This window comes from Poecile atricapillus, chromosome 4, assembly GCF_030490865.1.
Source record: "Poecile atricapillus isolate bPoeAtr1 chromosome 4, bPoeAtr1.hap1, whole genome shotgun sequence".
Lineage (NCBI taxonomy): Eukaryota > Metazoa > Chordata > Aves > Passeriformes > Paridae > Poecile > Poecile atricapillus.
In genome coordinates, this window is record NC_081252.1 from 63,095,052 (window position 1) to 63,239,230 (window position 144,179).

The window sequence follows — 144,179 nt, forward strand, 5'->3', positions numbered from 1 at the left end:
GGAAATTCTATTGCAAAGGTGGCTCTTGCAACCAAAGCTGGGAACCAACAGCTGCTAAAGAAACTTCGTTCTCAGGCTAACAAAGAGCTTCGTGTAAAATCATAATCTCAAATACAGCGATAAATAAAGATGCAGATAAAAACAGTTTACATGAAAAAGCATGTAAAGCAGCATAAAATTAGAGTGCCTGGATAATAAACCAAAAAAAAGAAATATTTGTACTCAAAACTTCAAATATTAACATGAATATCACTAAAGAGTCACCATTTCATTGGAAAGGCAGCTAACTTCAATTTAGAGACATAGTTCCAAAGACCCAGGGGACGGAACTCAGTGGAAACGAGAACCTGTTCCTAAACATAAATTTAGTGCAAGGTAAATACCATTTGAAAGCACAGCTTCTCTGTAATGCAGAATTATTTTCTTACTCTGAATGAGTTAAGTGAATATTATCATATGATTTTCAACCACATAAGACAATAAGTACACATATTTTAAGTTTCAATGATTTTAAATTATTTCATGTTTTAAAAGAAACCTACTGGTCTATCTTGAATTAAAATGCCTTTCTAAACTTTGCCTGTAAAAAGCCCTGAATCATTTGTTATTTCTGATTCTCCTCTCTGACAACAGTTTCCAGTCATCTTATTTCCCATTCATACAACTAAAGCCAAAACAGATCTGTATTATCTATGACTTTCACTTATGCTTTGCTAAGCTTTTTACCTTTATTTATTAAATCTTTTTTAAGGACTATAAAATGAATTCGTGCTTGATGACAGGCCTCAGAAATAAGGTCAAGACACTGGAAATAAGGTCACCTGTGAATATGTTTGAAACTGCTGCTGTGGAGAATGAAGAGCTCTTTAGATTGACAGGAAGTGTAAAGAGCATCCTCAAAGCTGCCTTGTGTATGTGTGTGATTTAGCTCAGATACGAATAGCAACTCCATAATGAAGGAACCTTCTATCCCTGTCTAGATGAATGTAGAGAAAGACACTGGCACAAGATTTCTACTCGGATATCTTTTAAAGACACTTTGTCTTTAAAACAACAACTTAGCATGAACTCAGTACTAACTAGCAGTTGAACTCACTTAGACAAGAAAAACTTCCATCTTAAGCCCATCAATTTAGCTTTGGCAATGAAAACTTTGCTTAAGTGTCTCAGATATATTAGTTCTCTGCTTGAGTGTCATATTGAATATATGGTTGAGCACAGGTAATAAAAGCAACGGATGACACAGAGATGATTTTCTGGAAGATTGCAACACATAGAGCTTTGTTGATGTCCCAGAGGACAACAGCACAAACTAGCTTTCCTAATCTGTTGCTATATAATTTTGAAATCATTAAATCTAAATGAGATGCAGGAAATATGAGTCTTGTGCCCAAAATCACTTGCTGAAGCAGTTTTCCTAATGGACATATCAAAATGGTAGAGTTGTAATACTTGTAACCAAACCATAAGTGGATTTCACGGGACAGGTGAGGGAAAGGGATACTAAAAAGGATAACTTGTCTCTCACAAATGCATGTGTCTCTGTGAAGAATCATCTAGCATCTTCCTGACAACTCTGTTATGCTTCCTTTTTTATTTGTTACACAACTGTCACACTCTATACTCTATTTGTATGTTATTTCTTTTCCTTGTCTCCCCTCTTCCTCCCCACAACCTCAATTCTCTCTACTTCAGTTTTCAGCATGCACAATCAGCAATCCAAGCAGTCAAAGTAAGACGTTCCATGCTGGGTAAAGAAAAAAAATTTAAAAACAAAGGTGCTGTCTCTGCCAGTCCCCCAGTTGTCAATGCTAACAGAACAACTTAAGTCCTGAAGCATAATGTAGGACATATTTTAAAAGTAAGAGCTGTAATACTCTTTCACAGAGATTGGTATTCCTTCTGCCTACCAATATGTCCCTTCCTTTAAAAAAATTGCTAGTATATTGGTATGTGATACTGAATTTGAGTCTCACGTACATGAAGGAAAAGAATGGGAAGGGGAAGAATTTAATCATTTTACTCAGAAAATCTTTTGATTTATTTCAGTCTGTTTGCTCTTGTGTTGCTCTGTTTGCCCTATCAGCACAATATGCCAGATTTAATAAAGTCCATTTGTGCTTCACTGTCATTTTTATTTAAAGATTATTAAAGCACTGATATTTAGAAATTTCAATTTAACTAAAGGTAAAGGTTTCGGTTTCTTAAGTGTCCTCAGATGCTTAAGCAGAAATGTTAAAGTATCAAAGGGTCGCTAAATCTCAGGTTTTGGATTACTGGTCTTAATCTGAACTTTTGACACCTGGCATTTCACTCAACTCACTAAGAAACGTGCTTCAGAAGTGATATTGCTGTGGAGATCACAATACAAGCTAATTAGCACCAACAGATGATGTGTTGATTTCTCACCACAAGTGAAACTTGAAATAAAAAGAAAAATAAAATAACCGATAAATGTTAGTGATTAGCATTTGTAATCTTTGTTTTCATGGTACACAAAAAAATATGGAAGGTTTGCATTGACAGCCTACTACTGCACCTGTAGTGTGAGGGAGGGAAGAAACACAAGGTAGCAGATGAGGGAGCCACATGGACTCTTCACTTTCTTTGCTTTCAGCTAAGTGCTTTCTGTCACCTGTTTCTTAGCCCAAATGGGAAGGCAGTGCAGGCACAGGCTACACGACAGTGCAGATGAAGGTACAGATTTGTAAGAGCCAGAGCCCAGTCGATCTCTCCAGTGCAAGGCATTTGTGTTTGCAGTGGCTGGAGTAGCAGCCACAAAGGAAGTGACACAATCCCCAGGTCAGCCCTGCTGATGGATGCTCTGTCCATGCCTCCAGACACTCACCTTGAAATCCTCATAGGATATCTCCTAGAGTCAAAAGATTTTAAAAGCCTTGAATTGTTGTAGCCTAATCCTTACGCTAAACATCTATGTTTCAGAGGACAAAGGACTGGAGACATAAATTGCTTTCTTAGTCTAAATTAACCATCTACACTCCTCTGTATTCAATGAAGAGAGATGGACACTGAAAAAAAAGGTAATTCATCTCACCTATATTAAGACAGAGTGAATAGCTCTCTGGAGATAGCTCTTTCTCTCCACTGACTACAGAGTGAGCCTGGATGACTACTTTAGATTAGAGCTGTATCTTTTTTGATGGCTGAAATAAAGTAAGATGAATCTAGGCAAAAATTACTAGAATTTCTAAAAGCCCATTTATTTTTCTTTCATCTCAGGTTACCTGCAATCACTGGGAACCATACAGATGAGTAAATTTTCTCCGCTCATTAAATTTAATTCAGTAGTATTCCTTAGAAAGCATAATATAAATTTCTTTAAAAATGTCATATGCTGCCCAACTCTAATAAATTCCTACTAAACCTTCAACTGTTTAATTTTTGAAATCGATTATTTTAACCCTACATCATAAATTATGCAGTATTTCTGTTTATTTTAATGGTCTTAACGGTGGTCTGTAGGATCTAAAATTCTGTTTGTTAATTCTCTGTCACTTTTCTATTTTATCTTTTTACTCTTAATGGCTATTTAAAAGACAAATCTATAGGAGCTATCATATTTTAGAGCTAGCACTAACTAACTGGTAAAAAAATATTTTTTTAATTCAACAGAAAGACTTTAGCAGATTTAGAGTTGCTTTTTTTGTGCTGGAATAACTTTTAGGTTTAGTTTAGTATATATCCTGCCTGGGCCTCTGCTTCTTTCTTTTACGTAAAATGATGTAAAAATCTCTTCTCCAACTTGCAGAGGATAACTTGCATTCAAAGACACATGGAAAGGAATCATTCCACATTCTTTCTGCTTAATTACCTTTCTTCCCTTCTCCAGAGCAAATGCAAAGAAAAGGTGAAGAATGTGTTGGACTTTGGTTGTTCCTTTTACAGAGAACTCTGCACTACTGAATTGATGCCAGCCAGAAGCTTGCAGACCCTGGAGTCCCTGAAGCTGGAAAGAATTTGGATCAGCAGTATTTCGGGAGAACACTTTTGTAGAAGACAACACAGAACAAGTAATAATAAGGTGAAAAAATTCAGGAATATTCTGCAGACCTGCTTATTTATGGCAGTATTTGGAAATGCCAAATTCTTAATGTAAGTTTTGTACAACGTATCCTTCTCCAGGAAAAAATAAAAAATTAAAAAGAAAACAAAATCAGTGTTCCGTTCATCAAATCCAGAATTATGAGCAGCCTCCTTCTCCATAGGGGACACACGTTGCTACCTAGGTGATGACACAGTGGTAATAAATGGCAAAAAAACAGGAAAATGGAAAGCACTTCTTGTCCAGAAAAGGGCAACAAAGCTGGTGAAGGGGCTGGAGCTCCTCCTATGGGAAGTGGCTGAGGGAGCTGTGGGTGTTTAGCCTGGAGAAAAGGAGTCTTAGGGGGACCTTATCACTCTCTGTAACTCCCTGAAAGGAGGTGGAACCCAGGTGGAGGTTGATCTCTTCTCCCTGCTAATGAGAACAAGGGAAAATGGCCTCAGGTTACACCAGGAGAGGTTTAGATTGGATATTAGGAAAAAATTCTACACCAAAAGGGTGTTCAAGAACCAGAACAGGCTTCCCATGGAAATGATGTCATCATTCCTGGAAGTATTTGAAAAACATGTAGTTGTGCCATTTGGGGACACAGTGAACACTGCGGCTTTGGGTTAAAGATTGTACTCTATGATATTAGAGGTCTTTCTAACATTAAAAAGTTCTCCCAAGCACAGTGAACTGCAGCTGTGGGGCCCAGAGGAAGGCTGGGTATTAACTGGTTTGCCTAATGATGCTTCATTACCTTCCCATCTCATGCTATTTTAGTCAGGACTAGATTTAGTCAGGACTGCTTTCATGCCTACTTTACTACATGGAAGCTGGCTGACCTGCACCCCCTCTCTGCAGCATGGCCTGAGGTGGGGGAAATTTGGGGGCTGCTCCTGAGGGCCCTGAAAATGGGGTGGCCACTGGCAGGGCAGTGTCCAGCTGCTGTTTGTGGTCAGCACCCACAATGTGCAGTAGTGACATGGACATGGCTCAGAGTAATCCAGTCACTCCTGGTCCAGCTGAGGGAGGGCGGGTTAAGATAGCCTCTGTGGGTCCCTTTTCACTCAAATTGTGATTCAATAACATTACTGTCACTGAATGTTGATAAACAGTCTGGGGCACTGCTCAACAGCACAGCAAAGAAGGTGGAGCTACAGTGTCAGTGTGATCCTTGGTTCAGGCAAAGCTTGTGGCATCAGGTGATGCAGTGGGACGGTGTGTAACAGCACACATTGGACAAATATCAGTCATTAGATGCAAGTCCAAGGGACCCCAGTTCAGATGTTAAACTGCTTGGAAGTGTCTCCTTAAGCTTACACCTGAGTGCAGACCACAAGAGAGAGCTGAGCAGGCTGGAGTCACTGCCTTGGCTTGCTGCTCACTGTGCTTGTCACCACTCAGTGACACCTCTGTATGGGCAGGGAATCGGGCAAGAGAAAGTACACGAGGGGTAGTGTGAATGGGAAAGGAAAAGAACCTATAAAATAAGAAAGTATTTGAAAGAAAAATTCAATGCTTTGTCATTAGTTTTATAATATATTCAGGCATAAATCTATTATTAATTTGATTATCAGTGGATCTTCTGCAAATATGAATCATTATTTCACAAGCTAACATTTGAAAGACATTTTATTGAATAGAAATGATTGGGTTTTTTCTTTTTATTGTTGAGAATTTGTCAAAGATATTAGAAAGAAGTAGCATTTGGAGTAAGACTCCTGCTGCTTACTGTGTGCAGGGATCTGCCTGAACCTCTCAGAAGGGGCATCGTGTTCCCACTAGGCAGCCCCCACCTTTGGGAGCTACCCAGGCACAGACAGCTTCAAGGCCTTTCATATTACACTTAATTTTTCTAACTGAGCCCTACAAACAAGGTCAGACCCTGCCCAGGTGCACATATACATGTGAGGTGCATGAGAGGACAGAGAAGATTTCGAACTTCCTGTGGGCCACCTCAGCAGTTAAAATGTGTTCATACTGATGGTTTGAGTGGTTAACATCTCCCCCATAATTCTGAAAAATTCTGCACTAACAGCCTCACTGTTTCAAGCCCACTGGTTTCTTTTCCTTTTTTTTCTTCCTGATAGGAAGAGAGCAATTGCTCATAAGTTTCATACTGTTATGGCTGGTTCTGCAGGAGTGTTTATCTAGAAATCACCCTATCCAGGGCTCAGCTGACATCAATGATGAAGCAGGTGTACTACATGAGTAAATATGCTTTGGCAAGACAAAGCGACATTTCCGCTAAAATTGCGATTCTGCAACGAAACCAGAAATCTTAACTGAAGTTTCACTGGGGGGAAATCAACAAGGTTTTTAAAGGCAAATTTTCAGTCTTCTTAAGGAGTGTGACAGATGAAAAAAATATCTTACTTCAGTCTTTACTCTGGTTTTTCTTAACCAATAGAATGCCTGCCTCCCTTGTAATGGACTTTAGGACTGAAGAGGCCTTAGCGCTCCTATCTGCATACATTGCTCTACTGTATTACAGTTTTATGATTTCTGTGCAATACCTACCTTCAGCTTTTAGTCTGGCAAGTTCTCAACAGAAGAAAGAGATGAATTCTATAATGCTAATTCTTTTATGGATAGCTCCTAAGAGGATAATTTATTTTTCACAGAGGAATCTTGGCAATGATAGCTACATAACCTAGTGAATGCATAGTTGTTTTATCCTGGCTTCAGATTGGAAGTTTTAACTGTTCCTTCCATCCTACTTGTCAACAATTGGCACAAATTTCACAGATTTCCATTAGCACTGATTAGAATTAATTTGCTTTGTAGTACTGTCATGGGGTTACTTTACCTTTAAGAAAGTTAAAGTTGCTGGGGACTCCTGGGAGTCTTTTCTCCTGACCAATTATCGGTCATTGCTGAGAATTGACAGCAGTTTTAGCCATTGAAAAGTAGAATCAACTTGTGAACCCCACCTTAAAGTGTACAACCAGAAGTCTGTGGTTCTCTGTTTTCTGGCTGTGAAAAGTGAGCAGAGCTTCGGCTTCTCGCTCTGCCCGGCCACGTGTGGCCGGGCGGGGGTCGGGCCGGGCCCGCCGCGTCTCTCGTCTCCCGGCCGGGATATGGCGCTTGCGGGGGCTTGCCCCGGGCCGGGTCGGGCTGGGCCGGGCCCGGCCCGATCTCTGGCTCGGCTGCAGGTTTTGCTGTAACTACATTCACTAGAAAACTGCCGAGTGAAGAAGGAGAGAGGCTCTGGGCCTGCAGCAAGCAGAGACGGTGACCACGCTCTCCAGAGCAGCTATGAGGAACTTTCTATCGCAGACAGCTCCAGCTCCTGTTCAGCAAAGATCACCGAACCATCTACAAAAGCTTGGGCAAGATTTTAACTCTTTCTTATCCAGATAAGACTTGCGGATTAATCTTTTTATCCAGAGAGAGAAAAGGAGAGTGATCAACATGAAAAGAGACTTTATAAACTACTAGTGGCAAGAAAGAAAAGAGACTTCAAAAAAGGTAGAGAATTAAGAAGATGCTTTAATTAAGCTGAAATATCTTTCTGTTAAAACTATGGGGATGGACAATGAAATCCTGAAAAGAACTCCTTTAATTCATAATAGAGTATGGGGAAGAATAGAGTGTTCAAAGTGTAAATTTGAGAAAAAGTAGAGTAATTATGGTATAGTGAAGTGCTGAGAGATTTGAAGCCTTGAGAGGCAATGAGAAAACTGTTTTCTAGTGAAGCTCACAAAAACAGACGAAAAATACTTTTTGCCTTTGAATAACTTATCCTTAAAATGCTATCCTCAAACTAATGACCTATAACACATTTCAGAGTGATGTGGAATAGGAGGAGTGAGCTTTGATAACAGCAGCTCTGAGCAGCTGATATCAGAAAAACAAGAAACTATAACAAAAATAGTTTTCTTGTGAAAAACTCCATAAATTAACAGAAAGGAACTTCTGTTTCTTTACAGAAACTGATAGAAAGACTGTAAAAAGAATCGAGATTATTTAAACCATCAAAATTATAAAGTTGTTGTCTCTGTTATCATGTGAACAAAAGAATGGTGGGCAGTGAGAAATGAAAAAGTTTTTCCTAAAAGTTTATTCTGGTGTTCTTATTCTTGTAGTTTGTCAATAAACTTTCTTTACTCCTTTTAAGTTTTATGCCTGGTTTGCTCTTATTTTAATCCATATCTCACAGCAAGAAATAAATAATTCTTTTTTCCCCTTTTTGTTAATTACTGGTTCAAAACCACGACAAGTACATGGCAATTTTGTCACTTCTTTAAACTTTCCAGAGTTTGCAGAGTTATCAGATTAGAAAATTTGAAACTATGTGACCTCAAAAGTTCAATAATTATTTGATCCCAGTAAATGTCTATTCCAAATGGCATCTATTTCCCTTTGATATTAAAAAGGAGGTATTTTTATTTACATTTCCCATTCCATTCCTGCATATAAGTCTAAAGAAAACCTATTATAACATAGAAGTAAATCAGATTAAATTTAGATGCACCTGTGCTTTCATAATTATATAAATATGTCTGAAAATTCTGCATGGTTCCCACTGAAGTATTAACTCAGCTTTGTGTCCCTAGAAATGGATTAAATCTGATCAAATCAATAGGCTTTTCTTTTGACATATTGCAGAGACAAAACATAAAATGAGCTGATGGTGATCCCATTAAGAAGGTAGTTCCATTCTGATGTGTCTGCAATAGCAATTGACTCAGAATTTGGTCTCTCAATGCTCAAATTCCCTACCAGTGGTAATAAAGAGTAGGGTGCTCCTGCATGGCTAAAAGGCAATTTTAAGTATTTTAAAAATAGAAAATATGAAGGAGCAAATGGTTATTCAACAGGGACAACATCCAAATACCCAAATACCACACTCTGGACATGCATTAAAAACATGGGTCTTCACAGTCCATTGCTTGTTTCCATTAATTCACCTATAAGAAGTTGTAATTAATTTCCAAAGGCCTTGTAAATGCTATTACTTTATCCCTGTAGAAATACCCATCTATCCTGTTTTGAAATCTATGAATAAATAGAAATTCCACTAATCCTACATGAACAGCTGAATCTCAGATACTCTTTTCTGAAGAATGATTTGACACAATGAAATCCTACTAATATTTAAATTTAGTGCACAATTAAAAACATGAAGAATTTAATATACATTTTTTTAAGTTATTATGTGCTCTCCAAGGATCTATCCATGTAGCTGTTCCAGAAGCTTCTTGTACACCATTAACTAGTACAAAGCTGCAGATAATTGAGGCCCTGGTTTGCAAATAATGAATGTTGTGTTACAATTATCTGTAGCTTCATGACATCTCAGCAATGTAATAGGGTGAGTAACAGAGGAAGGAAGAGTATGAAATGAGAGACTTAGAGATGCTACATACTAAGCCCAGAACATCAAAGATATCAGGTGGCAGAGCTCAAACTTTTTATTGTCCTTTTCTTGACAGAAAACTGCCCTTAGAACTGGACTGCTCATGTGATAGCATCAGATATTTTAATTCAGTTTTTCTCATGAAAATGCAGCTTTCAATTTTCCCGTCTGCTCTACTGCAACATCTTCAGAAAAATAATTATTTAAGACTTCCTCTAGACATTCTAAAACAGCTATAAGACTATAATATAATCAAATATTTACTATATAACTCCAGCAAACTAAAAGAACAGTTACGTGTGTTCTTCAGTTCATACACATCCACAATTTCAGACCCCCACAAATATACTGCAGGAAGGAAGAAGTGTTCTTTTGTCCCTCGCCTCCCACCTTTGGTTGCCTTGACAAACATCTTGATGTAAATTCAAGTCTAGTATTGATGCACAGACCTTACCAAATGTGTTTTCTGCTTAACCATTTGGCAGTTTTGCCCAAGCTGTATTGGGAACATGCTGCCACTTATTTGAAGGAGGTCTATAATTTCTTTTTAAAATGAGCTTGCATTGCTTTATTGTTAAATTCAAACAAGAACCACTCTCAGATCAAGCATTAATAGGATAGAAAAATTTAGGAACTACATGGCCAAACATGGCATTGATCACTGGATTACTACTGACCTTGTTCAAAAAACTGTCAGGATATTCTCAGAAAAAATTCCTTACTGATGCATTTTGGAAGGAGGTGTTAGTGTGTTACATACAAACCTTTCAGCACTTTGAAATGGCTACCAGCCATGAATTTGAGGCATGAATAGATTTTTCAGGGAGAGAGTTAAATCTCTGCCCCCCCAAAAAATCAATATCAAATGCCATACCTGACCTTAGGCTGATCTATGCATCCCCTTATCCCTCTAACACAGGTCTAGCCTATACCTGCATCTGGATCCAGACCAATAGATTTTTATCCATCATTAAAACTGGTATTTCCAGCTATTTTTAATAGCTGTTTACTTTGCCAGTGTTTGTTTTCCACGAACACCTGCTCTCTAATGGAAATAAATTAAGCTTTAAGATTTTGCCAGTCTGGTTTTTTTAGAGCATGAAAGCACTGTCAATTGTCAGTTTTCTTAAGATAGGTTTTAAAATAGAAAATAGCCAATACCAATATTTCTTTGTAAATAATAAGAAGTTTACATTTTAATCTGCCTTGCTTTTTCTACAGGTCCAGTGCATCAGCTTTGGCAAATATCACTGGAAATGAGGCAGCAGGATCAAAGAGTCCTGCACAGGTGGAGTCAGAGATGTGCACTCTAACACAGTCTTCTAACACTAAAGTCAGTGAATAAGCAACAAATAGAGTTTCTGAAAAACTGGAATCATCTTCCACTACTATAAGGCATGTTTTCTGCAAAAAGTGATGGTAGGAAGGAATGTCCTCATGAGGACATTGTGTCACTAGGGTGTAAGAAGCATTTTTTTCCCAGATATGAAAGCCAATGTGAAAAAACCACCTTTAAGAATTTTGTGATCTCATAATTACTCAGATCAAGAGTTTTCCTTCTGGATTTACAATTTCCAGATGTTTCAGGATTATAATGCCAGCCTAAATTCTGATGTGACATCAAAAGGAGAGAAAAAGAATGAACAACAAGTTTCAAAGGGAAGTAAAGGACAAAACATGTTTGTTAGAGAGTTCTTTATACATTTTTAAAAATAAATATCGCTTTTAAATGTCACACAGATGTCCCTGCATAAGTCACCCCTCCCAAAGCATTGATACTTTGAGTGAAATCACTCAACTATTTCATGTCTTCAGCATTTACCCAGCTAGGAGGCTCAGGAGGACAGGAGGTTTGCCAGCCTCACACCCTTTTGGTTACAGAATGTGCAACTGTTTAATTGGCTTGTTCACAATTACTGTGAGTTTACATGGTTTTCATATTTTACAAAGCTATATCTGGGCAAGTAGAAAAGTTGCTTCATTTTCTTTGGCATAGCATGTGCCCTCTGAGTCAAGGACACCTGAAAAAGGGGGAAAGTTTCTCCTTTCTTGGGGGGAGATGAGGGGAAACCAATGGGAAGAAAGGGATACTCAGCACTCTGATGATGTCAGATCCAGAGTGATTTCTTGAAAGAAAAACACCTTAAATAATTCATCAGTGTTTACCCAACATATAACTAAACTTTAAGGACATATACTCACTTTTAAGATATATATATATATATATATATATATATATATATATATATATGCATAAATTTTAAAATGTGCATAAATAATCAAATTTCAGATCACTTAATTCAGTATTATTTTCTTTAACTTGGATAAGTAGCTTAGATACTACCTTGGATTTTGACAAAAATAACAGAATGGGGAACTTTAGTGCAAACATGTTTTTTGCTAAGTCTTTCAGGGATAAAGCAATAATGATGTTTCAGCTACCATTCACTTTTAGTTAGTACTCTACCACAAATTCTCCAAAGACTTGTGTTCACAGCAAGTTCTGGCATCTTCATTTTTTCCTGCTGTGCTCTGGCTTTACTTTGCCTCTCTCCAAATAGAAATAAAAAACATTCCACCTAAATAGTTCTAACCTTTAAGTGATTATACATGTGCCTTTTTTCTATTTGGAAAATTTTATCTCATAGGTTCTGCAATCATAAATTCAGGGCAGGGCCACATCCTCACTCAGCTAAGTCTGTTTAAGATTTATTAGCTTTGTACTAATAAGTATTGCATTTATTTCCTGTTATTTAAAGTAGACTATTCTTTTACTCACTTTGAGTTTTCTATAAAGAAATTAGATTTTTAAACACCTATTTTACCTTAGCATACCAGATGATCTTTAAGGTCACTTCCAATTCAAACCATTCTATGATTCTAGGATTCTTAAATAAATGAATAAATAAACTTGCATATTTTGAAATTTCTTAATATGATGCCAAGTATGATATATATAATTTTTTGAAGTTACTTATCAGAGTTTTTTGTTGGTATGGAGACATATTTATTGCAGTTCCAAAAACCTCTCATTTTACTCTGTGACAAATTCTTTTATTCCTCTGCTGCCAGCAGGACTCCAGATAAAGAGTAAAAAAATGATAAAGATTGGTGGCCTCCCTCCTATTAAGTGCAGTATATGGCTTTTCTTCTTCTGCCTTAGAGGATGAATTCAGGTCTCTAACATCTGTTTGTCCCCAGCTCCAAAGCACTTCATAGCACTTCGGGTTCTATTCCCCTCAAAAGCAGGTGACTGACTCTTGTGGAACAGGATTTTTTCTCACAGTTTAAAAGACAGCTTCTCCCTCGAGCCTTTCTTCTCTGAAACTGTTACACAAATTCTTTTCATTGATTTATATAGCCTTCTAACTTTAACATTTGTATAACCTTTTAACTTTAACATTTGTCTAAATTTAGTCACATGTATGTTCTCATACACACTTGTTCCTGTGACAATTTTGTTTTGTTTAAATAACTCTTGTCTCCCTGTTACTTTCACTCCTAGTATGGAGAATCTCGCCACAGACTTTGTTATACAAACTGTTCCTGTTTATTTTCATCAAATATACATTTTGTTTACCTTCTCATTACATTCTGCATTTCAATTTCTTATTTTCAAGTAAGATTCTAGAAAGCATTCTTTCTCCCCACTAACCTGCAGCAACATTTACATAAGGACCTTTGTTTAGAAATAATTTAATGAGAAAGAAGAAGTTGAGCATTCTAATTCTCTTCTTTTAAATTTCTAAAGGAAGCCAGACTTGATCACTCAAAAAGCAAGCCAATAATAATGGCAACACAAACACACCCACATCCACCTTGGGCCAATTTTGGCAAAGAGCTGTCAGTGATGGAGAAAAGTTATGAAAAGTTGAATCTTGTGGACATTGTGAAAAAAAATTCACATTGAAACTGAGGATTCTCTAGAATGATAAAGTAATAATACTCTGTTTTCCATGGAAAGGTGAGAATGTCTTTTAATCATCTAGCCATAACCATGTCATCTGTTGTATAGAAAACTTTAAGATTTTTCTTCCAAACAATGAAGACAAATGGACCTCTCCTAACAGACATTTTTATGCCCAGTTTCACATCTGTCCTCCTGTTTCACAAGGAACAAGTTATCTGCTTCACATTAGTAGTTAAACAGGTACTTAAATTTTCTGCTGAACAAGCAGCTATCAGGAAAAACAAATCATCATATAGCCCACAGTTTGGGGGATGGTATAATGTGCCTAAAACTTTTCAGTCATGGTACAGCATTGCACTCAAAAATCAATGAAATTTCATGCAAACGCAAAGACATGCCTGAGACCACAACTACAAACTCCAGGGCTCTGGAGTTCATATTATAGAATAATGTTTTTTAAAAATTAATTTCCCCTGTGATATTCAAATAGACTGAATGTGCAAGGAATTCTTGCTCAGCCTGAGTCACACTCATGTACAACTAATAAGAATGTTAAAGTTGAAAGTGTTTGTTTCTGTATAATCTCTAGATACTTCTGTCTCTCCTGAGTGGGGGATATAGGTTGCTTCTATTCTTACTACTCATTTCATATAAACTTGAGCCATTTGGCAGCTTTTTGGGTGAAGGCTTATCATGGTATTTAAAGTATTAGCTTTTTTAATCTACAGCTCTTTGAAATTGTTCTCTATCAAATTTTCAATTAGTTGTCCCCCTTAAGTCAGGTTGACAAAGAGAAATTATTCATTCTAGTGCAGAAGCTCCTCAGCCACAGGAATGCATGACTATAAGGCTGGCTCAAAAGATCCTCATTATTTTCTGACAACTCCTTAGGAACTGTTGTTTTGAAAACACGGTGAAATAGGTTGCATTTGAATAATGTAGAGGTGCCTGTAAATGCATCCTGATTCAAAGCAAAAGCAACAAAATGTCAAGGCTGGCTAATTTTAGCAGGGGTAAAACTGAATAGTTTTAAACATCTTTTCAGGTTTTGAGTTTCCAGCTCTGCCTAGATCCCTAGATCCATACTTCATCCTCTTTTTCTCTCTCCAAACCTTTATTTCTGCTTATCCCTGTCCTTCTATTTAAAAAGCACCAAGAGTAAACCCACCCTATTCTCAGCTCCTCAGCTCCAGCTCTGTGCTCAAGGCCCCACGCCACCCCTCACTTTCTTGTCCACTACAAAGCCCCAGGTGGGAGGGTGCAGTAGCATCAGTACCTCTGCTGGCAACCCCACTGGTCTTCAAACCTGGACATTCAAAGCAGCATTGCTAAATGAGACCATCCAACAGCTGAAGCACTTAGAAGCATTTTGGATGGGGGGAAAAATACTGCTCTCATTGTTTACACCAGGAGTGTTTGAATATTTTTTAAAAGTATAGGCTTTATATATTCAGGTTTTTCCTCTGAGGGTTAGAAACATAATTCCCATTTAAAGAAAAGATGAATCTCACATAACCATATGATTTGGGGACTGTGGCCTGTTAGAGACAAAAATAATGTATTACTAGAGTCACCCATGAGAACTGGCAGGACTGAATGAAATGATAGCATTTCAATCATCCTAACAGAATGTTTGGAATCAAATATATAAAATCAGAATAAAAAGTGACAAATATTTCTGCCAGTCTCAATTATATAAAAGTTTGTTTATATGCAGTGTACAAGCCAAATCTGAGTTGGCATAGTCCCCAGAAAACAGAATGAGGAAGAAAGTTCTAGACAAATATACTTTTTAAGAACAAAAGCTTGTCTGAATCTCAATAAAAGTAATTCTCTTGAAGACATGATAACCATTACTTCTTATTTTATTTTCCTTATATAATGTGTCCTTAGTGATTTTTTTAGGAAGTAGTGGAAAGAGATTTTTAAAGACATAATAATTAAGATGTTAAAATGAATTTGAATTGTGAGGCTTTGCTATGATTCTTTTCATAACAGAAAACAGAGTCACACCAGAAATTAATCATCACAAGCAATAACTTCTAAGAAATTGAAAATCACAGCCTATCTATTTGTCTGTAAGACATTTTTCTTACAGTACTTAACACCATGATGCCTTATTGTGGCACACAGCTAAGGAGCTTTCTTTTTGGTGACTTCAGTATGCTTTGAACTAGGTTCTAGTCAAGAATCCCAACAAAATATATTACATTATGTGAAACAGATGTATCTGTTATTTTAAAAATTCCAGCCACCTATAAAAATGATGGTTTGAGTGCCCAGAACCACTGTTTGGAAAAAATATACTAAAAAAAAATTGGTATTATCCAAATCAGTCCCTTGCATAAACACAGCAGTAGCAGAGCAAAATATTTACTGGAAGGTAGCTTGTGTTCAGCCAGTTCTCACTCTGCAGATATTTCAGAGAAATCTTCATGCAACCATCTCTCTTAAAAAACCTGCTCTTTTCTATCCCTATTTCATTACAGGCACTTTTAGGAATCATTCTTTGTGCTGTTTGAAGTAGCCATCTGTATTTAAGCTATATGTGTACTGGCAAAGTACAGTACTTCTCATTGGTGTGTGCTCCTGACACACATTCATAAACACAATTCTTTGACACAATCATTCAATTCAAAGCATCAAAGCCCTAGAAAATATTTTCAGTATGTTTGTCTCCTCAGTCACCTTGTGAGGTTCAGAAATTGCTGGTTACTTGTGAAGGGCTGGCTTTTGGTGGAGGATACTAATGAGTTACACGCAGTCAGCAGGATGGACCTTGTATACAATGAGAGGCATGTGCCAAGATGAAAACTGCTTTAGTAACTGCCCAGAAGTGCCTTGAAGACTACATGTATAAAAGAAATATGAATAACAAAATAAAAAGCCAAAACCACACATGAGACCTCAGCATAAAGAGACACTGACACACTTCCTATTCTGGTTTACTCTGAAGAACTAGTTCTCATTTGGTTTGTAAAACACTTTTGCTCTCATTTAATGCAATGGTAGGTGCTTTTAGTTTTTGCACTCCTGTGTTAGAAAAGTGACCTTTTCTGTAGTATACAGGGCAGAATTCTTACTGGAGATTAAAAAAATTTACAGATGCACTTTAACATACTAAATACATAATGCAAATGCAGAGAAATAATATATACACAAAGTTCACCAGTGGATTTGCTTGCAAAATAATGAGTACATTGTATAGAACTAGAGCCCTAAAGGGATATTTCCTCTGCATATTACAGGAACATTATAGAAAAGCTCACATGGAAATTATTGTATGTAGCACTAAGAGCACATAATAGACTCTGCCAACAATGACAGGCTAATTAGAGGATCTGTCAATGAACAGCTATGGACCCACATCCAGTGTTAGTAAGACCAGTGCAAGCAATGTTGTATCTTCTCTGTTGTCCACAGATGAAAGATGTGAAAATGCAAAGGCAGTTCAAAGGAGGGCCAAAATAATGAACGAAGGGATAGGAAAAATAAACCCCATTATATGAGTCTTAAAGAGCTCAACTTATAAAATAAGTGCTTGATCATGAATACATGAAATAGTGGGAGGCCTTTGAACCTTGCTGACAATGACATAATGAGATCCAATGACTAGAAATGGAAATTAGGCAACTCAACTTCAAAGTAGCTGAAATTTCACAAAAGATGAAATTTCAGAGAAATGACACCGATTAAATACTTCAACAACTTAGCTTTACTAACACCTTGAACCTGTAAAGTGAGATTAGATACATTTCTCCAGAACAGAATTAATTCATCTTTTGGAAGAAATTCTTTGGCTTGTGATCATGGTTTGAAAGGAAGAATAAGACTGGAGAATCTTCCTGGGTTTGAACTCCTTGAATTGGATTAGTATCAGTCATGTCTTTTATTTCTGTGCCTCAGGGAAACCAGGACCTGCATGCACATCTGCCACAAGCTCTGTACTTCTGCATTAAGATAAGGATTACAAATTTCATGCTTTTGGATTTTTCAAAATGCCTGTGAAGAATTGAAAATAAGTGTTTTGCCATGAAACTTTTTTTGGTGCAGAGTGGAGCAAAGATTCTCACCTCCCTCAGAAGCAACAGAGCTTAACTATGGGGAAGGGTAAAACATGGAGAATTATCACTCTCTGAGCTTCCCAGTTGGTGTACTTTATGAATAAATCAATTAATTAATAATATAAATTGATGTAGGGAAATAAATTTCCTCACCAATGAAGATGGCATAAACACTCATTTTCCACAATTTTATAATGTAAGAAGAGTGGTTCTGCTTTCTCCATGTAATTTTCACTGCAGAAAAACCAATTCATTGTTACTTGTAGTAAGCATTTATCTTCCAGGTACTGAAGTCCTTGATCGTGTGTATTATGTCTGATAAGCTGTAATATAAAATAATATCAAGCAAGTTCTCATGGACTACTAGCATTTGACCTGATTAATTAAATTAAGTTAATTAAAATAAATGTAAAATTTTTAAATATTGCATTTAACATCTGGCCAGTCAGTGTAAGCAATAGGTGATACACAATACCTACATGCATATATAGGCAAATATGATTAATTGCCTTAATAGAGCAATTTTGCTAACAGAAACTTCCTCTTCCTGGTACTACTAAAAGATTATCAGATTTCTCTATGTGCTATTACTAATCTATTTCTTATAATTTTTATATTCCTATTGCACTTAGAAACTCAGAGAAAACCAAGAAAAAGATTTTAATGATTTCCTGCCTTGATCCAAATGACTCAGTTACTTGTAAGGTGGATACTAAGGATTATTATAATATTTTGCCCATGTACACCTTTAGATACATTATAATCACATCAGAATAATTTCCACTGTTTAATGTAGAAATCTAGTTTTCCAGCACTCAAAGTTTAAAGAAAGTCTGTGACAGAAAAATGGTGTTTATATATAGATACTTTCTCTACTGACAAAAAGTAGCTGTATTTTGAAGATTTCTGCAAATCAAATAGTCTCATAGATCTATAGGTGCTTAGACTACTGAGCTGCAAGATTTCTGAGTGACTTCTAGAAGAATCTTGCCAGCTCTGACTCTGAAAATTCCCCTCCTTGCAGAGTACTCCAGGGTCTTTCAACGTCCTGTCTCAGCTTCACAGCAAAGTGTCTAGAAACAGGGAGATGTGACTTATACTGAGTGGACTCCCAATATTAATGGAAGTTTTTACCTGAATCCCTCAGTTCCTCATCAGTCAAATTTGGATAATAGCATGCCTTCACCCCTCAAGGGTGTTGTGAAGATTTATTAGTTACTGCTTATGAAGCACTCAGATACCACAGCAGTCATGCCATAGGAAATCTGTCAAAAAATACCCACTCTTCAAAGCAGGTCTCCAACAAAATGAAACAAAAAGATGAGGGACAAAGTTAACAGCAAAGAAAGAATAAACTATTTCTGAGCAAATCCTACTCACTGAATGTACCTAGCATAGCATCTTAATGCTTTTTGTTTGTTTTTTTTTTTAATCTAAACAAGAAATTAAACAGGGGAAAAGAGAATCTGAATGAATTTGCCCACACAGAAATCACATTTCTTATTTATGAATACAGATGGTGCAACTTCAGAAAGCTCTTCTCAAGTTGGATTTTTATATAATCTCTCACAGATTAAAACACACAGTTAGATGTAGTTTACCATAGAGCCTTAGTACATTTAATGTACCATGCATCATGTACAAGCATGTCTATTTTTATGTAAATGAGTGTCTATTTTCTAAGCTCTACAGTAAATATATTTTTGTTTTTTAACTGGTAGTTTTATTAACTGAATGCTTAGCTCTAGTAACCTGTTCCAGGAAGTATGGCCAACCATAAAAAAGATTAAATTTAAAAACAGAGAATCTTACATAAAAGATAAGTTTATGCAGAGGTCTTCAAGTTTTTCAGTTCAATATGAGTTTTTGCTAACTTCTCTATTTCTAAAATTGGTCAACTCACATTTGAACTTGTTCAATTCAAAGTAAAATTTGGAAGTACTCAGTCTTGGGTCAAACACAAGAGTGGGATATGTTATTTTTTTACTAAAATATTCTAAAATTAGAGGGGTAGTCATGCAGAAGAAATGGAGTACCCAAAAATCAGTCTCAGCCATTGATTTTTCTTTCTGAGCACAATATCAGCAAAGTGCCTCTTCCAGTAGAAAACAGCTGAACTGGGGATGTGCACAGGAACCCAATGAGAGGTAATGAGTTCTCAACTAGACAGCTCAGCTCAAGAAGCCTCACAGTCCACCAAGGAAAAGTTAAGTGATTGTTTTGTTCACAGTATCTTGGCTTGGCTTGGTTCCTGACTTGGGCTTCCTGCTGAACTTTAAGCTTAGCATTTGCTGAAGGTCTGTTGTGCCAGGGTGGACAGTGGCTTTTGGACAGGCAGCAAGTCCTACTTAACCCTTTTTTCAGCTGCATGTCTCATCAGAAACCCAATGCTCCTCAGGGTGGCAAAAATTCCTTAGCCTTAGGATCAGTGTGGTCCTCTGCACTGCACAGGTTAATGCAGGATGAGAGCTGGGCATCCATGATGGGCAGTGTTAAACCAGTGTACACTGGTGAAATTTTGTATTTGTGTCTTCAGTACTTGATACAGACGTACACAATACAGGTAGGCTAATTTTAACTGTTTGAAACCTCTCCACATGCAAACATCTCAGAGCAGGCACAAGAAGCAAAAAAAAAAAAAAAAAAAAAAAAGACAAAACCAGAAACAAAAACAAACCAAAAAACAAACAAACAAACAAACAAACAAAGAAATCACGCTTCTCATCTCTAGAATTGGGAATTTGGAGTGCAGGTTGAGCCTATTTTATGAAAATTGAAAAGACATGATATGACATGTAATGCCTGGGCAGTGTGATCGTGGCTCTGAAACAGAGGAAAGAAAATATACAGGAAAGCAGCTGCCTCAACAACTCAGTTGCTCCTTCATGTACCAATTAGATACAAGACACTGAATGTTATCTCACCATATAAGCTGAATTGGAAGAGGCAGAAATAAAGTAGGGTTTGAGTGTTTTTGGAAGCAGAGGATTCAGGAGTGCTTTGCTGATCCTTTTTCCAATCCCACATTAACACCAGCAATAGGGAGCATTCTGCTTCAAAAGCATGCTCATGTTGTTGGGGAATTTCAAAACATTTCGCAAAGGTATCTTTGGGTTTACTTGAAATGCACCATTGAACTTTCCCCAGCCTCAAACTTGATTAGAGAGATATTCTTGCAATTTATACAAACTAATCTAAACACTCTTATTCCACAAATGCATTGATGTCAGCAACTTTTTCTCAAACCCATATTTGATAACTCTGCTATTTAAACCCACAGGCTGAGTACAAAATGCCACCTAAGTTGAAAGTAGCTAAGTTCATAATGATTTTTGCTGGTTTTAATTAGTATATTCTATAGGAAGCTGAATTGGAATAAAATATTAATAGATGTTATTTTCATTGTTCAGCATTGTTCAGATTTTTATTTCTTAAACAGTGCTAAAACTTCCATCTTATTTAAGTCACACTTCTTGACAGCACTGTATGCTGATATCAAAGCTTGTACCTCTGGAAAAACAAAATAAAATAAATCCCATGCAAATAAGCATAATCAGCATAATATCAATGAAAATTTGATTTGTTACCAGTCAAAACCCCTATCATTTGTTTCAGTACATTTTTGTACCTCACAGACAGACACTTTTCCTACACGCAAATATCACATTTCTAATCAACTTGGAGAAAAGGGGATGACTGCAATGGAAAGGAAACCAAAAATATTGATAAATTTGATCAAAGTATAATGTTGTGATCTTAAAATAGCAAAATTTATTTTGACAAAAAAAAGTAATACTGTATTGCAACCTCAGCTGACCAGTAATTAAGCAAAGGCTTCCATAAGGCTTCCTTGGAATTATGGTATTTTAATTTAGCTTTGAAGAAGAATACATTTGGATTAAAAAGATATGTTCTAATTTCATTTATATTGACAGAGTTGATCTATTACTGTAGAATCAGTGACTTTGATAACACACAGACATTTTAATATGGACATGATCTCCATTCAAAAAATTGCAGAGGCACATTGTACACAGAGCTTCCCCATCAGATACACCAGCCTTATTTATATTAGCATTCCTTACAGGAGGTTTTGGCCTTGTAAGTGACACTGAGGAATGTATGAAAAGAAAATTGAGAAGTCAGCAAAATGCCTTGTAAACAGAGGGGCATACTTTGCTTTTCAAAGCAGTATTACAAGCAAGAGTACGGTGAGAACTGTCTATAAGCGATTGAAAAATAACCTTCCTAGAAAGGTTTAATTACAGTTCTGTAATGCTACACGCACCTTATTATTGCTTCAGGGAAGAGATGAAGAATAAACATGTTCCACATAAACTAGAAATTCCATTATGGATTTGCCCATAAAACTATCCATAATCAAAATATAACTTGGGAAAAAAAAGATGGGCAAATGTTGTGGGTTTTTTTCATTGACCAAGATGCAAGGACAATGTCTGTCAGACAGGATGTCATCTGTACAGCACAAGCATAAACAGTGTATAAATAACAAGTCTTGTCCTGCCATTTAATAATTCCTTTTCTCAGCACTGGGTTTGGAGGAACCCAGGTAAGACAGAAGGTTCCTGCTAAGCACTCATACCTTTAAATATTTTTATAACGTTTCACTGAAATCGGAAAAGCAAATTTTCATTCCATTTATCTCAAAGCTGAGTTTATTCATCATTCAAATTGTGTTGTAAGAACTGTCTTTCTCTGTTTACTTTCCCATCATAACTGTATTGTTAGAAAACAAGTCTGGTGATTCTGGCATTTCATCCTGTGCTGGTGGCTACCTGTAGTATTTAAGAATGTGAGGGATATTCCCATGCTGTCATGAATAACAAGAAAATTGACTAAAAAGAAAAACAGAAGATGCAGAAATTAATTTAAGTAAATTGGAGATGTGAATGTAGGACATTTAATTCTTCATCCAAGAACATAAGGGAATGAACAGAAAAGAGAATGTCCTGTAACACAGGAGACTCAATGCTCTCCAAACCAGAAAAGGCAAAGTACAGCCTTCTACAGCAATTCTTCTCTCTACCTCATAGAGAAAAATGCTCTTTATAATTTATGAAAGGGCACTTCTATTGGCCCTATCAAGCCTCAACTCTTCAGTATGGGAGGCCTGCAAGAGTGGCTGTACCAGGGACAGGAAGCCTCCTTTCCAGCAGAAGAGAACTTGCAGGTCCAAGGCTGCCCAGCGTGCTCGTGTGCATTAAGCCTGTCCCACAGGCAGCCATGCAGATGGAAAGCTTGCAGGAGGTGAGCCATGCTGTGCTTACATCTGTCCTGGGAGGCTGCACTTTCAGAGGCACAAAGACACGGCCACTGAGTCCCTCCACTGTAAATGAGACATTTTCTCACAGTGAACAGCTTGGGTATTAAAGAAGTAATGTACCGTTCACTAAAGGCAAAGTGCTATTGATGTTAATTATAAAGCTAAAACAACATTTTCTAAAGGAAAGAGACTTTGAGGGAATTCAAAAGCTAGGTCTCATTTTGAGACTTGGAAAAATTTTCTAGGGAAGTAAGATTTTTCAAATTCCTCTCATTGAAAAAGGAGGTCAGTGCTTGCACTTTAGCTTTTGTCAATGTCTGTCGCTGGAATGATGGTTACACAAAAAATTGTGAGACTGGTCACTCCATAGCAGTAGCATGTTTAGCCATTAAAAATTATTAAAAGCCATTTAATATTGTTTAGCCATTAAAAAGATGTATTTGTCATAAATATTTTGCATGAAAACTTTTTCAGGAAGGTTTTTTTTTCCTTGGAATCAAATAGTATAATGAAATAGTATAATAAAATAATTATAGTATAGAAAGAGTAAGAGTAAGAGTAAGAGTAATATTAAGAGGTTTCACCTTTGTGAACTTTCTGAACTTAGTCTAGCAAAAAAATTTCAAAACAAACTGTTTCAAAATGGCTGATGTTTTTCCCCCACTTTTTCTTCAGTTGAACTATTACTGGGTCCCAGTGTTAACTGAGTCTGCAAGTAGATGTAGATAAACTGAAATTATTTTTTATCAACAATTAAAGCAAATAAGTCTCAGCAAAAGAATACCACAGTCATAGAGTCATATGCGTAGCACAAAAACACTGTCCCTCAGAAACTGCCTCACAGCTCCAGAACTTTCTGTTCTGCAAATCATGAGCAAGAACAGACTTCTGGAACAAAACCAAAAATCACATAATTACTGCTCCAGTCAGATGAAACCCTGATCTGAACAGAAAGCAAGCGATGATGAGCAGATGTGGAGGCATTTCTGCAGTGCGCACCACAAAGGTACATCCTGCAAGAGACACTACTAGGATCATCACTCCATCAAAACTCTTCCTAAGGATTCCTGTAGTTACTCCTCCTCAACAGGACTGAAAGGGCTGCCCATAACACAGCAATAAAAGAAAGAAGAAACAGAATTTGCAGGGGTGTTTTACAAAGGACGCCATAATGTGCATCTTCATTCTCTAAAGCAACAATTAATGAGAAGAATAGGACTCATGTTGACTTCAGTTTATGCTAAACTGGCACTCTGCAGTTTTACAGATAATAATTATAAATATGTTCATTTATCATAATGGTGGTTCCATGCAACAATTTAATTATTGTATTTTATTTATGCACAGAGTATTGTCAATGTTATGGCTTCAAATGTTTACAATTAAAAATTCCAAATAAAAATATAACATGCTTTCCAAACACAGAAAAAGTATCAATTGGTTTGTGGGTCATAGGCTGATCTGATTGAGAGCTGAAAATTACTATTCTGACTGATTTTTTGTATGGAAAGCATATTTTCAGATAAAATACCCTTTCTTCCTGAGAAACACAATAAGTTAGCATAAAAGCTATTGGAAGAGGAGTCAGCTTAGAACAGTATTTGTTTTGGAAATTCAACAAGATTTATTTGGGCTGTACTGTTAGCACCCTGTGCATTCTGGTTTCTGGGCTCTCTAAAATGCTGCCAATGTTCTTGTGCTGGGACACCATTTCTGTATACTATGGACTGATGTTTTCAGGACATACATTTGTCTCTCACAGCAACACTGACATTTTTTACGAAATGTTATTTTTAGTAGGAAAAAAATATTAAATTAAGTATACCTTTAGAAACCTCATACATATTTTCTATTTACATATAAATCTTGTTTTAAAATACAAGGAAAAAACATTCTTCAGTTCCTCCATGATAGTATTATACATAGGAACAAGATTTACAGAAATCCCTTGAAGCCACAGCATAAGAATAAGCACATTGTTCCCAAATTATTAATTTTGTTTTGAGATATAGATAATGAAAATAGTTAAACATACCTTGAAATAATGATTAAAATCTTTGAAAAGCTTTAGAAGATAAGTAAATTTAAAATCAGGAGATATATTTTCCCCATTAAAATTAAGCAGCAGCCTATTGAAACAAAATATTTTTTAGTGTTAACATTTGAAATAGCTATTGTCACAGAGACAGAGCTGCTGAATATGGCTTAAGGCTGATGAGAATGAGAACATCTTGTCTGTTGTATTTCACTTTGAGGTAGATTCTTAGAGCAGAAAGGATGAATATCTACCAGTCTCACAGAGCTGATTGGTGCCAGGGCTGTTGTGGCCGTCCACAGGAAACTCACCAAAACCAGAATATTTGTCCACTTGCACCATTTCAACCTACCAGTGCCTCTGACCTTCAGACAGCTTTGTGGAGCATTTAGCAAAGCTGCAATTTATTTTTATTTTTTTTTTACAGGGGAAATCACCTGGGCATTGTGCTAGCTCCAAACCCACACTCCGGGAAGGAAGACGTCTGTGAGTTGCCCTTGATTCTTCCAACGCTTTTCTGCTTTTAAAAGGTTTCTGCTGAAGAGTTCTAGCCAAGTAATTAGTTTGTGTTTCACAGTCTGGTTTTGCTCTAGCAGACGCTTACTGTGCCTTGAAACCTGTGATTTTCATGGGCTGAGGGTCCTAGAAATAGCCTGACACCTCGGGTGGTGGCGTAGAGAGAAGTCCTGAGCCTGCCTTGTTCAGCTGCTTTCTTCTCCATTATGAAAATCTATAGAGCCCCTATAAACTAACTGTACTTGTTTTGCCTAATTTCACTGAATGTTTTTTCTGCATTACTAATTTATGTTTCTGGGTGAAAGTTAGGTATTAGAACTACATTACAAGGTTACACTTAATAAACTGATGCAAATAGTTTTCTTAATATCTCTCTTTACAAAGAGCTTTGGCAGCTTCTATTGGAGATATATTTTGTTACTGTGAAGCTTCTGGTTGCATTTCTGGCAAGATTGGGAATCAAATTAGTGTGCTATTAAAATAAATTGAGCAACATGCTAATTATTGCCAGAAACGAATTAGTGAAGCTGGATTGTATTCATTTAAATCAGATAAATAAATACTTCCTCCTACATGTAACTGTTTGTTGTTGCTGTAAAGACAGCCTTTGAAAAAAAATTTTGACAATGCCTTTTGACAACTGCTTTTCACTTGCTGGTGAAATGACTGTTTCAGTTTCTACCACTGTTCCCTATAGTACCAAATACAATTGGCCTAGTGCTATAAAACGCTTCAAAAGGAGACTCAGCAGCATAAAAATTAAGCTTCCCAAGAATTCCCACATCTTAACTGTAATCTTACGACTGATTTTCCAAACCAGGAATATAGTAGTGTCTATGGCAACTTCTACTAATTTCCATTTATCTTTAATGTGAGAATACAGATGGCCAATTGAGCAAGAATAACCAGTGAAAAGTTTACACTCTGTAGCACACTCTGTAGCACCACAGTCTCAGCACAAAGATCTGGCCCCTGGCAGACATTTTTAGCTATTTATAGGTTGAGTTAATGATTTACAGAACTGAAAACCAAATTCTTCAGTTCTTCCTTCAGTAGTGCTTTACAAGGAATCTGCCTATTCTGTCAGTAGGATTTTCAAATCCAGTTTTCTAAAGGTGTCTAAATGATTTTAGAAGGTTATGTCCCATTTTCAGAAGCAAGTTACATTTTTGTTAACTCACATTTTATTATAAGAAATGTCTTTTTTTTTTTTCTGCAACAACTCCATGTAGGTTTGCTTTTGGTTATTTCCTGTTGGGTTTGTATTTGTTTGGGGTTTATACAGAAAATTTAAATGTCCTGAAGAGCCTGTATTTTTTTTCTTAGTCAAATAACAATGGCAAAAAAACCCTAAAGCACTAACAAAGATGTACTGTCTAGCAAGATATTAACAGAACAAACTTGCACTAACTATCCAAATGAACAGACAGAGACCTTCTCAGTTATAAAATGAAACATTTTAAAATGCTCAGCATTTTAATTTACTGGGTCAGCCCAAGGACAATGCAAGTTCCTCTGATTTGCTCCAGTCTGATGTTTGGAGAAACAAGTCATGAAATTTCCTGCAGGGCCCTGAAATTTGTTTGCACTGCACATCCCTCTTCTGAAAGTAAAAGCCCCAGGAAATCTGCTGCCTTTTGTGCAACAGAGCTAAACCAAAAGCAAAGCTACACATCTTCGCTTTTCCCTGACTTTCATTTTGAAATTTCATTTAAGTAACTATAATTGAAAGGTTTTGATCATTTTTTATTGTTCTTGGCAAATAGTACTTGGCCGAATTTTTAACTGTGTTTCATATGTTGACTAGTCAATTTTTTAGACAGCACATAAAAGCTAAGTCTCATTTTCTCATTACCCTCAGTTACGCTTCTTAAAAACTCTTGGTGGCTTGGGGCTCTTTATTTCTCTTGCTTCTTTAAAGTTGCATAGAAGCATCCCTTCTGAGCCTAGTTTATGGGAGACTGGAATTTATTTTGTTGTTAGTTTGACTAAGATGGTCCTTTAAGGACAGGGGCATGACTGGCATGTGCCCCGCTTCAGTTTGCTTGGCAAGGGGCCTCTGTTCCACAGGGTTTTAGCCAAAAGAAACAGCCAATCTCCATGACTGCTGAACAATGTGCTGCATGTCCTTGTGTTCCCATGTTTGATGGGCAGAGGGAGGATAGCAGTGTAAAGCTCATCATGAAATCCCAGCATTTTTCTTGTCTGCGAAATATTTTTTGTTGCTGGTGAAAAGCAGACGCGCATTTACAATTTGTTGTCACTTACTCCTCCTTTCATCCATAGAACATCTACATTTACAATCTGGGAAAAGCTTGCTAGTCTAAATGATTGCAAAACCTCTTCTTAATCAATAACAGATGTGATTGGTAATTTTATTAGTCGTATTTATTCCAAGGATTTTATTTCCAAACACCCCCAACCCACAGTAAAGGCAGACACCCAAATTCAGTAGGTGTAAAGTGCCAGAAAAATGGCTTATCACAACACCCGTGTAAAGAAACTTAGTGTAGTGCTACTTCTGCACTCTGAGTGATTTCCAGCTAGATTAAGTAATAAGATATAAGGAGATATTTCTGTGATTCAGCTAAAAAGGGTTTTCAGTTGAATCTGGTAATGCTTTCAAAGTCTTCTCCCTACAATATTTTTCATCCCCACTACTGAAAACTTCAGTCTTTTAATACTCTCAAAGCAAACTTTACAAAAATAAGGGCTTTATTTCATGTGAGTTTTCTCTTTTGTTCCCTCTTGCACTTAGACCTTGTATTTTAAGATCCAGTCTACATCAAAATACCTATAAATTTTCATAAAAAGGGATTATTGCATAACTATGTAATTATTAAATTCATAAAAACACACTCATTTGCAATACTGTGAGTTATTAGAAGTTTACAGTTTGTCTCATGCCATCTTTGAATACTTTGAAATAGGTTCAACAAGTGCAGACAAAAAGGAAATGTTGGCCAAACTGCTTCAAAAGCGATTGCACATTTGATAGCAAATTTTCAGGTAGCTTTCTTCAGAATACAAAGGACTTTTCAGACACTTGGAAGCATAATGTTCAATATTTAAAGCAGGAAATATAGCTTTCATTCTTGTAGTATGTGGTAACAGAAGTCGGCACTCTTTGGTGAACTTTTTTAAAAGAAGTTGTTTAGAGAAAAGTGCTCTTTCTTCCACATCTTCCAAAATTTTAATCCTTTCTTAATTTGAAAAAGTAACTAAGGAACTCTTTTTCTCAGATGTCCATCTGCTTTACTAACTTTGCTTACCAATACTGTAATTCACAAGCCATCATTGGCAATTTCCACTATCACAATCCCATTATTGTGATTTCAGGGAAAGAGCAACCTGCTCTAGAAACTTACCAAGAATACCAAAATACACAGGATAAATACAATCTGTACAGAACAAAAGCAGTAGAAAAGTAAAACAGTTTGGTTCACTACCAATATGATTCAGCAACAGCTAAAACTGGGTTAAAGCATTTTAAAATAAACTGAATGTGCAGACTCATGGGTAAATAGAAAGCTTAAGAATTTTTGTCTGTGAATTTATGGTAAATTTAAAAAGAAAATGTAAAATAGAGTGAAGATAATAGAAAGCTCAGAAACAGTTGATATACATACAGTTGCAAGTCCCTGTCATTTGACAAGTTGCTGTACATTAGGAGAGCAGACAATAAGACTATTTTTTACTCTCATTGCAGTTATTAAGCTGAGACAAAGTAATGGCAGTGGACAGAGATAGAGACAGAGTAAATGGAAAAGTTATAAATTCAATTTTTATGTCTAAATTATGTGACTACTGAGGCTTTTATTAGGAAATATCAGGCAGAGACAAGCAGACAATTGGAAAATTGATTGAGGCATCAGCTTAAAAGTCTTGGCAATACAAGAGCTGACAACTCTGAAACAGGTTTTAGAATTCTAGATTTCTTCAACAAAATGGTAAAATCAAACTTTTGTAAACTGTGTGTGTGTGTGTGTGCTTTTTTTTGTGCATATACATAAGTATTTTAATTCCCTCTTTTATGACCAAGGAGTCTCACACACCCATAGTGTTTAGATTCAGCTTCCAGAGATACTTTTCAAAATTTATGCTTGTTTTTTAAAACTTAAATTTCACTTCCAAAATTCTCATATAAATGCAGATTTGTATGTACAAGTTCCATTATTGACTGCACAGACAGTAATGATAGAATAATGTGTGCAATAAATGAAAATTTGTCCATGTACAAATGGAGATATCATTAAGGTCACTTTTAAAAGCATGATCACACAAAACACTTTTGGATGCTACTCACAGTTATCACCATATCTTCAAACTCCTGCAGATTAACACCCGACAAAACTGGAGCATTTTCTCCTTAGAATAGAGGATAACTCAAGATAAGTTCTTTTTCAGTTCAACAAATATTCTTCTGAAAAAAAAAATATTAAAAATACTGAAAATGAATACATTTAGATTTTTAATTATTTAAATAAACATTATGTTTATTTTTTCATCACAGACTCTTTTGAATATATGCATTTCCCTGACTCAGGAATCATGAACAAGGAGTAAGTACTGCACCTGAATGTTTGCCAACCTCTCTTTCCCACTCAATACTTAGCTGTTATTGCATTCAACTATTGATTATTGTTGTTCATTTTGTGCTTCACTCATGCTAAGGATTACATGGCATCAGTCAGAGTCTTTCCACATCTTCTAATCGGTTACTGCCCTCTACTTTTGTCCTTTCTGACATTGAAACTGCCATGTCCTACTTTATCTCCTCATTCTCAAATCACCCCTCCATGATGATTTCTGAAGGGTGTCTTTAATTCCACTATACTTGCCTCTACACAAGCTGAGTATAAACCTCTAAATACCAAGTATATAAACCTCACCTGTCTTTCTAGGAGGGCATTTCAGGGTTTTTAAAGAAGGCTAAAGAGCCATCAGCCCCATGCAAGTCATGCATTTAGGGTATGTGTGGGAGGAAGTGAAATCACAGGTTTCACACATGCAACTAAGGATCTTGCAATACCTGGGAAAAACAGATGTAGCACTCTAGACTCAGCTTGTAGGAACCTCTAGTAGGGCAAAAACGTGAGGCTTGATTTTGAAGCCAGTTAAAATATACTGAATGCATGACCAGGCCCAAGCTCATGTAGAGATTCTGTAGCACGTCCTAGCAGTGAATGCAAGCTTTCCAAATCCCACTCAGTGTGAAACACCACCTCCTGTGTTTCTTTTCAACTGGAGCCTTTGAACACAGAGCTTTTCAGAGCAAGTCCAGAGTCATATATTAGTGGATAGCTTAAGAATATGTTTTTAATAATCTGGAGCCAATGGACTTTTTCCATGTGTAAATAAGTGAACTTTAAAAACTTTAAAACTTTAAAATTATTGCTGTGTCACACTATCCCTAAAAATACTTCTCTTGTATAAACATCCAAAATTAACAACTCATCTGGGAGATGGACTCAATAACTTTTCACTTTCTTCATGTGTTTTTATTTTTTTCTCTTGCATACTTCCCAAAATTTATGTCTGATTCTTGCAAAAATATTAAGACAAAATGAGAGGCAAGGACTTAAAGGGACTTCTGTTTTGCTGTAGAGATATTTTCCCCAAAGGAAATCTAATTGTCTAACAAGGTGACCCATCTTTCTTCTACTATGAGGCATCTTGTCTTTTACCCACAATGAGTACCTGAACTTCTACTCAGGTTACCTCACCTTCACCACTTACACTGCTGTTGCAGCACTGTACAATGGATGCAATCCCTTTATCTTCATTTCAGAGTGGCTTTGGTTCTGGGTAGCATCACAAAATTACTGTCCATTTGCTGCACTTAGCCATCCCCACCCTCTTCTCTTCTGTAGCAAACATCTAAAGCACATTGACTCATACCAGCTGCCTGGAAGCGTGTGTGTTGCATCAGGATTCAACAGCACACTCAGAAAGGAAATATTCGGCTCTGAAATATATTCCCTTTGCTGCAAAACAATTCACTTATAAGGAGCAGAGCACTTCATATGCTGCCAGGAATGTGTGTTTTATTTCAAAACATGTCTTAGGTAATTGAGAGCAATTACTAAAATTGACAAAGGGAAATAACTCCCCAAATCAGTCTTTTGTTTTAGATCCTTGTGTGTCAGACGTTAAAGCTTTACCTTCTTTCTCCTTTATATTTCTCATGCTTTATCCTTTGACTGTCTTTCCACATTGCCTCTTCTCCATGGGTTTTTCCACATTTCCTTCAGTGATCCCAAATGACAGGACCTCACCCCACAGGGCCTTCCTTTAAACACAATTTAATTCCTTGAACAGATCCTCTGAATGCTAACATGAAAATGTATTTTTGACAGTTGGAAAGCTTTAATTTGATGTAATATGTAAGTGAACAAATCATGGAATGGTTGAGGTTGGAAAGTACCTCTGAAAGTTACCTTGTCCAGCCTCCCTGCTCAAGCAGCATCAGCTAGAACAACTTGTCCAGGGTTGTGTCCAGTTGAGTTCTGAATATCCTCATGGATAGAGACTATGAGAAAACTCTGACAGTGCTTGACCACCCTCAGAGCAGAGAGTTTTTTTCTTGCATTTAAACAGAATTTCCTGTATTTTAGTCTGTGTCCATTGCCTCTTGTTCTATCACTGCACATTACAGTGAAAAGCTTGGCTTCCCCTTCACTCCTTCCTGTCAGGTATTTATGAACACTGACAAGATCTCCCCAAGCCTTCTCTTTTACAGAGGGAGCAGTACCAGCTATCTCAGGCTCTCTTTACATGAAAGAGACTGGTCCTCTGATCATCTTCATGGTCTTTTACTGGACCCACTCCAGAAAGTCCATCTTTTTCTTTTACCGGTTAGCCCCAAATTTCATACTCAAGGTGGGCCTTCACTGGCGCAGTCACCATCCTCAGCCTTGCTGGCAACACTGAGGATGCTCCTTGCCTTCTTTGCTGCCTCATGCTCAGCTTGGTGACCAGCAGGACCCCTGGGTCCTTCTCTGCCAGGCTGCTTTCCAGCCTCAGCATGGATTGGTGAATGGAGTTGTTTCTTCCCCTATGCAGGAGTCTGCATTTCCCTTTCTTGAGCTTTGTGAATTTCCTCTTTGCCCATGTCTCCATCCTGTCGAGGTCCCTCTGAATGACAGTACAACTGACTGCTGTTGACTACTGTACAACAACTCCCCCCAGCTTTCCATTTCCTGAAAAGTAATGGGTCAGTAATGAAGACATTAAACAGTATTGGCCCCAGTATCAACCCCTGTGCTACACCACTAGCAACTGGCCTCCAGCTGGAATTTGTGCCCCTGATCACAACCCTTCAGGCCTGGCTTTCAGACAGTTTTCAATACTCTTTACTGACCACGTGTCTAACTCACATTCAGCTTGTCTATGAGGGTGAATCATATGCATGTTCTATTATGCTGTAGCTCTTTTTTCCTATTATTTTCCCTTTTTTCTAACATCATGTTAAAAGGGATGTGTGTGTAAGCACATCCTGTACTTACTTTAATGTCCCTGACATTCCCAGAGTGGGGCTTGATGAGCAATGCACCCTGTGATCGGTGTAGGGACTGTGCAGTTCAGGGAACAGTAATTTTGCTTCAAGTATTGAATTTTGCTGATTTGTAGTTTTCTTCCAGGGGCACAACCACATTTCACTTTTTTCATCTGGTGGCTTTGGGGAAGAACTGAAATTCACAGGGAACATAAAGGAGGCCATGAAATTTCCTGCTTAAAGGTTTGCAAAACCCTCAGGTTTTGCATGTCACAGAGGCTACAACAGAAGCCATACTTCACAAGATGTTATTTTTGGCAGCAGCAAGAGGTCATAGTTTGGGGAGAGGGTGGGGTTAGTGAAATCTTTTAAGGTATGGCCCTCTTTCATTCAGAATTGGAACCATCAGTCAGAATCACCTCACACTGTTTCCATAGAGAGCAGGGGACCTGCAGCTTCTGCCTACCACCCTAACTGGAATTATAAGGTTCTGTGAAAAAGGGTTTCTTTCTGTACAAAAGCTCAGCCTCTACTTCGTTTTCTCCTGTGGTTATTTTTAGGCACCCTTGACATTAAGAAAATATCTCTGCAGAAGCATCCTACAGCTACCATGACTTGTATAGAAACAGCTAACTCATCTTAAACTACACAGCTCACTACAGAGAGTAACATACCAAGAGCAGCTCACTGCTTGATGAAAGCAATCTCAGAGGATTTACCTCCATGAGGAGGAAAGCCTCTCAGTTCAAAACTAGATCTAGCAGATTCACCTTGACTCAAGTACCCCTGGTAACTAAATTAAAGATATGGAGGCAGGTTTTATGCATGAAGTCAAATTTGTGCGTGTGAAGGAGTGCTGACATAAAACCCAGTACAAATTTGTGTTCTGGCAGGTAACAGGGTTACCAGCTGATCAGCTGGTCAGCTCCTTACAGAAAAAAAAAAAAGGTTCGTGTATAATACCCAATATCAGGTAATGCTGTCTAAAAAATTATACCTATCTGCACTTGCAGATTTTTTTCTTCTTCAGATGGGGAAAGGGACTGCTCAGGTTTAGCTAAATGAGAAGGCTTCATTAATATTCCTTTTATGAGCTATCACAAAAAAAAAACACTTCATGTTTAAGGAAGTTAGACTTCAATGGGACACCGGACTTACAAACAGAAAGGGGCAAACACAAATTCGAAAATTAAGGACTATTTCTGAGGTACTAACAGGTTTATATATACTTTGTTATAGCTTTTATAGATGTCAAATATGTAGATAGACAGCTCTCTATCTGAGCTTACCCATGTTTTTTAAACTGTGATCCTTATGGGTCCCTTCCAACATAGGATATTCTATGATTCCATGACTGATCAGTGGCAGGACTCATCCAGTGTGGGTCTATAATTTTGAATGCTTGATAAAATCCAAGAGAATGGTCATGTGTTAATTTACACCATGACACATATTCTGTAAATACAGAAATGTATTGATCACTGAATGAACTACTGTAGTTCCTTCAGCTGGCAGCAGAACACATGGCTGTGAACCTGCTCTGTATAACTCTGGTGGAAAAATCCCATATGTACAAAGCCACTTAGCATTTATCATGTCAGAGTTATAGTCAGCAAAAAAATACAAAATAAGTGATGCACATGTTTTCTCTCCTATCATAAGAAAAATAAAAAGATATTCCCAAAACCTCTCAAAACCTTGCTCCAGTCGGTCCTCTGATACAAAAGCAAAGACATAACCCATTATTCCTGATATTTTTAACTAACCACAAATGAAAATAATATCTCAAATGGAACTCTCTTTGTACATATTAAATAATATCAAAGAGCACAAACAACCTTTGTGGTTGACCCTTCCACATACTCTCACAGTGCAGTACAGAAATGGGGTTAACACAGAGTTTCTGGAACAGTGCACTCATCCTCCTTTCTGTTTTTCACCACATTTTCTCACAAAGCTGACCAGAGGGAAGAAACACACAGCTGCGATTACTCTCTTCAAGGTCTAATAACAGCCATGCAATATATCACTTTAAAATACATTTTTTTAAATTAAGAAGTTGCCCTCGAGGCTGAAGACCGGTGAAATCTCCCATGTTAGATCAAACCACCACTTCTGGTGTCAGCAGCAGCCCCTGCTGCGACTGCTCCTTTGAAGTGCTCACAGGTAGAGGCAGCTCAGCAGAGAATGCCCTGCTGTGCTAAACCAAGGAGCTTGAACCCAGAGATCTTATTTTCTGCTTGTTCTGGAAAAAGTCCTGCAGAGCTGCAGGCATACAAATTCAAATAGGAGGGCTATAGGTGCATTAGAAATATTGCAATTGATTAAATGACATTTTGCATGGGAAAGGAGCTCAAATTTAATCCAGGGTCTTTGTGCCTAAGTGTAACATAGCTATATACTGAATTTCAACCTGTGTTTTAAAGCTGGTGGCTTACTTTTGCTGTGAGAGTGGGTTTTAACAACATCTGAGACTGAAGATCTGGCATCACCTGCCTCTAAAGTAGATTCAGAGATGTCTCTCTGCATTGAGAAATGACTCTTCAAGTCAAGTTCCAACTAAGCTGCAGCAAATTTAAAGCCAGTGTTTTAAGACAGTGTATTTCTTTGTCTGCGGAGAGGAGCTTCAACCCCAGCTGTGAGTGCTTCAAAGGCATAGAATGCACAGCTGGTACTAGAGCTAGAATTAAGATGCCAGCTACAACATATGCTAGATTTTATGATTCAAAGTTTTTCATCATCATTTTTATCAATGTATACATTTTAATAAATTTGAAGTAATCTATAACACTAATTTGCAATTTTAAATACAGCTACACTCTAAATATTATTTAGATGGAGGAGACATTTTAGAATTTGTGAATTATTTACATTTTTCAGAGAGTATCCTTTTCAAAGGATCAGACATATACCTCCTGTAGTTTGGTAAGGTGCTGAAAGTAAGACTTGCCCTTATTAGCATATCTAGGTAGAACTTTCCTATGATCAGTCAAGGCCTCTGAAATATTCATGCTTTATACTGAGAAATTACTCCATATCCTAGCCAAGCACAATGTTCAAGCTGCAAAAAGGCCAGTGCTACTATATGGAAAGATGGCATTATTTCCCAGACTTTGTTCTGAAATGATTAAAACACTTCAAGCACACAGCTTGGCAAGAGTGAGACTGCAGCTTTTACCACCCTGTAAGTGTGGCAAAGCAGGTGAGAACAGGCTCCTCATCACAGAGACTGTATCCAGGGGAAGCTTGGCTCACACTGGGGTAGAGCACAGATTTCATAATACTGCTTTAAAAAAATCCCACTGATACATTTTTAAATAGTATTTCCGAGATTAATCCACAGGTCCACTCCCTCCTCTTATCCCTGACCCACAGATAATGTGGTTCTGCCGTTCTCCATCGCCTGAGTTTGGAGCCTAAAGAAAGGATCTAGAAGTGGGCAAGGGACACAATAGGAAAATTGCTGCTGGTCCATTGTCTACAGGGTGTATTTAGCCAATAGGACTGGAAAAGTATCTTAAGTACAGGCTTTTTGTAGGCCATCAACTCCTTTTTTGTCATGGGGTTTAGTTCATCTGAATTGAAGCCTTTGCCCTTTTATTTTTAATGAAAAATCTAAGTCAATAATTTACAGCCTTGCTTTGTAAAAAAAGGTCTCTTTAAAAAATCCTTAAGATTTTCTTGGTGAAATAGCTTTATTTCACTTTGTCTGAATCATTTCATAAATGAAGCATTCTAGTGTATTTGGCTTTGTTTATATTTTTCATTTACTTCAAAATGAGATGAAAAGGGACAAAAATGTAGAGAATAAGATGAAATCAGGAGCAAAAGCTAAATTAAACTGTAGACAGCTTGAAGCTTCCTGAGAATCATTTCTGCATACTCATTACACCTCCCATTTCCTCCCTTCTCTAGGCAAGAGGCAACACTCCATTTTATTAGCCCACGATGAGAAGCAATACAATGTTTGCTATCTGGCCAGGCTGGAATTAGTGTCAATTCAGCTGCTCTGTGCAAGAGACATTAAAGAGCATCTCTTGTTCCATACTGGGGTTTACATTTTGTCTGCAGCTATGAAGCCTTCCAGTCTTTTTAACAAGGGCAGCACAATGTCTTTGGAGGGATTATATGGTTGCCCTTTTCTTACTGCAACTTAAAGTATAATAGAGAACCATGGAGTAACTATCATGCTGTAATTAACTGGAGTGGCTCTGCTGATGTTATTAACCATGAGCGTATAATTCAAGTGGCTTCTGAATAGCCATAAAGCCCCAGGAGTGACATACAGCTCCATGTTCACTTCATAACCATCTGTTATTATCAAAATATGTTGGATTTTCCAGTTTATGGTGAAAGTTTTAAAGTAATGCCTCTCTCTATGAGATGTTGGAAAATGCTTTTCTAGATGGTTCATAACTGAGGGAGTAGGCAAAAATTATAATACATTTGTACTAAATATTAGTTTTTATTTTACTCTATCAGAAATACATGCTTGTAATTCTTATTATCCGTTTTTTCTTCCCCAATGAAATATTCTTTTTCATTCTAATTCTTCATTCTGAGCAATTTATGAGCATCTGACATAACTGTAGCCTGCATTAGGGAGAAGTGGAAATCACAGAGTTCAAAGCCATTATGACTCTCCCTGCCCTGCGGTGCAGAACGACGCTTGTACAAGTTGTCACAGCTTTATTAAGGTCAACATTCCAGCAACTGGTAGAGCATCTGATGCTCCTATGGTTTTGATCTGAACACATTCATGATTTCCTTCCCAACTGCTTTCCTTTACATGCTAAATATTTATATTTCAAAAAAGGTGTGCCTAGAACTTCACCTTTTAATTCACACACAAGTACTTAACAATTTTTAAGGTGCATATGCCATCTCTGGGTTCTGGGAAAGCAAGACAGGAACCATGGCTGGGAGGGCAGAGCTTTAGTAGGCATCAATCCTCAAGTTTTTGGCAGAGAAATGGAATTTCCTGATTTTTTTTTTTTTTTTTTTTTTTTTGCTGTTTCTGTTATTATATGCAATATCATTGCAATTCTATTTTTAGAAATTGAATAATTTTCAGGAAAAATTATTAAAAAACATTAAATGGATCACAAGGAGCTAATAACCCAAAGGAATCCAATAAGCTGGGCAAGGTGAACTTTACCCCGTCCCTTTATCAGTAGTCTGGCCAAATGTCTCCAGCACAGCCCAGTATCCCTGGCTCTCTGCCAGGCCACTGTAGCTGTGTGGAAAGAACTGGAGGCTGAGTAGAAAACAGTCAACAGAAGGGTGAATCCAGCTATGGATGGGGTGTGGAGATGGGGTTATGGAGCACTGTCTAAATTTGGGACACAATCAGATCTGGGACTGGAGTTTGAGTCTAAAGTAACCAGAGCTTGTTTATTACAGGTCTCTGAAAGGCATTTGAGGTTAAGTGAATGCTGCTGCTGCTATGGACAACGAGCCTCTGTTGGTTTGAGACTGTATTATAATTAGCACTAGAATCAGAGTTAGTGTAAAGTTCTCAGAGGGTAAGCAGTGAGAAGATGGCTGCATTGATGAATGACAGTGAGACCCAGAGGAACAACAAATGCACATCACCAAAGGTGACTTTACAAATGGACATGGTTTGTTGAGACACAGTAGTGTCTGGGGCAGAGGTGAGGGAATTAAATGAGCACGAATTGAGTTAAATATCATGGTCAATTTTATTGGACTGGTAGAGCTCAAATAAAAACTGTCCCAAGGGATGCAGAGCCAGGAGTCAAGGGAATTGGTAGAGCTCTCAGAGCAAGGGCTTTGCCAGGCAGTGACAGCCAGATTCAGCCCAGGGCCAAGATCAAACTCATAGCAGTGAGGCAGAGGCAAGGCTAACATGGGAAGTCAGGGTTCCATCTGATGAGGGTAGTAAGGGTCAGACTGTACTGTGACTGCTGGGCAGAATCAAAATCATGCTGGGAAATCCTTTGTGGGTTGGGGTATCCATCAGTAGGGTCCATGGACAGGCATTGGAATGGCCATGACTGAGCTGGAGCCTGGAATTTCTGACAATTCATTGTGCAGGGCCTGACTGCCCCACTGGACTGAAATGGGAATCCTGGGCCAGGAAGATGGGCTGGGCCAGTGGCCCCAGGGTTGGCTGCTCAGAGCCTTTAAACACTTTAGTGCTCTCAGGTCCTGGCAGCAAATGATGAGTAGTGACAAGAACTTCTGAACTACCTCTTAGGTTCAGAATTGGGGTTGAGGGTAAAGGCATAAATTTATGAGATAGCTTTAAGCTGTACCAGACAAACCCCACAGAATCAGGATGTGGGCTGACAACAGCAGTATGTTGGTTAGGTCTATGTGGTTTAAGTCAAGTACAGTTAAGGTTAAGTTACACTCAGGGAATAATATTTATTATAATATATATAATATATATTTGTATTATAGATAGATAGATAGATAGATAGATAGATAGATAGATAGATAGATAGATATAATTTATTATAAATAAATATAATAAAAGGTACCCTTTCTTTCCAGATCAGTGTAGGCTAGGATAAGAGCTGTGAATGAATTTAGTTGCCTGATGGGTTAAAGCACAGCAATGGAAAAAAAAAAAAAAAAAAAAAAATTTCTTGAGTTTCTTTACTTCTAGAAATGAACAGGAATAAATTGCAGATTGACCTAAAGCAAGGACAAAGGGTTTACCTAATCTTCTTCCTTCAGAAAAATAGATGGGGTTCTGTGTACGTGCCAATGGTCAATTCAGCATGGGCAAATACTGAATGTGGATTCCCCTTCCAAAGAGGTTTTTGTTTAATTGACGTTATTGAGTGTTAGATATTACTAATACTATGCTTGAAGCTGAGACCAAAGTATCAGTTTTAGCAAATCTGTTGAACTAGATGGAAAATTATCCAGTCTTTCAGAGGACTTTCCTGAAGCCACCCCTTTGGGCACACAGTCACAGTGAAGCTGGCTGGAGTACAGGAGCACTGATCTTGGCATCGAGAGTAAATCAGCTGGTATCATTTTGATCACCCTCAGGGACAAGCAGCAGAGCCTGCACTTACACTGTGCCAGTGGGTTAGCTCAAAGTATGAGGGCATTATATAGGCAGTGAGGGAGTGAGGCATCTGAGTCTGATGTAGTAACAGCCAAGGCTGAAGAGGATAAATGGTGCCTTCTTTTTGACTCTCCTGGGTGTCTTTCTCTAGGGGTGTCTTGTCCCATATTGTAATGGGAGAAAGAATACCAACAATGGTAATTTTGGGTGTATATTGAATGAAACTTTCATTTGTTGTAAATGGATTAAGTTTGACTTAAAAGCCCAGCATAACTCTTCTCAGCTTTCACCAGACACTGGTGAAGTATCTTTTTTCCTCCAGTGAAGCCTATCAGTTCTCATTTGAGTGACTTTCCCAGCATAAGTTTCTATTTGCAGGTATTTTTCACACACTTCTTGACATTCAACCTTGCATTGTTTAATTTGGGACTGGAGGTCAGAGCTGGTTTTGGTTTTTTTTTCTAGCCATATAATCTGAACAGTGGATGCTAGGGATAGCTTTATTTCAAGTGTCTTCTGTTTGCATTGTCAATCTAGTTCATTTTGCTGAATTCCTTAATTTGTTTGGAATGTACATCTACACATGTTCATACTTAAGTATTCTCCAGCATGCTAGAATAAGGGAATGCAGTAATGTTACCACTATTGAAAAGGGAAACCTGGAAAAGCAGTTTGCTTACAGTCCTGCTTTTTGACAGTCTTCTATTGCAAAGAAAATAAGTATAGGAATCTGATCAAACCTTTTGAAATTCGGTGGGAATTTTCCTATAAACCTATTTGGCATTTATTAGATTATGAATGAAATTGATGATGGAATGATGTAATATTAATTTTCTGCCGTGAACTGCAGAAGCAGTAGAGATGAAGCAGATTTTTTGAGAAAGTTATGACGTAAAGTGAGCACTATTGGTTTTTATCAAGTAGTCTAATCACTGTACTCTCTCCAGATACAAAAACAGTATGTGTGCCCTCTGCTCCTCTAAGCAATATCTGACAGCAACTAAAGACGTAAGAAATAAATACAAAAAATAAAAAGTAAATTATTACAGTTAACTGGAAGATATTAACTAGCCCAGTGTGGAGTCAAGCCCCATTCCCAGTCTAATTTCAAGACTATTTCATACACAAAGGATGGACAACTTGAGGACTGTTCAGGTTGTATCATCTTCAAATCCTCAGGCATCGCAGATAAACTATTTCTTTTAACAAACTTGTGCTGATCCTTTATGAAAATACTGTTATTTACAACAGCACATATAGTAAATAGTTTGTGTTTCCTGGACTCTGTTTCTGTTGAATGGCCTTCAAGAAGAGAAGAACTGAGACAAAGATTAAACATCAGGCGGCACTTAAAAGATGATTTAAGAAATCCTTCCTAAAAGTAACATTGTGCTGCTTGTGAAACGTGTCTGGTTTTCATCTTGCCAGCTCCTAGAGTCAGGCACTTATTCACAAAGGCTTCCAAAACAGCAAGGTCTTTTCCCCTCCAGTCCCCCTCCTCTAGTAATCTTTCCAAGCAGACACGCAGCCATTCACTGAAGCACACATCTGCTGCTGCCAGGCAGCACCCACTGAAATCCCAGGAAGCCACGAGATGGGGAAGCCGGCAGCGTGAGCAGGTACCCAGCCGTGACTTCTGTGGAATTTACACAGAACTGTAAATTCTGAGGGTCACAAATGCGGTCAAAAGGGAGAAGAGGGTTAGTCTGGGATTAGACAGAAACAGACACCAATTGCAATACAGGACAGGTCAAGAACATGTGCTTTTACTCCAAGATGGATAATTGAGAGGGAGGAAGGGAGAATTCTTCTGAAGCAGAGAACTTTTGGTTGTTTTTTTTATTTTCAGAGGCACTTAGCTACAGCCAGAGAAAAGCTACTCTTCTCAACCATGAGTACTGACACTGAGTCAACAGCAGGTTAATTCAGCCATGTAATTTACATTTTAAGACCTCAGTCTGAGTGAAATGAATGTTTAAATATAATCTATTCAGCAAAATCTCTTCACTTTCTCCCAAATGAAGAATTTCTTACATTAGATTTTTCAGTGTGAGTTCTACAGATTGCTAAATCAAGACATCAAAATATTATGAAATTTACATATAATTAATACAGTTTCCCAGTCAGAAATCCCCTGCAGAAACCACTGACTTATGATTTGTTGTTCTCCCTGAAGAACTTTGTGTTTAGGAAATGCCACTGGCTGTTTTCCTAAAAAAAAAATACAATGAGGTAATTAAAAAATTGAAAAATAATAAAATTAATTCTTTTTGTTTGTGCTTTGCTGATAATTCAAAAACTCCATCAATATGCTTATAAACAAAAGAAACAGCTATGAAGGTCCTTGCTTGCTTTCATTTTTACTTGGAAGAATTACCACTATGCTTACCTCTAATACAGCATGGAAACCGTTCCAGTGGTAACACCTGGAGCAATCATTTCCATCCTCCCATAAAATGGATTTTATTGGCAACCTGTAAATCCAGTATGACACTGTTGGATTCACAGATACTAAAAATGTGGATATAAGTTTAGAGGACAGTAGCTGTGGAGTGCTTCAGTGTCCCCTGATCTTTTCACTAGATACATATTTCTCTCCAACCTTGGGCAGGGTAGTTTTATTCTCCCTGGATATTAAGAGCCATATTTTAAGCTATATTCTGTGTCTGTAAGGGAGGGATCAAGGACTTACATTATTACATTTATATGCAGATTAGTCCACCTTGACTCAGATAGAGTGAAATTAAATTAAAAGCTGCTTACCTGCTAGCTCCTTCCTGACAGCAGGTAGCAAGGAAGAGCAGAAATGGCATTTTCTTCAAGTTCTACCTTGTTACTTGCCTGTCATGTGCAGTAGGTTGGCTCAGGTCGTTTTATGATTTGCTGTTGTAGAGAAGCAGCAAACCATCGACATAATGGGAATAAGGAGGGAGTTTTGATCCAGGCACTTTAAGACAAGTGTCTGCTGAAACAGTAGGTTTGCCCAGGGCTATGGGGCAGATTGCCAGACTCTGGCCTCTGGAATGTGCTAGGAAGAGCTACACATGTAATGACAGCAGCCAGGGCAGTGCTGAGTCTCACAGAACCCCTGACGTTCTCTGGCACTGAGATATGATATCATCTGCCTGACTTCTTGTTTGCTCCCAGGATGCTGCTCATCCATAGAACAGGGAGATAATAAATCTTCAGCTCCTCTGACTACCGAGGCTGGGATTCTTACGTATTCCCTAGGTGAGTGGAAATAGTGGAGAACAAGAAGACTTTAGCTTCCTTTTTCACATGAAGCAGTCCCCAAAATGTCTGGCAGGTGATAACTCCAACATTTCAGGAGATTTAAGAAGTTAAATATTTTTCCCTCTGCCTTCCCCAGGTGAAAAGGGATTTGCACCCTTCATTACAAGATGCAGGGACAGAGATAAAAAATATTCTGCTGTACAAACTTAAAGAGTAAAAATAACTTGGTAGGTACCAAAACAGAAAAAAGTCTGAAAACTGTACTGCTTATGAGAGAGATTAGAGAAAATAATTTAATACATATATGAACATTCAGAAAGACACACTGTTGGTGGAATTATCTTTAGATGGCATGTTTTCAAATTCTGTGTGTCTTCTGAGACTGCTTTTGTTACAAGGATCTTCATGAAAATTAAAACACATTTGCTGCCCATTCACACCTTTGCTCTTCATTCCAGAAGAAATCCTCTATGATTTAGATCTGAAATATCTCAAGGGTTTGCACAGAAGCTAGGGAATGCAAAAATTAGTGTAGCCATAGTGATGCATCCCTAAAACTCTACGAAGGGTTAATATCATCCCAAACAAATTCAGATGGAACACTGTAATTCAGTGACTTCCATTTCTATGATCACAAACCACCAGTGCCTCAAAAGCATCTTTTTTTTTACTGTTCTTATATTACTATAAACCACTTTACACACATAAAGAATTCCCTCAGTCATGTCCACTCAGTTTAGTATTTACCTGCTTGGACTGAAAAATGTGAAAAACCTGTCCACATGATAGATTTGGTTCTTTTGTAGTCTTACTGATCTTCTCATAGAATACACGATTTTCAGTGAGTTTAGCAAAACTTACTGAGAGATAATTTTTATTCATTCTAAATAAGCATTTCTATTTCAAACCACTGCTTGCCTAATCTCTCTGCTCTATACTGTGTCATGGCAGAGCTGTTATTTTAGATAAGAAAGTGCTTGGCATAAGCAAGCACAGCAATATGAACAGTATTACAGGTACCCAGGTCTCCCAGCAGCATTCTTTCAAGTGCCAAATATCTGTGGTTACCTTTCAGGTACCCACAGCCCCTGTCTTGCCTGACAACATCACTTCAGCCAGCCTGTCACCACCTGACAAATTATCAGTAGCTCAGGCTACAGCAACCTGACCAAATTTGGGTTGTCCTGTGGTCCAGGAGTTTAACTGGATCATTCTTGTGAGTCCCTTCCCATATGCTGTGGATTCTGTAAAAGCAGGTTGGTCTCATTTATGGACTGGAGGTGAGAGATGCTATGCTTAAACAAGTACATATTATTAATTAAGCTATGACACTGCCTTGTGCAATGCATACCATTAGAGAGACATACAGGAAGGGTAATGCAAGTAGAGGGAAAGCTCATTGTTCATACCACTTTATTCAGAGGCAAAGTTTTTGTGACACACCTCCCCAGGAAATCTTTGCCATATGGTTCAGATTATATTGCAGCACTTGGCTTGAAATTACCCACACTACTCTGTTGCTGTGTGAATATGTTTTATCTGATTCAGTACAAAAGTTGTGGGAAGAAAACCATGCCAAACACTGAATCTTTTCCTGGCATTTCTTTGCAAGGCGTGGTGTCATGCACAACAACAAAGACCAAGTAGTTTCAGAGCAGCAATGGCTTAAAAGAAGTCTCTGTCAGTATTTGCAATTGAGACTGAGTGAAACATCTTCCCCTCCTAAAAGATTGCAAGCTTCTGGCTTGAAACATGCCTTAGTAGAGTGTCAACCTTTACTTCATCCACAGGCTTTGTTCTCTTTTGCTCTCATCCAGTGCAGAGTCACCTGGCTAGGATTCATTACAACATTTCCACATGAGATGATACTGTAATAAAAATAAAGAATATTCTGTGTATCCTAATTGTCAGCATGAATACCTGTACTAACCAGTACTAGAGAAGTGGCATTTATAGCATATCCACCAGGGACTTGATTCCCTGTTAAAACTAGTTTCAATGTCTTCTACAATTTTGTATGTGGAACCAGGGTACTGCACCCAATTCTGGAGTCCCCAGCACAGGAAGGACATGGACCTGCTGGAGTCAGCCCAGAGGAGGCCCCCAAGATGATCAGAGGGATGGAGAACCTCTCCCATAAGGAAAGGCTGAGAGGATTGGGATTGTTCAGCCTGGAGAAGAGAAGGCTTTGAGGTATCCTAATTGCAGCTGTCTAGCACCTGATGGGAGCCTACAAGGAAGATGGAAAGAGACTTTTACAAGGGCATGTAGGAATAGGATGAGGGGAAATAGCTTCAAACTGAAGAGAGCAGGTTTAGATTAGATATTAGGAAGAAATTTTTTAATGTGAATGTAGCGAGACACTGAAATACAGTAAATATTTGTGGATACCCAATCCTTCTAAGAGTTCAGGGTCAGGTTGGATGGGGTCCTGAACATCATGGTACAGGGGAAGCTGTCCCTGCCCTCAGCAGGTTGGTTGGAACTAGATCATCTTTAAGGTCCTTTCCAATTCAAGCCAATCTATGGTTATATGATTCTTGCAAGGAGTTGCCACTTTGCAGCTTGTTACTGCAGTTTGGTACTACAGTGCCTTGTTTCCATTTGACATTTCTAAAATCTGAATTCAACCAGTACAATAATTAATTGCTGTTCAAAATCTTTGTGTTTCTGTGGGGTTATCTGAACTGATAGTGTGCTGATTGGTTTCTGTATTTACACATAGTGTTTTACAGGTTGCCAGGGAAACCTAGAGCACTCTTTTAGGAAGAAGAGAAGCCAAATTGATTGTGCCAATCATAAATTCTAAGTAGTTTTTCAAGTGGTCAGTTACATAATTTTGCTGAGACAAAAGAGCTTTTAATATTTATTATTATGTTGTTATTACTATTATGTTCCTAGCATTTACTTTAGGTAAAAAGAACAGAACAAGTGTCCTCCAACAGGGCACACTTGGAGGACTACAGTAGTTTAAATGTGGTAATCAGAAGAGCATCTGCTTTATGGAGTATTTATTGTAAGTCACAATAGTGAGTACAATGCTGCCGTGGAACATCTTACTACTGATTCATAAAACTGACCTTTAAAAGTTAAAATAAAAAAAAAAAAAAGCTCCATTTTAGGGCAGTAGTTGGGATTATATCAAAGTGGTCAAGCCTTTTCCTTGGACCTCAGTGATATTTGTATGCCAGTGTCAAAACTGTGATCCTGAACCCCCTGTGATCGACTGAAAGGTCAAATGGCTCTTCCCTCCTTTCCTGTAATCCCTACCTGCAGTTGTGCCTGCAGCAGGCTACCCATGGCTGGGGAAAGATGGAAAGCAAGTAAGGAAATTTGTGGGTTGAGACAGACACAGTTTAGTGAGTGAAGAAAAAGAAAAAAAACCTGAAACAAAACAAGTGGTATGAAGGCAATCTCTGAGCAGTGGCTGTTTTCCAAAAAGAATAAAAACCCCTCACTGGGATTTTTTTTTTTTTTTTTTTACTGAGCACATGCTGTGCAGTGTGGGATATCTCTGGGGTTAGCTGGGGTCAGCTGTGCCAGCTTTGTCCAATTCCAGCCTCTGCTCACCCCCAGCCTTCTCACTGGGAGGGCAGAACAGGAAAAAGAGAAAGCCTTGGTGCTGTGCAAGCACTGCTAACCACAGCCAAAGCACAGTCTGTTGTCAGCACTGTTCTGGTCACAGATCCACAGCACAGCACCCAACAGACTGCTCCCAGCACAATTAACTCCATCCCAGCCAGAGCCAGTACAGCAAAAATATCTGACATACATAGGGAAGTAACCGTGCCTCTCCAAAACTCTCACACTGTCCTTCTGCATGGAGGTAGCCTTCAGGAATAGGAATATTTGGGCTCACCTTTTGACCTTTTGGGAGATCCAAGGCCTCTTTTTTCTGTGGGGTAGCACCCACAGGAGGACTGCAGGATATTCTGGTGAGAAGCCTTCACCACCTGCCCAGGTGCCGTGCAGAAAACCTCCTCTCCTTTGTCAAAGCAAACTGTAGGGAAGATCCAAGGGGTGCAGGTGCCCAGCTGGGGTACAGGAGCCCACCCTGGGCTCCTGCACCTCTTTTCTTTCAGTGGAGAACTAAGCAAGACACAGAAATGGTCACAGTACAAAGCTACACACCTTCTCTGACTATTAGATTATTTCATACAAAAGATGGTTGATAGCTATCCCTCACTTTTCCTGAGGAAAGCGTCTGCCTGATGCTCCCAGCTGTGTACTGCAAGCACTGGCTGCACCTCCTCTGCAGCCTGAGCAGCCACCACGATTCATTTCAGGCAGCTGCTCTTTGCTAGCTCGAGGCAGCTCTGTTCAGCAAGCTTGAGATTTCAGACCCTGCTTTGAGGCGGGCACCAGCTGAAGAAGTTCAATCCAAGATCTGAAAAAGACCTATAGCCCTCTTGAGCAGCATCTCAGGCCAGGCAGGATATACCCAGGCACCCAAAGCAGAAAGGCACACACGTGTTCAGCCAACTTTGAAATCCAAGCTTGTCTTCCAGAGTGACCTAGCCCAATCAAGCCACGTTCATACTCTCATACTTCGTATCATTTTCAAAAGTAAACTCTCTTCTATGTAATTCCTTAGAAGTTTTTGGCTATGTTAACTGTTGTTTGATTTAAACTATTTCAAAGTTATTTCTGCCCTCCTGACTGCAGTTTTGCTTAATCTGGGCCACAGCAGATGTGGCTAAAACCTCCTCCCAACCCAAACCCTCCTATTAAGTAAGAGCATCTACACATATAGATGTGACCAGAAGACAAAATGAACAATGGACTTTCAAACCACTGCGTAGTTGAAGGACCCTGTGATTGCCAAGTGCCCCAAAGTCCAGTGACACTGACACGTGTGGTGCACATACCACCTTTAGCAGCTGTTTCAGGAAACAGGATGGTTTCTGAATGAGAGCATCCCTTAATAGTCACCATGGAAACTATTTAGAAAACAGCTTTGAGCCTTGGATTCTGCTAAAATCAGAGTGCTAAACAGTATGATCCTTTTGTTGTATTAAGTAGCCCATAAAATATAGTACTGACCTCTTTCAATAGTAGTAATTGAAATGCAAATATGAAATACAAATGTGGTTTGTATTTGCACAGACCTGAGAGGTGCCTGTTTTTCCAAACTGGGGCCTGTCCCCATTTAGATGCCTACAGTCAGCACAGAGTTGCATGCTCCATGATTTATTCCTTTCCCTCTAGAAAAACTCCTTTTGCCTTCAGCTAGTTGTTTTATCCCCATTTTTCAGTTGCATCCACCTATTTTCCCTTGGTTTATGCATTCTTTGGACAGGGACTGATTTTACAATTGTGACTCATCTTTCACAGGAGGTCTGTTCTGTGATAGAAGCTCTCAAACATATCTGCAAAACCAAATAAATATGCAAATAACAAAATAAGAAACAATAAAACCAAATAACCAAAATAATGCTTAAGCAATAAGGAATTGCTTCTGGATATTTTGGGCCAGTTTAGGCCATTTACAGTCTATCATGAAGAAGGATTTGACATGAATATAGCAGGGCCTTTGCAATGTAGCAACTGATTGAACAAAACATCAGGCGATATTTCAGTGTTACACACAAAGTATTGCAGTCAGAGGAGAGCTAGTAAATATGATCACTACTTTTTGTTGTTTCACTGTTGAAACAGAAGAAAAGAGAGACAATCAAAATAAAAGGAAATGGACTTCTGTCTCTTTTAATCATCTGTACTTAGCCAACTTTTATTCCTAGCAAGTAAAATTTACTCTGGTAACAAACCCCTTAAATGTTGTGAAATAAATAAACTTTCAAATAGAGTGTCTTAAAATTCAACTAATAATTTCATGGCTCTTGGAAATGATAGGATTTTTCAAACTTTTATACAACCAATTTATCATAAATTAATCATAATATTGCAAGAGAATAATCAAGATTAATTCAGTAGGCTTTAATGTAAATGTAATTTCTATTTCTGTAGGTGCTCCATGACAATTGGTGTGCATTTAAATATGAGTCAATTATCACCTAAAATTAAGTCTATCCTCACTTTTTCTCCCCAGAATATCTTCTGACCATACATAATGTAACTTGGATCTTGAGAGGAATGGGTATTGCTCCTCTGTCTCTGCCACCATCTTGTACTATCACGAGCACACAGCTTAGGATTTTGTATCTGGTCAGTCTGAGTCAGTCAGTATGAGTATCATAAATGGAAAAACTTATAGAACATACCCAGCTATATTAAATTCTACATTTTCTTTAAGTAAAAAGAGGTGAAAGTGTCCTAAATTGCATTAAAAAAAAAAAAAAAAAAATCCCATATTTTTGCAGGAGGAAACAATGTTGCTGTAGTGTTGACGAGAGAATGAAGAAAATTCTGTGAAGGAAAGATGCTTTGGCCCTTTAATTAGATAAGGTGATTTTAAAAAATAGCATAGCAGTATTTTAAAGCACAAATGGTGAAAAATACTTCTTTTTAAGCAAGGTCAGGATTTTATTAACACAGAACATTGAAAAGGTCCTAAATGTCCTCATGGTCTCAGCCATGATAAGTTTCTGATAAATCCTAAACCATCCATGCTACTAATTACCATTAACATGTACGTACTTCTGATGGACTCCTAGAGACAGCAGTAAAACCTCAGTGCTGCATCTCACACAGACACAAAAACTGCCAAACAGACTGAAGTAGCTCCCTGCTGCAGGCAAAGGAGAACCTGCAGAGGGTCACTCTGTAGGTGCATGTTGGGAAATTTGCTGCAGGAAGGGGAAGGGAGGGATGAAGCAAATTCAAACACACAAAAATGATGTTCATTGTATGTATAATACTCATGCAACAGCCTTTTGCATTTGTAGTACAGACTGCCTTGGGGGAGCTGGAGGAAGAGTTTTGCAAGGAAAGAAATTGCTCTTTTAAAAGTCAGAAAATTTACACATGAACGATAAAGAGCAGTGAGATGACAGAAATCAGTTACCTGTTCATATTCCACATGCGCCAGAGACATATCACCGCAGTACAGATTTAACCACTTAACCAAAATCTCTATAGCTATAGCAACTGCTCAAGCATACTTCTGCTAAATCCACAGCTGAAAACTAACATATCTTGTCATTCTTCTTAAATTTGCATCTTTGCATTTATGCCCATTAATATTTCCATAATAAACTATCTAACATGACAGTTAGAAAAATTAATTAGCAATGTGTGCATTTAAATATTGATTAAAGTGGGGGGGGGGGGGGGGTGTTTGTTTGTTTGTTTGTTTGTTTGTTTGTTTCAAATAGGTTGGAGCATGTTTGTAAAGAAAAACTGAAACCTGATTTGGCAACACTGATTATAAGATCTGTCATTTAAATGAGTTTGGGTAGGTCCAAAAAAAAACATGACCATCTGTAGGAATTATTTGTGAGATATTCCTAACTCTTTTTGCTGAAAACACTGAAATGTCTAGTAGTCAAAAGGTTAATGTAGAAATCATCTCAGTTTTTGTTTCAAGGATTTATAAATCAGTATTATTTCACCTGAATAAAATAAGGAGTTCTGTTTCCAAGAAAGGCTCAAGAGCAATCAGAAGCAGAGAGGCCAAGAGAACTGAGCTCTGTTGTTTTGGTAGCTACACCACTGCTGTTTAGCAACTATTTTACCAGCAACAGAGATCTTGGATAGGTGCCCTTGGGTTTTAATTCCTATTCAGTTGAATTCAATAAGTACCCTATTTTAATGTAACCAAAACAGTGGACACAGGAATTCAGTTTCCAGCTTTTCATTCCCTCAGCGTGAAAGAGTTGTTCTTTTTTCCAAATAGCTGGGGAAAAAAAAAAAAAAAAAAAAGAGGAAAATATTCAGAGAATGAAAATGTTTGAGGTAGAGAAGAGGGTAATCATTTACATATGTGCATTGAAAAGTTCTGAAAATTAGTTTTGGAGCTCGGCTTGCACTTGCATTTCTTACCCACTTACTACTGCTCTCTAACAGCAAACTTTTTTTCTGAGCCAACAGAAAAACAGTAGAATATCACCCAGCAGATTCAAACATCAGGAAAAGAGTGTTGCCAAAAAACAAGTAAGTAAATAAATTAATGTTAAAATCATGGATAAGTAACATAAACAAAAGTTTTATTATTGATATGTCCATGCTATTGTCTCACTCTACTCTAGTACACTCTTGTGTGGTTTACACTTGCTCACTGAACAGGAAACCACTCAGCTTCACCCTGTGCTTAAAAGGTGCTGCTAACCTAAATTATTTTGTAATTGTAAGAGTGGGCTAGTTGAAACTCAGAGGTCTGTGGTGGCATTTCCCAAATTTCAGGCAATTCCAAGGGGGGATGCTTAGATATGGATAAAGTGAGCATGCATTAATGCAGCCTTAATGCAATCTCTGGCCAAATCTCCACTGCAAAACAACTTTTGATGCTGCTTCTGAATACTAAGTACTGCTACTGCAATGATCCACAAATGTGGCTGGACAGGCTGATACAGAGCTACAGTCCAGTGGGTAAAGAGGGTCGTGGTGAGAGAACCAACAGCAGAGTAAGGCTTATGTGGTTCTTCCTCCCCCAATATAGCTCGTATATTCTCTATGGCAGAGCAATAGCAGGATGAAAGAATACCACATCAGGACTAGGGGAAGTGTTATACTTGTTTGGCAGAATGGGAAGGGAGCCATGTGAAGTGGCACAGCTGCCTGCAGAAAGAAAGTTTTAGCTCCTCTCTCCCTAAGGAAACTTGTCCCTCCAACAATATGTCGAATATCCTAAAGCAGCAATAAGGCTGTTACAATATTTATGTCTAAAATGAATGTTTGCAAAATGAGTAGAGCTCTCTGCAACAAACTTGGAGCTGTAAGTGAACAAAAACGTATGGTTAGACCCAATATCGTTGAATTTCCAAATCTGCCAAGTCATTTCTCAAATCTACTTATTATCCTTGCAAGTTTCACTCATTAATTTAAACTGGACCCTTTGTTTCATAGAACAATGGAAATTTATAATATTTAATTAACTGGATTTTTTTTTTATGCATTTAGATCTTGCCCAAACATACATGAAGTAATGAGTCCGAATGTACATCCAAAAGGTAAAATTCTTTCACTGCTGAAAAAGGAAGTACTGTAGCATGTCTGTGTAGCCTACTGCTTACTCAGAGCTAGTAAAAGTCTGTGACAGATCTGAACATTTTAATACCATAAACATTAAAATGAATTGACAGAATAAATGAAAAGTAATGGATACCCATTAAGGGGATACCCACTAATGCAGACAACAAAAACTTCCACTGTGCCCAAAAAATGTTTGGCTTCATGATGGTATACACTGCAAAAAACCAGGAATAAATTATTCTCTTGATGCAGACTGAAAACATTACTTTGGGCTGATGGCTTCTAGAAAGTAACTGAAGGAACTTGCTTTTTCCCTCTGCTGCTACCTTTGAAGGTCTCCTCTTTTTGCTGTTTGCCGTTCCAAATCAACAAGACAATGGCACAGGATCTCTAAATCTGTTTCCATGACAGATTATGATCAGTAGCAAGCATGTGTTTAAACTACATTAATTTCAAAAGTAAAACACTGCACTAATTTAAATTGCTCATAAATGACACTGCAGTTCACAACTGTAGCTGAGCTGAGACACTTAAAGGAAAGCATATAAAATTATTTAACTAAAAAGTGGCACAACTAGCCAGATAAATTTATTTTGTGTACCATATGTATATAGTGCTATGTGAAGTTTGCTTAAATGCATTCAATATCCATATAATATAGCCGATTTAGACTTAGGTCTGGAAAAAGCAGTTCTGGGGAAAATAAAACCCAGCAATCTATCATCTAACTGTAAATCTTTTATTGTCTATTGATAGCTGGCCTTAGCCCAAAAGCCCACCATAACTGGCATTTATTCACATCTCTGAAGTGAAACCTGCCTAATCTTTTACTTGGTACTCTAATTAAACCTTTATTATTCAGGAAGCTTATTCATTTAGCCCCTCTATAGGCTTAAGGAAGATGCCTGTATACCTGAACAGGACAAGGTTTTGCATCATAATTTTTGGCAAGACAGTATAAAAGTGACTCTGAAAATGTATATGCGGTTCTTCCTTGCAGCATTTCCAGCTTCAGGATTTTTTCCTACTGATCCCTTTCAGGATCACAGGGTTTATTAAATCACAACCCACAATTCTTTATTGCTTTCAGCCACTGGCTGAAAGACTTCAGTGACTAAAAAAACCCACTGTGCATTGACAGATTCAGAGAAGCCAATGGGAACAGATTTGCCTTCTGCTTTCCCACTTAAAGAGCTATATTTTTGATGCTGGGTTTTCATGTACAAATTCCTACCTAACCTGTCACCCTTTTAAACAAAACTTTTTTAGGTCATCGTGAAAAGTCAAGGTTGCCACAAAATAGACACACTCTTATTCTGTTGCAAATTAAAGACAAGATAATTTTTTCCATTTTGTCCTTTGACGTCAAGCATTCTCTGTCAACTGGGAGAAACACACCCACATGTATGCCACAGAAATATAACAACTTACTATTATTATAAGTGATAGTCTCTATTTCTCATTTTTACAGGCAATGCAGCAAAGCAACAAAAAATTTTCTGACTGAATAAAACATGATGAGTCCCTGTAGCTTGAGGAGACTCAAGCCTGTGCCAGCTTTAGATCTTTAGCTTGTAGTGAAAAAAATTATGCCAGAAGGTCCAGCTGATTGCAGCTACCTGGCACAAAGATTCTGCTCTCTTTCATCCTTGTTCAACAGCCAGTGCAGCAAAAGCCAGAAAATTTGAAGATGTCTCTGCTCATTGGTGGTGGGTTGGCCTAGATGACCTTTAAAGGTCATTACCAACCCAAACTAGCCTACATTCTATAAAAAATTGACTGTTCCAGCAAGATAGATAGATAGATAGATAGATAGATAGATAGATAGATAGATAGATAGATAGATAGATAGATGATGATAGATAGACAGATAGATAGATAGACAGATAGATAGATAGATGATGATAGATAGACAGATAGATAGATAGATAGACAGACAGATAGATAGATAGATAGATAGATAATAGATAGATAGATGATAGATAGATAGATAGATAGATAGATAGATAGATGATAGACAGATAGATAGATAGATAGATAGATAGATAGATAGATAGCAGCAGAAATAGTCTCCCCTTACTTCTTCGACAGCAGAAATAGTCTCCCCTTACTTCCCTACTTCTACGACAGTATCTCACCTGGACAGTGCACAGTACTTCTCATTCTGAAGGCCTGATATGTACAGCAAGGCTGACAGAGTGAAATATTCATCTTCATTATGAAAACTATATTCTTTAATAACAGGAGGAGTGTTTTCTCACTGGTTTTCACTCCTCAGCTAGCACAGAGCAAATATTTGGGCAGATACCTTACACAGAGGGCAGACCCATGGAAAAGCAGCACCAGTGCTGCTCCCTTCACTGCTCCTGTGCAAAGGAGGCCTAAGAAGAAAGAAGGTGGATGGAGTTCATCCCAACTCCAGTGATTCATGCATTACAGAAGAGATGATAAACTGACCTGGACATCAAATTGTAAACTAATATTGGATAGCAATACATCACCCCAAAGGCTTGTGTCAAACAGTCCCCTTTTAGCATTAAGCCATGAAATGCATGGGCAATAGCATTGATGTTTACCACTGTTATTAATTTTTTACTGTTGAGGATAAAACAACCATGCTTCTTTTATGAACAGAAGTACAAAGGCTGCAAATTAAGACACTGTCTTTTTTACCATTATCCTGGTACCACCTTTAACTAGGCTTACTTCTGATTGGCACCAGTATAACTAAACAGAAAATCAGACAAGTAGCTTGCATGAATAAGTCTCATTCTCTGTAACCCATTAATGCTCTTCTGAGAAGAGATTAAGGTACTACATATACTGAATAAATGAACGTTCAATGCCATCTGCTGGGGTATATAAAAATATGCAATACCAGGCTCACAGAAGGAGAGCAACATGTAAAAAAGGTGTTTAGGCAGAAAATTGCTTCTTCCAAAATATAGCTGTAAGGGAGGGCTGTGGGATGCTGCCTGTCCTTAATACCTTTCAGCCATGGGGTACTACCCCTGGACAAGAAGTAGTTCTGGTTTTAACTCTCTCCTTAGCATAAAAGTATTTCAGTGCACAATTATCCCTTTTTTTCTAAGCATTACAACATGCTGTAATTATTTGTTATTGGCTGGTCTCGATATAAAGACTTTCATGCTCTACTTTTGAAATCAGGCCATAATGTAGCCAGAGATGCAAGATTTGTGATGTTACAGGTAGCCTAAGAAAGGATTGAAACAGTCCAGAACAGGAGCACATACCGGGCAAGGTCACACCATGGCTGTTCTGCATTAAAGAGCCACTGGATGAAATGTGTGGATCAGGTTAAGTGCAGAACTTTGGAGTCTCTGCTCACCAGCTCTTGGGCCCTGTAGCTCATGCTCTCCTGGCTACACCATGGGACAGCTTCCTGGACAGACAAACCACCAAGAACAGTTTATAGCCTGATAGCTGGAGTCTCCTCAGATCTGGGACTTCCTTCTGCTATGAAGAGAACAAAAACACTTTTCTATCCACAGAGGGATTTCTAGACCAGGAGTCCCATAGATCTCAAAGTTCTGCACTAAGAAGCAAAACTCAGGAGAGAGAGAGGAGTTCAAGCACATCCTTCTTTGGGTGTTTTTGGTGGGCAGGCTTAGACATGCTCATGACTGTGAATCCCATTTCCACACAGCTACTTCCTCATGCATTGTACAGGTCCACAAACTCATGGTTGGACCTGCTTTATGTCCTCTTTCCAGTATCTCTAAAATACTGTAAACAAATACTCTAAAATCTGCAGTTGGCAGAGTTTTATTCCTTTATATAAGTATTAGCTATTGTATAATTTACTACAGAATGGGACCTGCTGACAGCTTTTCTCCATTTCATACAGAAAAGAGAACTATTCCTGCTAACACTTATCATTCTGTAAGTACCACATGTTCTTCCTAAAGTTTTACTTTTTTTTCACTTCCTGATGTATGTTAATATCACTTGGGCTATAATACTAACAAAAAATGCATTCATCACTGGATTTTAATGCAAAATAAGGCATGAGAATTGTGAAATACAGATGAGAACTTTTACTTTTTTTAGTAGGATCTAGACTGGAGAAGTGACTCACTTGCCAATTCTCCATCTATGGGTTGAATCTAAAATACACCTTTATCATAAGATCAGGTAAAAATAACAGGAGTCAAGCTGAACAAGGATGTAAGTCATAAACCTCAATATTAAATATGTAACCAATACAAATGAAAGCTGAAAAACAAACAGTGGACATTTCAATGTCTTTCCATTTGTATCCAAAATCTGGGTTTGAGTTTCAGTTCAGGCATATAAGAAAAGAGCATAAATACCTTTTTAATCACAGAAGGATGAAAATATAGCATAGATCTATGTTTTAATAGAAAAGTTGGACAAATAAAGGATGACTAAAGAAGTTTGATGCAATCAATACTTTGACTGCTTCAGATTTCACAGAATGATTAATAACAATCAGATACTACGTGAAATTAATACCAAATAGAAGGCAAAAATAGCACAGAGGAGAATGGGGAAAGAATGGTCAGGAAATTATTTACTTATGCTAAGACACTTAAAATAATTATTTAAGAAATTTCTGAGATATTAATTTATTATCTTTGAGAATTCTCCAGAGTCCTGAGTTCCTAAAATTATGGAAAAGAACAGTGGTTACTGCAATTTCTTCCAAGAAAGAAAGTAAATCCTGAGGATTTATCGGGTACCTGGAGAGACTATTAAACAATCTGAAAGCATATTTTGGAAATAATAGATCTGATTATGCAAAGAATTGTTAATCTGAACATGAAGAACATCTCATCAATTCATCAAACTAAAAATAATTTCCTTTTCAGCAGAAATATGACTACAATAATGAAAAAGAAAACAGTAAATGTGATATATATTGATTTTTATTGCACCTCTGATATTTCCCAGAAGACAGTCTCACAAGTACATGCCTGGTCTAGATGAAAGTGCATTTCATTCAGATGAAAATGCTTGCACAACTGATTGGAAAGATAGCCACTCTCAGCCTAGCTGACAGTAGTCTGCTGTGGAACTGGAAAGAGTTGTTCAGAGAAGAGCCTGAAAACTCAGGTACCCTGCAGGGGTCTGTCTAGGGTGTGGTGACATTTTTATGTACTGTCATAAAGACAAACCTCACCCTGCAATGTACTGTAAAGAACACTTCCTGGAGGTCTGCCTCATGTTGTAACAAAGATGTGTAAAACCTGGAGTGAGCTCACAGGAAAGTAACACTGGGGATATGAGATTCAAAGTCTTTTTGTCTCTGGTTGACAATCCAGGAAAGATTTAAAGTATATTTGCTTAGTGAGAAGAATAAAATATATATATATATATATATATATATAATTATATAATTATAGGCATTAGCATGATAAAGTTTGAAATAAAGTGGACAGTAATCAATTTTTTTAGTGTCCTTGGAGAGTAAAACAAATTGGTTTAAATTTTAGCACTTAAGAGAAAAAGCATGAACTGAAAGGGCAGTTAAGTGGTAGAAAAAGATACATCTGGAAGCTATTGACTCCCCATTACTAATGAGAATAAAACAAACATCAGGGAATAAATCTGAGAATAAAAGAAACATCAAAGATCCAAGTGCATGGATGCACCTACACTGTTGGTAACAAAATATGACTTCTAGAGGCATGGAGTACCCTCAGGTGAGTTTCCTTGGCAGCAATGTGGCTCTGTGCTGAAGGAAGCCAGCAGTTTGTTTCAGTGAGTGAACAGTGAGGATGAAGGGTGGAGCAGCACTCCAGAACACAACCTTGAACAAACCCATACAAGTGTATGGACAGATCCAGAGACATCCTGAGTCACTCTCAGCACCATATTTCCATGGACTCCACTGTTAAATACACACTCACTAGCACATTCACTTGGACTGCACATTTGTTAGCACAAATTCCCCAAAACACCGTATGTTTTTATTTTGAAGCATGACATTTGTGATGAGCTAGTTAATACATTCTTGCAAGTAACATATGTAAACAGTCAGTACAATACAAATACCACATGGATAATATTAAAATAAAAGATACAGTTTCAAATGCCTGCAATGATCATAAATTAAACACTCTCATTATATTTCAAAAGCAGAGAGGCAAAATTCAGAGAGACATTAAACTGTCTCCCAAATGGCCATTTCATGAATCTAAATTTAAAATTTAGGTACTCAAACCACTTACTCAACTACTGTCCAACCCTTCAGTTTCCATCAGAAAATTTCCCATGCACCAAAATGTCTGGTTACGGCAATCATATATTTCAACACTGAAATCAATCTTGAACTTAAATTTATTTGTATTATCTGTGTATCTCTTCTTCTATCCAGAGCAAATACTTGACAATGAAGGGCAAGAGTGACTTACAGTTTTCCTCCAAGCTACCCGAGGAGGAGGAAAATATGTACGAGACTGTAAGTTCTTCAATGCTGGAGGCCATGGATTCTTTGAGAATCCTTCCTGCCAAACCTCTACAAGAATCTGAATATGCAGGTAACATTTTCTGTCTGTGGAAACTGAGCAAAACCTAGAGTTATATAGGAACAGTACAGACTTGGAATTTTCAGTCCAGATGTTTGGTTTTTTTAATTAAATGGTTCAACTGGCAAATAACACTGGTAGGCAAAAACATAGAAGAGCTTTGTCTCCTTCTTCGTATTCAACAGTTACCCTGATTTTCATTAAATGATACTAAATTAATAAGTACACACTGCTTTTTAATTTTAGTATCACCTTAATGGGATAAATTCTATGATCCCATTCCACATGGAATGTGCAAAATCTGGCTGATCAAACCCACAGCCATTTCAGAAAGTCTCACTGCTATTCAAGCCTAGAAACCTTTAAGATGGGAAACATATTAAAGAACACACTAAACTTTCCTCCAGATGATAATGTAGTATTCTTTCTAAAGGTGTTCTCTGATGTTTTAAATAGCAGTAATAAGCAATTACTTTGAGTGTATTTCTCAAGCATTCTTAACCTTGTAAGGTAGCTGCATTAATCACCTTTTGGTTTACTAAAGCTATTCTAAGTAACATTTAATGTCTAAACATACAGAGCCAATTAATATCCCATTTATGGAAGTGAAATGTCATCCTAGCTGTGCACTGCTCCAACACAACATAAACACTCTAGAGGTTTTAAATAGTTAAAAAAATGGGGGGGAGTCCTAGGTGAGAAAGTCTGGAAACTATAAACCAGGTAGCTTGCTCCAGTTCACATCAAAGTCAGCAATGACATTTGCTACTCATTTTTTGTGGGAGTTTGTTTGATGTCTAATCAAATAGATGGATTTTAAAGTGAGTAAATTCATCAGTGTGTGAAAGGATCACAATCAGTCTGAACAACCAGATATTTACATTATGTTCCAAGACTAATTTGTCCATTTTATTTGGAAACCTGAAGTGAATTCCAAATACAGTTTTTATCTTAGTAGGAAAAACTTTCATTTAGCAGTCAGCATCTTTTGTTGCTCATGTAAGATTGTCCTGAAATAGCCAAAAGACTTAGTTTTTGTTTTGTGATTTCAGGTAAAACACAATAAACAAAAAGCTGCTTTTTGCCTGTGTATTATGCCCAGTAACTATAATGTGGCAAGATACAAGAGCGAGGAAAGGACTGAAAATATATTTCAAAAGGGTAAAATTCAATGCTATCATCTTTGCCATCTTTTCCAGATAAATACAATCAAAATGCCCTTGAGATGTAAAATTAATGACTGAAAAACATGTTAGCATACAACATGAACATTTCTTTTTGATAGCCAGGGATGCAGTTTTTATTAAAAGCTAAAGTAAAAATTAAAATACTACCTAGAGAATAAAACTTCTACAACAGTCACAAAACCAGAACAACATGACGGCATTGCCAAGAGTAAAGGCTCACATGAAAAACCAATTCAGTAATCTAACCACAGTTAAGGTCAAATATCTGCCTTAACTGTTTACCAGCTTGTGAAGGTTCTTATTTATAACCACAGTGGGGAGGTTAACCATAAGGGTACTACCAGGGTCATACTTATGTCCTCAAGACAGCTGCTAAAAGGGTTGTTAAGTCCGGGAAAAAAAAGAAAAATAATTTCAATGAAAATGGCAAGATCTGACCTGAAAAACACATTTTGAACATTAAGACCCCCTCCTTTTTCAAACATCATATTACTGAATTACTCAGGCTTGATTTTTCTTCCTCTTTTGCAGACAAACGTTGCTTAAGGCCTTCAGGTACCACTTCCCCAACGAGCGAGAACCCATCTCGGCCCCTTCAACACTCAGCTGTAAGTAAAGATACTAAACTGTATTCACAAACTGATTTCCCCTTTTCTGCAATACCCCCCAAAGTGCAGGCTATTTAAAATCTTAGCCACATCACTGGCCCAAGTTCCTGTGAGCTGTTCCTGTTTCACTTTGCATGATGCCCTTGCCTCTTGCTTTCCCTTGCTGACTGTGGGTCTCACAGGCATCCCAGCCAGGAGCAGCTCCCTTTCTACTGGCCATAGCTACAAGAATGGTGACTAACATCACATCTTTATTCTGGTTTATTAACAGATTTGCACACTTGATCCGGAGGGGAGAACAGTGCCAAATGTAAAAGGTATAATTAAAAAAAACAAACAAACCTACCCATTTCTACAAAAAGAAATAGCAATTGTTACTTCCACATTTACCTTCTGTACTTAGGCAGAGATCATATGTGATATAACAGACACAGTTTTCAGAACAGCAGCTGCTTTCCAAAACAATCATCCTGCAAATTTTGCAATACTCTTTCAACCATCAAAAACTTTAGTAATTATTTACAGAAGGAGACATATTTTATCTCAGGAGTTCCCATTCCTACAGGGGGAGGAAAAAACCCTTCAGTTTAAAAATCAGATTTTCCTTTTCACCATATTATAAGGACAAATGGGGCAGGGAGAAGCTAATGTCTCCTGAACTCTTCCACCAAAAGACTACAAAAACCTGTTGTGCTTTACTTCTTACAGTGTAATTCTTTTTCACTCCCTATCCTTCTCCGGTTTTTTCCATTAATATATTGTAAAACATAATCTAATAACTATTTTTAACTACTAATACCAACTTCAGCAATTCCCAATAGGGATTTACATCCTAGAGGGGTGACTATTTAAAAGGGCTCTCTGACAATGTTCACCTACTCAGGATATGCTAATTGTGTGGTACATCAGCTAGCATATTTTTTTCCTCTGCTGTTTTACATTTAACCCTAAATTTGCTTCAAAATCCTTTAATTTTGAGTCCAAAATGTACCTTTAATTTTTGTTGTTTCTTGCGCTGAAATCAGAGACTATCTTATTGTTCAATAATCTAAGGAAGTGTTCAAATATTAAATCCTCTGATTGAGTTTTACTCAATTTTAATATTGTTTTAAAATCAGGTTTCTATACACTTTTTTATACTTAATTAACTTTGGATGTAGCAGTACATCATGAAGTCAGCTACTGAAGGATTAAATATCTGATTATCTTTGAAAAGAAATGGTATTTTTTATCTTACCATTTTCAGATTTTTGAATCATAAGGTAATGTGGTTAAAAAGACTGCAACTGCCAAGCCAAGAAAATGTGACCCTTTTGTGTTTGCTGTAACAGCTGATTTTTAGAAAGTAGTATAATTTGATCAGCCAGAAAAATAACTCAAAGAATTCCATGTAAAACAGCATTTGCTTTTTATCCCCTCTTATTTCGCACTATAATGCAAAATGTAGAGAAATAATTCCTACAGATGATGAGGAAGTAAGCACTATACAGTTTGAAAATGAAAGTTTAGATTGATTCCTGTGAGCAAATCCCCACGTAGCCTGGAAAAAACTGAATTGAGATAAATTAGAGTAAGCCAGCTTCAAAATCCGCAGAAATCAGTAGGCAAGGACAGTTTGCCAGTTTATCTAAAGCTTTGAATTCCACCAGGACTTAGTAGGTTGGTTTTACATGTCTCCATGTGATGTGTGCTGATGTTAAGATGAACCATAGCCAGTGCAGGCAGGTAAATCAAACTCCAGTGTTTGAGAACACAACTGATACGTATTTTTAGTATCTCCTGAGTGAATAGTGCTTATAGAGGACATTATTATTTTTAGATAATAGCTACACCGTTTCTAAATATACCCTAACATTTTTTCTCATGCCCAGTGTTATTAAGTGGCCTTGCCACAAGATGGCATGAATAGCACAGAAGACTTTTTTCAGCAGTATTTTCTAGAAATGTTAAACGTTTACAGTATCATTATTTTATTCAGAGCAATTTGCTATGGTTTAGTTGAAGGAGAGCTTGAGATCTGCTGCATGTCATTTGCATTAGTTAGGATTTCAGCATGTAGAACTTATGAAAAATATTTCAATATAGCAAAAATGAAGTAAGATTTTTTTATTAGTAAGATGTTAAATAATAATAAAATCATAATAAAATAAGATTAGCAAGATGTTAAATAATCATATTTTGGTATATTTGAAAAAAATAGAACTGATTTAATTGGTTTTTAGTATTTTTTATAAGTTTCTATATAAACATAAAAACAGACAAAAAATGTATCCCTAACTCAATGAGCATATATATATATATATATATATATATTTACAAAGTCTCTGAAAAATATTTAAATTTACAATACCTGAATAAACATCACCCTCAAATGTTTCATTCTGAAAGCAAGAGCAGAGTTCTGGAGATAGAGCCAGGGGAAGACAAGGAATGGAGTTGGACTGCCCATAATAATAACAACAACATCAGAAAAAAGCTGTAACTTCATTTGTGAATTATATGGGCAGCACTCTACTAAGAATTATTTGTAATTATTTTTAGGAGGAAGACTGAAAACACATGGATATCAGGTAAGCAGAATCTCTCATCAATTACAATTTTTACTGCCATTTAATAGATTTTTAAAAGCAGGCTGCCATTTTGCTAGCACTAGCCAAAGGAAAAGAGAACTCCTATCTGCAGTCCTACATTATCTCACTCACTTGCACTCACATGGGGATGTCTTCTATTCCTCAGTGATTTTAAAATGGCATGTTATAGCATGATGTTTTGTGCTGTAGAGCACATAAACCCTTTGACTCTTGACACTTAATCTAAATTCTTCACATTTCTCTCTAGTAAACTAAGGAGGGGGGAAAAAAGCTTACAGAGATTTTTGTTTCCTCTCTTTTCCAGGAGCCTACACCTCCCCCACGGTAAGATCACATCAGAGATCACTTACCTGAGGTCCCCAGGGAAACCAGTGCTTATGAATGCTCACATCCATCTGTGCTGCTCATGGTAATGAGGTGACTGGAAGTGAGCCAGCATCCTTTCACTGCTGGCTCTCCTTGGACTTAGAGGTTCTGATATGGAATTAGGGAAAACAAAGCATGAGCTCTAAGTGTTCATAGCAGGAGTTTAGGCCTGCATCTTCGAAAACAACTTGGCCGTGCCTATGGACAAGTCAAAAACATAGAAATATTGAATCTGGGTCAACCCAGATATAAATTGCTGGGGAAAAAAAAATATTCCACCAGTTTTATTGGTGCCTTAGGCTCTGTTCACTGTGATAATATTGACTCCATTCTCACTTAAATCAATTTGCCAGTGCTTTTTGCTACACATCTAAATCATGTATAGAAATCAACTGGAATATTTCCACTTCCTCCCAGAGAAGACAGATCAAGCTCTATTCCAAAAATATATTTTTCTATAATATGCCCACAAATAAAAAATTAATCACTTCTTGATTTTGTCAACCTCAAATAATAACTGCTATAATTTTTAAAAAATCCTTTTTTTAGGATTTTTTAAGGTCATCTAGGAATGGCAAGTTTATTCCTCCATGCCTACATTGACTGCTCTAAAAAACATAAAAAAGTTTAAAATATGATGAGCATTACTTATTTAGATTTGATTCTAAAAAATATGAAATGGCATAAAAGGGCAGTAAAATTTCACAAATTCAAAACTGAAATAGTGCAGGAATAAGAACATTCTCAACCATTATTCTATAAAATTTCACTATCTGTTTCTGTTTGTATTATGGTGGCCAGAATGGTTCTTCATTCTCTCACTTGACTTAATTTGGGTATGTACTGTGCAAACACACAGGAGCACCACTGAAGGCAGTTCTGCCAGGCACCTTGGATGCACCCACCTCCAGTTTTGTCCAGCCAACCTCTCCAGTCACAGCTGGGCTGTGACTGCCCAGTCCCAGAGCACAGGGCATGCCCACATCCCTCAGAAAACAGCAGGCCATGTTACCTGTGACTTTTCTGGGATGAAGAACATTTTCCCCTCTGTGTCTGAAACTGCAGTGTTCCCTGGCTGGACCGTATACACAGCCATACCCACCTGGAAATACCCACACTGCAGAGCTGTGCTTGGCACACACAAGCACTATATAGTGGCACAAAACAGAGTGCAGTCACGTCTTGCAAATGTAGAATATTATCTAATATTACTATTGCTGTTGAAGGGCCCTAAATAGCTGAATCTGGCTCAGCACAAATACATTGAAATACTCTCAGAAAATTCCAGTCACTTACTCCTACAACTTGTGCTTTAAAGTTCTTCACAGTCCCTGCACATCCTTTATTCCCTATTAGCTCTTCAAGTTCTCCTTTGACTTCTCTAGGCCTCTGAAGATGCTGCCAAGGCAGTATCAGCCCCTTCCTCCAGAGCCAAGCATAAGCAGCCAGGTCTTTCACAAGAGGAGCACACTCAGCCAAGATCCCACCTTTCCAACATCAGCAAAAGTTACAAGGTACAGTACATTCCTCATCTTCGTTCCCTGAGAATCAAAACATTCTCCCTGCTCAAACCACAAAATTTTACTTCCATCACACCTCTGTGCTTTTACTTAAGAAAGTTATTCTTTAGACAGCTGTGAATAATTGAGAGAAGTGGTATTTAGTATAACGTGACATTGGCATTTTTTTTAAGAAAAAACTGACAAAATATTGGTAAAGTAAAGGAGTAGAAAAGTAGATAGAATTTTCACAAACACTTTAAGATTTATCTTATTTTTTTTAATAATATTTACAGGTTTTGCAACCACTTTTAAGTACAAAAATGCTATTTACTTAGCACAGTTAGTGAATCAAGTGATGGGGAAACACACTCCACATCCCAAAGACATTACATTCAGCAAAAGAAATGACTCATCTGTAGGCAGAAGTCTGGCTTCAGCCCATGAGACCAATGGATCCAGGCTACAAATCACTTCTTGCCCTTTCCATTTTGCACTCCTCAGCCACACAAGGCCCGTGGTCATCCAGCATCCTGACATGGCAGTGAGGATGATCCACCTGAAGCACAAACCACTTGTGCCCAGCTCTATGACCCAGCACAGGCTTACAGCAGGTTATGAGTCTGGATGCTTTTTCCACACAACACGTGCCTGGTCAGGTGAGCACAAACACACTCTGCTCACTGCCACATATGTGCATGTACTCCTGCTGTCTGACCAAAATGCACATTCATAACGGGGCACAGTGTTGGGCACATGCTGGGAAGAGGAATGATACAGATCCAGGGGACACAGGGTACGATGCTCAAATGACTCTTGACAAAAACACATAGTAGCCAGAAGCTGTGTCAATCTTGTCCATCCTTCCTTAAATTATTTCAATTTCAGCTCATCAGGATGGAATTTTGCTCCATTTTACAGAGGTCACTTCAAATCCCTTGGGGAGAAAATAAGCTTACAAATCAAGCAGACAATCTTTTGCTAAAGTTAACTATATACTTAATGAGTGAGCACTAATTGGTTCTTGGGGTGGGTTTTTTTTCCTGAATGGTGCTTACATTTTTTCATGGATTAAGTTCCAAAAGCTGTTGGTTGCTAAGACATTTTATTAATATGAAGTAGCTTCATATTCAGATGCAAGACCTGACAGACCTCCTCCCTTGGCAGGGCAGCACAGACTGAAAGCTTTGTGAGAAATGTTATAATCCGTGTTGCCAGCAGATATCAGTATGCAGAGCACTTGGATTTAAAAAGTCCTATTATAAACCCAAATTCTGTAATATAAATACATGTCATGTCTATTGTACTAGAGGCTTTATCACATGAGTAAGGCCGAAGTGGAACAGAATAAGACCACACAATATTTGGGAAAGGCACTTGACAAATTTCCCACAAGCACTTCACTCAAAATATTTCTCACCCGTCCTCAGTCCAGTTACAGTTTTGTAGGGAGAAAACATACATATGAGCTGCAGAGGGAAGGAGTACAGCACCACAGCTTACAGTCCTTTCCCAGACTGTAAGCAAAGCTGTCCAACCACAGATGTGATTTAGGAATGCATGTCCTGTTTTCCAACAAAATTTGGAAGACTTACAAAATTTAACACATCATTATTTATACACTCTAAAACATCGCTTCATAAAAAAATAGGCAAGTGCAGGGTCTTGGAATGTATCTTAGAAGCTCTGGTATGATTGAAATTTTTATATGCCCGTGGTAAGCAGGCCAAGCAAGGGCCTTGGAGGTGGAGGCCAGCCCTGCAAACACATCTTTAATGTCACAGAACTTTACCACACACCCAATGTCCTGAATACCGGCTTTCACACATTAAGTAATAGCCCTGGAGACCAAGCTAACAAATTGAAGAAACTAACACAAAAACAAATATCCAAACCAAAACAGTTCCTCTCCTTTCTCCTAACCTTCTTGAATAATACAGATAATTCCCAAATTTCTTGCCTCAGGTCTCCCTGCTGATCAATGCTTTCAACACAGGCACAAGGAAGAGAGCCCTTGTCATTGTTGAAAAATAGCTCCCAGGGTTTCCTGTACCAGATCTTCCTTTTGTCTTCTGACTGATTTAGCAAAGCATCTCACTGCCATATTTATTCAATCCAGGAGATAGGCTAAAAAGGAACTAAATCTCAGTGCCTTCCAAAAATTACCAGAAGCTTATTCACACCTTATGCAGCTAAATTGCTTGCAAAATCTGGTCCTCTGTCTCTTTTATTAGGAGATACATGCTGCTAAAAAGCGTAAGCTTTCATCATAACCAAAACATCTAATGGAAGATGTCAGACTCAATAGTTTGTCCATTTTTTTTTGGAGGGAAATTATTTCCTTCCTGGGAAAGGATGATCGATCAGGCATATCAGGAGAAAGCAGAAAAATACTTTAACACCTACTTAATCAGGGCTACGAGGAACATTTTCCACTCAGCTTTCCCTGGTTTGCACCTCCTTTCCTCTACACATTCCATTTCAGCTCCATGAGTGTTTCATTTTTTAAGTTCTTCAGTCTTCAAGGAACTTACTTCCATTTACAGCTTACTCTAAAGGGTGTAATAAGACCTTTTGGCATGAGATGAAAAGTGCTGAAGTTGATGTTCCTCTTTTTCCCCAGTGTAAATCCTTAACAAAGCTGTATTATACCATACTGAATTCAGTGGACACTATTCTTTTCTTAAGGAAGTCCAAGATAGTTCTCCTTAAAATAATTCATATAACAAAAATAACCAGCCTCTGAACTTCTATAGCAGTAGCAAAATCCTTCCCTTGTAAAGGGCTGTTAGTTTTCAGTGATGATGTAATCATCAGTGACAAGGTACCCAAAGTGACTTTTTTATCATAATTGAATGTTTTGTATATTATTCTTTCTTTTCCAGACACTCATCTGTTAAGGAATCAAATAAAGTAAGTATTCATCTTGTGTATGTATTAAGACCATAAAAGCCAAACACATTCCACAGCTACACAGCTTCTCTTGTAACAGTACTTTAGCCTATTAGGTTAAAAAAACCTGTAAGAGTCATAGTAGCTTTGTGTCACAGAAGTGTCCATCTTTAATGTGTGTTGCAATTTCAATACTGCTGCTTCCTAAATGGGGTAAGTTCCTGAATTTGTTTGAAGAAATAAAAACATAAAAACATACTGCAAAGCTACCTATCCAACCTTCCACATAAAACATCTCTCATAACTGCCTGATGGGCATGCCTGTGAAGAGTGAGCAGCAGGAGACACTCTCCTTCAGAGAGATTCCACAAACTTTTTTACAAGCAGCAAACTGAAATTATAAGGTCAATGGAGCAGTGTAATAGCATGAATGTAATATAAATAGTTCAAATGCAAGATGATCCATTTCAATATGAAACAAAAATGGATAAATTTAAAATCCAGTTTTAACAGTGCCTGCTATCCCCCAGCTCCCTTTTGCCTCTCCTTCCCCACTCACTTTCTACTCAGACCAGTGAAGCAAAGCAGAGGAAATGGTTTAGGGGAGCTTAGTTATGACAAGTGGTTTCCTATAAAACTTAAGAGATATTAGTCCCTACAATCATGGAGAGTGTTAAAGGATATTTGTAAAATTTGGAAAGAGGTTATAATTTATAACATTTTGAACTTCTTACTGAATGTTTTACTTCATGCACTAATGTGTTGAATTAAAACCAAACTGAATTGGTTTTAATTTTTTTTTCTCATTAAAGGGAGCAGAAGAAAGGAATCTATAGTAGTTAATCCCAATTTTACTTCCACAGCAAGCTGTAGCACAGATCTACAGACTTGTCTAACTTCTAAATCCATTGAGTTTTCCTTCTCCAGTTCTGATTGGGAGACTGCCCCAAACCTCACTCCTCTTGGTTAGATGCTTCTTTAATTTGAAAGATGGTGACAAAAACATGGTTTGATAGCAATATTGTAATCAACACAATGCTTAAAAAAAATGATATATTGGCAGGAAAGACAATATTTTAAAAAAAAAAAAGCTTTTGTCTTGGATACTGATTCATTACAAACCAAATATGAAAACACTCCCAAGAAAAATAAATATCTTACAGCTGTAATTAATATTTCTGGCTGGACACTGTACAGCTGCACAAATACTTCAGCTCTTAACAGGCTCTTAGTTTGGCTACATCTTAAGGAGAAATACTGTGTGTCTCATGACATGGAAAAGAAAAAATTTAATTTTGATCACTTCCCATTCATATAGATATCAAGGCCTCCTGGAGGAAGGGAAGACAGAGTGTGCCCTTGTCAGGGCTTCAGACACCGAAGAGTAAATCAATAGGTTTGAGAGAAGGACTGCCCTTCACCATAACCCTAACACACTGCAGGAGAGAAGCCTCTTGAAATTGGAAAGGACAAAGGCAAAATGCTACCCAAGAATGAACTAAACCCTCTGATCAGCTTAGAAAGGCCTGGGGACCGAAGGCTGAGCATGAGCCACTGGTGAACCCTTGATAGCCATAAAGGCCAACAGCGTATCAAGCTCTGTCAACAGCAGCATTGCCAAGAGATCGAGGGAAGGGACTATTCCCTTTTCCTCATCACTCATAAGGACCATTCCCTTTTCCTCATCACTCATAAGGACCATTCCCTTTTCCTCATCACTCATAAGGACCATTCCCTTTTCCTCATCACTCATTGGACAACACCTGAGTACTGCTCAAGGCTGAAGCTGACAGAGCAGAGAGGGTCACCTGGACAGCCAGGAGACACAGTACCTGCCCTGTGAAATGAGTCTGGTGGGATGAGATCCCTTTGCCTAGAGAGGGGACAGCCTGGGGGAACCCAACAGCTGCCAGTCAGCATCTGAGAGATGTTTGTCAAAAAGGCAGAGCATGGTGCTTTACAGAGTGCACAGTGGAAGTACAAGAGACAACAATCTAGAAATTATGAAGATTCCAATCAGAAATAGGGAAGAAAAATGAATTATGAGTGCCCTGAAAGAGTTTTCCCAGGAAGGCTGTGAAATGTGCATTCTGAGAGGTTTGCAAGGCCCAGCCAGTTAAAGCCCTGAGACCCCAGGTTCTCCATGCTTTAAGCAGGAGCTTGGGTTAGGACCTGCCTGGGTCTTGTCCAGCCTGAATAAGACTTGAAATTCCGCAGAAATAGGTAAACATTATTGGAGAAGTAACTAATAAGGAAGGCTCAAAATGCAATATCTACAAAAAATAAACTATTTTTCTCTTTAATGTTTTTGAATTATAATCTTAAAACACATCAAATTAACAAACAAAATAATTGATATTCCCATCATTTTGATCTGTGAATCAAAATAATTCAGAAATATAGTGAAAGTTTAGGAGTCAAACTCTGATATTTAGAAACCTATCATTCTTATTTTTAACATAATATGTTGGATTAAGACTCTCCACACAGTGATTTTGAATGAAATATCTGCCAAGACAGTAAAATGCAACTGACATTGCATTGTCAGTTAAGGAGCCTGAAAGTAAGTGACTGATTTTAATCTTTGGATAGTGTCTCTCCTGTTAACCATAATCAATCTCGATTTAATACAAGATCAAGACAGGAAAATCATATTGTAAGTTAAGAAAATACACAATAGTTATATGAAATGGTGGTCTTTGCAGTAAACCACATGTTCAGTTACACCCCTATGAAGTTCAATTCTCATTGCTGCTAGTAGACTGGTTTCAGCCCAGGTTTTTGACAAAGTGATCAGGTGATGATTGAATGCCTATAAATTATTTTAAAATTGGTGGATAATTGGGTCTGTTGGGGTAAATTCAAGTTATGAATCCAAAGAAAAATATTTACTATGTTATCATTTTATTATAGGCACCTGGAAGAGAGCAAGGTCAGTATTCAATAATATGATAATAGTTTGTTGTCTTTCCTTTATATTCCAAAACTAAATACTCAACCATTAAAATTCTAACTGAAACAAGAGACATCCCCCAAGTATACATCTGCTGAGAATAGAGAGAGTTCAAGAGACCTCAACAGTTGCTGATGAGCAGCAGAAAAAATGAAACTTAACTTGGCCTTAGCTGAAGCTATTTGTGGAGCCACGGTGTCACATTTGCCCTAAGCAAATGTCTTAAGGTTTTGGGGAAAATAGGAGTGCTGGTGCCTAAAAAACCAAGAGAAGGATATCCAAAAGAGATCTGCACAGAGGATATCACCCTTCTCTCAATCTTGCTGCTCTACCGTTATTTGAGGGTGAGAATTTTGAAATACTGTTTTTGAAAATTTTTAGGCTTTTAAAGCTAAAAAAAGTTTAAAAATAAAAATTGAAACCTCCAAAGTTTTAAAAACATGTCAGTTCTTTAGATGTATATACAGCTTTGAAAAAATGGCTTAAACCACTCACTGTGTCCACATGCACAAAGGTCCATGACAAACAACATTACTCCAAAATACTTTGAAGATAGATACAGGGTACATGGCTTTCATGCTGTTTACACTTTGTGTTAATGAGTTCATAATTTCCTCTGGCGTTTCCTTTTGTGGATTAAGGTACCATTTCCTGATTTTCAGCAAGAAATAGAATTGACTGCATTAATAAATTCAATGCCTATCCTGTCCTATAAAAAGGATTTATGAACTCTCCACATGCTTCTACTTCAACATTCTACATGATTTACTATTATGTTAAAACATATTTGGCATCAGCAAACCCTGTAATGTCCCCCATGTAACATTCAGTACTAGCCCAAATGTTTCCCCCTGAAACCATTAGCTGACTCATTCAAGCCAGACTGATTACAGCCCTTTAAGGTTTTCTATTGAATTGCTTCACCCTCGTGTATGAATTTACTTAATTTATTTCACAGTAGTTGCTTGATGCTGTCAGTTACACAAAAGAGGAAATATTAAGTTCTTATCCTTTTTACTAATAGTTACAAGTTTGGGGAAGAAACCTGAAGTATCTTTTCAAGCACAACAGCATTCTCCTGAAGCCAGGTAGGAATAAAATTCCATGAGTTTGTACTGGATGCTTCAAGGACTAAACATTCTGCCCTAGAAAATTATACCTCACTATGCAATAACAGCAAGATGATACCATTTTCTGATGCCATGCAGTGATATATTATGTTTTGCCCTGATGTATGACAAGAACCATCTTTGGGAATTGCTTTCAAGCTATTGTAATTGCACAGCCAATTTTTATCTTTAATAGCATGCTGCTGTATTACATTTCTGCTGCTATTTCTGTGATAGGGTGTTAAATATATTGTATAAAGAAGCTCTGCTATCTCCAGCCCCAGCATTTCCTCTCCCCCTCATTTTCTATTTTTATTTACAAAGGATATACACCTGGCTTTCTAAAAGTTGATCATTCTTCCATAGAAATCTTCTGTAGTTAGACCTACTTTGTTTTTCTAACCTATACAAATCTTTCCTTTCTAAATGTCTGTAATATCTTTTCTCCTGAAACATGCAACAAAACCCCAAAAGTATAGGAGACAGCATAGTAAGTATATGAATAATTTAACATCTTTCCTATACAAATACAGAATGTCTCATGTTGCGCTGTTTATAACAATGGCATTTCTCTGGGATAAAATTATTGTATGGAGCAAATATGACCATATTTGTGACCCCTAGTATTCTATTTCTTCTTATGCTTCTGTTATGTGAAGTTATTTGGTCAATATTCCTCCCAGTGTAAAAAAACAAAATACTAACTGGCCACTCAGGAGCGGTCTAGAAAATAAGAACAGGCAAGGAAGAACTGCTCCCTGGGTCTTCCTATGGAGGCACTGGGAACATCAGCTGAAATTAGCAGTGAACAAAAGCAAACTGTGCTTCACTGCACATGCAGTTAAAATGTGCAACTCTTATGGAGAGTAAAAAAAAAAAAACTCCATACAATTTTAAAAAGTGGCTCATGAAAATAAGGGAAATCTGTCAAAAGACACTAAATACAAAAATACCCTCCAAAACCTGGCCCAAAGCTGCCCTCAGTTAGAGGAAGGGGTATTCTGGGGAAGAACAGCTATGCATTTCTCTCTAATTTGACTCTTACACTGCCACCAGAAGAAATACGTTTCTGACATTACTTTTATTCATTGCTTTTTCCTAGCCCTCAATGTACACGGAGCTCTAAAAACATCTGCAAATCAGGTAAGAACCAGAGATTGCTCTGAAAGCCAAACTAAACATGGAAAAATAAGAGTGAGATTCAGGTCGCTATGCTTGTATGTCTGCACTGAGGATTTTCAATGCACTTCCTACTGTCCTTGACTACATAGCACACTTTTACTCTGCTCTCACTGCCTCTGCAAACGCCCTTTTTTATCAAGGAAACAAACCCCTAAGCTGTGCCAAGAACCCATGAGTGTGCAACACGAACTTACAGTAAACACAAATACCACAGGAACAACACATGGACTGCATGTTTTGTTCAGATCAAGTAGGATTCAAATTAACTTTGGTCACTGCCAGGCTAACCAAGCCCACCTCCCCCAGCTTTGCTTCACAGGCCCCAGCTCTCAGATTTTGGTGGGTTCCCTCCATTGAGCCGCTTCCTTCTTGTGCTGGGGTGCAATTCTACACATTCTCCCTCTGGATTCCTACTAAAAATCCTTCTTTACAAAATCCATAAAGCTCATCTAGGTCTCTGTTTGCTGCTACCACTTCAGACTATTCCTACCATCCCTACCAGAGCTTCCACTCCTGTCAATTCCTTGCCCTCCGGAAGCAAGGGAGAGAAGAAATATTGAGCCTTCCCCCTGCTACCCTGTAATTGCCTTTGAAGTCTGTGTTTGGCTTAAAAATATTTTAAGAACAAATTTAATTTTATTAAATCTAATTTCTTGACATGCTGTTGTTAGCTCCACCTCAGCCAGACTTGGTACATAAGCATTGCAAGAGAATTTTGCCTTTCTTGTCCCACACCTTAAGACATACCAGAAAAAAAAAAAAATCCGCAAAACATACACAGCACAGATCATAAAGCAACTATGGTCCTAGCAGTGAGGTCTCTTTAAAAAAAAAACAACTCTGGGGATAGCCACTAAAAATGCATTGTGAACAAAAATGCTAAAATCATGATCCAATAAGCTGAACAGTAAAAAAAAATCACATTTTGACAAGTCAAAGTGATTGCAGAAACAAAAGGTTGATGTCTGGTGCCAGCCCTTTGAACAGTGATTTCATTACTGAGCAGACTGATTGCCTGCTGAAGATCATGGCTCTTTGTCTACTGCTATCAGTGGATCTTGTTTTAAAAACAAAAGTAATGCAGTTATAAATCAGAACATGGTACATATATGAATGGAACAATGAAAACCACTGCCCCTCTGTAAAAGAAAGTCTTCCTAGTAAAATTTAATATGCTACATACCAGCATAAAAATAATAAACTGGCAAAGCAGGAACAGATAAAGCAATGAAAACACCACCCTTACAAACAGCACTGTCTCTGGTGACAATAACCTGAAGGAAAAGATGGAAGCCATTGATAACCACATTTTTCTCATTTACTTTTAAAATGGACACTGGATCATTTCTCCCACAAGCATTGCATGAAACACACAAAACTGTTTTCTGTTATACAGCAGGATATGGTGGTTTTTATCTTCAATTAACAATTTTTCCCCATGCCGTATATCTGAAAATTACATTTGATCTTTACACTGAAAAGGAAGCCCTTGCTTTTCTCAGGCTGTTTCTGCTGCATCCTCAGCCAGCCCAAGCCTCCCATATTACATGACTTCTTGTGTTCCTGACCCAAGCCCTGCACTCCCTTAGCCCCACAGAGACCTGTGGAGCTGGGTCTAGCTGGTAAAGGGCAGCCCTAAACCTACAGCCAGCAGGTCAGAATAATGACAGAATCACATTTGATTTGGGAGGATTTCAGCTATTGCAGGCCCTTGCCAGCAGCACTGTATGGAGCAGGCACACACAGCCAAAGACCAACACCTCCTCCTTAATGTGAGAGCAGCCTCACCCTTGCTCCTGAATCTGTTAACTGAAACAAGTCACAGAGCACACTGAAATTCTCCAGCATGGAAGAACTTCTGAATCATCTGAGGTTTCAAAAGCTTGGTAGAAACACTGCTAGTTGCAAATGGAATAATGAGGAGCTTTAATGTGATCCAATGTGACAGCAACTGGGATCCAACACAAATAAAAGGGACTCAAAAGGTGAAAGCAGAACAGAATGAACCATTATCCTTGTCCCATATTTAGTATTTTACTTAGCATTTGCTGTTTTACTGACAGTTTATTATTTTGCTATGTGCACAATAGCCTGTCAGATTGAAGTCAATTAAAAACCATCAGGAAACCAATGTGGTAAATCTCTGGGGGCATTCATCTGAAATCACTGATGCTGCATTAGCACAAGACCACTTGCAACTGGAAGCTCTGAATTTTAAAGGTTAATATCACAATGCTCTAAAAGTACTATTCTCAAAATTACTAGTAAAATATAGTGTAAAATTAAATTAGAACTTTTAAGAATGCAACTTTTTTCCTTCTGAATTTACTTTTACAGGTTCCACCATAAGTGTAGATAATTTGAAAGTGAGGAAGCCACTACCTCCTACATCGTATGCAGCATGCAAAAATAAACCAAAACATCTGCTCATAAAACAGGAAATGCAATCCCTTACCCAACCCACTGAAAAGGTAAAGACCAGCTTTGCTACATAAAAAGACAAGTTTTATTCCAATATGAGCTCTTGAAACCATGGATAAGAATTTAAATGTTTGATTTGATTAACACTTCCTAATAGGACTTCTCAATATACATGCATTACCATTATATGCTATGCTGAATGTGCTTTTAAGGCAGATGAGATAGAATCTGGTTTTGCTTCTGCCAGTTGTTGTTAATTTTTATACACTGATTATGCTATCTTAAAATTAAGGATTTAAACAAATGTGAATGGTATGTTGGAGAATATGATCGCCATAAAGCAGAGAAGATACTGTTACAGAAAAACATTGTGAGTACCATTTATCTCAAAACCTGGGATATAAACTCCTGGGGGGAAAATTCCTGTAAGCTGTCCACAATGGCTTACAAGTTTTGTTGTGAACTAACCATACAACCTATAATTTAAATCTGTATCAACAGGATGAGACATTCTTGGTTAGAGATTGTTCAAAGAAATCAAAGGCTGAACCATACGTTTTGGTTGTTTATTATGGAAGAAGAGTGTACAACATTAAAGTACGTTTTCTGGAAGAAAGCCAACAGTACGCGTTGGGAACAGGGCTCAGAGGAGAGAGTGTAAGTAAAACCCCATCTGCTGTTACAGCCTGTAGCTTTTATGTTGGACTTCACAAGTTCTTAATACTAAATACTGGTTACAAACACTCACACATAACAAACTTGTTGTTTTATTAAAGTTTCTTTCACAATACCCTAATTTTAAGTATGTCTCAAGTTTCAAGCAGCTTCAACATAATATCTTAAAACCAAATTTTGCATACCATGCTCAAATTCAGATTTAAATCAATGTAAAAATTTCCTAAGTACTAACAATCCTTCTATATACTCTAAGTAGCACCCCCAAAGTAAAAAGGAAAGAGATGTTCTACCTTTTCTGGTATATATATTATCTTAGCATATTTTTAAACTTGTGATAATTTAAGCAGGAATTTTCAAATATATACAACTCCACATATCTGACAGCAGGACCTGGTGCTATGAAGCAATAGGACAACATTTGTCATGGATATTCAAAAGCAATTAAATCATGTGGGTCCCCAGCAATCAGTTTCTCAGATATGGTAAATTTCAATTAGAAAATCCCTTTAGACGAGCAATGATTCTTTATATAATTAAATTCAATTATAGTCATGGTAAGAGTCTAATTCTTATTCTACATATATGGTTAAATAATAAATGTTGTATCTGCAAGTCTTTCACACAAGAAAAAATAAAACATTAAAACTGAAAGTCAACTCTATATAAACGTGATACTTGCAAAACAAAGCTCAGAAAAACTAAAACCAAAACTTAACAAAAAATAATAAAAAATAAAAACATGACATAAAGAATGCTCAGCTGCAGAGCAAAAATGCAAAGCAACAAACTCCTATGGGTTATTAGCTATGCAAATCACTGACAAAAATCCAACTTAGGAGAAGCAGCAAAGATTCTGTTATAAATGAAATGCAGCCAAATTTATCAATAAGTATTTTATTGAAAAATTTGCAAAATTGAGTTATGGAAACAACCACAATCACTGTCAGCATCAAGCCCAGGATCAACGCTGGGTGAACTCTGAATCAGCCTCTGTTGCACTGATTCCCCCAAGTTCACAAACTGTCTTTAGAAGAGCTGAGTTTTATAGAGTTTTTTCAGCTTGAGGCTATGAAGTTACTGCTGATGAGTTTTCTGAGAAGGACATGAAGTTTGAGCGTTTTTTTTGGGAAGCAGGCTTTGAGACGTAGAATCATGCTGAGTTTTTCTCAGGAAACCGAGTAATTACCTGAGTAATTTTTAGTGAAACCGAGATTGACATGCATGGTTTTGGAGAATCAGATCAGGTTGGTATCAGGCGCTAATTACTGGGTCATTAGAGCGCTTATCTTGCTCGGGTGGACCCACCTCTTCTGTGTTATCTTAATTGCTGGGTCATCCTCTCACAAATTCCTGGTTTTCCAGCAGCTGCTTTTGCAATCTCAAGCTGCTTGTGTTTTTTTACATAAAACATGTTTTTATACTTGATTTTATATGTGTACAATAAAACGCGAATTATACCGACATATATTACAATTCTGTAGCAGAATCTTCAATTATATCCTTTTTATGCACTTCAATTCTTTGCAGAACTTACCTTTTGTATAGATAGACTTTAAAAAGCCTGAAATCAAAATGATGCAAGCTAATTTAAGGCATTTGATTGGTCCAAAATTTATATTAGAATTTTTATTAGAAAACATGGAATAGGATTCATGAGCTTTCACAAGAGGAACAAGGTTTACTGGCAAGTTGTTCTTCAAGGACATTGGCATTTCTCACACAAAGCGGGGGAAAAGATCCTTCATTATGCAAGCAGAATGAAACAGTTTGGAAGCTAAATGGCTGCGCACACCAAGAACTATACTGCAGGTACTGGGGCTGCTGTAGTGACCATCAGTTTTCTGTAAAGCACTGGCTGCATTTCTGAACTGCAATTCCCAGATGATTTCCTGGAATTTTAGTATGACTTAGGAGAAAGCAAGTTTAGTTTTCCATGGTTCTGACATTGTTTAGTCTTCCTGTAATGACTCTAATACAAACAAGCTCAGAACAGAAACAATGAGAAAAATAAGACATGCTACAGCATAATGGAGTATGTGTGTATTCTCACAAGAGAATAAAGACACAGAACTAAATTTTCATTACATTTACAGCTTTAACAATTAAGGTAACTGGAAAATCACTTGAACAGCACATGAAGAATTTTCACTGAACTAAAAAGAAGAACACAAGCCCTCCCATCTCAGGAAATACCAAAATATATGACTTTGTTGTTTGTTCCAACTTCTGCACAGACAGTACATATCTTAAACAGTGGGTCTGGACTGACAAGTCAAATTGCAAAGTACAACTCCAAAATAAGGATTCCAAGCATCTAGTTAACAACACAGAGTGAATCCAAGACTTGGCTCTACCAGGCCAAATCTGTAATCATGCCTACCTTATGCCTTCTTCTTTGAGAATTCCTTCTCTTTAACTCAAATCTTCCAAATAAAGCACAACAGAAAAAAAAAAAAACAAACCAAACAGAATTTCTTTGCTGGTCAATTAAGTGTCGTGCCAGGGAATCACAGTGATGGCAATCTTCCACTCCTATGCATTATTCTCAGCAGTAGACATGAAAATAGAACTGGGCACAAAGAACATATGCAGTAATGAACAATCAGTGGCATCAACATTGCTCAGAAGAGCTCAGGCAGTCTCAAAGCGTTCCCCAAAAAGGCTCTTTCTTGAAAACAGTCACCTCCATTTTTGCAGCTCATCTAAGGGCTTTTTTTCAAAAGAAAGTGAAAACACTTTGTAAGGCTGTGAAATATTAACAAATTGCTTCCTGTAATTTTTTAGTACCCATTAGTACCCATTTAGTACCCATTAAAAAGCCTTCCAGAGCACTCTGCTTTGTCCCTCTGCAGGGATACCCTTTGTTTCACCACATCTTGCAGTGCAGCCACACCTAGCTGCTCTATCTAGATTAGCTGAATATTCCCTCTTCACCAGCCAAACAGAAAGAAACCTAAACGTCAACGAATATGTGCAGACCTATTACATTTTTCCCCAGTTGGTGATTTTATTCAGAGGTTTGGTCTAAACAGATTTTCTGCAGTGTGTTTTCACTTTTGAATTAGTCTGTTTTCATCCATTAAAAACACATTTTTCCTTACACATAAATATAATTATTCAAAGTTTTTCCTATCTTATTGCAACCTTTGATTTTTACTATACAGCCTACAAGTTGTTAACATACTGTATCATCAAATAATATTTTAAATTAACAGTTATTTTTTAAAATGCCATTTAACTATCATGAATGCTTTTATCATTAGTTCCCATGTAGCCCTATAAGGTCATAAGGGGGGGAAAAAAGAGGATGATGATCAGATTTTTATGGTAAAAGTAACTGAAGTTCCATGCAGCTAAATTAGTATTAAACTCTAATATAATAAGCAGAAAGGTAAAAAATAAGAAAATCACTTACTCTCTTAGTGGAGGTACATCTTTTGCTAGCTATTTAGCCACAGATGTTCACACCTACATACATATTTGATATACCATACTGAGCTTTCTAAAGGCCGAATTACATAAAGCTATAAAGATCAGATTCTCAAATGACGCATACATGGAATTTAGGAATTTACATTCAAGACTGGTACTCTGAGTACCTTTTACTTGGCTGTTGCCTTCCTCTACTTGACAATTTCACTGTTAAAGATCCAGAGATCCCTATAACACTGGCTTTTTTCATGTGCATAATTCTTTTGAAAATTATTAAATACAAACCTTGCTCATATTTAAAGCTGATCATGATATGAAATTTACATATTTTTATCTCTTTTTCAAAACTAGATCTGCCACATGCAAAATACGTGGTTTTAGCATATATGTAGCATCAGTCTCAACTCCCAATGCAGTGAAAAATGTGTAAAAATGAAAGGCAGAAGTAGGCTACTCTTCAGCTTGGTACCTGCTTTACAAAGAAGTTTAGAGCAGAGCCTGATGTGTATCTCTGGATCTCCCAGTTCCAGCCACAGATACTCCATCCTCACCAATGCATTTGCAGCTACTTTTCATCCTCAAATTATCAGTCATAGCAGTCACACCATTTCACTCGATTCATTTCCATGTGATCCAAAAAGATCAGCTCCACCTACCTTCAGCAGCCACCAAACTGGCCTGGCCAGTCCAAGCAGGTTAGGGAGCACTTCCACAATGCCTCAATGCCTCCCACTGACAGGGGTATTACTGCCAGGAAAAGAGGCGCAACAAATAGCCAGTACCTTCAACTCAGAGATATTTACAAGACAAGCATCTTGTCCACAGCCTAGGGATGAATGGTCTCATTCAGGATATGCAACACAGCCCAAAGTTATACCAGCTTCCCAACACAATTCAGAACTTCACCTTTCATGAGCAACCCTTGAGACCCTATTCCCATCTCTCCAGAATATCTGGAGACCTGCAGATAGGAAATTCCTACGACAGCAAAGATGGGCTGAGTATCTTCACACAGTGAAGGGAAACAAGTCAAATACTGAATTTTCTTCATCTTTATATCTTTAGGTGTCTTTACACCTCTTTATAAAATATGGAGTTCCATTAAAAGAGTCAAGGACATAAAATTGAGACATTTTTCACCCATTACCAAAGAGCTACAAAAATGAACAATGTGGCAGTAACCTAGTGAAGCCTAATTAAGCAGATGAACAATTATAGTATACCTTTTGACCTCCCCACCAACATGAAAAGAATTGGTGCTGGAAGAGTTAATTTAAATAAAAAAGTAAAGATTACTTTCATAAGGCATGAAATACAGACCACAGTTTTGGCTCAGTTTTCAGTAGCAAGAGTGACTTTGAACATAAGACAAAACAACAAAGTAAAACAAATGCATATGAGTAAAAATTATCAAAAGTTTAGAAAATTACCATATGGGCTTTGAGATCAAATAACTTTTATCTTAATATAGGAACAGTTTCACCAAATCATATCATTAATCAGATTCTGCTGTTACAAACTAGGTGTGAATCAGGTGGGGGTGAGAGACACTGCCTTGAGACACTACCAGGTGTAAAATGAAGAGCCATGTTTACAGTAAATGTTATATAAATAGGTGATAAGTATTAATGTCAAAGTAAGCTTTCATTACGGTGTGCAGTTTTGGTGGTTTAATACCAGTGAGTACAAAGACTAGCTCAAGAGGAAAACACTGATATGATGAGAACTTTGTGGTGTGATAAGAGCTTTGTGGTGTGATGAGAGCTTAGAAGGTACACACAGGGAAGAGAAATATTTAAACTGAAGGACTACTAATAATTGGAATGGGATTCTTCCACTAGGGCGGATGAGAATAAACATCTTGGGTAGCTTTCTGTTGCTGTTTAATCAGGTCAGCAACCTTGAACCATACCTTTATCAGTTTAGGAGTTGTTTGGAGAATGCCATTTTTTGGGTGTGAGAGAACAAGATGCTTCTTGTTCCATACTTCAGAGAGATTCTATAGTAACTGTCTCAATGAACTCAATGGGAAAACAAAGTGTATTTTTAATAAGGTACACTGAAACTTGCAGAGTAAAATATCACATACTGATAATTAAGTCTAACTTGTGGCAGAAAAAAGCTAATAACAATTTATGGTTGCTTCATCATTTCAAGATCTGGCATCACATCTGGCATCACAACCTCTTAAAGGTGTTACTGCATTACCAGGGCTTAGACATGCTCCCTTTTTGCTCTAAGGAGCTAGCTGATTTGTCCTGCACATGACAGAGACATAAAAAAGAAATACGAGGACCAAAATATGGTGCTTTTCCTTTTAGAATTGCTTTCATCTAATCATAATTCCATAAAATTTTTATACTGCCATTTGCAAGTTTTTTAATGTTATAGATTAAATCACCTAGCAATTTTATTTTTCAGTCACTGATTACTATCTTTTTTCCCCCAGAAATTTAATTCCGTGGAAGAGATCATAGACTTCTACAAATCCGTTCCCATAACACTCATTGACGGAAAGGATCAGTCAGGAAACCACAGAGAACAATGCTACCTCAAACATCCATTCAAGTCACGCTGACGTCTCCTGCCTTATTGTCACTGATTCATCTGCACAGATATAAATAGAACACTTATTTAGATGTCTCAAGAATCAGATTTGCCTTTTGAGCACAGAGCTCCACATAATATAATGAAGCATTCCACAGATCTTTTCAGCATTTTCACTTTGAGGATACAAGAATATGTCAACATATTAAATCACAGGAAGGTGTTGAGACCAACTTCTGATACGCTGACAACTGACCAATTTGCTTATCTTGCACTCTACCTTCTAACTTAAGATGAAAATGAAACTTGTCCTTGCCTACCTAAATGTCACTGAAACTTCGCTGAGTAGCAAAACCTAATAAAATATACCACAGTCATTAAATAAATATTATTTCTTTTAAAAATACACATGAAACAGTGTGTCAGAGTTCTCACTGTCTAACAATTTCATGTGGTGTGCATATGTTTGCTCAACAACAAGCTGTGCTCAGCTGCCACTGAAGATAGTGTCATATGATGCTTATAGGCATTGGAGACTTTAAAGCTAGCTGTACTTATGTAAATTCTTATTCTTTAGCTCAAGTACCAGATACTCATATTCCAAACCTGAGCTTTCAAACACTTATACAGTAGGACCATTATGCAAACATTCACTTTGAATTCATACCATGTGCAAATGTAAAGCTCATAAGCAGGAAAAGCAGATGTACTTAAAATCAGCAAGAAAACATGCTCCAGTGTTTATGAGCAAAGAACATGAGAATGTGATTATTTTTCCAGAAAAAAAAATACAGAAATATTTATTCATACAATTTGAGTTTTGGAAGCTTACCTAACTACTGTATGTATTTAAAGGCAAACTATAATTCCATATGTACATGAAGGATTTTTCTGCAGAGCATCGATAATCCTCCTAACCACACTCAGAAATGTGACTAGGCTATTGTAATATACCAAAAAAGGAACCTCAGTTACTTTATCCTTATAGAATAGGAATGAGAAGAACAAAACCACTCAAGCCCAAAACCACAACATTCCAACCCAATTTATGACGTACTATGTAGTGGCACAAACTAGCTCTAAAAAAATTTAGCAGTTGATTATTGTTTTCTTGCAACCTTTTTATTTCTCAATGCTGTATCAAAAGGGAAGAAAACATCCACTGTAAATTATTTCTCTCAAATTGATGAGACTGTTAAACTTGAAGGAAATTATTCTGACATAATTTTATCTAATAAAAGGAACAAAACAGAAGCTGCTAAAATAGAGTTTAGCAGAGTTCATAAAAAAAAGCATGACATAATCTACTTTAAGAATTTCGTAAGCACAACACAATTTAACTTAGAAAAGGTTTTCATGATGAAACAAAAAAAACAACAACAAAAAACCCCACCTAAATTAAAAGTTATAAAAAACCCAAGGCTTAACAATTTAGGTAACAGATTATGGCAGTGACATACAGAGCTTTGCAGCTGTTTACTGAAGTAAACAGTAAAGTTGCTTACAGAAGACAAAGCATTACTAGTATACTTAAACCACCCAGAGTTTACAAAGCTGAGCAGTAACACTTCCCCCATCCCTCCAGCACAGCTTTCATGAGCAATGTTCTGATTTTGCCAGTGACAACACTTACAAAGCAATTTCAAAACTATTTATTTGGTAGCTTCTACAGAAACAAAATTAATTCAATCAGTAACCTGGACTGAAGGAATTAACACCAAGGAGGAATGCTAACCATGGGGGTTTCTCGTGTTAAACATTTCAGTATTTATTGTGTATGATACGCTATAATTTTAAGATGGAAAGTACTTTCACCATTGAAAATGCTAATAGCACTGTTAGGTTTGGCATCAAAGTATATGAAATGGAAAAAAAACCCTCTTGTGTACCCATCTAAAAAAATATAATTCCATTTGAATACAAAATGAGAACTGTCATTTCCTTATTATTGACAAAACAGGAAAAACAAAGTTCATTCTGCGGAATAGGTTAGTTTGATACAAATGATACAAAAACTTTCCATGTGTACGTGATGAAAAAGATCTGACTTAAAGCACCAGCTACCTGAAGGATTTTAACACTGTATTGCAAAATTATGGGAAAGCAATAAGTGGTTTTGAAAATAAACCTCAGTCAGATGTAGTTTTAAAATATTTACAATCCAATGTAGATATGATAAATATTTTATCAAAACAATGTATAATCTGCTGAGTATATAAAAAAATATTCCCAGTTAAACTGTTTACAAAAATGCACCATCAGTGAAAAGAGTTAGGGACTACCAGTTTACCAGAGAAGTCCCAGTTCAAACACAGAACACACATCCAGCATTAGAGTCAGCATTGATTTTCATATTTCTAAAACTGTAACACATTATTTTAATTGTAAGTATGTGCTTCAATACATTTCATTCTATATGACTATAAAATGATTTAAAAATGACAAGAAGAGAAACATCCACAACTCACATACAGAAACAGTAACTTCAGTGTCATCCATCCCTCTTTTTTACTAAAAAAACTGTAATTTGGCCCTGATTTAGAGAAGTATTTAAGCAACTGAGCAATGTTTACACTGCACTGAAGTCCGTATGCATCAGACATAACCTGTAATGAGGCACATGCTTGTATGAATTTGAGACCTACAAAAAATAAATTGTAACAACACCTAAATTCTTAAGCATCATGAAAGATTGCACTGAAAATCTGTTTCAACACTGTCAATGTAAAAGTTGTGCAAGGTGGCTTTTCATTTTGAAAAGTCTTCAACAACTTCCCCAGTAAATAAGCTCACCAACTAGAGTTCTAACCAAATACTGAGTCTGTAAATGCTTCTATCACGCACAAGGTGGTAGAGGGTTTATGTTTGGCTAATACTACTTCACAACAGCCTTGAGGCCATATAAAGAAGCGCTTTTCACTATCAGCCCAAGCCTGATGGTATCTCTGGCTTGATGGTACAGAATCCTGACAGTGTTCTGCTCCCTCCTATCTACACAATACAGTCTAGGTAAAGACTCAGTACTAAACAAAATTAATTTTTTTAGTGCTATTTGACATAGCAGGAGTAACTGATTCCATAGATTTTTCATTTACACCCTTGTACCTCCTCTGAAGTCAGCAGAACTGTTCTTATTTCACTGAAACAGAGCACTTGCATTTAAATTTTACTTTTTATGTGTAGTGCTTAATTTGCCACTAAAACCTGTAACATACACTTGCTGTCCACAGAGGACCAAAGGTGCATTTCCATACAGATGTGCTCGATCTCTGAAATGCCATGCTGTAATAAAGCCAATTAAATCCTGTTAAATTTACAAAGATCTCATTATCTAAGATTTTAATCCATACATACCTAGCACAAACCACATACAGCACAGTATCCTAAGGTAACTAGAAAGATGTTTGCATAGCAAATCTTCTTCAAGTTTCTCCTATGGAACAGATGAAGCTGACCTCCAACACAAATTTCAAACACAAGAGTGCAAAGTAGTGCGTAATCCTCACTATCAGCTTCTCTACCTCCCTATACCTCTACTCTCTTCTTCACTTTGCTAACAGTAGAGGACTTTTGGCAAAATAAAGCAGTTATTTCCATCCTCCATTCCAAGCAAGTTAGTGTCACTCATTAAAAGCAAGAGGGGAAACCTCCCCTAGGCTCTCACTTAATATTTTCTTGCTTGAAGAGAAAGAACGTCCCAACCCTTGGTTGCCTCTATTAAGTGCCTCTGTCCATGACTTATCCATTCTTCTTGGTCCATATATACTCTTCCACAAAACCAACACTTAAACAGACATTGAAGTGCTTCAGCTGGTGAAGTTTCCACCACTTGGTAGTTGTTTTTGTGGGTCTTTTTTAGCTTCATTTTTAGCATACTCTGCTTTTTTGCTTGGTTTCCTGTCTCAGCATTCTGAAGAGTAAGACGCTTTCGATAACGCTTGACACCAAGACAACTACTTGTCCTTTCTGACAGAACTACTTTCAGGACTTGACCTTTATACTTGTTGATAGTCTTCATGACATTAATTATCTCTGGTGAATCGACATCAGGATGGTTTAGTACCACAACTGGCTGATTACGACGAGGGCATTTTATCAACTGATTTGCTTTCAGAGGAACCAGTCGAAGACGTCTTGCTGTCAACAGATATGACATATCAGAACCCGAAGTGGTTTCCGACTGAGCTCTTGTTTTCCTCTTAGGAAGCTCTCTGAAGCTTGCTTGTTTTGCCTTATTTTTGGGACCTAGCTGACTTCTTGAATAGGGCTTGCTTTGCTTGCTTACATCACTGCTTTTTTGAAATGGTACACCAGTTTGGTTGCTGTTATTTTTAGCACTTGCCTCTCGCTTTGGTCTTTGCCTGAGTGATATAGTTTGCGACTCAGCACTCGGTTCGCTCTTATTAGGCAAACATGGGAAACTACTGCTAGGCGTCTCAGAAACACTGACAGGGACCGGGCGAGGCAGAAACATTTCATTGCGATGCACAGGAGCTGATGCTTCACTCCTGTTTTCTATTCCATATGAGCTTTGACTGCTAGTAGCATTCAGCACTCTCAGCATTGTCCCTTTGGGGATAAACACTGGGGTAGCAACATGGGAATTTTTAGTTACCCTGTTTTTAGAAGTTCTTGCAAACTTCAAGAGCTGATCTTCACTGCGTTCTTCACTACTAATCACACTTCTTCCACCATGCACTTCAGACGAAGTCATAGGTTGTTCCACTTCAGTGGCACAAACAGCTCCCTCACAACTTGCTGAACATTCTTGAGGCAAAAGCAACTTTTTACTAGAAGCCTGACATCTCAAGGGCACGGATTTCATGTTAGGTTCAGCAGCAGACATGAGCTGAGCAATCTTTCTACACAGCAATGTTGCTGATTTCTTCCTGCGTGCTGTGTAATCCCATCTGACATCCTCTGGTACATTTTCAGCCCCAGAGCTAAGAGAAAATACAGATGAAATAACAGGTCCTTCAAAAGGATTACCTTGATTTTCCATCTTCTGTAGTTCTAGTGATTCCAGTAGATGACTACTCTTTTGACTTACGGTTTCAGGTCTCTTTACTTTGCTCAAGCCAAAAGTTATATCCTCAAAAGGTGGAGTTTTAGTAACATGGAAGTTTTTTCCGGCTTCAGAAGATGTAATAGATTTTTTATCAAAACCCTTTCCAGCTAAATGTGCTTCGGTAGAGCTGACTGGTAGACTCCTCCGTTCTCTGCCAACCCTCTTCACAGACAATGTATCCTTTTCTTTACAGACAGCAGAAAAATTTTTGCCCTCCTGAGCAGCTTCTACTGAAACATTCTCGGAACTTTTACCTTCAGAAATGGGAGCATATTGTGGATGGTATGTATCTTCACCTTCTTTATAACAATACAGATCACGACGCAAACTATTTTTTCCATCTACTTTTCCCCTTGAGGATTTAAGATCACTTTTCTTTTCAGTACTGTTCATCACCAGAGATGGAGAACAAAGCTCTGTAACACCCGAATGGACATCAACACCTTTCACCAACTGAAAGGATAACTTTGATGTATCTTCCCTCTGCACAGATACAGAGCTACAGTCTGAGAACTGAGAATCAGAAGAATAAAAACATTCAGAATTTTTATCATGAGTACTATCCAAATTAGGCTGGTTGCTAACACTGGATAATCTGTTTACATTCACTTCCATAGTTAGTAACTCATTTTGACACACAGATGTTTTTTTTACTTCTGCAGATTGTTCTGTACCTTGACTCTCAAGTTCCTCTTCAGCACAGTTCACAGGTTTGTAAGTTGCTTCTTTTATAGGAATTAGTTTAAGAACCAGCTGTTGTGCTCCATTCACTATTTTAAGCTCTACTATTTGAGCTAAACAGTTGGAAGGAACTACAAGTTCAGATGGTGCAATTACTGTTAAAGGCATTCCAGGTTGTAAAGGCTCTGTTTTTGGAGAATAAACCTCAACCTCCACACTTTGATTCTCACATACACTCATTTCAGATGGCTCCAATATTGTCTTATCCTGGACTGATGATGTGTTTATGCTACATTCTACATTTTGAAATGAACAGACTGTTTGAGTTGCTTTACTTGGAATCTCATAAACCATATTTGAAGACAAATTTGAAATTTCATTTTGGAAAGGAATTATATTGTATATCTCTGTTTTACATAAAGTGATTTGACTCTGCTTCATTTGCTGGTGGTTCATGAGAGTATTTGACAGTCGTTTTCTGGGTGTTTCATGCACTCTTCTCGTATGTTTAACTATATAGTCCTGTCTAACAGCACCATATTCACAGTACTTACACTGATATGGAAAGGTTCCAGTATGCTTCACCAAATGTCTCTGGAATTCTCCTTTAGTGTAGGATACATAAGCACAGTGGGAACAAATAAACTTAATTTCTTCATGTTGCCCTACATGCTTTTTATACTGTAAAGGATCCCTTGTTGAAAATCTGCATTTATCACAGTAGTATCTACCTGGCAGAAAATTTTTTACTTTAAATGTTCTCTGGGTTTTACATGGGGTTTTTCTTTCAAGTTTTTCATAGTCTGCAGCATTAGCACCCTCAGGAACAAAACCAAAAGCTGGTGGTTTAATATTACTGCACTTCTTGCAGATGAAATTTTTGTCTTCAGTCCAGTCAAGCTTCTTATGCTTTTCTATATCTTGCACTGAAATTTTCTGAACATTTCTGCATTTTATACAGCTTATCAATGACAACTTATTGTTCTCAGCCTCAGTTCCTTGGTAACAGCAATTTTGGTCATCCACCCCTTTTGACAGATTTGTTTTATCATCGGATTGCTTTGGGGATGTAGTTAAAGAATTACTTTTATCATTAATTTGGCCAGGGTACAATTTTGGTAAAATTTCCCTCATTTTCTTCAACTGCATTTCAGAAGAAGCAACTCTGCACCATTTTCATTAAACACAGCAGCAACAGACAGAATGTTTTCTTGGTATTCGTCTTGTGTATGTTGCTTATCAGTCAATCATTCAGGCCATCCATCTGCAGAATATATGCTTTGGAAGAAATGATGTTCAAGCAACTGCATCCATATTATATTCCATGTTCTTAGTCAGCTTGCAGCACTAAAGAATAAAAAGCAGAAGATTAAGTCAATTAAGATTCAATGATCACTGAAATACAATGAACTAATAACTGAACTATTAGTGGACTACAGCTGAATTACAGAGTTCAAGTCCACTGTTAATATACCATTGTATATCAATGTATTCTGCACATACAACCAATAACTCTAAAACATACCAAATCAAATAATCCTTTAACATTTGCTAAATGTTCCCAAATTTGTATAATTACCTGCTATGCATCAAAACCTGAAGAGTTCATGGTACTTCTCCCATGTCATGAAAAATTTTACACTTAAGGAACATATTTATAAGCCAAACAAGACACTTGGTAACAGAACTGAGCAGCAGAGTATGATTTCAGTTAATATAAAGGCCACAACTCAGGACAAGTTCTCATGAAACACTGCAAGTGCCATTCATATGTGAATAGCAGGGAAACAGAGTGTGGCTACAACAGTTACTAGAAACAGAGAACTAAAAGGGTTTTTTTAAATAAAATAATTTTAAGTTAGCACAGAAAATTCCTAGCATACAGAAGGAAGTTCTTTTCTAATCAGTGCCAGCGTTTCAGATATAAACCATCTTGAGCACTAATACATAACAAGATGTGATTTATGCTTCACATGTTCTCAAAGTAATGAAGTCAAAACAATCTGTGGCTGCAAAATTAATTACTTTCTCTTCTATTAATATAAGTGTAATCACTTCTATATATGTGGACAAGCATATAAATAATTCACTTCATCCTAATGAAACAGAACGTCAATCAAGCAAAATAAACAATGCAACATAAGGCAGAGGGAGATCAGCAATATCACTGTAAAACACCAAATTAACACATGCAATGTATTTGGCCCACAGGTTCCAGCACTCTGTCTCTCTACTATATTTAACAGGAAGAAGATCTCAGCCATTAAGCTTCTGGCAAGACTATGAGATCACTATTATTTGGAAAATAAACAATCAAATTAGGCTTTTGAGACATACTTGAAGTCCAATCAACACCCTTCTTATTTTAACATCATTAGTTGTAGACATACTGTTGTACACATTTGCAATCACAGACTCAATTGCATGAGGTTATTTCTGTTTTTCAATACATGCTACAAAAGGCTTCTGCTTCTGAAGTCCAGATCCTCACCAAGTCTACCTAACAGAGATCAGGACCTGATCTGGACTCCAAAGGCAAGGTGCTGAGATCATTTAAGCAACTTCCCATCACAGTAATTATATGCTAATCAAGAAATTAAACTATGGTATTGAAAAGACACTGAGTTGCCCAAGAGAATCCAGAGAAGGGCAACGGAGCTGGTGAAAGGTCTAGAGAGTAAATCTTACAAGGAGTGGCTGACGTAGCTGGAGGTGACGAGCCTGGAGAAAAGGGGGCTCAGAGGAGCTGTAACTACCTGAAAGGAGGCTATAGCCAGGTGGGTGTCAGCCACTTCTCTCAGGTAACAAGTGACAGGAAAAGAGGACATTGCCTCAAGTTGCACCAGAGCGCATTTAGATTGAATATTAAGAAAAATTTTACATTGAAAGGGTTGTCAAGAATTGGAACAGGCTACCTACAGAAGTGGTGGAGTTACCATTCCTGGTGGTATTGAAGACATGTACGCGGGGCACTAAAGGATATGGTTTAGTGGTTGGCTTGGCAGAGCTGGGTTACAGATTGGACTTGATGATCCTGTAGGTCTTTTCCAGCCTAAATAATTCTGTGATCTCCCCAATGGCTTGACAGGACTAAACTTTTCCAAGAAGATCTGATCCAAGATCTTCCTGCAGAAAGCAACCATACCCTGCACTGCATCAGAAGCACTGCAGCCAGCAGGTCAAGGGAGGCAATTCTCCCACTCTACACTGCTCTCATGAGACCCCACCTGGACCGCTGCTGCATCCAGCTTCGGGGCCCCCAACACAAGGCAGATGTCGTGGCTCTCCTCTGGACACGTTTGAAGCTGAGCACAGGGCTGAAGCACTTCTCCTATGAGGACAGGCTGACAGAGTTGGGTTTGTTCAGCCTAAAGAGGTGGCTTCACACTGACCTTACAGCACCTTCCAGTACTGAAAGGGGGCTTTCAAGAAGTCTGGAGAGGGACTTTTCACAAGGGGATGCAGTGATAGGACAACAGGGAATGGCTTCAAGCTGAAGAAAGGTAGATTTAAAGTAGGTATTAGGAAGAAATTCATTACTATGAGAGTGGTGAGGCACTGGCACAGGCTGCACAAAGAAGCTGTGGGTGCCCCATCTGTGCCAGTGTTCAAGAGTAGGTTGGATGGAGCCTTGAGCAATCTGGTCTAGTGGAAAGCATTCTTTCTCATGGCAGGAGACTGAACTAGGTCTCTTCCAACACAAACCGCTCAGTGACTCCATGATCTTCCTTGTACTCCATCAAAACCCATAACTACTACATCAGTGATGCTCTAAAGATGGGGCTCTTCAAAGTATTCTGATGTAACCACAAACAACACTAAAATTAAGTTCAAAAAAATGGTTAGGGACAACAGAACAAGCTTTGCACTCTTCAGGAGATGGATGGGTGTACACTAAAACTCCTTAGTGGGTAGTTCTAGAGCTGTAGTAATCTCATCTCATTGCAATGCAGACAGCTGTAAAAATACACACAATGTGAAAAACAAATCAATGGCAGCCTTGTAGGAAGGAAGGAAATATACATGACTGCTGTATCACAACCTGGAGAATTTTCTTCAAGCAATTCTAACGTGGATGACATTATGTGCTCTATTACCCTGATTCTAATGAGGAAAGAAAAGCAAAACATTTACAGCAGTTCAGATGGAATATCCTTCCCTGGCTACTACCACTTTCTAGACTTAAGATTAACCTGTTGACACACAAGTGTGGTGGTAGGCCTGTGTTCACAACATCCACTGTTTTGTTTCAGGAGAAAGATAAGAGATCTTGATAAACTCAAGATCCAGACCAAAGACGCTTTACGTATTTCTATACAGCTTTAAGAAGTATATGGCATTTGAAAGGAAAAGGGGAAGCTATATCAGTATTTGCCTTTTTCTGCTGTTAACATCTATCCATTAATACTGAAACTGACCTCCATGTGAACTAACTGAAAGCTAAGTATAAAGAATTTATGCTATCAACATCCTTGACCACAAAAAAAAAAGTATAAACTCAGAGAATTTTCTTGTTTTTTAAACTCTGTGGATTTCACTTTATGGGAGAACATAAAAAAAGAACTGACAACCTTTAAAGGGCAAGAGAGTACAAGAAACACAGTCCAACATTTTCAGAACACTTCAATTTAACAGTTCTGGGCTTCTCAATCCAAGACTTTGCCAGAAAAATTTAACAGAGGTAATTTAAAGAACAGGCTAGTAATCCTTCCAAATTTTCCTAATTCAAACAGCTGTATGTAGGAAAGTCTGTCATGGTTTAAGCCCAAAACCACGCTTTCATGCAGACCTGTGACAAATACCATGTTGCCAGAATGCAGGTTTCAAGCGTTGGTGTGTGCCTGCGTTCCATATGTGCCAAGGCTGATTCCAGGCAGCAGCCAAGCAGCCACAGAGCTGCTTGTTGCTTTCCCACCCTCCCCTCCCTCAGTAGCAAGGAGAGTGAAGTAGAGAAGGAGCACAGGAAAGTTTATGGGTCAGGACAAAGGCAGAAGGAAAAAAGGAGGGAGGTGACAAAAGGGGAATCACTCACCGCCTTCCACAAGCAAACCAATGCCCAGCCAGTCTCTGAGCAGCAGGCACCCTGGAAGGGAACTCCCCTCTGCCCTTCTTCCTCTACTTCCAGTTTTCATGGCTGAGCATAACACTGTATGATGGGGACTATCCCCCAGACCAATGCTGGGCAGCTGCCCCAGCTCTGGGGGGGGATCTCTTGCCCACCCCACGCCTATTCATTAGACAGACGCAGAGGGGAGGAAACCTTGGTATTGTGCAAATATTGTTCAGCAACAACCAAAACACCAGTGTGTTATCAAGACTGTTTTAGTCACAGATGCAAAACACGGCACTGTACAGGCTGCTTTCAAGAAATTTAACTCCATCCCAGTAAAAGGTAAAAAAAGAAATGAATAACCAGTTGATGTCGAAGTATCATCTCTGACGTCTTCCTAGCTAGTTTTTCACCATGTACCCTGAACACTGACTAGTTAATAACAAAGGTTGTGATACAAACAGCTCCAATTTATACTTATTTTGGATAAAACAAGCCCCAAATTATATTGTAATGTCATGTAATGTATTAAATATATATATATTTTTTTTTTTATTTATTTTTTTTTTCTGGTTACTTCAGAAAGCAAAGATCATCAATGTACACAGGGGGATGAACATTACATACATTCACTCCATACTACTGGAGGAGGTGGGGAGGGGGAGGAATTCCCCTAAAGATTTGTTTTGGTATTTCAAGGGTTGGCAGAAACACGCTTCAAAAGATTTAATTAAAAGACAGTTGATTTATAATCATATGCAGTGTACACAAACCAACCCAAAGATATCATTAAAGGAAGACCTCGAAGTCTACAAAGAGTCTCAATGGCAAACACAGAAATGGGATGAATGAAAAATGAAATAAGAGACACTATGAGTGTGAAAATCAATTCCAGTGACTGTCTTCACAGGAATTAATTCAGAAAAAAAAAATAAAAATATCCAGAAATACAACAAAGTACCCAAATCAGGAAACATTAAAAAAAATTAGGGAAACTAGTTTGGAAAAGAAAAAAAGAGCACATGGAAAAAAGACATCACAAGAAAGATAAACCAAATTTTCCCATTCAATCCTACCAAACACCTGCAATTCAGTGACATTACAAGGTCAGGCATTCAACAAAACAAACATTTCTGCCTTTCACACAACACTTCATGTCTTTGCTGCTTAAAATACAAGAGACTAACAGATCCACAGGAATTAAAAAGTATTCCAAAGTGTGGATATACCATGTACACAAAGGTTAAAAAACAAAGATCCATTAAAACAGAGGAAAATAAGACAAAACATCCTCTGCAGCCTGACTATGCCAAATTCAACCAGTACAAGGGTTTTTGCACTGCAGTAAGTAACAAACCTCTGATGTGGCCACTGCCAAACTGGAAATTTCTATTTACTTCAAATACACTGAAAATTTGTTCATCATTTCAAAGATGAATATGTATATTCCAGGTGTTTAGTTTCCTTTAGTTCAAACTATATGCTGCTATCAATGAAAAAGGTGTGATGATAAGGATGCATTTAGCCTATGTGATCAAATAAATGAGCCCCTACTTCAGCAAAGCACACACCTCTCACACACAAAGATCACAGACTGCAGCCAATAATCGAGGTGTGCTTTGGTATTGAATAGCTCACATAAGTCATCCCTAAGAAAAAGAAGTTTAAACAGAATTGGAAGACACTGTGCATCAACGCATCAGGAGGATGCAATGTATAAAATCTGAGCCACTGTGAAAAACTTAAATCTCTGTGCATGCTTAAAATTACCTTGCCTGTATTTTACAATTTTATATATAGATATATATACATATATATATAGACATATATTTAACATTGACTATCTCTGTTAAGCAGAGTTAACTGTTCTACTGACCCAACTACACGGCTGCCAATTACCACTCATTTATTTTAGACCTAATGACCAGGAGAGAGCCAAAGTGCTTCACTCAAGTATTACATATTGTATTAATTAAAATAATTAATTTTGTATTAAAAACAAACAATTCAATTACACCAAAGAAATTTTGTCTACAAGTATTTCTTCTTAAAAAGCCATTTTTTCTCACAACAGCTAATCTTACAGTCACAACAATTCTTGGTTTTTAGCTGAAATTCACATGAGGTTTTTCAAAGCAAAACGAATGAGGAATGACAATGCAGACAATTAAGAAGAGCAAGGACCATGCACAAAGGTTTTAGAGCTCATTTTTATTAAAAAAAATACAGTTCTTTCACTCTACAGAAAAAATCAATTACATTTAAAATGTTTTTTACTTATAAAGTCATGCAAAACACCAACTGAAAGGAAATCACTATTTTTTGAATGCATTTGTGAGAAATTGTCCAATCTACTAACATTTTTTGGCATTGTATGGATGCAGGTACATGTATGTACCATGCAGCATTCTACTGAAATGGAGGTCTGCTTCCCTGCAGCTCAAGGAACAAGGCCTAGCTTTATTTCTATCTGAAAAATACACATTTCTGTCATATCATTCAACTGCTTGGTGGTCTTCCTGCAATAAGCTACACAAACAACTACAGAATCAAAAGCAGGATTCTAGAGAGTGCTCAGAAACGTTCATAGAGTTGTTTATCATTACATGTTTGATCAATTTCTTTAAATCTATGCTGCTCATTCATCATTTCCTACAATTCACAACCATTTTCAAGTGCTTATGTATATCCAGAGCATACTGACTAGTATAAAGCACTACCCTACTCTTGAGTTCTAAGGCCTGTAGGAAATACAGCAAGGAAGTATGGCACTGAAGAAAATGGGAGAAGAGGGGGAAGAGCCCATTAAAAGCACATATTCCCTCCATGCCCAGATCTCAAAGCACTCATGTAGATGTTAATTGATTTCCACAGATTTCATTCCTGCTGAAATTAGCCACATACTGTATGCATGTACAAGAAAAGAGCCTTGACTGTAACCACCTACTGCAGTAACAATGCACAACAGACTGCTAGAAAAATGCTATAATACACCATTAGTCCTCTTAAATATAAAACAGACTTTTTAAATTAAATGTACATTGCAGGACATTTTGGCTATATCTACGATAACTGGATTATTTATTTAGAAGAAAATCGGTTTAGACGTCGAAATTACTTTAAGTGTCCAATGTAACACTTTTCAATGATAGATTATCTTGCAACAAAATTCAATATGGGATTCAATTAAGCCAATCTTATGCCCAAATACTCAAAAGAACCTCGTCAGCACACAAAACACAGGATGTTCTATTTTGCTGGTGAATACATTTACTAACCCGAGAGCTCCTTTTCTTCAGGAGGATGACCAAGACGACAAACCTTGACGACAGCTTCAGTCCAGACGAGTCCAAAGCGGCCTGATGGCGTCCACGAGACAGCAAGCACCAAAAGCCTCCTTTCCTCGGGCATGCAGCCCACGCAGGCACGGGTGCCGCGGAAGGGAGGCCTCCCCGGGCCGCCCGAGCGCGGGGCCGGGGCCGGAGCCGCGGGCGATGCGCGCCGGGGCAGGCGCTGCGCGGGCCGCGCAACCTCCGCCCGCCGCGCAGTGCCGCCGCCGGCCCGCAGGGGGCAGCACCGCCCCCGCCCCGCGCGGGCAGACGGGGAGGGCGGCGGGAGCCGCGGGCCCGGGGCCTTACCTGGCTCGGGGCGCGACGAGCGGGATGAAGGAAGGGCTCCTTCCCTCGGCGCTGACCCCGCCGGCCGCTCCCGTTGTCTCCGGACACAGGAGGAACGCAGCGCCGCCTCGCGTCCTGCGCGGTCGCTGCCGCCCCGCCCCGCCCTGCGGCGCTCACCCCGGCAGGGAGGGCGAGCGAGCCCCCCGCCGCCGGCCCGGCCCGGCCCCCGCCCGCTTGGCGGCGGAACTGACCTCAGCGCGCCCCGCCCGCCGCGCGTAGAGCTCTACCGAGCGGCGCACCTGCCCGCGGGCCCGCACCGCCGGCTGCTCCCCGCTGGCCGGGCCTCCGCGCTGCCACAGCAGGCCAAAGGATGCGCTGCTGCTCCCGATAACCTCTCCACATCCCTTCCGATGCCCTTGTGTTCTACTGCGGAATGGCGTGATGGGCACGCGTTTCACGGGCATCGCTCAGTAAACTACTACAATGACGCAGTTGTGTATGTTCATATCCTTCCTGTGAAATCCAGATGTCTTTTGAAATAAAGTGCTCTCAGCAAAATTTGAAGGGAGAAAAAGAGGACTTAACTGACTGCATATTGCCCTACAAAGTACCCTCGTCACTTGTTACTGCAATATCACATCACTGCACTTCAAAAGCAAACCATATCTAACAAAGGGCCCGAAGTCTTGCCAGATGAGGTCTTTGAAATAAAGCTTTTTCGTACACGTCTTCAAAGTTGAACTCTGTGTTGCTGTGAGACATTTTTTGATCTGTTCTCTACTGGAATGATTTGACAGTGCTTGATCTTGTCTAGGCACCATGTCTAGGCATGGACATACATCCTCAGGGATCTTGGATTTTGGGATAGGCTCTTCAGGTCACAAAAAAAGAAAAGGGAAAACTTTACATCGGGAAGTCTGGGGGGAAAGAACCCTGTCAATGGTAATTTTTTTAGTTCCAAAGCAAGATCTTGCCTTCAAGAGTCTGTTATGTCTTTTGATTAGCAGTGTAAGAAGGCACTCTCAATGGCAGTTCAGAACACTGTAGTTTACTGAATACCTTTCAACTTGTGAAGAAAGTTTTCTGGCTGCTGGAGCTTGATGGGATTTCTAAAAGGTTTTTGACAAAGACTGTCAAAGAAACTAAACTGTAATGGTGCTAGACCAAATATCTTGGCATGAATAGCTGGTTAAAGGTGGAGTGAGCGTGTGGTCCTTGTTGCATAGAGATGACATGTGCACTGCTCTATCAATCTCTTCTTGGACCTGTTCAACATACAAGTGACTTGAAAAGGGAGCTGGGCACTCAGGTGACAACCTTCCAATCATACCAAGCTATTGAGGGACCTGATGAAAAAACCCACTAAAGATCTGTGGAAGAACATTATATGAATATATACTGAATATGACAGTAAAAGAGCAGATTACATTTTGGACAGATAAAGGTGCTGCACAGTGACAAAAAACATCCTGACTTCAAATTAAAAATCATCAACTCGAAGCTGACTAGTACTGTACAGGAGCAAAATCTTGGCCTTAGAAAAAGTTTCTGTGAAAATTTCACTTCAGTGCTTAATCGAGTTGATAAAAATAAGCCTTATGCTGCAATTCAAAAGAGAACAGAGAACAAAGCAGTTTAATGCTGCCGTGTAAATTCATGATTTAACACATTTTAAAAGCTCTTTGAGTTTGTAAGTTCCCTCAGTTCAGAAAAGACAGAATAGTAGTGGAAAAGGTTCAGTGAAAGGTGAAAAGGATGATCAAAGGTACTTTGCTCTCAACTTTCATGAAAGGAACAGTTAAGGAAGTTTATATCTGAAAAGAAAAAAAAAAATATTATTGATATAACAAAGGGCTAAAAGTCATGAGCGATCATTGGAATTGTGAGCAGTTACAGTCAGAAGTTGTGTGTGTGGATCCCATGAAGGCCACCAGGGACAATTTACTAATTAATGGCTGGTGTCAGCTATTCTGCAAAGGTGGTTATGTAGTGTTATGAAAGTTTACTTCCCTAACTGTTAAATCAGTCAGTCTTTGACAGATGAACATGTATTCACTTTGTTACTATGTATTAGTTCACATAATACAGTGAAATGGAATGAAATAGTGGAATTTTACTGGAGACTGAGTTTGTTCATACCCAAGTAAAACAAACTAAAGGACAGTCCAGCCCTGAAAATAAGGACTTTGCTTCTTGGAAGCATAGAACTGTCCATGAAAGATAAAGGACAGCCATGGACAGCCCAGATAAAGCCAGAATTCTAGTCCCTCTAATATGTCTTTGAAACTCTTCCAGTGTTATCTGGCAAAACTGACCCCAGGGACATCTGGATCAATAGACAAGCAGCAAGAATACTGCAGAAATACAGTTGCCTGGCATAATTTTACAGTGATTAGAAACCAGTAGTGTGGGTTTTAGTTATTAGTCAAATCATGTTGTACTGGAGTGGTTAAAGGGTAAAAGAACCCTGTCTAAAACCACATTCAGGGTGACCCAATTTGTCTGGGATACCTCATGCACATGAATAAATATTTACTCTTGTAATTGTATACTTTGTTTCCTGTCCTCTCTTGGTCAGTACCAAAAGAGGAAATTTTCATAAAAGTGAACTACACTTAGCAGATTGGGGGTTTTTTTCAAAACCAGAAAAATAAGGAACATTCCTAAAATACAAGATTATATAATATTTTACACAATAATCCAAGAAATAGTTTGCTACCCAACAGGTTTTCTCACCTTATCTGTATCTTATATGTATCTGAGAAAGTCCACATATACTTTCATATCAGTAAAATGGAATTACTTATCTGATACTCAGCACTGATTAAGCACTTTTATCTCTCTATCTTAGATATTTGTAGCTAGCCAGCTCTGAGGTTAGAATAGCAATTTCTTCTACCAAATGCAAATAGATTATTCAGTATTTAAATAAGGCCAAATGAAACAATGTCATCCAAAAAAAGCTTTTGTTATGGAATGCTTGAGAGACAATCTGCATCTTCCTCAGTATTTTACTGCTACATAAATTCAGTCCGTCCCCTGCATTTTCTAACTTGGCATTCAAAGCCACTCGATTTCCCTTTGTGTCACATGAATGCTCTCCTTTGCAGACTCAAGTCGGACCAGATCTGACCAGATCACAGCGCCTCTTTCTCACTTAGGCTCCAGCTCTGAACCGACTTACAACACCAAACAGGGAGTAATTCCCTGCAGTTTCCACTTTATCTGTCCCCTTTGGTTTGCCATTTGCAAGCCATCTTTGGTGACCTCTGAATTCCAGCTCTTGCCTGGCCTTTCATTCCTTCTCAGTTTGTCCTGTGCTTCAGCCACCCACAGTGCTGCTTAGGCATTCGTGAGCCTTCCTGCTGAGGCTCCTAAAGGGAGGGTCGGCACCTGGTGATGCCAAGGCTTGTTACCCAAGTAGGAAATGCTGGTAGCAGCACTGCTAATTGGCGAACAGAATCAGCATGCAAACAAGAAGCCTCTTTAACTTCCTGCATCCTTTGCAGTATTGCTGTCCATGAAATTGGTCCTGTCACCAGGAACTCACCACGGCTTCTCAGTTGCCACTGCTTGTCCTGTTGCCATCCTGCATTCCTTTCCATCCTCTAACAAAATGATCTGATATGAAGTGCTGATTGTTGCTTGTGGATCCATGAGAACCACAGGCAGACAGAATAATCACAGAATGGTGTGACTGGGAGGGACCACAGTAGGCCACCTGGTCCAACCTCTGTGCTCAAGCAGGGCCATCCCAGAGCACATGGCACAGGATTGTGTCCAGATGGTTCTTGAAAATCTCCAATGAGGGAGACTCCACAACCTCTCTGTGAAATCTGTTCCAGTGCTCAGTCACCTGCACAGTAAAGAAGTTATTCCTCAATATTCAGGTGCAATTTCTTGTGCATTAATTTCTCTCCATTGCCTCTTGTCCTGTTGCTTGGCACCACTGGGGAGAGCCTGGCTCCATCCTCTTCATGAAGCCTCTCTTCAGATACTTACACATGTTAGTGAGGTCTCGTCAGTTGTCTCTTTTCTGAGGCTGAACAAGCCCAGCTCCTTCAGCTTTGAAGCTCAACTACAAAACTGTCAAACAGCTGTGTTTAGAGAAGGGTCACAAAAAAAGAAAATAACGAGGACAAGTAAATGAGCTACAAGGTAAATCAGGTGCTCTAGGTGATTCTCTTTGAACAGTTTTGCTTTGTGTGTTACTAAATTCACAAGCCCTTCTGACACTGAAAATCAGACTCAGACTATTTTTAGTACTAGATTGCAGGCATCACTTTAGTACAGCACTGGTTGCATGCCACGTCTTTCCCTGAACATGCATAACCACTTTCAAAACTTTTCACTATTTGCACATTTTAGAAAACAAAGAAATTAATGTTCATTGGCTATAATTTATATAATTCTCTTAATTAATTATTATTCTATCCTCTACTGGTTGTTGATTGATTTGTTTCTTCTCATGCTAATTAGCCCATATTTTCAGTCTTTTTATATCCTTTTTTCCAGGTAGAGAGGGTTTTAGTACAATTGCTGAATTGTCGTTTTTAGTTTCATCTTTATCTCAGGGCTGTGCAAAATGTCCTTGTGGTTCATCGATTCTGCATTCCTAGTGCCCAGTTTCAGCAATATATCTCTCACCCAGGTCTGGTTCACTGAAGCATCTCAAGGTTGATTACAGCTGTTTTAGTGGAAGTTAAAGTTTCAGTAACTTTCCCACGCCATGTTTCCACTAGAGCAGCTTGTGGCAAACCCTGTTGTGTGAATCAATGCATAGAGGTAACCAGGGTGACCACCAAGTCCCAGCTGAAGTGCAGAGTGCATTTATTTTATTCATTACCTCACTGACAACAGCAGGTGGCAGAGACACAGGTTAGTTCATCCTAGGAAACAGAGGCACATGAGGACACAGGCTCTGTCAGACTCAGTGCAGCCTAGCAGACCATGAGGACAGGCAGGGGCTCACTACCTGCCCCTCTATATCAAAGGACTTCACACATGCCCAGTTTATCCCAAGGTGAGTTTATCTCATAATCTCTCCCTCTCCCAGCAGGAGGGTCATGTATGTGTGTGTCTTACCCCTACACAGGACCACTGCTTCCTCAAAACAGGTAGAGGATAAAAAATACTAGGCATAATAAATGGAGTTTTCACATCCTTAGCATTGAACTATTCCCTCTTCACCAAATCTTCCAGTTTTAACCCCTTCCTCCCAGCATTTGCTATATGCTGGCTACAGTGGCATGTGACAGAGTGGAAAATGGGACTTCTTATGATTCATTAAAACAATTAATTATAAAAATCAATTAAAACAATTACTTGGAAAAGTTAGTAGGAAAGTTATATAATTTCCGACACTCCTCCCATAAAAGTAAAAAAACCAATGTGCTGGAAAACCAGCAGTGATAACTCAAGTTGAAAATGAAGGGCACTTTTTTGAGACAAACAAGATTTCTCTCCAAGCCATTGCAGTACCTTCACATAACAGCTTCTCCTGTCTCCTTTCAGGATGCTGATAAAATTTTAGCCAAGTGGATATGTTTTTTTTTCACTCTATAGGCAGCAATAATGCAATAGTATAATCTAGTAAACTCAGGGAATGCACTTTATACAGCTAAACTATGTTGGGTGGAACATTTTGGCTTTCAGGGTAAAAATATACTACTTTGTAAGCATTCAGAGCACTTAAAAAAGAGAAATATAATCTGTTTTCCAAAACGTGCATACAATGACAGTAGTCAGGGTTTAAAACAGCAAGAGCAGAAGTTTCAGTTCTGAGTTTCCCGGCCCCACATATTGCAGACTTGGACTTTGAAGGACTTTGAAAAACAGCTGAGTTGTTGCTTTGGGTTTCTGTGGCTGTTCTCGATGCTGTTTGATACGTCCCCTCTTCAGCTGGCTGAGCAAAGTGCGTACAACATATGACATATTCTCGAGGCTTCTTTAGATACAGGATGCTGCCGGTGAGCAGATCTCTTCCTCCTGCCGCCGTTCTGGGCTGGAGGGCGTTATGGCCATCGCGGAGGCTGCGGAGGAGGATTTACACGCCACGTCCGTTCGTGCAGGGGGCCCGGCTCGCGGATCTCTGCTGCCCTCCAGCGGCCGCCGCCCCGCGCCGCACCCGCTCCGCTGCGGGCCCGCCGCTCCCGCCCTGCCTCCAGGGAATCTCGCTTGGAGTCCCGCGGAGGAGAACGCACACGTCTCTCGCGTTTCTCCGTCCTCTCTGGCCGCCGCACTTCTAGTATTTCCACCTCCGTCCCCGTTCGTCGGCGACCCCAGCGGCAGGGTCTGTTCTCCGCCCCAAAGCGCAGGCACAGACAAAGCCTCGCCCCGTGTTCTGAGCTACGTGGCAGCGCCTCTGCTGCCTCTCGCCGGGCAAAGCGCGTCTGCACGGCTGCTGGCAGCAGCGCCGGGCTGCTGTTGGTGGGTCCTCCGGCAAGCAGCCTGCTTTTATAGTCTTACAGGAAACACTCCCATGTAGACCTCAGCTCATTTATCAAACTGTTTAATTTGGGAATAGATTAAGTATAAGGGTGAAGGTTGTGGGCCGTGCAATAATATATGTCTCGATTCTTTGGGAACTCGGGTCAGCAGATGAAAGTGAAGCTGTAGGAGAGAAGAGCCAGCTGAGAATGTGGTCAGGGCAGAAACTGGAACGAGGTTCTGAACTGCTGGAGCCTGGAACTCCTGCAATGGCTTTTCAACAGACTGGCTGTAAGCAGTCATTAATTTGGGCATAGCTTGGGCACTTTTTTGAAGGGCAGCAAGAAATGATTACCTGCAAGAAAGAGACCAAAGATGAGCTAGAGGCCCTCCTGGCACCATGTTCCCTGCTGGTGGCTGAGCTAAGAAAAGCCCGGGGGTAAGGGCCTGGCGACTGCAGCCATCAGCCAGCACATCTCCAGTGGCAGCCCCCAGGAAGACAGTGGTGAGCATTCCAGGGTATCTTACAGCTGCCTAGAAAGAGAATGGGCAGGAAAGATGAAGTGAGCAAAAGCAAAAATTAATATTCAATCAGTTAGATTAAAAATGCACCCAGTTACAAGTCTACAGTTCTCTCTCATCACTTATTTTTGTGGCTCACATCTATTCCTTAAAAAAATATTTGAAACAACCTAGGGATAGAATAACATTCTTCATCAGGCAGTAAAATATATTCATAGTAAAGATGTGTCCTGTAAACTAATACAGCTGGAGAAATCTGAAATAGAGTCTTGCATTTTACACAAAATTTAGAAAAACAGTGCTTATCCAGATACCATTAATAAGTCATAATACTCTTTTTAGGCCTTTCAGATTTCAGATTTCATTTCATTAGATTACTCTAGGTGTTGCAACTATTACAAGAGGGTTTTTTTCACGTAAATAAACTGATAAACAAAGATAACTACCCATTCTGTGAATTATTTTTTTTGCCATCTATGAGGAAGTTAGAGACAAGAAGATTATCCCTCTTAAATCTGTACATAGTTAAACCCTGTTAAAGCTATAGAGGTTTTAAATTACATTCCTTTATTTAAAAGAATTTTACTGTGTGAGTTTTTCTAAAAGTATCTTAGTTTCATATAAAAAAAAGCATTCAGGAATGATGCAAATCCAGACTGCTTAATGAGTACCTTTTTATTTATAATAATGAGGGAAGGCACAATAGGATTTGGGGCCATTTTTGGTTTGGTTTTTCTCCAATAACTCAGAAATCCAAGACATCATTATCACTTGTATTTTACTTTTGTATCTATGGATTTTAATTCCTGAAGAAGTAAAGGTGAAGAATTAGTAGAAGGAAGTGTTTTTAATCATTATCAAGGTTCTAGAATTAGTAAATATGTGTTTCAGTCAAGCCTGAGAACAGCATTTTCTTATGGCTGCTCAACATCGTAAAGCACTGGAGTTGCTGTCAGCACAGAGCACCATGAATGGCCTGAGATGTGCTCTATGAAATATGAGACTTCAGTGCAACCCTGAGACATGATGTGGATCAAAACTGTCTCATTTTGGATCAAAATCATATTTAAGGGGCATATTTTAATTTCTTGGTTGATTTTCTTCAATTCATCTTAGAAAGAGAAGATTAAATTTTTTTTATAGCTTACAGGATGGCTAAAAAATGGCTCACATTTTTTCCTGAGCCTGTAGATGCTGCAAAGTGTTTCTGACATCTAATAGTTAAGGGTGCCAATGCTGTATCCATGCAATTTAAGAGGACAGTGAAGTTTTTAGGGCAGTCTTCCAGCAAGCCTGTTACAATAGAAGTTATTTCCCAACTTATTATTTGAAGCAAAATAACCTGAATTTTAGAAAACACTGCAGAATTACAAATTTTCCATACTTAAGACGTCTGTTTTTTTAAGTTTCCCTCTGCTCTGGCGGCTTTGGCACGAAATGCATTTTACATACCCCTTCAATGAGTCACAAGTGTCTATTGAACTCTCTTTGTGGTTGTAGTGGGTTTAGCACTGGCTTAAATCGCCAGTGCATCTACTAGAATTATTTACTCATTTCCTGCTGTGAGATATGAATTAGGAGGAGAGCAAAGCAGGCTCAAAACTTAAATAGTATAAATAGAACTGTATTAACAGAACTAAAAGAATAATAAGAATCAGAATAAAACCTTCAGAACACTTCTCCCCCCCCCCCCCCCCACAACTTCTTTTCTTTCCCAACTGACAAGAAAACCTGGGATTTTGAATCAGTTACCACCTCTACAATAGTCTTTCATCAGTTCTTGTAGGGAGAGGAGTTTCTCTCACCGTGCCATGGAGACTTCTCCACAAGAAAGTTCTCCTGTGGCTTCAATGCCACAGCAAATCAGCCACCCAGGAAAGGAAAATCTGTTCCCACTGGGAAAATTCCTCCCATATATTGCAGCTTTCCTAAAGCTGCTTTCATGGGCCGTGTCAACTTATGGGGTAGTATTTTAAGAATGAGCTGTTCTAGCATAAAAAACCCAAAAGTTCTCTTACCTCTGGGAACAGAGGCTTTTCTTCTTCTATCCCTGGGGCAAAGTTTCTCATCTCTCTCTGTTCAAGCTTCTCATTGGATTAGAGCTTTTCAGCATCTACACACTCCAGCACGAATGCCCTTTTCTCATGGGCTGTGGGTGGATGCTGCATCCCCCCATGCACTTCATGAATTACAGGGAAAAAACAAAGTCTGATATATCAAAAATATATCTTCACCAAACCCTTAACAGAGAGAATTTCAGCCCAAGACCAAGTCATCTCCTCAATCCTGTCATAACTAGAATTTGACTCCTTCTTTATGGACCTCATTGTCCCATGTTGTTTTCCTTACATGTCTTCACCCTTTCCTTTTCCTGATTCGGGAGAGAATTGTTGTTCGTAGGTTAATTTGTTCTCAAGCTTTATCAATTGAAACAGTTTTATAGAGTTCTGCAGCGCTGAATGGTTGATCTCACCCAGGCTGTGCATCGGGCAGATCGCTCACCGTGCCCCTCGCTGCTGCTCGTGTGGTCTCTGCCGACACCGTGCGAGCCGTGCCGGCCGCCGGCTCCACTCAGCGCTTTTCTTCACACGGAGCACCGGAAACAAGAAAACCTGCTGCTGCCATTTTTTCCTTCTCTGCACAGCATGGCTGGCTAAAAGCAGATAAACAAAGTTCATTGAGAGCCATGCCAAGGCAGCAAGGGCTGTATGCCACTGTCCCTGTTGCGCTGATTCCGGCTGCGCAGTTCTGCCCATCTGTACGAGATGGCAGCGGCCACTCCAGGCCCCTCCTGGCCTCAGGGCCATCCCCAGCACTGACTGCAGGGCCACTCCCGGCTTTGGTCCCGGCCACGTGGCTGTTCCCAGTGTGACAGAGCCCCTGGCCGGCGTGGCCTGGCGGCACCACTGGAAAAAGGACCAGAGGGCTCTGCTGGGAAGGGGTCTGGCCCCACTGGGAAGAGGCCGCAGCCGCTGCCAGGACAGGGCCCGCTGGGCTCCCCGGTGAGGGGCTCGGCAGCCCGCTCACCGCCCCTCAGGGGCTGAAAATGTCGGCCGTGCCGCATGGCGCTGGCCTGGCCCGGCTGCACAGGCCACACGGGGCTGCTCCAACCAGCACCCAATTACCTCTTCAAAAGGCAGAAGCCAAGAGAGAGATTTCCTGGCTTTGCCCAACTTCAAAATGTGAATCTCAGAGGCAGACCTAGCTTCTAAGTGGTTCAAAAGGTTGTCAATTTTCAGAGCCAGCCAACTATTAGCTTTTGCTAGGCACAGGGGAAGCTCTTAGCAGCCCCTACCAGAAAAATCATTTCCATGGGTGGCTTCTTCCCTTCTCACCAAATGTCAATTAATGCAAAATTAATTAAATAATATCAATTAATGCAAATCCAGCACAGTGGTGGGCTACCATTTCATTACCATTTGGAGAGTCTCATTGCTCTTTTACATCAATCACTCACTCTCTCCAGTCTGACATTAAGGAGCAAAGAGGTAATGTTTCATATTTGTACAATCACAAAAGAGATCTTACCAAATTCCTTGTCTTCTGACATAGTCATAAGCATAGTGAGAGGAAACATTGCATCACATTACCAAACAGCTCCAAAATAGAGCCTCAAAAACCTCAGGTGCTCACATACCTGAAGAACAACTTTGTAAGCATCAGGTAAAACACACTGAACACTATAAACCTTGCATTATCATCTGTGCTAAATATGATCTAATAAATAGTCACACTTGCTCCCAATACACTACATATATAGATATTTTCATTTTACATGTACCCAGAAGAGAAGGATGATAATAAATTACTTGAGGTGAGGCTAAAAAATAAGTCTCTTTACTATAACCACTTTCAACCCCACATACCTAAAGTTAGTCTTTTCTCTTGGGAGCTTCAAACCTCTTTAGTTCTATACACAATTTCAAAAGGCCAGAGATACCTGGTGATCTGTGGGAGCTTACACAAGTAATTGGGGAAGTCTCTTAGGCTTCACAATTTAAGAGCCTGTGACTGGTTTGATGGCATCAGTCCGGACAGTGCAGAGAACAGCTCTGGGGAAGAACTGTGTTGGGAGAAGAACTGTGCTGGCAGAATATTTGACACCTGGGGGCTTCTGTTTGAGGACTGATTCACCTCCTTTCTTTTGCAGCTTTTACAAGCTCCATTGGAAGGAAATAGATACAGACAGCTTATGCTGGGGAAAAACTTACATATATATGTATTCTGAATTTTTTTTTTTTTTTTACACGTGTTCAGTCTTGTAATCACCATTGGAAAAAATGTGCACTGTTGTAGAAAGGATTTCTATTTTTAAATAAAAGTTTATTTTTAAAAAAATTAATTTATTTTTAACAGATGATGGATGCAGGTAATCTTTGAATACACCTAATGAACTTATTTGGTTTTTTGAAGTCAATTTTGTGTCTCAGCAGGCATCCTTAGTGATATTTTTAGTTGCAGTAAATAATTTAATAAAATAATGAGGTTTTCAACAGGGAATTTAGTCAAGTTAGAATTCCAAGACTAGAATACATTTCCCAGGAACTGCAGATTGTTGTTTTTTCAAGAGAATAGAGCATCTCCATTTCTGGAAACTATTCAACATAAAGGGAAACAGCACAGTAAAATTCCACAGGAGACACTCCCTAGGCTGTTACTTTACTGTAGTGCATTTTAATTTGCATTATTATTACTAAAACATGGCCTGGAGTTAAATTTGATTAAATTTATTAAGTCCTTAAAATGAACTATTTTTTCTGTATAAGATCTTGAGTTTAGACTTTTAGCTTTAAACAGGCATTTTATTCTAGAAGCAAATTAACAGTCTGTTTTCATGTTATTACTGAGAGTTTCTGAGAGTCCTGCTTAAAAAAAAAACACCTGAATGTCCCCAACATCTACGTCTTCAAAAGAATTTTAAAGCCCTTGCCCAACTCACATCACTGACCTATATAATAACACAGAATGCTGCATGGATTGCTAGTGCCTGTAACTATATTTCTGCAGAACAAAAATTAAGAAGTTCAAATTACTACACTTTTCCACTGTAATGCAATTTTACCAATATTAAATTTACTTAATTCATATTCCTATTTTTTATAACAAATGTTTATCTAGACACTTCATAACACAATTAGAAACATCATGAGGTCTGTGTTCAGTTTTGTGTTTAAAAGTCAGTCATCAACTGGCCAAAACAAAACATGGATGTATGATCCATTCTTTTTATGCTCAGAAGTGTATTCCTTTATCACTGTCATCTTAGTTCCAAGTTTCAAAGGCAGGATTCAAAATCCACTACAGCTGATGGAAGTCTTTCCATTGATTTTCCCTAGGCTTTGGTCAAGCCCCAGACGTCAATGAACAAGCTGAAACTCATTGAATCTCCATGTTTACAGAAGTGATGAAGCAAGTCAAAAGCCTCGTTTAATCTCACTGTGGGGGACAGGCCACTGATGAAAGAGCACGCTAGCAAAAGGCAGATTTTGAAGAGACGGACCTGAAACAACCTGCTGTGCAAGTGCCATTTAATTCTCTGATCTTAATTTCTCTCGATACAACCTGCTACAAACTGAACATTTCAGAATAAACATAAGGCTATTCATGTTCCCTGTCTTTGTTTTCAATTTCTTTTGATGTTGGCATAATGGATGAATGTACATAACGTTGTAGAGTGCAGTGGGGACCTGTAAACTTGAAGGGAGCTTTATCCCATGCGTGAGACTATGTGGCCCTGTCAGACCACCCAGGGAAATCCTTGACTCCAGCTGTTTCCCTCTGCCCAGCAGCCCAAAGTCTTTGTGTTGCCCTTTCCTTTCACAGGCATCCTTCTAGGTTTGTGGTCAGCAGCAGTTGACTGACTTTCTGTCAATTCAACCACTTTTTCTTACTACCCTGTTGCAGCCTGCAACCTCAGGATCTTGTCCAGGGAAGCAGCAGGGTTCTGGGGACCAGCATGAAACACCAACGAGACGGGCTCCCGTTCATGAAACCATTTATTCAGCATAGGAACAAACTCAGGTCCAGAACAGAGAGCCCCGAACAGAGGCACAGCAGGGGTTTTTGAGGGACAGAACCGAGGGTTTACACCTTTGAGGGTGGAGTTCAGGGTCAGGGACCATTAGAAACACACCAAGGGAGAACCCCCCAGGGACTCAAACCCAATCAGATCTCCTGGGCCGCCCTTCACAAGGGGTTTGGGGTGGGACAATGTAACTCTTTGTCTCCCTGAGGGCGCTGCAACATCTGCTCCTTTTTTATTATTTTTATTTTTTTATTTTTTTTTTTCAAATTTTAATTAGGAGCTTAAAACGTTTCCAAACATACACCTTAAAATCTCACCTCTTCCACAGAGCACCCACTTTGTTTTGTGGGACACCAATAGCTCAATAACAAAACACATTAAGCAAACAGAAAAAACAAAATTGAAAACGAACACTTAAATCTCGGACTACGCCGGGCAAATTAAACGGTGATGGTACTTAATGCAAACATAATTTTTTTTTTTTTTTTTGTTCAGTCTCTTCCACTTTAGGATTCTCTGTTAGGAAGGGTGCAGCTCTTAGATCTCCTCTTACGAGGGGCAGAATTCTTCGATCTCCAGCTTCGGCTCCGGCTCCCATGTGGGCGTCACCCCTTTAGATGATCTCGGTGTAACACTGGCTTTCGGAGCTCGGTTACAGTTTCGATTTCCCCAGAGGAGGTGTTGCCCACGATGGCAAAGCACAGCCCCCAGGGGTGGAGCACCGAACAAAGGGATGGGGCCAAGCAGGAGTTACTGGGAGGTTCGGGAAGGGAAGGTTTGGGACCGGAAAAGAAGGAGCAAGGCGGGAAACAAGGGATCCCAGGCAGCGTGGCCGGCGCCATCTTGGGATGGGGGGGGAGGCCGGGACAGACTTTCCCGGACAGGGAACGGGGAATATGGAAAGACAGGGGTGAAGGAGGACACAGAACGACGGGCAGACGGCAGCAACCCCGAGCCATCTTAGCTTTTTTCACCCTTTGTCCTGCCCTTAGGAACAGAGGAAAGGGGAAGGTACAGGGAGGTATACACCAAAAAAAGGAACTCCACAGAAGACAAAAACAGTCCACCGGAAGATCCATACCGTCCATAATCGTCCATAATGTTGATATAATCGTCCATAATGTTGATATCGTCCATAATCGTCCATAGTGTTAATAGAATCGTCCATAATGTTGATATCGTCCATAATACGTCTCGTTGGGTGATGTTAGGTGCTTGTCCCAGCGTCTGGTCTCGGCTCCCACACCTCCGTAATCCCTTTTCTTCCCCCATGCCCGAGGCACTCCCAACCCAGTCTCCCTGCCAGGTACTCTCGAGTCCTCCTTTCCAAGGCGGGGGTCTCGCCGGCTCTCAAGCCATCAACCGGGGACTTACGAGGTGTCCATGGAGCCGGGTCCTGCTGTTCTCCTGGTGCTTCGCTGGATGCCCGCATTCTCCACCATTTGTTGCAGCCTGCAACCTCAGGATCTTGTCCAGGGAAGCAGCAGGGTTCTGGGGACCAGCATGAAACACCAACGAGACGGGCTCCCGTTCATGAAACCATTTATTCAGCATAGGAACAAACTCAGGTCCAGAACAGAGAGCCCCGAACAGAGGCACAGCAGGGGTTTTTGAGGGACAGAACCGAGGGTTTACACCTTTGAGGGTGGAGTTCAGGGTCAGGGACCATTAGAAACACACCAAGGGAGAACCCCCCAGGGACTCAAACCCAATCAGATCTCCTGGGCCGCCCTTCACAAGGGGTTTGGGGTGGGACAATGTAACTCTTTGTCTCCCTGAGGGCGCTGCAACACTACCCCAACATGCAACACATCTTTCTTAAAAGTGCATAGTCAGTTGGATTATTACATAGGTTGTGTAAAACTAGGTGAGAAACTGGCACAGCTTTGTTGTCTCCAAGACAGTGACCATTTACATCAGCTGTCAGTCCAGGAAGGTAACCCAAAACTTGGGATGGTAAATTTCTCTGAGGAATTTATTTCCGTACTAAGGCTCAGTATAGAAGCCTCATGTGGTTCTAGTTGATGTTCATCTCCAGGAATGTTATCATAGCATTTGCAAGTAGAAAGTATGTTTGGTAATAATCCCAGTCATAATCTTCAATTAACACTATCTTTCATGAGGAAAAGACCAAAAGTTCCCAAGGCCTCTGGTCCCTCCTAGCAGCACACACACACACAAATTCTTCTATTGCAAATATCATATCTGTCAGCACAAAAAAAGAAATTATTCATGTCAGTACCAGTTACTAAATGTGTTTCTGTGTTTAGAATTCATGGTAATTTATTCTAATGATTTTCTTAAGAATCTATACAAACTGTTTAAATTTTTATTTGTTCTCGTATCAGCTGTTATACCAGATAGGGTCTAGACATATACAAGATAAGGTCTGCTGATTTTAGCAACTGAGTGCTTGGATACAAAATGAGCAGACTCACTGAAGCAGATGAATAAGCCTCTACAGAACGCCCACAACATTACAATATTTTTCTACATACAAGAACACAAAATGGAAAAACAAACTCAAATAGAAAACAAAATCAATTCTCTTGGGATTGTCTGAATCACAATTCTAAGTGGCCCGAAAGCCTGAAAACATTTAAATGGAAAAATATACTCATTTGATAGTGTTGTGCACCTCCACTGGAATACTGCAAGTAGAGACATTATATATGGTCATAAAAAATTAAATCAATTCGAAAGCCTTTTTGCTACTTCTTTAACATATAATTGCACATACAATCTGAATCAGATATAATATTTTTTCAGTATGTTGACTAATCCATAACCTCAGGAGAGGAAATACCTGCCTTTTTCTTCTCCCTGTTGAAACAGCACGTGTTGTGTGCCTTCAAAATTGTTGAAACCTCTCTTTTCCCTAGAGAGGTTTCTTTAATGAGTATTTAGTACTATCACCGAGCAGTTAATGGTGAATTTTTGGTCAGACCCTAAGGTGTCCATCATGGAAGAAGACAGGACAAAAAGGGGAAAAGCCTTTGTTGCAATTTCCAGTTCTGTGGCACTGACAGAGGAGAATCTTTTGCACATCCATATACTTAAGGCATTAATGCAAAAGATAGACAATGACAGGAGAATTAGTGTCAATATAGCATGTTATACAGGTCTGTGAACCCTGCATTGCCTCAGATTCCTGAATCTAAAAAAATATTGCAGCAAGACTAAGTGCAGGTTGTCAGATGACAACATAAGTTTCGTAAAAAGCAAGAATCCAGAAAATAGGGAATTTTCATAGTTAGTAGATTCTACATAGAATATACATGCTACTAAAGGAAAAGTAGATAGTTATGAAGCATTTTCAATGATGAAAGCAAAATCAAAACCAAATAGAAGATGATAGATCTGCCTTTACAAAAAAAAATACTGATGGAAATCTCTTTGAGGGAAAAAAGTATAAGGACATTTTATTTTTAAAAAAGAACTTCATATTGTCTAAGGTAGAAATCTTAGCACTGTCTTGTGTGATGAAAACTTGGTTGAATTAAAATATGTATCTGCATAAAAAGAGGGGATATTAACCTTTTCTATTCAAATTAGACATACCTTTGAAGGAGAATTTAAATTGAGTAGTAGCCTGGAAGCTTTGATTTACATCAAATAATTGGATATGTACTTCCAACATGTAAAGCAGCCAGCAGCTGAAAATTATCTGAACCAAAACAACATTTTCAAAATCTTCACTGAATTAATTGGAAAAATGGCCATGAGTATTGGGAACAAAACAAAGAGTGAAAAAAGTATTAAAGCACAGATGATTCACATAGGAAAATCTTATATATAAAATAATAGTCTCTCTCTCTGACTGCTACTGGAATTGAGAATTTTATTAAAATGTCAACTAGGTGGTCAAGTGCTCAGGTCAGAAAAACAAATCAAATGCTGGAAATTACAAAGGAAGGAATAGAGGACACAACAGGAAACATTATTTTTTTTTCCCTATAGAAACCCCATGTGCCTGTATCTTGTGTATTCTGGGATGTTATGACTCTTCTATCCCAGGGACTAGAATGGATTCAGAGAAAGGCAGGGATGATCAAAGTCTGGACCAGCTCTGTGAGGAGCAAGTACCAGCACAAGAAAGGAACTGCTGAGAAGGGAATGCTGTGGAGGCCTCTGCAGCCACTAGCAACACAGAGAATAAACAGAGAATAATTGTGTTTTACAGCTGAAGAGACAGCAGTATTACTTTAGAATAAAGCAAGCAGGCAGCAGATGCAGAACAAACAACAGGAAGTGATCTTCCACACAATGCGTAAATAAGCTATAAAAACTCTAGAGACAGTGTTGTTCAATGCAAAATGGATTTTTATATGGATTCAATAAGTGGTTGGGCAAATGCAAGAAGAAATATCCACCACTCTCTGAAAATACCACTAAGTGATCACAGGGTTTTGTATCTGCATTAGACATCTGCTGTTGGTTGCTACAGATTGGTAGGTTAGAAAGACCATTGGCTTAATGTGTCATTTTCATACTCTTAGGCTACTGTAGTCTTGTGCTTCTGTCTTAACAAATTTAATTTGTATTGTGCATTAGGTTGATGCACAACACAAATTATCTTCCACCTGTCAAAAAGGACAGCAGCATTAGAGAGCTGTTGCTAGGGATCTGTAAACTAGAATTAAATAAAAAGTTATTGATAGTGATTTTACCATCAAAAACAGCAATAGGCATTTCTTACATAAAGGTGGATTTGTTGCCATACAAGCAGAAGGAATATTAAAAAGCGATATAACAAGATTGTCACTTAGAAATCCAAAGGCATTTGGGGTGTTTGGCATATGGAAATTTAAGTTACCCATTGATACTTTGCAAGGCTGTGGAGGCAGTAGGTGGGGGGTGATGGATGTGGGCTGTATATTCAAAGGCTGATACAACCTACAGAGACTTAACATCTTGGGCTTCTCCGAGCATTAACATTCAGAGCTAAGGTTCTTCAGAAAGAGGTTCAGGAGTGAAATTCCAGTTTTGCCACTTTGAATTTCTCTCTGGAGTGCTTATCTCTCTTCTGACTGTGCGGGGAGCTAAGGCACTGGGGCTTGCTACGCTAATATTGAGCTTTGGGACACTGTTGCCCTTTGAAGATCTGCCACTGCATGCCAGAAGCCTGCTGGATTTTGCAGGAACATCACAGAGCCACCAAGAGTGCCAGGAAGGCCAAGAGTGGAGGCTCCAGCTTGGGTGGAAGCACAAACCACAGAAGGTCAATGACTCATGACTACGGGAATGCAGCCTTGGGAGCTGGGAAGAGCTGGTTGGGGGAGCGGGGAATTGCAAAGAGAGCAAACATGTATCTGATGTATGTAATCCATCCTGTACATAGTGAAAACACAAGATAACAGGGAAGTGTAGATAACAGACACAGTCCCTACTAGGGGACAAAGGAAGAGCAGAAATTGCTCCAGCAGCCTCTCTTCTAGTTACAAAGGAATAGTATTTGAGTAATGTCACTGCTCCATGACTGCTACCACCTCCCTCACCTTTTATAATGAAGGAAGAGTTTCTGATTTGCCATTCCTTTTAATCCCATGATCCAGCAGTTTTATGTAAAGAGTTTTCCTTTATCAAATTCTCAGGTTAAGTAAATAAGTACATTGAAGAGCAGTTGGTATCTCTCTGTTTTCTGCTTCTACTTTCCCACAGGACACTGTGATTTATTACCACAGTAATTTATTATCAAACCAGTGTGGAATGGGGTGCAAGAGTTGTGATGATGTGCATGCATTGGAAATGTTTAACAGTTTAGAAGTGAAATTAAAATTACGAGATGGCAAAGCGAACTGTGAAAATACCTGTTATATGAGAGACAAAGAACCAACGGTTCAATGAATGTCACTAGTTCTTCCATGGTGTTTAAAAAATAACATAGAAAGTTATTTCCAGAGTAGATAACTGGATTCTGCCTATTTAATGGACATTACTTAGCAATGACTCCTCACTTGTGGAACTTTCTCTTTATCCCTTCATAGATGGAGTGTGCTCTAGATAGGACACATTGCTGAGGGGACTGGATTTTGTTTGTCTCCCTAAAAGACTTCATATGTTTCAGGAAAAGTCTTACAGATGAAGTAAAGTAAATCTTATTTCCTCTGTATTTCCTCCTGTGTGACTATTCTGACAGTAGAGCAAAATATTAACTTTTTGAACTATGACAACTTCAAGAGCTTTAGTAGCTAAAGTCACAGAAATTCAGTGCACAACCTACTTTGCAGCTGCCATCATAATTTCTATAGTTACCTTCTTCATCAGGCACTTTGCCTGATGTACATCTTGGAGCTTGCTGCATTTGAAGTTGTATTGTTATTGCCACACCTTTGAAAGATAGAATCTGGAGTTCAGTCATCACAATGCAAATATCACCCCAAAGTAGGTGCCTCCCACACTGTTCTCAGCCAGGTGCCAGTGATGCACTGCATGGGTAAATCTCATTTGCATGTTGGTATTAAGGACGCCTGTCAAATACACAAACTTCACAACTCACCAGGTACAGGCTGGGGAATGTTTACTTTTTTATTAATAACCAACACAATAGAGCAATAAAGTGCAGGATATATCTGAAAAAATGAGCTCTGTGGAAAGGGGTGAGAAAGTCCTTAGTTTAGGGGAGAAGTGTCACAGCAATCTTCAAGGATGTCAGAGATGGAGAATATCTAGAAAGGGACCAATAAATGAGATTTTTTGGTGATAAATGTGACCTTTGACATAAAAGGATGAAGAGAGACATTTCTGATTGTGTGGGCCAGCGTAGAGCCTACAACAGATTGTCTGATTTCAGGCAGACTTAATATTTTTGGGTTTTTTTTGTTGTTGTTTGGTTGGGTTTTAATTTTTGGTATGAAAAGATAAAAGTACAGTTTTCTTTCTTTTCACTGATGTCATTTACAAGACTACTTGTAACTGTGTAGCTGTCTTGGCTGTTTGAGAAGTTGTAAACAAATACTTTCCACACCAGTTATCTTAACCTGAATCAAGTGAAACAGGATATCTGCCTTTGGATAATATTACACAACTTCTGCCCTTAAAAGTAGGAAACTGAAATTTTCAATGAGGACATTTTGTACCAGCAGGCTGTTTTGGGATATTCAGCTGGTAATATGTTTTTTTTCCAGAAAAGCTGCCTAAGTCAGTTTGAGATCTAGAATCATATGAGTCAAGAAGGATGTAACACACTGAGGACTGTGCCTGGCACCCAGCAGTCTCCAGGGTATATCTAGCAGTTGTCACTTCTTCATACAGCTTAGCACACTTTTTTCATTAATCGTTAGAAAACATTAAGAATTCCTCTCATGCCTTCTACCCAGTATCATTATTGCACTCATTACTGAGTTAATTGCAGTAGGCAGTCATTATTTTAATACTTTTCCTGTCACCTGTTTAAAAGAACTGCATATAAGCATTAAATAATACAACTACTTAGTAACAGCACTGGAAATGGAATTCAGGCATCTAATGGAATTATGCTACTCTCTAAGCTCACAATGTTACAATGCAACAAAAAGCAAAATAGGCAACTGGAATGAAGGCAAAAAAGTTGTTCTGTTTTAATTAAGGAACAGTTCTTACAGCTCAAGTTAGACTAAAAGCGTACAAAAATACAAAACAAGATAAAGCTTCCCATTTCATCTTATTTTAGCTGGAACTACAAAATGAACTAAGAAAAATAATAGAGCATGTGCCTCATAAGGGGGTATATAAAAGAAATATAATGGACGAAAGAGAAAAGACTCCATTAAATTGAAATTACAGTTGTCTCACATTTCTTAACATTGAATGTACTACCGCAAAACAGAAACAAAATCTAGGAAACATTACTGTTCAGGTGTTTTCATCATGTTAAACCTTTTTTTGCATCAGATGAGAGAAAAGACTCATTGAAAAGAGACAGTTAAATAGGACAAAATCCTTCATATGCTTTATATTGAAGAAAAAAAATGAACCAAAGTTCCAGTCATCCATGAAAAGAATACAGTAATACATTATAAACTGCATGCTAATCATAGGAAAAATATTTGAAAGGATGAGGGTCATATCCAGTCAATTCACAGTCAAATCCTCCTGGGTTTTGCCTTGTATTTTGAATAGTGTAAATACAATTATACAGATGAGTCCCATCTCACACCCTGTTGAAAACCCGCAGGAGAAATGGTGCAGTGGAAGTGGGCCAGGAGGATGCTCGATGCCTGCTTCTCTACCTGTGTCCTGCTTCCACTCTGGGCTGTTTGTAGGATGGTGGCAGTCTGAACCCATACTTCTTGTTCTCTGTCTTTGCCTGTTTTCCTGGTTTTCCTGCTGTGCTGTGGCTCTGATGATGCTGCCCAGCCCTAGTCCCATGTCCAGCAGGGCTGAACAAACTCATGGGGTGAGATGCAGTGCTCTGAGTGTTAACAGAGTCACTGAACCATTTTGTTATGGTCCAGCTGTGCTCCTTGCTAAAAGTTTCCTGCCAGTGATACACTGCAACAGTGAAGGCTACAAATGTATTACAGCTGTCAACCAGCTGTAAATAGCAACTAGTTGCATTCAACAGGCCAGACCAGTGCAAGAGCAGAGCCTGAGGAATCTATTTTGTTTGGAATAGAACCAAACCTTAGCCATAGTTCTGTCCAAATAATTGAACTGAAGCTTCAGTGCCCTTGAAAAAGAATCTAGGATTGCTATCAAATAAAGATTGAATATTGAAAACTTTCTTGAGGAGAAAATGTCAAATTAATGTACATTTGCAGTCAGGACACAGCTGTGGAAAGTTACCTCAATTTAAGTCACTGAGTGAGGTGTGGGAAGTAAAACAGTGATTTCAGTTACTTCCTCAAAGAGGAAACTGGAATGAGAAGTCAGTATAACAAGTCATTTGTTTACTCCCCTACTCCACCAAATGTGGCTCAAGCATGAGGCAAAATTTGCAGTTAATTACAGATGATTGAAACAGTGAAAAACAAATCTAAAAGTAATGTCAAAGCAGAAACAGAACACAGTATTTGGGGAGGTGGCCAAGAAGTGCCAGTTCAGCATCACAACTCAAGTGGCAGCAGTAGCAGTGATCAGTTGGTTTGTGGAGGTCACACTGAAGTGAGATTGTTCCTTTGCCCAGAGATTTGCAGATACAGGCTTCATATTGGCAAGAGTTCCTGCTAAAGCAATGCAACTTTTAAGAGACACCAAATGATGTTTATAGTGATTATAAAATGTAAATTGTAGAGGCTGATATTAGATTATTCTATTATTATATTTTATTATTTATTATTTTATTATTTATTATATATTTATTATTTTATTATCTATTATTATTATAAGATTTATATAATGCCTGAGCTACTTCTTTGTTTGGCAGGAAATGGCCTTGTCCTGGCAGCAGCAGGATGTGATGCATTAACTGCTATACTGGAGCCTGCTTAAATATTTTCAGATGCAATAGCTGTCCTTCAGTTACTCATATAATGCTTTATTAAAATTCCAGCAGGAAACATCAACTATCTCCTTTGTTGCCAAATAATTATCAGCTTTAATAAAGACAGCATGTTAAAACAAAAACTTGAATGAGCATTTCTGGCTAATGTCTATACCTAAATATCAATTTCTTCAATCAAAAGAGGACAAAGTCAAGGTAGAAGTTAGAGTAACATGGCCTTCATGTTTTATAGATTAAGTCTTTCATGAATGTGTCTACACTATAGTTTAATTTTTCATGTGATGAATACTGAATTCCTTCTCTTGTTTGCACATTTGAAATTTGATGAAATGGAGATTTTGTGTAGAAATAATTAAATAACCTAGCAGAGCTGCCATTTTAACTTTACTGGAAACCAGAAAGTTAAATGGGTCCATTTTGTTCTGAGCTTTGACATGAATTAAAATAAATGTCTTTCTTTAAAAGCTTGCTTGGAGAAGTCCCATCAAATCAAATCTTTCTACATCATTCTTTACCAATAAATAAACATTTTCAGCATTTAATGCAGTTAGCAAACAAGACCAGTTCTTCCAAACTGGAATTCAAGATGCCTTTTTCTTTTCCACACCATCTACCCTCAGCCCATCTGAAACCCTTTCTGGTTCTGTCTTCTGGAAAGTTATTTCCAGCTATTGATTTGCCATTTCTTAAAACAGCACCATTTACACCATTACAAGACAGTAATAAGTGTCATTTGACATAAGGTTGAACAATTGCATGAACTGATTTTTCAGAGTTATCCACGATAAATTTGTCCTTATTTTCTTGGGTATGGCTGTTAGCTTATTTTTTTTCTATAATGTCCCAATTCTGGAATCAACAACACTCAGAGGGCTTGTTACACTGCAACTCAGCAAAAATGCTGTAAATTTGTCTAGGATTTCAATTTATTCAAGGTCAGTATTTTAGTTCACAGTTATACCTATGAATCTGACATTCACAAAACACAAATGGTGAGATTAACGTCCTTCGGAACGGTGAAAGATAATCTCTGTCTGACCTTAATCACTTCAGAATAGTAGAAGTTATTAGTACAATGTGAGTCTTTCCTTTTACATGACTTACATCCTGTTTTCAAGTTCAGACTAGTTAGGGTGTCTCTAGCCTTTGTAATCAAATCCCTGTCTTTTCATAGGACTGTGGATGTATTTGGCTAGAAAACTTCTCAATGGTGGATATTGTTGTAGCGCAATTTTATTCTGAAAACACATCAAAATGTTCTGCCTAGTATTCCTCCTCTTGTGGATCCCTGTTTGACAGCCAGGATTTATGAATTACTATGAGCCTTGCCAATATTGTGTTTTATTCAAATATTTCATCAATTAAGGGGAATTCTGTTCAGATAATGTGAGGTATGTGAAAGCTAAATCCCTTGTTAGACTGCTTTTTGAACAATTTTCTTGCAAGTCTCAAGGCAATGAACTGATGCCTCCTGGATGTCATTTTACTCTCTATTTTCAGCACAGAAATGAAACCTGAATTGCATATATTAGTATCAGGAAGAATCATAAATGTTGAAGCTTTGGGAAACTAAAATACCAAATTTGAGATCCACCAGCTGGTTTTTCCACAGACAACGATGCAGCCTAGTTCAGAGCTATTTTCTAAAATTTTCAGCTATTTTCAGCCTGCCATTCTTGTAAATGAAAATAATTTACATGCTGAACTTATAGCAGATTTCTTGTAAATGGCTTGAATAATAATCACTCTTGGGACAATATTTCTGCTTATATTATCCTTGTGTGCCATGGGTTGATTTCTCAGCATTGAAGTTCTCGTATTTGTGTGGCTGTTTACTTATCTTCCCTTTAGCAGAAAGGGGATGATCATATGCTGTGGCTTCAATACTACACAGACAGAGAATGTTTCAAAAACCACATGCATAATCTTGTGGAGAGCTCACACATGCTGCTACAAGGCACCAAAAGCTGGTTTCTTGCTAAATGTCATTTTCTTCTCCCACAGGACAGAAATAGAGTGGCAGAAGAAGGAAAAATAATCACAAGCAGCTGAAGCCCTCTCCTACATCCTTCTGCATTATTTTGCCATGCCAGAGGTATGTAGCTGACCCACTTGAGTAGGTGACCCAAGCCCTGGAAGACTAATTGGTAAATTACTTTCACAGTAATTACTTGACTGTGCAGATGTTGCTGTCAACTGGAAGAACATCTGAAATACTTGAACATTTGACTGCAGACTGCCCTGTGAGGTGGTCTCCTCTTTCCATTGCATCTCCTGAGGTGAAACCAATTTCATGCAGGGCAACACCACTTGCCAAGGCCTGCAGTCCTGCCCTCCTGGTCAGCATTTGCACTCCTCAGCCACCACTGCCTCTGGATCAAGACTGAGCTGCCATGTATGTCCCTTGGCTGTATCATGTATGACTATGGCTTGGGAGGTAAAGCCTGATCAGCGGGTATTGCTGTCTGCTGAAGGTGTGTAAACTGCTGCTGAATCACCATCTCAGTGCATCTTGTGCCTATGTTCAAAATGGCAATTGTTTTAGTGTCAGTATTGCAAGAAGGGTGTGGTTTAGAGCAGAATTCAAAGCTCCCCAAAATGTGGGGTGAAAAAGCACAAGAGGAAACAATGCTCAGTCCAGTTACTCAAGCTTTTTCAGAGAAGAATTAAATTTTTTTATTGATCCTCTGTCCTTGTGAGACCCCTGAACACTGACCACAATTTCTTAAAATTATGTGTCTGTCTTTTTGCAGCCTTTTTAAACTTCACTGTCAGTCTCTCCATGAGCCTCAGAGAGCATCAGGACTTGCCATTTTAGAAGTACTACTGGGAAAATCCCCTTTTGGTTCTCTGCCCAGAGAACACAGAGGAGAACCTCCCCCAGGTGTGCTCAGCACTGGCAATGAGCAGCTCAGAGCAGCATCACACACGTGGATGGCAACACTGGGCAAGCAGTGTCTGAAAAATGAGCTCCCCTCTCTGCAGCAGGGTGTCAGGCCAGCCCAGGGGGTTGGGCACAGTGGTTGCTGATGATTGGTACAAGAGTGAAACCCTGAAATGGGGCTCATGTATGTATGAGGTGATTATTCACTTTCTCTCCTAGGACACTGAGGGTCAGCATCAGACATCAGTGTAGGCAGCTGTGAGCCTGAATTTTAGTGTGCTATACAAAATTGCAAGTGCCTTTTGCCATTTCTCTGGCTACCGCTTCAATTATGCAGGGAAAACTGCCTTGGCATCTTGAGTGTGAGAGTTGTTAATTTTACAGGACAATCCCTTAAATGGGTAGAAACTCAAATATAAATGCATATTGCTGGATCTATTGCACCCACTGAGAACATACACTAACATCCATGCCAACTATTCTTGGTTATAAATTATATAAATGATTTGTTGGTTTAAGGGTTTAAAATATTGATAGTAACACATGCAAATTTAAAGGAGGTTGTGCAATCTAGTCACTGGGACTCTATGCAACATCCTGGCAACTGTTTACCTCTTTTATGGTCTTGTTGATGTACTTGAGCAAATCACATCGTTGCTGGTCCTATGTCACCCCAAGAATGTCTGAACTGTTGTTAGATAACACCAAAAAAAGGAGCAATGTGTAAGGTGATGGGTATCTTAATGCAGAAAACACCACATCAAGAAACCATATATCCTTCTAGAAATTACTGATTACAGTGCCTCAGAGACAGCTAATCCTGTGCACCAAAACACATCTCCAAATCTCAAGTTGAAAGTCTCAGAAATAACTCATGCAGTAATAGTTATTCTGTATATGGTGGAGATTTGACCAACGAAAACAATACAGTGAAAAAGATCCCATCAAAATACAGAAAATGCCATGTAGAAAAACTTCTTTTGCATTATTTCTTTTGTCTTCATGACAGAAGCATTGTACCACCAAGTGTCAAATGGGGATAAAAAGACTGAACTCTTCCAAATTTCTTTAGGGTATCTTTCAAAAATTAAACATGCATGGAGTTTTGTAATTTCTGATCACACCCCAATACACAGGGAAGTACAGACATGAATTAATCTACCCATGAAATTTAATAACTCATGTTTACATGGTCGTGAATGAGACTCATGGAAACAAACAGTAAATATATGCTTAGAAATAAATTCTAGCTACTGTTGTTTTGACTAACAACGAAATCAGTCTTGCAGTCACCTACTGCTCTTACTAAAGCAGGAAAGAGTAAAATTGTAGACAAACTGGCTTAAACACCGTAGTGTTAGAAACATTAGTAAATAAGCAAAAGGGGGAAAATACTACATCAATTTCATAGAGATGAAAACCCTCAACAGATATATAGAGAGATATAGATGCACAATTATATCATTATATAGAAAGATACTGATGACCAGATATATCACTATATGGAGAAATACACATGTACTTAAATAAACCACCCTCCTCAGTTGGTTACTGTTAAAAATAAATGCATAAAATTGTAAAAAAATCAGTGCTCTTTGAAAACTGATGCAAAAACTAAGAATATGAGACAGAGAAAATTAAGATAAGTGAGAAAATATTTTTAGGGTTTTATGAAGAAAGCTTATAGAATGAGTTAAAAAGTTTTACATAATAACTGTGGGTGGAGTTTTTTATATCTCTTTGAGAAATGATACTAGTGTGATATTTGCACCAAATTCAGTGCAAGATTAATAGCTATAATGCTAATAATTAAAAAAAAAAAAAAGTAAGCTTCTAGTTTGTACATTTGAAGAATGTTAGATATCATGATCAATAAAGACATGAAAGAGTATCTCTATTTAAAGGCTGAGATTCAGGAAAAAAATAGTCTGAAAAAAAAATTGAATCAAATCAAGCCTCTTTAGCAAACAGAGAATTCATACATAATCACATCTACACTTCTAACTACAGAAAAGGGATTTGCTTATGAAGAGTATCACATTTTTCTACTTATTCATAGTTTGAACAGGGGATGCATAAAATAGATCATGACATAATGCCAGAGCCTGTTACGAGGATGGCAAACCTACAGTTAGACCATCAAGCCTGCTTGAGACAGGCGTAGAGACACGCACGTGTGAGCCAGCGCTAACCTTGGAGCTCTGTGGTTCTCTGATCTAACAGCTGACCATAAAAAGGACATGACATAACCCTGCTACTTTGGCACCTCAGTCATTCAACTTGCTCCTGAAGTTTGGTTTTTAATGATAAACAATATTTTTTGGCGCTTCTGATCCCTAAAATACCATTCTTGTTTTGCTGAACTAAGAAAACAGAGGCTAGTCAATAAATCAGACCAGTGATGTGCAGTATTGCTCTATAAATCAGCAGTTTTGTTCCTGGGTTATCTAATAGATAGACAAAAAGACACTAAAGAGAAAATAAATACATTTTCAGACTTAAATTCCCCTCAAATAACTCTCAAGTGCTGGAAGAAAATATTTACAAGCTTGTTAATTGAAAATTATGCTGATGTTAGAAGGAGATTTCACTGTAAGACTTAGCTCTGAAAGACGGAATGAAAACTGGAAAGAGGGATTGCAGTGTCCTCTACACCCTTAGTACAGTAGTTTGATAAAGTCCATAAAGTTGTCATGGACTACGCTACAGGGTACCACATCTCCAAAACAGGCAACAGATTCTTCATGGCATCATCTGTAATTGTCCTGACTTCAACCACTGACTGCAGTAAGCAGGTGGCAATTATAACTGTAGGATTAATGACTGTGACAGCTATGACTATATTCCTCTTCCAGTTAATGCTATTCTATGGTAGGAAAGATGCATTCCTTTACATGCTATAATTATTAATGTGAGGGATGTCTGGATAGTCCAAACACATATGCTTTGAATTCAGTCATTCTTTGGACCTACTAGCTAAATTGCATCCTGCTCCATATTTCTTCTGGATAATAATATGAACTGGGAGTCTGGCAACACATTAGGGCACAGATGAGCTACATTTAAAGTATTGAAGAAAGAACTTGTATTACTTTCTACTCTTTGCTTATAAATATTTGGATGTTCCCATGTATTCAGTCAGCGCTACTTAGGAAGACAAGAGGTATTGTTGTAGCAATATCTCTTTCTGCTCATCTGTTATGACTGCAGTTCTTTCAGTGACTGTTTATTATCCCTGCATGGGTACTGCTCATTATTTACAAGCCAGTGCCTTATTCTCTCTCAGACTTTGGGTTTTTACACACCCAAAAACTGTAAGCTGCAGCCATACTGGAGTGTTTGCAAAACACCTTGTTCCAAGGAAGTGTGCAGGAACAGGAAGTGCATAGACTGGCCTTCAGTTCTTCTCTTTGTATCTCACACTTGTCATCTGTGTGCCACCACCAGCTGAGATTTTGTTAGCTGGCATCAGGAGGGAAAAATATTGTGGGCAAACTAAGTGACTACGCTGGCTGGATGAGTTCCCTTCCATTTCTGCATAGGAGATACCTGGCACCTCCAGAGATTAAAAACTACAAAGTAAAAAAGACACAGTCAGAAACTCTGAGCTTTTTGAAGAGCACCTGTCTCCACTGAAGCAGTCTTTTGTCCCTCCAGCATTGTGCTCAAAACATGAAACTCAGATGATGGTGTCATGAAAAAAGGAAGTGGCAGTGACTTACAGATTTCGGTTATGGAATATTCTCCAGTGAAAATATACACAGTACTCTTGTGCAGCTTTTATCTTAGAATTATCAGCCTTAATATAATTAGTGCCCAAAGCACTAATTAATCTGTCATGCCTATTTTGTACAGCAATTCAAAACCCCTCACTCTCTCAGGGGATCAATATGCGGGAATCCTGCCACATAACCATTTTTTCCCCATTTAAAACAAAAGCATTTTCCTCCCAGTGTTGCTCACTGATTTCAGATCACTGTTCAACACTGAATAAATTATAATGTCCACCCTGGCAGTGGATTTCTGGACAGGTACTAAAAAAGGGCACTAATGAATAACTGTGCTTGTGACTGGCCTACTGCTCCTTTGCTAAGCATTAGGTCCACCTAGTTTATTATTTTCAGGATCAGGGAGGAATTATCCTCATCTACTCCCTTCCAGCTCTAGCAGGCTGGCCTGAGCATTAAAATTTCATCTCCCAGGACATAAGGAGGGATAGAAAGATGAAGTTTGTTCTTGTTACTGTAGTGCTGCTGCTTTGCAGAAGGTAAAAGAGCCCTTGGGGCTGTGACTGACTTCATCAAATACTTGGAAATTCCAAGGAATGGAGTAATGGAAGTCAGTAATGAAGTGCAATCATTGCATTGTAGGATTTCAGGCCTTTCTGCTGTCTGTCACTAGTCTGCTATAGCAGTGGTCTCTGTATGGCTAATTTCCCCCCAACACTCCTTGTAAACTTGTCTTTCTTCTGTGTTATTTTTAAGGAAATAAAAAAGTGTAGTGCAGGAAGAACCTAATGAAGTTTGTGACCCTTACTGGGCCTATTGTCACTTATTCTATTTTGAAATTTTAGATTTTTATTGATCCAGATAGAATGAGAATGCACTTATAATTAATTGTGGACATCAACAGGCTAGAATATGAGAAATTCCAGTGACTGGATTATTTTTCCAAATAATTCAGAGCTTCAAAAACTAACTGCTATATAACAAAAGGCAAGTTTGATTTGTCTACAGAGCAAAGAATCTCTGCCACAACTATTTCTATCAAATAATTGCAGACCGCTATTTTTTCAAGCAAATACTGTGACTAATGAACTGGAGCAATCACAATTATGTTTGAGGAAAGCTCTATTACATGACAATTTTGTGGACAGTTTCACTATTTGTCTCCACCCATAAGAAAGATACAAATGATAGTTTCAAAGCCACAAAAACAATATTTAATTTCACATTGTGTACCAGTTTATATAATCTGGCCAATCTTCTGTGTCTGTAAATAAAAATGCTCAGAAAAAGTAAGGAAGGGAAGACCATGTCTTTCCTCTTGTATCATTCTGGGAAGGTTTGGCACTGGGAGACATTTTGTCTGTCCTTTTCTCAAAACACATAATTGTTTCTTTTTCCAAATAGTCAATGACTGTTTACATAGTTCAGAGAATTTGTAATTATTGTGAGAGAAAAAGACAATAATCAGCTGCAAGAATGAGGGTATGTATGAAGGCATGTTAGCACACAATTCAGGTATTTCATTCCATTCATTCTTGTATAACTAGCCAAAAACGTATTCTTTTAAACCCATAGTACATCTTTAAGGAGAAAAATAATTACAACTATGTCCAATGTTAAAAAATACCAATATCTCTAAAAGAAATTATACTATTGTGATCAGAAATCTGTATTTAATACAAAGAGATATTTTTCTTTTCTATCCAGCTTTCCTTCTATTATTGACAGCATTAAAAAAAAAAAAAAAATCAGGATTATTTTAAGACACTTCAAAAGCCTAATGGTTAAATCTTCTTACCCACCCTAACAGATTAATGTCAGCTAGAGGGACTAGAGTGAAATAAGCATTGCTTCAAAAGCCACTCTTTTCCTTATGTAGACTCTCCTGGCTGAAGCATCCTGACAAACAGTGAAAAACCTGCTTCCTTAGGGTCTCCTTTCAGGCAAGAGAAAGGAGCATAGAAGGACCCAGCACAGAAACTAAAGAGTCTTTGTGAAGTGACATGAAGATGAAAAGGACATACACCTCTGCTTTTGTGCCACTTTCCTTCTTATTTTAAACAGCTCCTCTGTTCACCTGGGAAGCTCCTACAAGAGTTCACAGGCAGAAAACAGATCTCCTTTTAACCTCCCCTTCCCCAGCTCTCTCAGTGCCTGTCTCTTTTTCCAGCCCTTTTGGAACATCAGTGGTCCTGCCAAGACAATCTTCAGGGAATCTCACCGGGCACTCTCACTGACATTCATGCCAGCACTGCCAGAAATGCTTGTCCTGGTATGTTCTGGAATTACATTCACCTTTTCCATGACAACATAAATTGGTATCCAGCTTCTAGTTCTTCTTCTCAGGTCTTTCTTTGTGTTTGCTTTGTAATGGAACACGGACCTTCTAGGAAGACTTGTATCTGCCAGACCCTGCACACAAAACCTTACCCTTTCATTCTGTGCCCTGAATTTCATGCCAGTCCTAGCTGTACTGTGGGCAAGGTTGTTTAGTTCTTCCTTTATCTAATTCCGGCCCTCTTCTGTTTTGCCAAAGCATCCAAGTTCAATGCAATCAGGAATCAATCTCTGACTTAGTTAGTCAGAGTCATCAGAGATTTCAAACACGAGCAGTGCTAGGAATGATGCTCAAGGAGTTCTGTTGGCCACTGCTCCATGTCCTGTTACATTCCTTTGCAACCCAGCCCATTGTTCCCTCCTTTCTCCACCAGTTCCCTCTCCATTCTCACACCAGTTCCCAGCTGTGATGACCCACCCATAAGGGGAAGGAAGCACCTGATCCATCCTGTGACTAAAAGCCGTCTTCTCTGGGTGTCTACACCACATCTATGCCTTAGGACTTCTCCATATAGTGCCTTTGGGCAACAGGAAGGCCACTAGGAGAGTTCTTGATTAATAAAACATGACAGCATCCATTCATCTAAAATTTAAGGATTTGCACAGAAATGTCAAGCACATTTCACAAAAGAAATTAGTTGATAATGAAGTGTTTACAGAAGGCTGTATGAGATTTATTTCTTTACCTTTCTCTAGAAAACTGGGAAGAGCTATCAGGACAGCCTGGTGCCATCTATTCTGGTATATTTATATTGCGTTTTACCCTAATTTTCAGGTAGCTTCATGTCTTCATAATTATTCTTAAAATATGTACAAATTATTTATGTACTCCATGTGCTTCAAAATTTATGCACTTACTCCTGTTGCTGTAATTGTTCTAATTTGTGTGTTTTGTCAGGCTTCAAACCAAGGATGGTTTTCTGAATTAGTAGACTTTTTAGTGTTTCAAGAAAAATCTCCTCAACACAAGCAGAACAGAACAGGCAAACAAAAATTATCAGCTACATTTTAGTTTATTTGTTTTAACATCCTTCAGGTCAATTAAGGAATAAAACTGATTAGGCTTGAAAGAATTTCTTTTGATCCACATTCATTGTGGCTGGTGCACACTACCCACCAGGCTGAGGGGAAGCAATATCTAATGTGACATGCAAAAGAAAAAGAACACATTAAGCTTCATTGTACAAATAGATAATGGGCAATAAAGAAGACATTTGAGTTTCTTTGCCCCTTTGAGTATTCCAAAACCTGCCTTTTCACTTCCCAACATGGAATAGAGACCCAAGGGTAACTCCAGGCCATAAGGCACTGAGTTGACCCTCTGCTCTTCTCTGCAAGATCTAGGGCTGTATGAATCTCAGGAAGGGCTCTAACATTTTCCCTTGACATCATCAAAGACCCTACTCATTCTGTGGCCAAGAGGAAATTGAAATTTAAACCTCTAAAACTCCACAAGCACAGAGTTGGGGTGTGGGTGCTGGCTGAGATGAATTGCCTGTACAGCACAAAGCCTTCTTTCTCCAGTGAGGAAGTTGGGGGTGGGCAATGGTTTGGGAGGGGATGCAGCCAGAATGTCTGACCCCAACTCACCCCAGCTGATCCCAGGAATATTCCATAACATCCGATGCCATGCTCCGCAATGTGAGGTGGTGAGTTCTGAGGGGTTGCTCAGGGGCTAGGTCAGCAGCTGTCAGTTGGTGCAAAGTGATTGCTTTTGCATCGCTTTGGGTTATTTGGTTTGGTTTTCTTTATTTTTCTTTTAATCCTATTTTTATTAGCCCTCTACTCATTATACTGTACTTTATCTCAAAGCATGACTTTCCTAATTTCTGCCATGCCAGTTCTTCCTCCTGTTCCACTGAGAGCTGTGAGCAAGCAGGTCTGTGAGGCTGAGCTGACATCCAGGATGAGCCCACCACAGTCCTTCCTGGCACCCAACACAGGGCACTAAGTGTTCATAATAATAATAAATTCAATCAGAGCATGGTAAAGCAAACTAATTCTATATCTATCTAGCAGTTGCTGGTTGCAATATTGACTTACATGTTCTTGACACTGACTTGTTTGTTCCTTTACCTGCTCCATGCCACACTCCATGTCTTGCTGTACATCAAATTTGAGAGTGTGTTAAAGACTGCTTTTGGCTTTTGCAGTTTGCTATACTATGTATCATTTGTTCACTGGTTTTGAGAGTAATCTGGTATTTGGTCCCAGTGCTGCAGTGCCCCCTGTACCTTGGGTCCCATGTCATGAAAACAACAAACTACACCTTTTCCCTTTTTTAATTTAAGAGCTAATTTATGGTGAAGATGAAGAATGGCAACTTCTCCTTCTGCAGTGAGATGCTTTCTGCCTTGTTACAATGGCTCCTCTGTCCCTCCAGCATCATTGGGTAATCAGAATGCACATACTGGTGTGTCTCAAGAACCTGTTCTGGCTTCTCCAAGATACACCTATTTAGGAATTTCACACAGGAATATGTCCTGAAGCAGTATGGTTATGAGTAGCAAGGTGCATGGGAGAATGTGGGCAGGTACCTGGAATGGTTTTAGTCTCTGAGAATGTGGCACTTCTCCCCAAATATAAGTGGTAGGATGGAGAAATCTGATGTTCACCTTGAGGGGAATTAATCTTGGGTGAAATAATCCCTGATTTGAATGGTGCCATTGCTGTATGATTCCATTGCTGTATGAGACTGTACATCACCATTAACAGCAAAATATCTTCACGTTAAAAAGGCTGGTTTGGTCTAAAATGAGCAGCAAGCCAACAGTGTATCAAAGAGTGGAGTCTACCTACAGGACTTGGCTTTTGAGCACTCTTTAAGCCAAACTGACTCCATGTCTGACCCATCAGAGCAGTGTTGTGTTTATAGAGTGTCTCACCTGTGCCTGGCCCTGCAATAAGAGCTCATCTGCAGTCGTGGGAACTGGTGTGGAGTGAGGCAGCACTGCTGGGGCTCATCACTCACTGTGTGCACATTCCTCTAAGAACAGAGACCCAAACCCAGACAAATAAAAGAACATGATTAGAAACCTAATTCTCATATTTTCAAAAACCAGATCAGCCTGATAACCACATCTGCCCAAAGGAAGGCCACACCACCCCCTGTCCATAAGGAAAATCCATCTGAATCAAGAAGAGATTCATGTTTATACAATAAATGAGTTTGCATTGATTACACAGCTCTGTCCTTCTGTCCCTCTGTCCCACTTTTGCTCACAAACCCATGCTATAATCCCACACAGAACACTGTCTGTCTGAGTGGGCCAAACTAATGCCACACTGGGCTGGTAGGATAAACACATACATATTTTCTCATACACACAGAGTTTAACTCTGTGTTTACAGATGGTTTGATTTTTCACAGCAGTAAGAGCATGCACTGAGTACCTGTTTTCTGCATTTATGTAATGAGAAAAATGGTTTAAAAAATGATTCTGGAATGGAGAGAAGAGAAGATATTAAATACATCCCAACTGACACAATTGTTTTGAATTGAAGCTGCACACTCCTAACTGAGAGTGAGCTCCCTATTTTACACACTATAAAGTCAGACTTACTGTTCACAATTACTGTTGTCTAGCAAACAGCACATACTGCTCTGGGAATGCCACTCACCGGCTGGGAAAATCAGGATTTTATAATTATATTACAGCAACTAGTAAAGAAAATATTTCATTGCTTATTTACTTCTTTAATAGATGTAACACTAATATAATATTATAAACCCCTTTATTTATAATCAATTTATTATATGTACATATATATATTGGATTTGGGCACTTCTGCATCTATAGCTGTGTACAATGTTGACTTTCACATCTGTTGATAAAATTCCTATTTGTTTCTATACAAAACATATAAATAAAATAGTTTTCATCCAGTTTAATTTTCATCAAGCGATGATTTATGAGGCACATTGCAGGTATAAGCATGATAACATGGGATTGCTGCAGCTAAATCAGAGTGTATTATTTCAATTTGTGATGGTGAAGTAAGAACCACGTGCACATCTGTTTGAACATGATAAGAACAGGGACAAACATTCAGTCTGTGTTTTGCTGGAGATTGTCAGTATTTTAATATTATGTGCAGACAAACCACTACAGTGGAAGTGAGAACAGATGGGGAGAACACTAATGCTTTCCTAGACTGCAGAACATAACTGGATATTGTACTTCAGTTGTCACCAGGCTCCACTATCCATATATGTATGATTTCACATTCAGCTGATAGGAAAAGTGAAGAAAGATAATCTTTTAATAAATTAAAATTACATCATTCATGCTGCAAGTGAGAAGCATCATCTTCTTTAATAAGTCCATGTCATCAGCTATGAGATTCAGGTACAATGGAATCAATGGACAAGAGACACGAGAGGACTTCACACAAACTTAGAGGAATTTTAAATACAGGGGAGAGAGAGATCTCACAGCTCCTTTTCTGGAACACTTATTAAAAAAAAAAAAATCAAATTTGTGATTAAAAGGTATTATCAAAGCTGAAATTTGTTCTTAACATCTGCACTTGCATTCCCAACTGCCATCTCAACAGAGCAAGATACGTCACCCTATGTATAAAAAGGATTACTTGGCTACAGATTGTAATAAAAAAAATATATATTGTATCTTAAAAACTATAGCAATATGTAACCAGATTTCTCACAAAGTATCTTGTAAAGCCTGGCAGTTAGGCTCACGAAAAGAACCAGAGTCAGAGCCAGCCTTGACAAGCTTGCAGTTCTACAGATGGACATAGGTTAATACAGGGAGATGCCAAACAGAGATTCAAGCCTTTATACCAGCCCCTTGTTAAAGAACTGGTAGTGTGTGAAGTTTATACAGCATCTGACAGCTTCCCAGAAATGTGTTATGAAAGTATGGTACCCTTTATGAAAGCTCTGAACCTCTGTTGGCAGGTCTGGCTCTGAAAATACAATGTGGAAAAAGTCCTGCAGAGAGGAATAAAGGAAAAAAACAACCTGGAGAGAAGATTGGAGCCATTACTGGGACAAGGGGAGTGAGAGGATCAGACTGCTGAGCGAGATGGAGCTACAAAGACCTTCAAGACAAAGATGAGACATTTAAAGTGATTGAGGAAACAAGGGGAAAGGAGAAACAGATGTTGGAGGGTGTTGTGTTTTGAGAGATGGGGAGTGAAGAGAGACAGTTCCCAGTTAGACTGCAAGGAAAGAAGTTATATCAAGGGAGGAAAGATTCCTGAAGGGCTGTGGGTATGGTTAAACTGTATTTAACTGGGAGGAGGAAAGGAGCAGAAAGACTTTGACAGCCAAGTCAGGATGTAGAGGAGGGAGGAGCTTCTGAGTGGCAGGATGGAGCTGTTGTCAACAGCGACGGATTAAAGGCAGCAGCGAGAGGATTAAGGACAAGAAATAAGAAGCTTGGTGTCACTAGTGGGTTACACCTGAGCTGCCAGGGAGCCGTTCACTGCCATGCCAGGGATGCTCTGCAGCACTGCACTGCACACACAGCACAAGGACAGGCGTCGATTCTTGATTCCCCCGTGAAAAACTAATAACTGGAATAGCTTGAGAAGTTCGCCAGGATTAACACATGAAGAAGTGAGTTGAACTCTGTACCACAAACTCCTCTCTTTACTTCAGAGCGTTTGTTCTCTTTGGCCCATTGTCTTGGTTTAGGGCAAATTTGGCAGAAGATCTCCAGTGGGGCTCTCCCCCGGGAAGCAAACTCACGTGGCCCTTTTCTCCTACCCCCCAACCGGTTTAGGAAGAGATTCCTCTGAGAGAAGTGGAAAAAACCTGTTTATTTCACAGGCACAGCACTACCCAGCACAAAAATGAATGATATCAAATTACAAAACCTCTCGCCGTTCAGAAGAGATGACAAAACTTCAGAGGGTCTCTTTCCTGTGGGTGTTCGCTCTGTTATCAGTCCCTCTGGCGCTGGAAAATGCCGCTGCCCAGGCTGGGCTCCCGGTAGTCCACGGGTGCAAGCTCCCGGTGCTCCCCCGAGTCCCCAGTCCAGAGCAGGTTCGATTTGTTTCAGAAAAAGGGAAAGAAAACAGTCCAGGAAGACCTCTCTGCTCCGGCTAGTTGGAAAGCCAAGGCGATCTGTGTCTTGTTGTCTGTCTGTGCTGTAGTCAAAACTCCCGATGCGGGGGGGGAGCAAGTACAGTCTCTGATAACAGACTCGGTGCTTCTTTTCCACTCACTTTTCTCTTAGATAAAATTTTAAGAATACAAAACCTGTGTCTGGGTTAGGTGGACGAATGGGGATACAATTTAACATCATAATCAACCCAGGACACCCATGCTGTGGACCAGCTCTGTGGTCTGCCTGGATTCTTCCCAGGTACCTTCAGTTTTCTGTCACCTCTGGCAAGCATCCTTTTCTAGAGTGTGAAACAGTTTCTGCAGTTTATATTTAAAGCATGCACATGTGTGCAAGGTCTTCATTACTGAACAGAAAAATGTTGCTTGCTGTATGTTAGACTCCTGTATCTAAGATTTTTGAGCCTTTAAAGCTTTGTCAGTCCTTACAGATTCACATTTGATCTACCAGTTTCTTCTCTTATAGTTACTGATTTTGCAAAATTAACATGAATGTTGTCATCTCAAGACTTTTTTGTCCTGTGTTTCTGTATTAATTGAATTTCAGTCTAAGGAACACAAAAGCATTTTTCAAAAAAATATACCAAAAAGAATGTTAAGAATTTTGCTGTGATCCAACTCCCACTTTTCCTGGTTTATTTTCACCTAGGCTCTCTGACATAAGCAAGATGGATTTTTTTCCTACTATGAGTCTTTTCCTTATATTTAAAAATGGATTAAACACTCAACAGTTATATAGGAAAAGAAGTTACCTGTACCACATCTTTTATATTAAATAAATAAGAAAGTGTGAGTTACAAGAAAGTTTGTGAACCTATTTTAAAAATTTGAATGCATATAATAGGAAATTGTATTATAGGATATTCCAATGAGGTATGTTTTATTAGCTAATAACTAAAAAGAAATAATTTGTAAGAAAATTATAAATTAACAGAATCAAATAGTCAGAAAGAGAATTACAAGAAAAAATTGTTCTTAATTTGGAGAAATACAATTAGCAATATTTCTTTATCTGCCTTATGGAGTGGTGCTTTTAAGACATGCAGCATATAACTAGGCATTAGTCAATATAATCCTAATATTTGTCCCTACAATAAGGCTTAAAAAAATTGTCCCATTCTTTTCAGAATAACTTGGAAACCTGAATTAATTTAGAATTAAAAGCAATATTACATAGGGAAACACTTGATATAGCTGTCACTATTCCTTTCATTTTGAAGAAAGGTTAAACAGACACTTCTCTCACTCAACTCTCCAAATATCCACCACCCAAAGGTTAATGGCTGGCAGCAGCAGCCAGTATTGAGGGAGCAATTTCATACCTACCTGCACACAGCACCCAGTACAAAAGTCTTCATGACCTTCTGATTGCATCAGGAGTTAAAAATTTATGTCAGCAATTTACATAAAAGTATAGCAGATTTTAATTTCTGTGCCAGAAAGAGAGATGGCTTGAAAGTGAGGATAATGCCAGACAGGGAGAATAGTGTCAGATGAATACCCATGTCTTTTCTGTCCTACTAGAAAGAGTGGAACACCAGCTACTAGGCAGTGTCTCTACCCAGCATGGAGCAGGCAGCCTCACACTTTGCATTTAGATTAGCAGCTGCAACAAAAAGCCCTTCAACCAAATCTGGAGCTGCCATTTCCACAAAGGGTGTAAAAAGCCCACTCAGCAATAAGAGAATATAATGTCATTCTAATAACAGAAATATAAAAATGCAGTCGGCTTAATAGAGAAGGCCAACTACTTATAAATGCTGTAAAAATTGTCTGTATTGCTTTTATGTTCTGTAAGGAAGAACAGTTAACAGCGGTTATTGAGAAATTGTTTCAGAGGACATTTCTGCTGCTTCTTGCCTCCTGAAAACCAGGTGTACACTCCTGGGGATACCAGGAACACCCCTGGGAACCATGTCACAGACATATGAACTCACCAGTTTTGCTTGCTAAGAAGGGAAGAAAATCCTAAAACTCTGCCTAGGACCCCAGGAGACAACATAACCAGGGATGAGATTGGCAAGTGAATGAGCATCAGCTCAAAAAAATCAAATCTACTGGAATGTCTCCACGTCTCAGTAAAAAGGGATATAGACAAAGACTATAAATATTTTATGTGTAATTGGCTCTACATTTTAACAGTGATTGCAATGGTTGCTGAATCTTGTCGTTCTGAACAAGGACTGTCCCTGCAGACAGGCACTGATTAATGGTACCATACTCTGAAATTTGAGCCACAGAGTCCTTCAGACTTCAAGAACATTTTAAACTGAATTTATGTGTCCTTCCTAGTTCACTGAGCTCATTGTTTCATTGTGTCATATTTGCTTACAAGAGAAGACTGTAACCAGAAGACTGGAGCATAACTGGCTGATACTTTTCCTGTTTTCTTGAAGCACATTGGCATAACATTGGGAAAAAATTGTGATTTTGAACAAGAAATTTTATTAGGTGGAAGTGGTCACTCTGATAATACACAAAGAAAAATCTATGCCCACTGTATAACAGTATGTCTTTGCTATTGCCATTAATGCTTCTAAGCTGCTTACAGTTCCATTTTTTACCTGATCTCATTATCAGTGTATCACAGTGGTACTCTATTAATGAGACTAAAATATATCCTCATCAAGAGGCTAAGTCAGACTTTTACGTGTTTTAGAGAGAGATCCCCACAGCTGGACAATTTCTACTCTCTAAGAATATTTATAAATTACTGACAAATTCCTTCCATGTCTTCACTGACTTAACCTGATCCAAAGCACAGATGATGGTGAGTTCTGAAATCCTGTTCATCACAAAAAGCCTTCAAGGTCACTGTTAGGGAAGAGCATTGGAAATTATGGTCTCTGGCGAAGGGTCACAGATAATGTGACTCAAACTGATATCCAAGCTTATACTTCCTTTAAATTTATGTCAAGCAGATATAAGCAAAGTATAAGATGTTCACCAAGTGCTCTTTTCACTTCTTTAAAGATTTCATTTTTACCATTTTTAGGAATAATCCCTATAAACTAAAATCACAAAAAATCCATATACTTTTATGTTACCAGAACAAGTCAGTCTGTCTGGAGTCTCTGTCCATCTCCAGGAGCAAAGGAAGGAAAGTTATGACACTTCAAGCAGAAACTCTTGTGCCAGAGACACTTTTTCCCTTGGTAAGCAAGATAAGCATAGAATCACACAGAAAATACCAGGTTTCTGCCCAGCATACAGTAAAAATACTTTACTGCTTAAACATTTTAAGGTAGATATATCAGGTTACAGAAGCTTTAGGTTCCCAGCACTCTTGTCTTGTGTTGTAGCTCTGCCACTGGAAAATTCCTTTCTCCAGTTCTAGAGACAAAACTCTTCCTCCTCATCCTGCATGTGGTCAACCCTGACTCTAAATGTTTGGAAACATGAGTTTTGTCTCCCTACCTTGTGAATAAATGGATAAAAACAGCAATAAAATAGGTGGCAGATACCAGCAGGATTGTGAGCTGGTCATATTTTCTATAAGCAAGTAAAAGAGAGAACATGTCATCAACAAGGTAGCTGCTGAACAAGGCTGACTCTTTTTCTTGCCCCTTGTGCTGGGGCTGTGCTGTGTGTCCCATCTCTGTGCCAGCACTCCCGGCAGGCCTTCAGAACTGAAGCTTAAGAGCCTTGCCACGGACTATGGAGGCTCCAAGCACAAATCCAATATCCCACAGAAAATGGGTTTCAGAAAGATTATGACAGGGAGGAGGGGGGAGGTGACAGAGGGGGGCAGCGGGACGGAAGTGTGATGCTATCTAGAAAACAAGAGCAAATGCAGAAAGCCGGGCGGAGCAGCTCCTGCTCTGAAGGCTCTATCCGAGCTCCTGACACTAGGTGTCATTGGCACTGCACCTCCTGGGCACAGGGCTGCCTCGGTGCCTGGCTGCCAGGGGCCTGCCACTTGCAATACTTCTGAATAGAAACCTTCTGTTCTTGTTGCTGTAAACGCTTCTGTCCTTTTCTTCAGCCTGTGTTTAGTACTATTGCTTCAGATGCAGGTGCGAGGGTCGGCCGTGAGGGAGGCTCAATTCCTTGGGCCAACAGCCAGAAGGGATAACAATGCTGCAGTTCTGTCCTTGCATTATGTTGATATATATATATATATATATGTATTTATACAAGGTGCACGTGGGCAGATATCTCTGCCTGTTCACTTCGCTGGCAGGAAGGCTGAAAGGGCCTCCCATTGCTCCAGCACCACGTGTGCTGCTGCTGGAGAGCCACAGGGCAGCATCCCCCTCCCACACTGCATTTTATCTGAGTGATGAAAGTCTTCCTTCGGCCATAGCAGCATTTTGTTCGCATGCAGGGTTGCACCTTTATCATCCTCCAGCAGGGTGCAAGGGAAATTCCCCTGTCTTCTCTCATACTGACCCAGATGTAGACAGGGGGGTTGGAAATAGTGGTTACATCATGAAAAACGCTGATGAATTAAAAATGAAAAAACAATCCTACACAGCTGGCATGGATGGATGGATCCGCAGCTGGTGGATGATTGTTAAAGAGAGGGAAAAATTAAATTAACGAGTATCAAATTAAGTACCTTCTCAATAATGTTTTTCTAAGAAAGTAGAAAAACATGATGCTGTAGATGATTAGAGAATTACTATCTCCAGGAAATATTTGCATTGAATCCTCAAGAACCAGAGATTGTAATTTACTCCAATATAGGGAATTTATATATTTAGAAACTCTGGTCTTAAAACCATAGAAGTCTCTTGAGGTATTTAATGATTCTTAAAAGCAAGTAGCTCCAAGGTTTGATTAACTAGATTTTAGTGCCCTGCAAACATTGAAGTGCACAGTTTCATACTGCATTTCTCACCCACCAAGAATACTTCAGAAGAAGCAATTTTTTAACTGAGCAGTGCATTTTCTGAATCCAAAGAGTCTGAAAGATATTTTACTCTGTCCAGTTTTCGGTCACCTACTACCAGAAAGATAGATGAGGCATCCCAAAGGAGGATCACCAAGGACATCTGAAGCTGGATCACCTTCCCTAGGGGCTGAGGGAGCTGGGCTTGTTTAGCCTGAAGGAGAGATGGCTTCAAGGGTGGGGGGAGGTTGCTGACAGCAACTTTCAAATTCACAAGCTGCTCTGAGACTCTGAGATCTAGCTCCACACTCGTGTGTCTGCCTTAGTTTCTGGATAGCTTGGCACATGCTTCTGCTAGCACTAGAATAGAGTGCCACGAGTCTTCACTTCCCTGTGTCTTTATCCCTCTCTCTGTGAATCAGGAGAACACAACTCCTTTTTCACCTTTGTCTCTGTCTCCATCTGTCTGAGCCTCTCACTATCAGTGTGTGTGGTATCTAAAGCTGCTGATTAGGGTTTCTCCTCACAGCGATGACACAGATAGATAGTCAAAATCATTAGAGTGCTCAGTTAAATCTCCATGAGTGGTTTCAGAGGTTCAGGGCTGCCATCTACAGTTTTTAGCTGCAGTTTTAGCTGTTTTTAAGGATTAGGTTTTTCATAAATCAGATGTCACCAGAAGCTATTGTTCTCAGGGACCACTGCACCACTTGTAAGAAAAATTCCATGTTGTTTATCATCTGCTTAACAGGAATAATCTGCCAGACACCTCCATTTTCAAATAAATTGTATGGAGGCATAAAGCAGGCATTCTTCAGCTGTAACACGGAATGTTTCCATTTCACCTCTGTATAGTTTTCCCTAAAATTGTGACAATCTCATTATGCTCTTGCTGATTTTTCAGAAGGACTCCTTCTTTTATTAATGCTCCTTGATCTACAAGCAGCACAGCAGAACAGTATTTTGGCAGCATCTCAAACTATATCTTTAGTTTCATGATGTTTATTTTTATTCTCAAAATAATCCTTATGCCATAGTGTACCTTTTTGTGTAACATTAAATATTTCCTAAAAAGGATTTTTTTTTTCCCTTTTGGTTCAGTGATGCAAACCCATGATGCTGACCCATATAAGGATTACATTATAAGGACTACATTAACTTTGCCAGACCTGAAGTACTGGCAGTCTTCTTCACTCATTTCTGTAGCTAAGTGGAAGGTTCTAGTAAACATCTCCTCTCCAGCCACACTACCTATTTCCAGAATGGTACAAGAGCAATCATCATGTGGACTTCTTTCTTTACAGCAATGAATCAGCTTAACCAACAGGATTTGTTTTGATACACTCTATCTGATTTGCTGTAGAGATTCTGGTTTGCCAGAACAAAATGTCATGGTAACACAGTTAAACAAAGACTCATATTTCCCCCAGCCCTCAACAAGAACCATTGTGAGCTTTCTTCTGCTTCCTTCAGAGAGGCCAAAGAATTCACCTTCCATGCAGGCTGCCCTTCCTGGTGTGGTTTTGAGGGCGGAACATGTCAGCCCCTGCAATGCTGCAGGAGGACTTCAGGAACATGACTGACCTGACTTTAACACAAGGAAGAAATCTTGTGCTTCCAGCCTGCTGTGCTTTGCTGCCAGGAGCACACCAGCAAGATGGTAATATGCCTGCTCAGGAGAGCCTACAGAAGCCATACAGGCTCCTGCAGAAAAGCCCTAGCCCAGAACACTGCAGGGAAACTTTTTCACTCAAATTTACACTGACCTCGTGGCAGAGCGCTGCTTCCCAAACTGCTCACTCAGTTCTGTGTTCTTGGCACTTGCCTGGCCCAGGCACACTTCACAGTCTTGAATCATCTACATTTCTCCTTGCTCACATGCAGACAGTTCTGCTGGGCTGAGGTTAATATTGCATGACTGTTTCCTGAAAGGAACTAAAAAAAAAGCAACGAAAAACCCTATTTTCTCCTTTTATTTTTAGACTATGGCACAGTTTCAGATGATCCTGGACTCATTTCTGAATCAACTGACACTTGCCATTAATCTCACAGATCTGTGAGGGAAACAGTTCTTAAAAATTAAAAGAACTCTGTGTCTCAGGTAGAGAGGCCCTGGAAGTAAGATGAAACCAATGTCAGAAGCGAGAGCTGCTTCTCCCTGATGCTTGCTTGCCTATCAGCATCGCCTCTGCCCACTCCTGCAGAGAAGTCAGGCTTTCTGATATGTGGGAGGCTTATCAGATGGTGTCTGTCTAAATCAAAGACCAAATAATACCATTACACAGCATGTAGAGGTGTTTTGTTTTGGTCCTTTTGCAATAATTCTGCCTTAAAAAATATGCCTTCACAGCCAGACTATACCTTTTGTAAATGCTCCTGTAACAACTCATCTTTCTTTGAGAAGCATAAAAAACCCAGTGTTTTTCTTTACTTAGGAAACTAAACATCTATTAAATAAAGGTAGTTATGCTGAGAAGCCTTTCAGAGTGCTGAGGCAGTGTTCCAACATATCCTGTCTTCAGTATATTTCACCAGGCACAGGGCAGCTGTGTCATTTGAAAGCACATCTGTAGGCTAAGGGGCACTGCTAGAAGAGGGTGCACCATGCTGGATCCAACAGCCCAGGAGGGGAGGCTGTACCATCCATGTCTCCGTGTCCAGCCAGCAGTGAGGCTGAGATGTGTTCCTAGCATGCACACAGAGCACACATATACGATATATTTACTTATATTCGTGCCCACACAGCTGGCAGATACACAGAGCACTCATATGAACACTGAGAATCCACAGGAAACCTGTTTCTTTCCCCTTTCTTTTCAAGACTCTCTCATCTCTCAAGGCTATTTCTCCTCTGGCAAACCACAGCACAGGTAACTGTCACACCTACAAATTGTGTCCATGCACAATTTGAAAAGCAACCAAAATTAGTGTCTCTCAAGGAAAGGCCCCAGTATAAACTCAACAGCCTTCTGTTGGCCTGCCAAAACCAACAGCATCAACACAGGTCCCGAATGAATGCAGCTTTCCTAGGCAGTGTAAAGGAGACTTGGTGTGAAAGTGATAGTTAGCTATTAAGTGAGGGTTACTGGAGGCAATACAGGTACAAAGAGTGTTACCAGGGACAGAACAGGAACATGCTGACAAAATATAGTGAGAAGAGTATAGAAAGAGTACACAAGGCTTTAGAACTCAGGTGTTATTAGTCCCATCATTAGTGTAATAAGCTTTTTCTGCCAAGACTTTAGTGTAGAAAGTATGTCTTCTTTTCCCTAAAGAGACTAGGACCTCAATCTTGCCATTTAAGGAAACTTTTAATGTCAGAATTTCTCCTTCAGTATTAAAAAGGGGTCTGTACTTGTGTTGTCTGAGCTGGAATGCCTCAGGTAAAGGCAGATAAAAAGAGCATGATGGATGAACAAGCTTGTCTAAAGTGAGCCTTCCTTTGTTGTTTGTAATCTTCAAATACTTAACTCTGTACTGATGTTACTAATACACACAAGAGTGTTGCTGTAGCACTTCTGGCAGACAACTGGAAATCCAAATTTCAAAGGTCCTTTGGTACATAGATTTTAAAAAAGGATAATTTGAGTTTATCTAAAGTATTTCTTACATGTTCACAAAAAGCATTCTGTACTAAGATCAAAGTTGTGTGCTGTGTCATGATTACTTACAAGTTCCTGCTTCTGCACTGCTATGAAGGAGCAGCAGCAATCCTGTACACAGAGTTTTAGGAACCATTAGGATGTTTTTTGAAATTACTCAGATGCCAGTTATGAAACTACATTTATGAAAAAAAAATAGAAATAAAAACAGGGAGGCTTGCAAAGCTCAGGAAGATGTGCCTATTAGTCAGTGCTTATTCATGCACTGACTAATGTGAAATGTCACTTTTACAGAAATCAGTGTGTCTCCACAGCCTGCAGCAGCAGCCCACAGGTGGTCTCCAGACAGTTACAGACTTCCCTGAAATCAGGAACATTCTGTTTAAACTATCTTGATGTTTTTTCACAAAGCACAGTTCAGAATTATAGCTCAGTCTTCCCTAGGGTGTTGTGTCACTTTCCTGAGCTCTTTGGGAATTTGCTGTCTGTGCTCCTTGCTTTCTTCCTTGTCCCATTTCTTGCCAGTATAAGGGAGCAGAGGAGACAACAGGTACACAATGGACAACTCCTACAAGGCAGACTGATGTTTAAGCTGGAATCTCATGGTTTGGAGGTAAGAGGGTGCTAGATAGTGTTCAGATGTGCGAAATAACAAGATACCTTAGACTGATAATGAAAGGCAACTCTGAAAAAGGTGAAGATGATCCTTGGATGTTTTAACTACAGCATTACAAGAAGAAATAGGAAAATACCAGTGTTCCTGTGTGAAGCATTTCTGCTGTCTTCTCTGGGGTAATGCAGCTCATTCCAATCCCTCACCCTTGAGACATGAACTGAAAAATGGCCAGGATGACCCTGCATTTGGAGACCCCATTACATATGGTGGCTTGACTTATTTAATCCATCCAAGCAGAACTGAGAATTTTATATGATCATTGATTACTAATGCATCATTGCATTGTTATGAAAAATAAAATTCTGCCAAAGTGAGAGAACAATTTGTCACTACTAATTATAGGCTCATAATAAATAGCTTTAGAGTAGAAAATTAGGGGGAAAAAAGTTCTAAATATGAAGTAAACTGAGCTTGTGAAACAGTCTTCCAGATGCAATAGAGGATACAAAAATGATGTCAGCAAGGCCAGGTGAGAGATCCCCAAGGGATCCATCAGGGCTCCCAAGGGCAGCTGGGGGCACCAGGCCAGCCTCAGCCCTGGGCATCTGGCACCTCCCTGGGGATGGGAGCAGCCCAAGATCAGGCCAAGCTTTCAGCCCATGGGTGGGCCTCACTCAGGGGATCATGTGGCTGGGCAAAGATCACTGGACACCAGCATCACTGGGGCTGGGATGGACATTCCTAAATAGGGGATGAAATGGCATCCTGGGAAGCATGGGGAGGGTCCCCAAGGGGCTGAGAAGGGCCTCTTGTTATTCCCCTCCCAGGACTCCTGTGAAAAGAAAAGCCACAACCTAGCTGTTACTAAATTGTGGTTTGAAAGTCACTCATTTTACCGTATCTATAATAGTAAAGGACAATAACTGATACACCCAGGATCACTTCCATTTCTATATTCCCATGTTGTATGATGAAGTGGGGCAGAAAAAAGGACTCCCACAGTCAATTCTTCCCAAAATCAATAGAAGAGACTCACTGAACCAGACACCTCAAAAAAAGCAGTCCAAAAAATGACGCCCAAACATTCTATTTTCTGCTTTCAGAATGAGTCACTCAGACAAAAAAGGTGGCTTGTAAGCCTTTGTTGGTGCTGGATACAGTTCTAGACTACTCCAAGACATAGACCACAGTCAGAGATGAGTGCA

General features: G+C 38.7%; 2 protein-coding genes across 3 annotated transcripts; one reads left to right on the forward strand and one right to left on the reverse strand.

The window, feature by feature from the left end:
- Nucleotides 1-58,456: 58,456 nt before the first annotated feature.
- On the forward strand, nucleotides 58,457-82,485 carry CLNK (cytokine dependent hematopoietic cell linker). The gene is made up of 14 exons (XM_058838847.1): nucleotides 58,457-58,610; nucleotides 60,317-60,393; nucleotides 60,665-60,710; nucleotides 62,935-62,963; nucleotides 63,289-63,308; nucleotides 64,736-64,864; nucleotides 67,735-67,762; nucleotides 70,655-70,673; nucleotides 71,719-71,782; nucleotides 72,906-72,946; nucleotides 75,323-75,456; nucleotides 75,699-75,776; nucleotides 75,908-76,063; nucleotides 81,966-82,485. Exons 1-14 carry the CDS (start codon nucleotides 58,463-58,465, stop codon nucleotides 82,092-82,094), a joined length of 1,098 nt encoding a protein of 365 aa, XP_058694830.1. The 5' UTR covers nucleotides 58,457-58,462; the 3' UTR covers nucleotides 82,095-82,485.
- A 445-nt stretch (nucleotides 82,486-82,930) lies between these two features.
- Nucleotides 82,931-96,626, reverse strand: ZNF518B (zinc finger protein 518B). 2 transcript variants are annotated; one of them, XM_058838540.1, is made up of 2 exons: nucleotides 96,501-96,626; nucleotides 82,931-89,159 (listed from the first exon to the last, which is right to left on the reverse strand). In XM_058838540.1, the coding sequence occupies exon 2, from the start codon at nucleotides 88,959-88,961 to the stop codon at nucleotides 85,728-85,730; it is 3,234 nt and encodes a 1,077-aa protein (XP_058694523.1). In that variant the 5' UTR covers nucleotides 88,962-89,159; nucleotides 96,501-96,626; the 3' UTR covers nucleotides 82,931-85,727. The 2 variants fall into 2 exon arrangements, with proteins under 2 accessions (XP_058694523.1, XP_058694521.1); XM_058838538.1 differs by lacking the exon at nucleotides 96,501-96,626 and adding an exon at nucleotides 96,141-96,265.
- Nucleotides 96,627-144,179: the final 47,553 nt, after the last annotated feature.

What these genes read in the sequence shown, in the direction of transcription:
- ZNF518B (XM_058838540.1), bottom strand. Translation starts at nt 88,961, where the DNA reads ATGCAGTTGAAGAAAATGAGGGAAATTTTACCAAAATTGTACCCTGGC.
- CLNK (XM_058838847.1), top strand. Translation starts at nt 58,463, where the DNA reads ATGAAGGGCAAGAGTGACTTACAGTTTTCCTCCAAGCTACCCGAGGAG. An exon ending in AACAGTGCCAAATGTAAAAG is followed by an intron (nt 60,711 to 62,934) that starts GTATAATTAAAA and finishes AATTATTTTTAG; the next exon opens with GAGGAAGACTGAAAACACAT. An exon ending in TTACCCAACCCACTGAAAAG is followed by an intron (nt 75,457 to 75,698) that starts GTAAAGACCAGC and finishes CTTAAAATTAAG; the next exon opens with GATTTAAACAAATGTGAATG.